Genomic DNA, 140,710 nt, shown 5'->3' with positions numbered 1-140,710 from the left:
CTGGGGTCCTTAGGACTGTTTCTGTTAAGGCAAGAAAGTCAAGGTTGAGGTGGGACGCATAGGCAGATATGAAGTCAGCTTTCTGGATGGTGGACTGGCAGTTCCAGAGGCCACCAGCCACACAGAGATCAACACCAGCAGATCTGGGAGGGAAAATCAGATTAGAGATATTCTGGCCATGTTGGCGGGAAGCAAACCTCCTACCTGACTGCGACCTGGGGAGAGGAGAGAGGACAGGAATGGGAAGGAAACATGGAGAGGGAAGGGTGGACAAGAGGAATCCTACGCAGTGAAGTAAGGGCAGGCAGCAAAAACACTCATCAGGCTCACAGACAGCCTCGATGGACATCCGCAGATAGACACCCTCGACTTTGTACGGCTGTGACTTTGTACACCAAGGCAAGTAGACGAGGCTGCCGCACCCAGCTGCTGCTGGTGCGCTACACAACTGCTTAAATAACTAGCTGACACTGAATCACAGAAGTTGCTACAAACCCACTGGAGAACATTAATGCACACTGAAGTGAGCTCAGCTGTGCCAGTAATTATACTCTGAACAGGGTGCAACTATTGCCTCTTCCTACACAAAAGCTGTGGCCTGCCAGCCAGTGGAGACAATAGCCTAACTCAATAGCCTAGCTCACCTGAGAGAAACAAACACATACCCCGGTTTCACTGCAATCTAAATAAACACCACTTGTACTAACTAACAAACAAACAAACAAATAAACAACAGAATCACACTACCGTGACTACTAAACTTAGTTAGAAACAGCACAAACAAATGATACTTAGCTAATCCTGGAGAAAATGCCTCAAACCCACTGGAGAACACTAATACGCATAGACCAATACGTAATACAGATGGCTCCGGATTAGGGAGTGGACAATTGCACAGTTAAGAGACGTAGTGATGGCAGGAGGCAGGTACGAACACTGCTGAATCAAAGCAAGTAATTAGTGATAGAATAGAGAGGCGGAGTTACAGAACAGAATTGAAACTGGAGATATTGTTAGTATGTGACATGATTAAATCTAATTTACCCAAAACTAGTGACTGTTAGTTAATTAGTTAGACAGACAGTTAGTGTGTTAATATAATTAGTAGGCTACTGTACAATATCTATGTTAGTCGTTATTAGTAAGTTTAGTGCTATACAACATTAACTAGCGAGAAAGCAGGAACTAAGAAGTAAGAAAATCTTCTTCATTAAACCTTGCAAAGAACTGGTTGGCCTCATTTCATTTTATCCCAGAAGCAAGAACACAGAATCACTAGTTCCATATCCAGTAATAGATTTCTTGCCATTCCATAAGCCCCCTGCATTGCTGATAGACAGCTGCCCCTCAACTCTGTTTATATTTTCTCTTTTCCTGCTTAATTATGGATTTCAGCTGCTTTTGAGCAGCTTTCATTTTATCTTTGTCGCCGCTACCAAATGCTTTTCCTATTAATGGCAGCTCTAACAGCCTTTGTAACCCTCGGTTATTATGGAAACATTTAATTTGTTTACATAGAATTAGACTCAACACAGTAATTAATATAACTGGTAACTATCAGATATGCTATTCAGATCATTGTTCCCTTCTAAAAACACAGTCCAGTCAGTGCAATCAAAGCGACCTCTAAACAAATCACAGGCATTTTCCAACCACACCCGAACAGTCTTAGTTGTAATCCGCTGCCTCTTATCCAGAGGAGAATTTCATGGATGTCAAAGATATCAAATTATGGTCCGATTGTCCAGGAGGGGGAAGAGACCTCAATATAAAACTGTCCTTAATGTTCGTATTAAAATAAAGGGCGGCCTGTAGCGTAGTGGTTAAGGTAAATGATTGGGACACGCAAGGTTGGTGGTTCTAATCCCCGTGTAGCCACAATAATATCCACACAGCCGTTGGGCCCTTGAGCAAGGCCCTTAACCCTGCATTGCTCCAGGGGAGGATTGTCTCCTGCTTAGTCTAATCAACTGTACGTCGCTCTGGATAAGAGTGTCTGCCAAATGCCAATAATGTAATGTAATGTAAAAAATAATAAAGCAACAAATCAATAGTTCTATCACTCCTTGTGGGTCAGGATACTATTTGCTTGAGCAAAGGTAGGGTAGCAGAGAGAGAGCAGTCATTAAAATCCCCATTAACAGTAACCAGCGCATCTATAGTTGTGCTTTATCTTCCACATTCCATGTTGAAATGTTGGAATGCTGTGCAAATTGCTTGATGCCACCCAAAATTTAGCACTCTTGACTCATCTGTCCATCGCACATTATCTCAAAAGGCTTGGAGGTCATCCAGGATCTTTTCTCTTCTTTATGCATGTTCCGTGTTTGCTGTTGGTGTGAAGGGGTCAACCTGGGATATCCGTCCCGGGGCCTAGACCCTGCTCACGACCTGGGATGGACACGGCTAAGATTTGGTATCACAGGGGGAATCCCGGGTTACTCCCCCTGAGATTCAATCGAGGAACCTCATTGGTTACGGCCGGAGACATGCTAGTATGTCGGCAACGGTGCCTGTTAAAGTTTTGTGTTAAATCATGTTTTGAATTTAAATCAGTTGGGTCATTTATTTCAAGAAAATCACTTTGCAACATATGGTTTCACTACCCATCTAGACAGCTCATATTATATAAGTTTCAAGAACAGTCCAACTTCTCCAAACTAGAAACATTCAGAACTTTGTTCTAACGGTCATCACACATACCAATGTTCATATCCAGTAATAGATTTCATGCCATTCCATAAGCTCCTTGCATTGCTGTTAAGACAGCTGCCCTTTGGGAGGGAGACAAATCTGCAGAAACTGTGTGATGCAATCATGTCAACGTGGAACAGAATCTCAAAGGAATGTTTTCAACATTTTGTGGAATCCATGAAGAACTGAGGCTGTTTTGAGAGCAAAGGGAGGACCTACCCAGTGTAGTGTTCTCAGTAAAGTGCTCAGTGAGTGTTGAACTTGAGTGCAAATATCAGTACGCTGATAGCATTAAATATATTGAGCAATTGCGATTTCATTTTATATTGACACAGTAATCTAATTCAATTGAGCACATTAAACAATTGAGCCCCTCCGAGGAATCGCCACCTTAACGTGGTGGAGGGGTTTGTGTGTCCCGGTGATCCTGGGAGCTAGGTTGTCGGGGGCACTGTTAGCCCCCAGTAGGGTCTCCCAAGGCGGCTTCGGAAAACCCGGGGATGGGAGGAGTTCGGGGAGGCTATGGAGAAGGACTTTCGGTTGGCCTCGAGGAAGTTCTGGCAAACCATCCGACGACTCAGAAAGGGAAAGCAGGGCTTGTCTCAGGCTGTTTTCAGCAGGGGAGGAGAACTGCTGACCCGGACTGGGGATATTGTCGGGCGGTGGAAAGAGCACTTCGAGGAGCTCCTGAACCCGAACAACACGTCCTCTGTGGAAGAGGCAGAGCCTGAAGACTCGGGGGAATCTGCACCTATATCCCTGGCGGAAGTTGCTGAGGTAGTCAAAAAGCTCCTCAGTGGCAAGTCGCCGGGTGTAGATGAGATTCGCCCTGAGATGCTGAAGGCTCTGGACATTGTTGGGCTGTCTTGGCTGACACGCCTCTTCAGTGTCGCGTGGAGGTCGGGGACAGTACCTGTAGAGTGGCAGACCGGGGTGGTGGTCCCCATTTTCAAGAAAGGGGACCGGAGGGTGAGCTCCAATTACCGCGGTATCACACTCCTCAGCCTCCCTGGGAAAGCTTACTCTAGGGTACTGGAAAGGAGGCTCCGACCGATGGTCGAACCTCGGATTCAGGAGGAGCAATGTGGCTTCCGTCCTGGCCGTGGAACGGTGGACCAGCTCTTTACCTTGGCAGGGTTGCTGGCGGGGTCATGGGAGTTTGCCCATCCAGTCCACATGTGCTTTGTGGACTTGGAGAAGGCTTTCGACCGTGTCCCCCGGGGAACCCTGTGGGGTGTACTGCGGGAGTATGGGGTACTGGGGCCGTTGTTACTAGCCATCAGGTCCCTGTATAACCAAAGTGAGAGCTGTGTCCGCATTCTCGGCACAAAGTCAAGCACGTTTCCGGTGGGTGTTGGACTCCGCCAAGGTTGCCCCTTGTCACCGGTCCTGTTTGTGGTATTCATGGACAGGATCTCAAGGCGCAGCCGAGGTGAGGAGAGTGTCCGGTTTGGTGACCTCAGAATCGCATCTCTGCTTTTTGCGGATGATGTGGTTCTGCTGGCTTCATCGGACCATGACCTTCAGCACGCACTGGAGCGGTTTGCAGCCGAGTGTGAAGCGGCCGGGATGAGAGTCAGCACCTCCAAGTCCGAGGCCATGGTTCTCTGCCGGAAAACGGTGGATTGCTCCCTCCGGGTTGGGAACGAGTCTTTGCCCCAAGTGAAGGAGTTCAAGTATCTTGGGGTCTTGTTCACGAGTGAGGGTAGAAGGGAGCATGAGATCGACAGGCGGATCGGTGCAGCGTCAGCAGTAATGCGGGCGTTGCACCGGACCGTTGTGGTGAAGAGGGAGCTGAGCCGGAAGGCGAAGCTCTCGATTTACTGGTCGATCTACGTCCCAACCCTCACCTATTGTCACGAGCTTTGGGTAGTGACCGAAAGAACGAGATCGCGTATACAAGCGGCCGAAATGAGCTTCCTCCGTAGGGTGGCCGGGCTCAGCCTTAGAGATAGGGTGAGGAGCTCGGACATCCGGAGGGAGCTCGGAGTAGAGCCGCTGCTCCTTCGCGTTGAAAGGAGCCAATTGAGGTGGTTCGGGCATCTGATCAGGATGCCTCCCGGGCGCCTCCCTTTGGACGCCTGGAATACCCGGCTTTGCCTACTGCCCCCGCGACCCGACTCCGGATAAGCGGGTGATGATGGATGGATGGATGGACATTAAACAGCAGAACTCGGCATCTTTTAGTTGCGATTGGTGCACAAAATATATTTTTGTATGCTGCTAATATTCATTCTTGAAGAAAGTAGCCTATATCTTGTCAAAATTTAAAAATTCTAAAATTAATGCTGAGAAAGTGACAAGTATTGCCATGGTCACATCATAAATAAGTGTATATTTTTATACACCGTATACACGTACATTATATACAATAAAATAATATTCCATGATCAGAAATACAGTCAGGTCCATAAATATTGGGACATCGATACAATTCTCATCTTTTTAAATGAAACGAATAAGATGTGCTTTCACTGCAGAGTTTCAGCTTTAATTTGAGGGTATTTACATCCAAATCAGGTGAACGGTGTAGGAATTACAACAGTTGGTATATGTGCATCCCACTTTTTAAGGGACCAAAAGTAATGGGACAAACTAACAATCATAAATCAAACTTTCACTTTTTAATACTTGGTTGCAAATCCTTTGCAGTCAATTACAGCCTGAAGTCTGGAACGCATAGACATCACCAGACATTGGGTTTCATCCCTGGTGATGCTCTGCCAGGCCTCTACTGCAACTGTCTTCAGTTCCTGCTTGTTCTTGGGGCAGTTTTGTCTTCAGCAAGTGAAATGCATGTTCAATCGGATTCAGGTCAGATGATTGACTTGGCCATTGCATTACATTCCACTTCTTTGCCTTAGAAAATTCTTTGGTTGCTTTTGCAGTATGCTTCGGGTCATAGTCCATCTGCACTGTGAAGCGCTGTCCAATGAGTTCTGAAGCATTTGGCTGAATATGAGAAGATAATATTGCCCAAAACACTTCTGAATTCATCCTGGTGCTTTTGTCAGCAGTCACATCATCAATAAATACAAGGGAACCAGTTCCATTGGCAGCCATACATGCCCACGCCATGACACTACCACCACCATGCTTCACTGCTGAGTTGGTATGTTTTGATCATGATCATGAGCAGTTCCTTTCCTTCTCCATACTCTTCCCATCATTCTGGTACAAGTTGATCTTTGTCTCATCTGTCCATAGGATGTTGTTCCAGAACTGTAAAGGCTTTTTTAGATGTTGTTTGGCAAACTCTAATCTGGTCTGTTTTTGAGGCTCACCAATGGTTTACATCTTGTGGTGAACCCTCTGTATTCACTCTGGTGAAGTCTTCTCTTGATTGCTGACTTTGACACACATACACCTACCTCCTGGAGAGTGTTCTTGATCTGGCCAGCTGTTGTAAAGGGGTTTTTCTTCACCAGGGAAATAATTATTCTGTCTTCCGTGGTCTTCCGGGTCTTTCGGTGTTGCTGAGCTCACCGGTGCGTTCTTTCTATTTCAGAATGTTCCAAACAGTTGATTTGGCCACACCTAATGTTTTTGCTATGTCTCTGATGGGTTTGTTTTGATTTGTCAGCCTAATGATGGCTTGCTTCACTGATAGTGACAGCTCTTTGGATCTCATATTGAGAGTTGACAGCAACAGATTCCAAATGCAAATAGCACACTTCAAATGAACTCTAGACCTTTTATCTGCTCCTTGTAAATGAGATAATGAGGGAATAACACACACCTGGCCATGGAACAGCTGAGCAGCCAATTGTCCCATTACTTTTGGTCCCTTAAAAAGTGGGAGGCGCATATAGAAACTGTTGTAATTCCTACACCGTTCACCTGATTTGGATGTAAATACCCTCAAATTAAAGCTGAAAGTCTGCAGTTAAAGCATATCTTGTTTGTTTCATTTCAATCCATTGTGGTGGTGTACAGAGCCAAAAAGAGGAGAATTGTGTCGATGTCCCAATATTTATGGACATGACAGTATGTTGCCGATGTTCTAGATTCTTGGTAAACCGGCGCATCAAACAAAACATGACTGAACCACCCATGAACCCCTATAATACAGTAGGCCTATGGGACATGGCTGAACCACCCATGAACCCGCATAATACAGCAAGCCTATGGGACATGACTGAACTACTGATGAATAGCTATAATAAAGCATGGCCACATTAGAGAATAATGCAAACCTAGTTAAAGACAGTTTAATTGCGAGTGGTATGAATTCTTACAAAGCAGCCAGCCAGCAGCCAAATTATTTCACTATTCAGTGAGCAGCATTTTTCACCATTGTATTGGAATACTTTCTGGTTATTGTTGACTTTTTCTTGTTGCAATGATGGAATGTGATTTTCTTGGTGGTGAAAGTATATTTTTATGAATGCTAGTTGCAGATGAGGGTCCTTGTTAACTGGATGAACCACACAACACACACTTATTTGACCGAGTTGTGTATTGTCAATGAATAAAACTTGTTGCTTCCACTCATAGTTCCACTCGGCGCCATGGCCACTAGGACTTGAGCAAGGGAATTAAGATCAAGAACAATTCCCCTTTTCCACTATGACAGTAAAAATAAATTAAAAATACAAACAAAATGAAAATATTTTGAAAAACAAAATATACTTGCTTGAATGGTGGTTTGTTTTGAGGGAAATGATTTTATGGTATTGGTATTTTAAATATTAATACATATTCATTCAGAATTCTTTATTGGTCAAATGAAAATCGACCTACAAATAAGAAGTACATGTTGAATATAACCAAAAATCAGGTAATGACAGAATTCAGTGTTGTCAAAGTGCATCTTCAGAATAAGGTCTCATGCCTCGGACTGGTAGCTCCAGATGGCGATCTCCCCATCATCACTACAGGAGGCCAATAATCCGGCCTCCTTGGGATGCCAAGCAACACAATTCACATCTTGATTGTGGGCCTTGGGTACATGGGCAGACAGGGAGAAAGTGGTCTGGTGGGGGTCAGAGTTTGTGTCTTCCTTAAACACACGCACCCCGTCATCAGCACAAGCAGTCGCCAGGAGACCTGTCTGCTGACACCTGGTGAGGGATAAAAATACATTATGTACATTTTCATAGTGCATGGGACAAAAGCTCTGTGTACTAAGGGAAACGAACACCAAGGGCCTGTTTCTTGTAGAAGGTTCAACTTAATCAAACTTATCTTAACTTGATTGATTTAACCCAATAAGTCAGTACAATTCTTGCACAAGCAATCTTGCTCAATTGTTTCCATTATTAAGATAACTTGCATGTTTAAAGATAATGATGCAGTGTAGAATAATACTCTGTATGTAGTAGTAGTTACATTGCAATTACACTGCATGCTGCAATAAAGCAGCAGCTGCTAGAATGGAGACTTGCCGTACAATGCAGAGAAATGAAGAAATGATATATGATATTTGATATATATATAAGTATGCTATACTTATATATAAGTATGTAAAGTAGGCTACTCAACACAATCTCCATTGTACTTCAAGCAAAATCCAGCAAACATCGGCTCAGCAAAAATGACTATGGAAAATGCAAATGGAAATTGGCTTTTAGAGTTCTAAAAATGTCAGTGTTCCGATCAACCTTCATTCCTTCCTGACGTTCTACTGTATGATCTTACTTCAGAATTTACAGTCTTAAACATTCTGTTCCGGTTTTACTTTCCTTTTGGGGTTTGACCATTAAGAGCTTTGTGTTAGTTCCAAAAAAACTCAAGAAAAAACTCCCCAACTCTCAAGACTGCAAACTGTAATGGCAGGGAAAACACACACACAAGTGATGTGCGATGATTATACTGTACAGGCCCAGAAAAATGAGCAGATACATAATGGCTGCAAATTTAAGCAAGATCACACATGAAAACACTACAGCCAGGAGCACATAGCCAGCAGCCATACCATCATGCACCCTGCTCCTGTCAAATGGCTGAAGCTAAGCGGGTGTGGGCTTGGTTAGTAATTGGAGACCTCCTGGGAAACATAAGTTGCAGTTGGAAGTGGTGTTGGTGGGCCAGTAGGGGGTCTTCTCTCTTCTCATTGGGAGTCAAATTACCCCCAATGCCCCAGTGCAGTGATGGGGACACTGTGCCATATGAGAAGTCAAACCGTGGTCATCAAAAGATCCCATGACACTCTTCGCAAAGAGAAGGGGATTCCCCGGAGTCCTGGCTAAATTCCCAACCGAGTAACGATGACTGACTGAAGCTGCTCAGCTACTAGCCAGCTACCTCAGTTAGCCTGCTTTGTGAAACAGGCCTCTGAATAAGAACAATTCATAAGGACAAAATTACAAGTTAGAAATTCAAGAAAATTATGGAGAGCAGAAAAACCAACCATGCAACATCATACACTGTACGGCTATGGAACCCTGACAAGGTGCAGACACACTTCCACTCTGGGCCAGTGCTGGCACTCCTCTCCCCTGCAAGAAAGAGAGGGAGAGTTCAGACAACCTGCTACCATAATAGTTGTTCATGCTGTTATTTTACCATAGCCTATAAAAATGAGCCATTCTGTCAGGTTTCATTCTCTGTAGAGCTACATTATACACTTAAGATTATGTAATCTGAGGGAGTGGGACATTTTTCAAGTTTGTTCCCAGGTAACCTGAATGGCACACACACCTGTTCCACAACCAATTATCCCACATGCCCATTAGCCCAACAACCCACCCTGCTCATCCTCAGACTGGCACACTTTCCAGATCTTGACTGTTTGGTCATCGCTGCAGGAAGCCAACATCTGACCAGTTGGGTCAAAGGCCAAGCTCCAGACGGTGGCGGTGTGTCCCTCCAGTGTGGCCTTGCACAGCCAATCATCATCCTCCTCCTTGTACAGTCTCACAGTGTTGTCATAGCTTGCTGAAGCCAGAAGCTGCAGAAAGAATTTCATATTGAAATTATATGCAAATAATGTTTAAATGCCAAAACCTTAAAGTAGTGGCTCTACCTTCTAAAACAATACAACATTTAATTTGGGATGGTGTGGAGGACCGGGGCGGTGTGTAGGACCGGGACGGTGGCGGCTCTGTCTACCGGATCTTTGGACATAACTGACTTCACCAGTTGTTGTTTTTTATTGTTAATAATGAACCAAACTGTTGACTTGGGCATGCCCAGTGTTTTTGCAATGTTCCTGATTGATTTTCATTCCTTATGAGGCTCGACACTGCAGTCTTCCTCATGTTGTCACACCCCAACAGCAATCTCCACAACAGCTCTCTTCTGCATTCACTAATGACACAAATGAATACACCGGCTTAATGAAACATCTGTGAAGACAATTCACCTAATACGTGTAGTACCTTAAAATGGGGGGGGACCATGTACCCTTAAATTAAAGCCTCATTATCATTCTATCCATGCTAGAGTACAGTACCAAAATAACAAAAAGATTAATTATTGAGCGCAGTGCATATGAACATATATTCTCCATATTCTCTTTTTCCACCTCCAAATCTCCCAAGACTCTTTGATGGAGAGCTGGAGCTGGTCAAATACTGACTAATCGGGAGAATGAATAATAATCGAGGCAGGAAATTTTACATTGAAATTGGACGAAAGACTTAACACAATAGAAAAGACACAATGACAGACTGCAAGGTAGACCAGGGAGGAGAATGTCTGATACCTCCTGTGTGGGGTGCCATGCCACATGCTTGACATCCTGTGTGTGAGAATTCACTACGCTCACACACTCATACTCATCCTCTTCATCCACTGCAACAGAGAATAAAAAGGTCAGATGTGAAATAACAAAACAGGTTAATCTGTTCTACATAAGGCACTGTGAGCAACCCAAACATTTAAATGAGCATGCTCTTTGTGGTGTCATACATGCCCAAACAAATAAACCATTTGGATTATTGATACTGAAGTGATACTGACCCTCCCAGACCCACACACTTTTGTCCCGGCTGCAGGTGGCCAGCAAACTGCCCGAGGGGGCCCAGGCTACACACTTCACTTCATTCTCATGGCCCTCCAACACAGTCAGGCACTTATGGGGGGGAGAAAACAGGTGTTAGCAAGTCGACAATATACAATCAGTGAGCACTTTATTAGGCATGTATTAAACTCATTGGCCATAGCCTATCCACTTAAGATGTGTATGATGTGTTGTGTGTTCAGAGATGATGTGTAGTAATGTGTAGTTATTTGCGTTACTTTTGCATTACTTGTTCACAAAGACCATTGCACCATTCTCTGCACACTCTAGAGACTGTTGTGTATGACAATTCCAGGAGATCAGCAGTTTGAGAACCAACAATCATTCCACGGTCAAAGTCACTTAGATCACATTGAACATCTTGACCACGTCTGTCTGTATGCATTTAGTTGCCGTCACATGATTGGCTGATTAAATATCTGCATAGGTATAGGTCTACCTAATAAATTGGTTACCAAGTGTATCATCCATCCAGCAGGGTGCAAATTAGGTTTTATTACCTCAAAGTCATCTCCTTTTTTCCCCCAAATACAGGTAGTGGCATCAAAACTTGCTGAAGCAAGGTAGTTTCCACAAGGCGACCAAGCAACCTTTCTGATCGTGCGCTGGTGCCCCTCCGGCAGCACAAAACTACATTCCCAAGAGTCCCCTACAAGCATGGAACAAAAATGAATAATAATCAATAAAAATGATTACTTAATTTAATCATAGGAAGGAAATTACGATTAAAATAAATTGTAAAACCTGCTCATGTAAGCCATATTTCGATGCTGCAAATCACCAGAAGAACCTCTTGCACCGTGAAGAACGGTAGAGGAATGGTAAGGAATGGTAGAGGACGAATCGTTTGGGCCTGATTTGTGCAGGTTATCACATGCCATAACTCAACTGTCACTTTACTGATACCGCACGGGAATGCAGAGGACCATGCCCTTATTCCGTATCTCTTTGGATAAAACATCTGGCAAGTAAATGATATGTAATCAAGCCTCACTTCTGGTTGTCATACCATAGGTTTACCAAGCCCAATGACATATTAATGCAGGGCACACAACTGTATGTTGCTCTGGATAAGAGTGCCTACCAAATGCCATTAATGTAATGTAACAGATTGGACTGAATTAGCATTACCTAAGTATTGACAAAGTAGAGCAACTAAATGCAAATTAAAGAAAGAAAAAGATGCAAGGGGTGCAGCCATTCTTCAAAATATACATTCAATTTGAAGCTTGTTCTTATCCCCTGACAGAGGTAGACAAAGTATATATACATGCGGTTGTCCTCAGGGCAACCAACCGGTCTTGGTTGCCCAGATGTGTGAGTATAAAGACAAAAGAACAGCAGGTACCTTAATGTTTCAGCCAATTAGGCAAGATCATTTATTACAGTATTAAACACACAGGCTTCACGTCACACTCATTACATGTAGGCACGTGTATGATATTTTCAAGGTGTGATAACCTCACGAAATACCACGCATTCACAGTATCACGTACCTCTGAAATTTGTTACTGTAAAAATAAATAATAAATTTTAATCTTTTTTTATTCCATCTTACACATTCTTCTACCATTGAACAAAATTGATTATTATATAGTATACATTAGATACACTCACTGAGCACTTTATTAGGAACACCTGTACACCTATTTATTAATGTGATTAGACAATCAGCTAATTGTCTGGCAGCAGTGCAAGTGCATACAATCATGCAGATATGGGTCAGGAGCTTCAGTAAATGTTCACATCAACCATTAGAATGGGGACATTTTTTTATCAAAGTGACTTTGACCGTGGCATGATTGTTGGTGCCAGACAGGGTGGTTTCAGTATCTCAGAAACTGCTGATCTCCTTGGATTTTCATGCACAAGTCTGCAGAGTTTGCACAGAATGGCTTGAAAATAAAAGAAAAACATTCCGTGAGCAGCAGTTCTGTGGGAAGAAACGCGCTTTTAATGGGAAAGGTCCGAGCAGAATGGCCAGACAGGTCGAAGCTGACAGGAAGGTAACAGTAATGCAAATAACCACACATTACAACAGTGGTATGTAGAAGAGTATCTCTGAACACACAATGCATCAAACCTCTAAGTGGATAGGTTACAGCAGAGGAAGAGTTAATAAGTCTAATAAATAAGTCTAATAAATACCTAATAAAGTGCTCACTGAGTGTATATTATAAACATTAGGAACATTACAACCCCTGGAAAAAATTATGTAATCAGCACAGTTCGAGGATGTTTATCCAGCTTTCTTACTTCATAGCAAATAAACAAATCACAGATCTGACAAAACTAATTTTGTTTAACAGCTGAACATTCTGGCTTCATGAAACATACCTCAAACAAATTAGATTAATATATTTTAATTAATTATATACTTTTTTCCAAATCAAGTAGAGGAAAAGATTATGGAATCACTCAATGTTCAGGAGAAAATTATGGAATCACTTTGTAATTTGTATTTCTAAAACAAGTCTGAATATACAAAATTAACTTTTTTTTATTCCATCTTTCCCAAGATTCTCGTATGACGCGTTTACTTTGTATCGTGATTGGTTTTCGTGAAGCCAAGATGACGATGCCATCTCTTTATTTGGGCTATACATTTAAATGGATACCAAAAACATGTACTAAATATTTTCATTTATGTTAGCGACAATTAAGTGACCCATTCAATGTTCATTTTGAGAGGTTTTTGGTTTACTTAAAGGCAGATTGGGCATTGTCATCTCTATGATGCTTTTCAATTTTACATTGGTGCATATGAAGACTATTAATTAACATAACCACCACTATATACATAATTATACAAGTCTATATAATATGATACAGTTCCACAGTTCCCTCCAAAGGTATTGGAACAGCAAGGCCAATTAAAAAGATGAACATGAGACAAGAGTTCAGAATTTCAGCTTTTATTTCCTGGTATTTACACCAAAAGTATTAGAACATGTGACTTTCTTGTTGCCTAGATGGGTCCTGTTAGATTGATTGGTTAAACAATGAATAGTTCTCAATGTCTACCGGGAGAAAATCAAGCCATTTTGAAATTAAGAACTGTGGCAAGGACAGGGTGACTTGTCAGAATTGAGGGAAGGATGAATGCAGCCAAATACAGAGAGGTCCTTGAAGAAGGACACCTGCTCCAGAATGCACACAACCTCAGACTGGGAACGGTTCACGTTTCAGCACGGCAATGACCTGAAGCACACAGCCAACACAATGCTGGAGTGACAATTCTGACTTCTGTGAAAAGTGCTATACAAAAATACATTGAATTGAATTGACTGTCCTTGAGTGGTCTAGCCAAAGCCCAGACTCCAACCCCATAGAACATCTGTGGAGAGACCTGACGATGGCAGGTCACAGACACTTGCCATCCAATCTAATGGAGCTTGAGAGGATCTGCCAGGAAGAATAGGATAAACTTCCCACTGCTTATAGAAGATTACCCAAGAAGACTGGAAGCTGTAACATGTATTTAGTACATGCTTTTTGAACATGTTTTTTTTCTCACGTTCCCACACGTGCACTTTTATTTTTAATCTGATTCTGCCTTCTCACTGTTGCTCACCACAACTAATTTCACTGTAGGCCGACTGTCTGTCATATAATTGTGAATTTGAAAGCAACTGGATTAAAGGATCTCACATTCAATGAATAATGGAATATGGAAGCTAAGATTAGGCTACAGGTCGCTTTTTCACAGTTTCACTTTTTGTATTAATATGGTTTAGTGCAGGGGTGTCCAATCTTATCCAGAAAGGGCTGGTGTGTGTGCAGGTTGTTGCTTTAGCACAGGACCAAGACAGTTCATTAGTATAATCAGGTGTGTTACTGCTGGGTTAAAACAAAAACCTGCACCCACGCCGGCCCTTTTAGAATAAGATTGGACACCACTGGTTTAGTGGATTGTTGGTTATAACAGTTAATGGCCGTCAATAAACAGAAGACTGCGCTAATGCACTTTAAGGATGACAACCGCAATCAGACTCCACAGAAGAAGAGATAGCAGCAAGTTTTTTTATTTCAATTAAGATTTCAACGCGTCAGAATTCTACGTCTGACAGGTTAATTTTCTTCGTCGAAAGAGGTGCAGTTTTGCTGTGTTGACACTGCATGTTTTACCCGTTAAAACGCCAAATTACAACACGTCAAAAATGAACGCTATTTGCGTAACTTGAATACGTTTTGGCACAAATGGCGTTCCTTATTCTATTGAACTTTTCCGAGTTGTCTGTAAACGCAGCATACTAGATTGCAATTTCACACACATCCCTAACAAGCCCAGCAAGTTTAAAGAGTTTTCGCAGTTTTCCCTGTAGAAAAAACTGAACAAAAATAATAGGGCTCCAGTAGCTGTGTTGCTTGGACCTCTAATAATCTAATAATCCATCGACATAAGCGTTAGGAACTCAGTCTTACCCTTTCTGGCCCATATACGAATTGCCCGGTCCCCACCACACGAAGCAAGCAATGTGCCCGTCGGATTCCATGCTACATACCAGCAGCGTGAATCCGGGTGGGCGTTAAATTTATGGAGTTTGTTCAATGTGTCCTTCATGTCGGAAAATCAAAATTACAGCACCTCCTGTGATACTTTTGCCCGAAGCAAACAGGAACACTTGCAAATATTACAACGTGAATAGTATCGTTAATGTACCCTAAGAAGTTAACACCCTTCTACAACGACAGTCGCAGAAGTATGACGCTCTCTCGCAGCTCTAGAAATGCTGCGCAAAGTATTGAGCATGCTGGGAAACTGTGTTTCCTTTAAATTACAATACCATAACAGTATCTTAAATATAAAATTTTAACCGCAATGCTCCAAGTTTTCTGACTTGGCTGTATTTTTTCTCGCTTATAGTGTTAAAAACCAAGCAGCCTTCACTTGTTTGTTTAACTTGACGCTTATTTTAAAATGATATAAACTACATGTCCCAATATTTCTCATACTTTCTCTCGCGCATCTGACGTTACAGTATGAACATAACTGAAAGCACCTTCGGCCACAACAGGAAGCAAGCGAAATTAAGCCTTTGTGTGTTTTCGTGGACACATATTTTGCATTAAAATACCAACGCGCGGCTTGAATCCTGGTAGATTTAAATACATATTACTTACCGTAACGTTATTACTTTAAACGATTAGGCTACATTTATTTTGCTAATGTTACTTAGCTAGCTAGCAAACGTAAGACAACTTGTATTATTACCGTACGTTGCTGTGGGACTATCGTGGTTGGATTTGTGTCGCTTGTGTCGCTATTTTATTTTCAGTACAATTAGTGCAAAGTGGTGTTCATCTTCCAGCCAGTTCGCCAGTAACGATTAAATTGTGAGCATTTAGGAGTAAAGCTAAGATTTAGCGAACGCTACTAATTCACAATGAACATCTAGGATAATTAGCTAACACTTTAGGTAGCTAATGTTAACAGTTAGCTACCAAGCAAACTTTAGCAAGCTGGTCAAGTTCGTAGTTATCGCTCTCTATTAGCTAGTAGCTATTTGACCCAACATATTTCGAATTGGCTACAAAGTGTGTGTTTAATCTGCAAATTGATAGTTACGAGATAGGGTTATCTATGTAACTTGACTTAGCATTAATATATTAGCTAGCTATATAGCTAACTTAGTGCTAGCAAGGTAACGTTACACAATTTTTAGTGACGAGTGGGAAGGGACAATGTATGCGCCACCGGGATCTGCTCTCCCTGTGAACCGGCGAAGGCGAGGACCCGGAGGAACCGCTATGCCTAAACAGCCAGAGCGGAGTCTGGCATCCGCACTTCCCGGAGCATTGTCCATTACTGCCTTGTGCACGGCCCTTGCCGAACCAGCCTGGCTCAGGGTTCATGGAGGAACTTGCCCAAGACAGGAGCTGGGAGTAGCAGACGTCCTGGGATATGTCGATCCAAAACTCATCGAAGGTACACTTATATCGCATACTATTGTAAATTCACCACATTTCTGGCTTTGAATGAAACGTCAATTCCAAGTATGATCACTAGTCTCTTACATCAGTAATCATCCCAAATTCGAATGGCATTTTCATGCTAGTGACTGTAGCAGGGATGAAGAGCGTTTGCTACATGGTAATTGTTGTGAAATGTAGCGGATGTTTCTGCGATCGTGCTATCTGTAGTTATATTCAGGGATATTTTGGATTTTTTGTTTACAAAAGTGGTTTCACCTAAATGGTACATGAGAAACCTGACTACCCAGCACCCAGGTGACATCGCCTGAACGGCCTAATGTGGCTATACATAGGTCAGGCCAAACCAAGCCATTTTGGCCGTTGAACATCGACGTGAGAACAATATTAAAATGCTGTTCAATTTTGGGTTCATGAATTATGTCCTGTTTTGGTCAAATTCAGTTCTAGTTTAATGTCGACACAAGGTGCCGTACCGCGACTTTAATTATGTAGCATACGAAACAGTGTTTATGAGGTTTACACAGAACAAGAGCAATCAAGAAACGGATAGTTGTGTCCGAAATGACTATACTCTGAAAAGTATACTTATTTTTTTATATACCAGTTGTGGCATGTTATCTGGTCCGGCGGTGCCTTCCATCGAGCGTACATAGGAACTGGAGAGGGTGGCGAAGATGGCCAAAAGATGGACTCTCCCTTTAAGCATTTTAGACAGTCTGTGTAATTTTTTGTGGGCACTTGCCATTTTTAACTCTGCGGCAGTAAGATGTTAGAATATGCGACTAAGATATTATTCATGATTAAGTGAGATTTAAAACGGTAAAACCCGGATGTAACGCAGTCGTCGCTCGGGGTTGGAATCTCGACGTAACACACAAAACGATACTATAATGGCCCACGATAACGATAGTGTCATGATACAGACGATACTGTGATATTTAAGTGATGTAAAAAAGAAGAAAAGATAGGCCTAAAAAATTAAAATTTAAACACAGGAATCAGTTATGTACTCTATTTATTAAAGTGCGCTCACTTTCAACATAAGTGGCATACATCTAAACAGGAAATAAGGCATGTTCCTGGTATTACACAGGATATAGCCTCATGCCCCATTCACACAAATAGCATAAATGGTCACTTCACTGTCAGGATAGTCACTGTGACTTCATGCCACATTTCAGGAAAAAAATAAATAACTAAATACCCCCCTTACCATGTAGTTGTGGCATTTATTACACTAGCCTAACTAGTGTTCCTGGTCCAAGCAATGGTTCTGTCCTGCCTGGATTACTGCAATTCGCTCTTGGCTGGCCTCCCAGCGTCCGCCATCAGACCCCTCCAACTTATCCAGAATGCAGCAGCTCGTCTGGTCTTCAACCTTCCCAAATACTCACACGTCACCCCCCTGCTTACTTCCCTCCACTGGCTGCCTGTCATGGCTCGCATCAAATTTAAAACATTGGTGCTAGCCTTCCAAGCAGTTAAGGGGTCTTCCCCAGCTTATCTACAAAAAATCATCAGACCCTACACCCCTGCCAGACCTCTTCGTTCAGCCTCCACAGGCCGCTTGGCACCTCCCCCTCTCCGAACCTCCACCTCACGCTCACTGTCTGTTCTGGCTCCACGGTGGTGGAACAAACTCCCCGTTGAGGTTCAAGCAGCACCTCTCCCCATCCCTCCCTACCTCCCTGTGAACCTTAATTGTTGTCTCTGTGACTTGCATTGTGTATCGGTATTTTTAGTTGGCTCGGTAAGCAGTGTTTGGATAGTTAACTTTGGTCACTTTTGTTCTGTTGTTTGTTTGTTTCTTTGTTAAAAAAAAAATGTATCTTTGTTGTACAGGTAGCAGTTGAAATTGTACTTCCCTCTAGGGTCTTTCAGCGAACTTATCCCTGGTTATGGGTATGCACTTTGTTGTACGTCGCTCTGGATAAGAGCATCTGCCAAATGCCAATAATGTAATGTAATGTAATGTAATGTTTAAAAACACACTGAATATAGAAATGAAACTATGGTAAGCATTCAGGTCAATACTATTTAGAGATCATTACTAAGAGCGTTCCGAAGACAGGAACAGCAGAGTTTTGAACCGTGGGTCTAGAGCTGAAGAGATGTACAGGGTGGTCTTCTCTGGTGAATGGTGCCTTTGATTTCATTGACCATGGGATAGTCTGTGATGGTATTGTTTGTGTCACTCAGAAGCTAGTGGGGCGATGATGGAGATAGTTGGGTTCTTCTTCTCAGACATACTGGGACTGCCATGGGCTTGAGCTTGCATTTGAGATGTCTGTCTCAGTCAAGATGCAGATGTCAGCGACATTTTCCTCACTTTAAATCGAAGTAAAGAATAGTATTGCTTGTAGAATTAGAAAAGCACATTGAAATAATACTGTATAACCTCAAGTTTGTACATAAATGGCAGATATATTATATATGGGCAATTCCACAGTAATGTCAACCTGAGCATGAAAAAATAAACGTAATTATTTCCCAATTATACTTATGTCCCAAACAGTCGATTGTGACCGTTTTGAAATCTGATAAAATGTAGGCTAACAACCATTTCATATGGTTTTCTCAATGTCAAAACTGATATTCAGAACCATGTCAGGTGACAACAAATGTGTTATGATACAATTTTATTGGGAAGTTTATTGTCAGACAGTGCATTTCAGATATGTCACATCTACCTCAACATTTTCGGGCACTAGAAATATCAGATAATGCACCATAATATATAGTGAGCATCCGCGGCATCGAGATGTATAAGAACCAGTGTTAATTTTGACAGCAAATTTTGATTTAGTTTTATTCATAGTCTTTTGAATAAAATGCCATTTAGTTTTAGTCATATTTTAGTCATTTGAATTGTTTTAGTTTTAGTTGACTAAATATCATACGAATCTACTGTATGTTTAGTTAGTGTGATGCATTATTCAAGCATTTCTCTAGAATTTCCAAACTCATTATATATTCCTGGAGGAAACATCTATTAACCTGTTATTATGGAATTGTATTAAGGATTGAATGTGCAATACAGACACAGGTAACTGTTGTGATTGTATGAAACATCTTTATTTATCATGAAATTTAATCCATATAAAACCAAGTCTCATAAAAAAACAAGAATACGGCCTTGCTTTTTCACAAAAGACCAATAATTATATATGCATTGTTTTATAACAACTTGCATATGACATTCTTCCTTCTTTCAAGCAGAAGTGCAAAACAAATATTAAAAAAGAAAAACTGTATTGGTTGTAATGCCAGTGCACATAGTATCTGAATATAGAAAATTCAACAGTCCTCTATTGATAATGAAAACAAGTATCAAGTAACTCAATACAAGTGAAATAGATTTGGGTTGTGCTCTTTTCCACAGCTAGCACAGGCAATGGAAGTGAATGTAACAGTTCTACTTCTCAGACTGATCAAATGAAGTATTGTGAAGGCAGCAATGCCATTAGTGCATAAAATGTGAATTAAGAACAATTACATGGTCTCCAATTATTTATAACATAAGTAAGAAGTGAAACAGCATACCAAAATACTTGTGGGGTGTGCTTATTTCTATAGGAAGAGCTATCAATAATTCACTGTTCACTGTTAATTATTTAAACAGTTATAATTCTCAAATACATTCAAAGAAAAAGTGCATAGGCTATGCCATCAGTGATTAAAATCTAAATCAAGAAAAAATACCCTGTCTCCAAATGTTGAAAACCATATGTCTCAAAAGCTGTCAATAGCAGGGAATGCAACCATTCTAATTCAACATTAAAATAACAACTGCTAGGTTCAAATGCCATTAGTGCGTGGAACTAAAAATCAACTCCTCTCTCTCTCAGCATTGACAATAGAGGTAAATATCACAGTAAACTAAAACACAGACCCGTAACTTATAATGCATATTTTTGCTATAAGAAGTGCTGTCAATGGCAGGGAATACAACAGTTCTATTTGGTTCGATTCATTTTAAGGAAAGCACTTCACGCCAATGTGACCCTTGCTCTATTGCGCCAGCCTCTAGTGAGGACACCTGTGACACTGAACACCCTCTCTGCAAAGGCTTGAGAAGCTGGCATAGCCAACAGGTCTAAAGCAAAAGGTTTTAACGTGATACATAATTTCACTCTTTGCCAGCCAAAAGTCTGTTCCTGTGTCATCAGTGGTGGACTAACTTTCTGATCTGCTGCCTCATGCTGGTTGTGGAGGTCCTCTGTGGAGGCCTTGTGTGGCATTTTGAAAGAAACCTAAATACTGGCTGCTTTGATGAGGAAGGTGCTGCTTCTGGTTCCTCAATAGTCTCCTCTTCTGCATCATCTTCAGTCTGATCCTGATGTTGTGTGTGTGGCAAAGTGGATTTTTTTACCACATACTCCTCTGCCTGTTTCAGCAGTTCCTGAATATTGTCATCAGCCACATCAACAAGGGTTTCACAGACAGCAGGGTTGACAAAGCAGGCAGCTGCTGCAAGTGGCGAGAACCTTTCATCGGTTGGATCCAAGAGCCAAGCAAAACGCTGGTTCACACTTCCTTTCATTTTCTGTGCAAGAGTGGGAAGGTCTCGGTAGATAGTGTCCTAAGTCAGCACGGTGGCTGAGCAGATCAAAGAGGGCAGGGACCACCAGGGACATGGACATGGTGTCACTCTGGAGAGCAGGGACATGGACATGGTGTCACTCTGGAGGGTTTTAGTATGTTCCGCAAAAGTCAGCATTAGGTCATGCGATGACGCAAGCTTTTCCCACTCACCGAGCCGTCCCATCCCATGTCGTTTGCGATTTGGCAGACTGAGTCTTTCACTTTGAGGAGTCGTGCGACCATGTTGAATGTGCTTAACCAGCGTGTGGGGCAGTCATTTACAACAATAAGGCCACACTGGTCCAATATCCTCTGTGTTGCAATGGAGGACTTGCAAAAGAGCTTTACCACTGACCTTGCTTTATCAAGGACTCTCTTGAGACATGCCTCCTTCTGCACTATGTGGACCACAAGTTGTAAGGTATGCACCACACACGGTGTCCAGTCCATATCCATGTCGACATGATGGTACCTAACGAGGAATACAGCCAAATAAGCATAAACTATAGAAAATGTTTCTATTTTAACCCTCAAAATCTTAATGATGGAAATACTTTTACATGAGATTACAAATACAGTGGAAAAAACAAAGACACAGCACTAGAGCACAGTCCCAACCAGGGTTGGAAATTAGCACCAGCCACCAAATGCTGGTAAAATATGAACGTGGCTGGTAGATTTCAGACACAAAATAATGATTTACTATTGAGTGGCTGGCGAATTTGAATATTTATCTGTCAGTGGCTGGTAGATGTTCACATTTTAAAAAGTTCCATCATGGGGGAGTCTTCCTCAGAGCTGGTTTCTTCTCCTTCTGCTGTGGTGTGTTTAAATGCTGCCACCATATTACTCCCATTGTCTGTTATTACAGTCAGGATCTTCTCCTTTGGTATGCCCAACTCTTGGATACATTTGTCCACACATGTCTTGATTGACTGTGCAGTGTGTGGGTGGGCTACTTGTTCAAGGGCCAATAATATGTGTTTGGGTTTATTTTGTTCAACACAAAAGTAGCATGAACTTATAGCAAGAAATGAAGCTGTCAGTCCTTTTTTTGTCCACAGGTCTCTGGGCAGCAGCCAGTTTCTTTTTGAATTTTTGTCTTTCATCTTCATAATGTTTGTCAATCAGATTGCTTATTTTAGTCAGCCTCCTATCTACTGTCTCCATCATTCGAACAAAATCCTCATCTTCAATCGTTGTGACTGGTAATCCTGTGCGCCCGATCAATTTTGCCATGGCCTCCTCCTTGGTCTGTTGTTCTTTAGAGTCTCTTTTGTACTTTGAAGCACGCAGAAGAGCTGTTGAAATATTCTGCTGGGATGCACTAGCTTTATTTGCCCTCAGTGGCCCATCCTTGTCATTGGAGGTCTTCTGTATCTGTGAGGTTGAATAAGGGGGAAAATCAAGTTCTGATTTTTCTCTCATTCCTCTCTCTCATACACACGCGCACACAGCTCCAAGTTGTCTCTATACTACATTTCTGCTAATTTCTCCCGTCATATGTCTAACATTAAGTAAACTACATTTCTTCAAACATGCATTCTTCTTTTTATTACGTATGTGTTTCAATTTCAGGACAGTAAAACTTTATACGTAGGCTATTATCTTCAGCATATCAATCGATTTTTTGATTCACGACCTAAGATTAGGAACTCAGGCCCATTCTCTTCTCTAATCAGTACAGGACAGCGGTGGTTTCTTTTAGCTTGTATTGTATTTCAAGTTTAGCGAAAACACACCAGCTCGGTTAGCTGATAAAATAGCGTTAGCTTGAAGAAAAACATTTAAAGTAAGTGTGCTTACCTTTGCATGAATTTCGATGACTATTCTGCAAATGTCGCTTCAAGTTCGTTGTGTTTTTACCGGTGATTGTCGCTCCACATGGTTTACAAAGACTCTTGTTTTCCTTGACAAATGTGAAATTTATCCATATGTCTGTTCTCTTTCTCCCAAACGTTGACATGTCTGTACTACAGTTTATGATGAGTCATGCGGCAAGTGTATGCTAGTGGACTTCCCGCCGGGTAGATCAGAACGTTACTATTTAATTTCAAGTGTGTGCATTAGATTAACCTCCATACCACGCAGAGTTTAGTTCTGATTGGATCTCATCCCAAATCGTCCCTCCCTAACATTTTCGTCTCGTTTTTAATCGTTGACGAAAGTGTCAATATATTTAATCATAGTTTTTGTCATCATCAATTCGTTTTTATTTAGTTATCGTCTCGTTTTCGTCAGTGAAAAAATGTCGTTGACGGAAAATATGACTAACGAATATGAATAACGAATTATTTGTCAACGAAATTAACACTGATAAGAACTGGAGATGGCTTCCGCTTACCGGTTCCTTGGATTCCAATGGGAGCTGCTCCATGGCGCGACTATTCATGGAGGCTGCTACGTTTGACTATAGGGCTGTTTTGGCACCAGAGCATGTGCGCTGGGTACCCAAATGGGAAGGAATTAATAGGAATAATAAATTGAAAAAAATCCTGTTATCTTCTGTGCCGCTGGAGATTAATTGCTTCAGTACAATTCAATTTTAGAATTTAAAATCAAAATGTCTGGGTAAAGTCATAGTTTTGAATGGGCATCAATTGGGAAATGAGCTTTTTGGGACATAAGCTGTGATGACCACTGGAGTTTGTGAGCTTCTGGGACAATGTCAATCCTTGGTCCCCTGAACCGTGGTCACTAGAAAGGTGGAAATTAGGGCTGCACGATGTATCGTTTTTTATTAGGGATGGGCATGGTTAAAACCGAAATTGTCATTTGACCAAAACGGCCAATCAGTCTTAACTGGTTAACATTTTATTATTATTATTATTTTATTTTATTTTTTTTGTATATGGGAATGTTTTTAAGACTGTTCTATATTTTGGTTGGAGTTGTGTGTAATCTACACCAGTGGGATCGTAGAATTAGTAGCCAAATTACATGATTGCGGCACCACCGACTCGGAAATGCACAGAGTAGACTATGGCAAGCAACATTTTACAAACTTCAGTGTAAATATGTCGCATCAAACTTAACAACTATGTGAAATAGGCTAATGAGCAACAAAAGCACCATGTCAAATCTCAAGATAAAGGAAAACGATAGCGATCTTCTAAACGCAAATCGATTCGACCAGGAGCATATTGCACAGCACGTCACTTGTATAATTATTAAGGCTCACTTAATTTTGTTTAGCTAAATAAAGGCTTGCTTGATCCCATGGAACTGTTAGCCAGAGTATACCATCATGCAAGATCATTACAGAGCAGGTTGAGAAGGAACAGACTACAGCGAAGATTTGGAGATAAACTAAAATCTGACGTTACTGTTTGTAATGTTATTTTCACGTTACTTGCTCATCTTATATCTGATTAGAATCAGAAACGCCACTTGAATTTTTCTTACCTTTGAAATTTAATTAAACAAAAAACATGAGATGGGGTTTAAGGGAAAAATTAGAAATTGCACTCCAGTGTTTGGCGAGTTCAGTTCGACAAGTGGTATTCCCAGCTTTCCAGTCCAAACAACTGCACAGAATTTTGAGATTGTGGATTGTGGCAGGGAGTTGAATACCCAATCAGTTGTAGAATTTAAAATGCAGACTAGTGTCCTTGAACAATACTAGACTAACCATACTGTTACTAGACTGGCAAATGAGCAATCCTTTTTTCTCTTTGTATAAGTCACGTACTCTTTCGCAAAGTCACGTATTAGTGGGCAACTCAGTCTACAGGTAGCCGATGTTGTTCCGTACCATTCTTCAGTTATCCTATAGTTATACAGTCCCATCCAAAAGTATTGGAACAATTTCTTTGTTTTTGCTATACACTGAAGACAATTGAGTTTGCGGTCAAAAGGTGTTCATGAGATGACAGATCTGAATTTCAGCTTTTATTTCCTGGTATTGTTATCTAAATTTGTTAGCTTAAAACACCTTTTGAATCAGACCACCCAGTTTTTAGGTGAGCAAAAATATTGGAACGTGTGACTAACAGGTGTTTCTTGTTGCTCAGATGTGTGTGTTAGATTGATTAGTAAATAAATAGTTCTGAATGTCTGCTCTTGGTTTTAGCCTTGGGCTTTGCCTTTGAAGACTGCATTTAAAAGTGTGTTATGTTTGTGTGAAAAGACATCTTTGGGAGAAGAGCAAGCCATTTTGAAACTTAGAATTTTCTTTTTTTTGCAAATTTATTAAAAATAAAAAAAACTAAGAAATCACATGTACATAAGTATTCACAGCCTTTGCCATGAAGCACAAAATCCTGTTTCCACTGATCAACCTTGAGATGTTTCTTCAGCTTAATTGGAGTCCACCTGTGGTAAATTCAGTTGATTGGACATGATTTGGAAAGGCACACACCTGTCCCACAGTTACATTACAATACATTAATGGCATTTGGCAGACGCTCTTATCCAGAGCGACGTACAACAAAGTGCATACCATAACCAGGGATAAGTGCACTGAAAGACCCTAGAGGGAAGTACAATTTCAGCTGCTACCTGTACAACAAAGATAAGGACCAGGGCCTATTTGAATTTATTTATTTATTTATTTATTTTTTTTTTTTTTAAACAAACAAAAACAAACAACAAAGCAAAAGTGACCAAACTTAACTATCCAAACACTGCTTACCTAGCCAACTAAAAATACTGATACACAAAGTAAATCACAGAGACAACAATTAAGGTTCACAGGGAGGTAGGGAGGGACGGGGAGAGGTGCTGCTTGAAGAGGTGCGTCTTCAGTTTGCGCTTGAAGGTGGGGAGACAGTTGACAGTGCATGTTGGAGCACAAACCAAGCATGAAGTCAAAGGAATTGTCTGTAGACAGGATTGTCTCGAGGCACAAATCTGGGGCAGGGTACAGAAAAATTTCTGCTGCTTTGAAGGTCCCAATGAGCACAGTGGCCTCCATCATCCGTAAATGGAAGAAGTTCGGAACCACCACGACTGTTCCTAGAGCTGGCCGACCATCTAAACTGAGCAATCGGGGGAGAAGGGCCTTAGTCAGGGAGGTGACCAAGAACCCGATGGTCACTCGGTCAGAGCTCCAGCGTTCCTCTGTGGAGAGAGGAGAACCTTCTAGAAGGACAACCATCTCTGCAGCAATCCACCAATGGTAGAGTGGCCAGACGGAAGCCACTCCTTAGTAAAAGGCACATGGCAGCCCACCTGGAGTTTGCCAAAAGGCACCTGAAGGACTCTCAGACCATGAGAAACAAAATTCTCTGGTCTGATGGGACAAAGATTGAACTCTTTGGCGTGAATGCCAGGCGTAATGTTTGGAGGAAACCAGGCACCGCTCATCACCTGGCCAATACCATCTCTACAGTGAAGCATGGTGGTGGCAGCATCATGCTGTGGGGATGTTTTTCAGTGGCAGGAACTGAGAGACTAGTCAGGATTGAGGGAAAGATGAATGCAGCAATGTACAGAGATATCCTGGATGAAAACCTGCTCCAGAGCGCTCTTGAGACTGGGGCGACGGTTCATCTTTCAGCCGGACAACGACCCTAAGCACACAGCCAAGATATGAAAGGAGTGGCTTCAGGACAACTCTGTGAATGTCCTTGAGTGGCCCAGCCAGGGCCCAGACTTGATTCCGATTTGAACATCTCTGGAGAGATCTGAAAATGGCTGTGCACCAACGCTCCCCATCCAACCTGATGGAGCTTGAGAGGTGCTGCAAAGAGGAATGGTCGAAACTGCCCAAAGATAGGTGTGCCAAGCTTGTGGCATCATATTCAAAAAGACTTGAGGCTGTAATTGTTGCCAAAGGTGCATCAACAAAGTATTGAGCAAAGGCTGTGAATACTTATGTACATGTGATTTCTTAGTTTTTAATTTTTAATAAATTTGCAAAAAAACCTTTCATGTTGTCATTATGGGGTGTTGTGTGTAGAATTTTGAGGAAAAAAATGAATTTATTCCATTTTGGAATAAGGCTGTAACATAAAATGTGGGAAAAGTGAAGCGCAGTGAATACTCTCCGGATGCACTGTACATTGTAATGTTTTGTGCACTTTGATATAATGTTGCTGATAAAATATCAATTAGTGTCTTGACATGCAATGTCAGGTTCATGTTTGTACAGGCTACTGTAGGCTACATGCAATTACCTGTACTTTATCTGAGACATAAAATATATTTAGCAGCTTTAAATGAGTAAATGACTGTTTGTGGGCTTGCCAAAAAATAATGCTTATGATTTCATCAACAGTCGACTTTGACAAGCATATAAGCGGTCTTACTTTCCTTCATTTAGTTAAGGTGTCCAGCAGGGAGGTGTTATGTTGAGTCCAACTGTTAATGTTAGGCCAGTTTATAAATTATACCGTTGTGTCTTATTTGTTTCTTGTCATCTTCCAGATTACTGTGTGAACCCTCAGACCATCCTCCTCCTGCGGGTTATTGCTGCCTTCTGCTTCTTGGGTATCCTGTGCAGTCTAACCGCCTTCCTTCTGGATGTCTTTGGCCCAAAGCACCCTGCCCTGAAGATCACCCGCCGATACGCCTTTGCACACATACTCACCGGTACAGAACCGTCGGGTTGGGCGGGATTGGATCATTATTAATCTTGGTAAATAAGCATAGGGGCATTAAGATGGATTGTATCACTTCATACAGTGTTCACATTGGCACAGTTACTGTAGCCACAAGTAATGATTAAGGGGTAAACGCATGGGGGCTGTGCCTTGTTCCATGTCGAAAATGTCAATTTTATCTTTCTAGCAAACATGTGGGAAATGGGACTTGTAAAACTGCACAATGTCATTATGCATTATTAGGCTGTATATTTATTATGCTTTGTTTAGAATTTGTTGTTCGCTTAAAAAAAGGTAGTGTGAAACGTAACCGTGGTAAACCAAGAAATGGAACTTTGTATTTGGTTCGTCCCAAATCAAGCAAACTATATAAGTATGAAAGCGCCCTTGGACTTTCTAGGTTTTAATTTGCAATTTACACAAGAAGGCATTGAAGGAACACAATGAAATTATTAAATATGTCTGTTCTTTAGTTTTGGAGAAGTAAGCGTTTTAAATTTATGGTCCTATTTTCAACCGGTTGAGTGTTCTCCTCGTATGCATCACTCGAGCAGACCTCATCCCTCCCCTATAACCCGTGACCCATAGTGCCTTAGTGACCCATCGTTAGTGCCACTGGCCTACAGGCAAGGCAATGCAAATATTTGACTAACGTTTGGTTCACTAAAATTAGAGTGCCTGTTATTAAGGACTATTCAACTATTTCTGGTTATATTAATTTAAATAGTTTGCTTTCATAAGGATATTATAGTTGTGCTTTTATTTTAACTTGGCTAGCTAGCTAGTAAATAATTATTAGTCAGCGTCCTTACCTTAGCTATTGATAGTTGATATACTAAGTTAGCTAGCTTGTGAAAATTCAGTCTCCAAAGATGAGCGCGTATCATGGAGGAAGATATGGTAACAAACAACGTGTGGAAAGTGTGGGCACAGTCTGTCAATCACAGTTCTTATTACCACGTCCAGATAGTTTGGGTGAACATTTATGCATTTAAATGGTTAAATAATGAAAACATTATAAAGACAACTATATAAGTAGATGGATCATTACATTTATTTACTGCTTTTCTAGACACTCAGAGCGCTTACAGTGACGAGGGGGAAACCCGCCTCAATCACCACCACCTGTAGCACCCACTTGGGTGATGCAACAGCTGCCATTTTGTGCCAGAACACTCACCACACACCAGCTGAGATGGAGAGGGAGGGAACAATGTTTTTGCCAGTTGAATCGGGATGGTTAGGTGGCAGGTTGAAAGGGCCAGGGTTGGGAATTCAGCCAGGACACCTGGGAACCCCCTACTCTTTGCGAAGAGTGTCATGGGATCTTTAATAACCACAGTGAGTCAGGACCTTGGTTTAACGTCATTTAGGATGGGTCAAACATGTTAACATTTTCAGGTCGCTCTTGTTTTGCCCCTGGCTATCATACAGTTCAGTTTGTAGTCCTATACCCCAAAAGTGAATTCATTTTGCCAAAAAAACAATGAACTGCAGTCTACCTTATCAGTTACCGACTGTGAGATTTCCCTTGTTGTAAATCCCATGGGCCATCTTGGTCCAACGGAACCCACCTACAGTCCCGTATATACTGTATTATAATGGACATCTTAATTTTGGGCATTTTATGAAGTTCTGAAGCGTTTGTTGAATCCGATAAGCACATGCTCGAATAAGCACTTTGTACAAAGCAATTAAGAGAAATGTACGATAAGAATACGAAAATGTTCTTGCATGAGGTCCATTGTATCTCGCTAAAACTGAAATAAAATGACAAATAGGATATAACATTGAAAATGTTATGTTAAATTGCAACATTTTCATGGATCATCCATTTTTTTTAGTAGCCAAGAGTCTGTATGACACAACAAGGTTATGTTATGCTCAAATATCAACCACCCGTATAACAAATAAATAAATAAATAGCCTAAACAACTCCAGGCACATTGCAGATACATAGATTTTCAATTCAGGGTTCAACCAAATATCAACTAAAAAAACTGCTACAGTCTCTTATCACAATATTACATTAAAATTTCAGTAATAAGTGTTATCCAGAGCAGCTCAGACGTGCATGAAACATAAAAGTTTAGGAAATAAGTAGACTTGTGACAAGGGCATCTGCTTCACTACTTAGTAGTAAATCATAAACATACAAATTAACTGGAGCCTCAGCAGAGCATTTTGTACATAACTACATAGCTAGTTCTGCGGTGAGTTGTCCATTGTGGAGATGAATGGCAGAAGCGCAGGAGTGGAGGATGATTGAAGTTTTTATTTATTTTTTATTTTGTTAAAAAAACGTTTTGGTTTGTTTCCCCTCTCTTTCCCCTCCCTATCTCTGCACTCTCAGTCCTTCAGTGTGCCACGGTCATTGGGTTCTGCTACTGGGCCTCTGAGCTGATTCTGTCCCTGCAGCAGCAGCACAAGAAGTACCACGGCTCCCTTATTTATGTCACCTTTGCCATAAGCTTTTATCTTGTGGCTGGAGCAGGTGGGGCCTCCATTCTGGCCACTGCCGCGAACCTGCTGCGCCATTACCCGACTGAAGAGGAGGAACAGGCTCTGGAGCTGCTGTCTGAAATGGAGGAAAGCAGCGAGACGTATCCAGCTGAATATGACATAGCCAACCAGTTCCAGCCACCACCTGCATACACCCCTTAGTAGGCTATGGCAGTTCTCCCTCTTCTGTAAATAATTAATAATGTTATGGGCATCACGGAAAACAACAAAAAAACACTGAATGAAAGTACAAACACACATATAGCAACATCCCATCCACACATTTGTGTGAGCTCCTGGTGACCTTTCAACATGTAAATTCATACTATAGTTATCATACTATGATAACTGATTGTTGTTCTTCCTATGTTTGAATGTATGTTTTGATTTTTTTTCGTTCAATATTACGTGAGGAATTTTCACATACAGTTAATGATATTAGAAGTAGTAACACTGTCAGTTTTTTATTCCCTAGATTTTCCTGTTTATTTCCTTGTTCCTGCCTTCTTGTTTCTCTCAGTATGTTTAACTCTGATGCCATTGCAGTACATTTGTATAAAGGACATATAAAGAACCATTCATTGCAATGAGTAGTGCGGTAAGTGTAGATTTTCTCAGCAACTCATTGGCGCTTGGCTGGGAAAGTGACGAAGAGCAGGATCATGCTGTGTGCAAATAATCGTATGCTGTTCTGGAGACTTAAAATGTGGCCATTAAGTAATGGACAGTGAAGCATCATCCTAAACCCTATGGTTTTACAGGGTATTTGTTTTATTGTTTGAGGCTTGGTTCAAAGGTATCACTTTCCAAATGTTGTTGTATTGTACAGCATGTTATATTTTAAAATAAAATTGATTTAGAATAACAGTGGTAACATGTTTTTTTCCTTTGACATGGGGTCAATATTGGGGTTATATTGCTACAGATGGCCAATTCAAAAAATCATCGAGGACTTGTATACCCTTGAAGAATACACTAACTTGGTGGAAAAAAAATCATCACCATGAAAGCAATGCATCTCATCTATAATAAAAAGATTTGTGAGCGACTAAATTGTACTTTGTTTCTCAAAATTGGGACAATTAGCATGGCAACTAGATTATGCATGTGACACTGCTGTTGTATCCTTGCAAGAGTACATTTCCCTGAAGAAATGTATAAAAATATGTTGCAATTTTCTTACACATTAACATTACATTACATGTAATTTGGCTGACACATTTATCCAAAGCAACTTACAGTTGAGACTAAGCAATTATTGGCACCCTTGATACAAATGGGGAAAAAAGGCTGCATATAATAAATAAGACTTAATGTTATGCTCAAACATATAGGAAAACTACAGTACTGTGCAGAAGTCTTAGGCACCTATGTAACATTCTGTACAGATAGGATTCTTTCAAAAATAATACAATGAAAGGTCCTAAATAAATGTACTGTACATTTTACATTACATTTGAGTCATTTGGCAGAATAGTTAAAAACGGAATCAAATCAATATTTTTTGTGGCCACCCATTGCCGTTAAAACTGCATCACTTCTCTGAGATGGCCAACTCTCCTGCAGTTATAGAAGACAGTCAGCAGGGAGGTTGTTCCAAGCATGTTGGAGAACTTGCCACAGTTCTTCTGCAGACTTTGGTTGGCTCCTTGCTTCTGCATCTCAAGACAGCCTTGATCAGGTTTTTATGTAAAAAGTAGTCAATTGCTTACAGTAATACGTTACCTTTTAAAATTAAATCTTTTGGAAAATGAATATTTGGAAATCTCAAATGTTCTTTTATACTAACAGACAGAAAACAATAAACATATTAATACAGTCTAGGGTGTCTAAGACTTTTGCACAGTACTGCTTTTATTTCAATAAATTTACTTAAATGTTTAAATGTTTTTTATTCAGTAATTTCTGAAAACCATATGTGACAAAATGATTGCCACCCTTAACAATTATTGTGGATAAAATCAAACTGAAATTGGCAATATAATTTTACTATAAGAACTACACTCACTGAGCACTTTATTAGGAACTTATTATTAGCCTACTTATTCATGCAATTATCTAATCAGCCAATCGTGGGGCAGCAATGCAGGACATAAAATCATGCAGATACGGGTCAGGAGCTTCAGTTAATGTTCACATCAACCATCAGAGTAGGGGAAATATGTGATCTCGGTGATTTCAACCATGACATGAATGTTGGTGCCATATGGGCTGGTTTGAGTATTAATGTAACTTCGCATTGCTATTCATTCAGAGGATTTAAGATTCTTCTGAACGGTTTTCCATGAATAGAATCTGGTGGTAACGCATTAACGTAATGATGGCCTGCTGATGCGCATTAATCATACTGAACTTCGCTAACAAGTATCGCTGTCTGGTAACCTGACGACTCCGACACGTAACATAACATGCTGCCTCATGCAAATAGTGGAATTCTGATGAAGAGCGGCTTGTTTAAATTCTGACATCCATCCTTATATCACTACAAGCATTTTGTACTGAATCAAATTACATCTACTCTAATCCACCTCAAGCAAACACATTAGTTTCACGTTTCAGGTCTGTCTTGCCTTGTTTTATGTTAAATAATTTGTTTTACCTGGTATTGACAACATACCTGGTCGTGTGTTGAAGGACTGTGCAGTGGAACTCACTGATGTCCTCACAGACATCTTTAACACCTCCCTGAGCCAAGCTGCTGTTCCCACATGCTTCAAAGACACCACCATCATCCCGATACCAAAGAAGGCTTCCCCATCCTGCTTCAATGACTACCGTCCCGTTGCATTGACCCCCATCATCATGAAGTGCTTCGAACGGTTAGTCATGCAGCACATCAAATCCATCCTCCCTCCCGCCCTGGACCCCTACCAGTTTGCATATCGGGCCAACAGGTCCACCGATGATGCAATCTCCACTGTTCTCCACTCAGCCTTCACCCATCTGGACACCAAAAACTCACATGTAAGGATGCTGTTCATAGACTTTAGCTCAGCATTTAATACAATCATCCCCCAGCAGCTTATACAAAAACTGGATCGGCTGGGAGTGAACACCTCGCTGTGCAATTGGCTGTTGGACTTCCTGACCGGGAGACCACAGGCAGTCCGGGTCGGCAGCATCACATCCAGCACCATCACCCTGAACACGGGGGCCCCCCAAGGATGTGTGCTCAGCCCCCTACTCTTCACCCTACTGACCCTACTGACGACTGCACACCAAAGCACAGCACCAATGTCTTTGTCAAGTTTGCAGATGACACAACTGTGGTGGGTCTCATCCACAATAATGATGAGTCCAACTACAGGGACGAGGTGAGCCAACTGACCACATGGTGCGGAGACAACAATCTCACTCTCAATGTGGAGAAAACAAAGGAGATTGTTGTCGACTTCCGGAGAGCGCACACCCAGCACCCTCCACTGACCATCAACGGTGCGGCTGTGGAGAGAGTGAGCAGCACCAGATTCCTGGGTGTGCACATCACTGAGGACCTCTCCTGGAATACTGACACCACATCACTGGCCAAGAAAGCTCAGCAACCCCTCTACTTCCTCCGAAAACTGAGAAGAGCCAAAGCCCCAGCCCCCATCATGCTCTCCTTCTACCGGGGCACCATCGAGAGCATCCTGACCAGCTGCATAACTGTGTGGCACGGTGGTTGCACGGCGTCCTGCCAAAAGACCCTGCAGCGCACAGTGAGAGCTGCTGAGAAAATCGTTGGAGCCCCCCTCCCTTTCCTCCAGGACATTTATAACACATGCCTGTCCCGCAAAGCACTTCGAATCACAGGTGACATTACACATCCCACACACGACTTCTTCAGTCTCCTGCCATCAGGGAGAAGACTGAGGAGCCTCCGGGCAAGGACTAGCAGGCTGAGGGATAGCTTTGTCCATCAGGCTGTCAGGAAGCTGAACTCTCTCCCAGCTCTCCCCCCCCACTGCTCCGGCCCCACTGACTCTGGACTAATGCAACCCCACCTCCCCTCCCCTCCACACACGCACACACACACACACACACACACACACACACACACATACGTGCATACATACATGCATATACATACTTTGGCCACTTTATTTGTTTACATGGTACATTGTACCATATACTGTGAAGACAGTGAAGCATGGTGGTGCAAAAATCATGGTATGGGGATGTTTTTCATACTACGGTGTTGGGTTCGTATACCAGGGATCATGGATCAGTTTGAATTCATAAAAATACTTTAAGAGATTATTGCGATATGCCAAAGAGGAAATGCCCCTGAAATGAAATGCAGTTTCTGAAGCAAAACCCAAAAATTGTAGTTTGTGCCTCCAGGGCTGAAATACCTGTTTCTAGCTGCCAGAAATTGGTTGATTCAATGTAACACAGATGCGCAGCAGTTATAAAAAACAATGGTTATGCAACTAAATATTAGTTCAGTAATTTAAAGTGAAGTTAAATTTTGAAAAATTTCTTCAGTTTATACAGTAATGTTTGAGTTTGAAGAGAAAAAACTGACATTTTTTTGGCTTCCTGGAAAAGAATAACGCAGACTTGATCAAATTTGTTAATCCTTTGATTTGGAATTGAATGTGTAATTCCACTACATTTGAAATATGAAACTAAAAGCTATTAAAAAATAGTTGCACTTTATTAACTGTTTTTAACGCACTGCTATTTATTAACTGTAGATCCAGTCGGCAAGAGCAGACATGCCCACAAAAACCTCATCATCTCTCAAGGCTCAAGTCTTGAGGAGGAAAGTCTGGTGGTGTTTCCAATTTTCCATCTGAAATAAACCTGTCTGTCTTTAAATGAGCGCAAATGAATGAGTGCTCTTTCCATAGTAGGTGTCTGAGACTGGAAAACCACGTCCGAGAGAGCTGTGTAGGAGAGAGACAGGGCTGAAAAGCGACAGTGGAAACGCAACAATTTGGTTGAATTTCTTTAGCCTTTTTTTTTTTTTCACCTGGATCCCATGAGGATGACGGGCAAAGATTTTGTATTCATTTTAACAGTCGCTCTCGCTCCCTCTCCCTTCCCTGCTGTAGTAAAACACTCATACAATCTGGAATCTCCCGGTGTCCATCGTCTATCCACCTAGGGTCCTAGGGGAGTCACACAGCATGCGACACACTGTAATTGGCATACGATATAGTATATTAATCCACCCCAAATTACTCTACTAAATCATAATCTAATCATATATTACAATAACATGGTGAGAACAGGCTGAAGCCCAGCAATGCTCACCTTTTCCTTCCACTAAAGTGTACTTCCTTCCTAAATAGTATCTAACACCTTAATTTGTTATTCATGTCAGCGCTAATGATGTCTGATTGAAGCAATTGGAGATCAGTGTGTGATTTGGCAAAACGGATGTCTAGGTCAGTTCCCATCCCCTCTCGGCATGGTGATGAAATCTACAGCAGATTAAAATTACTAAATCACTGGTTGTCTGTTTGGTGCCCTGCAAATGGTATTTGCTTCATAGATAATTGGAATACCTTTTGGGGTAGGCCTGGGGCCTCATTTATAAACGTTGCCTATGCACAAAAGAATGCGTACGCCACTTTCTAAGCAAACTTTGGCATTTATAAAAAAACGAACTTGAAGGGAAAATGTGCGGTCCTCCACGGAAACTCTGACCCATGCGTACGCACATTAACTGGAGAAATGAGAAACTGCGACTCCGATGGCAATGGGATGAAATGCGAGAAATGGTGTGAAATTGTGTAAAATAAATCGAGATATTAACTCTCACGTATCATATATGAAGAGTTAATTTGCAAAAACGGATAAAAGCCTCTCTTACAACGAATAAACAAACAGCTGTTTGATTGATGCTCCCTGGAGTGCCCAAAAAATATGATTTAGGATGATAAATATAAACGGAGATGTTGTTGTAAAATAATCCCTCAAATATGTAGACAAATTGTTAAACAATACTTCATGTTATTAAATGTATTCTCATAAATAATATGTGTATTTTGCTAGTTTCTGGATGTGATGCTCTGACTTATGGTAGAACCTATGCACTTGTAAATCGCTTTGGATTAAAAGCGTCTGCCAAATGACTAAAATGTAAATGTAAATGTAATATGGTGAACAGTCGGACAAATTACGCTGCACTGATGCCGTTTACAATGCGTCAGTCGGGCAGATACGAGTGAATAGTTTCATATATTGTTATCATATTCATATATTATGTTTTATAATGTGTTTATTGTTATGGATTTTGTTATGGATGGTTTTATCTCTTAATTTTGTAACTGTGTTTTCAATGGTGCTAGACAAATAACGTGTATTATTATCATTATTATTATTATTATTATTATTATTATTATTATCATCGTCATCATCACATTCGTTGTGCAGAACTGTTTCCGTCATTTACAATGAATCCGGATAATTCCCACACCTGTAGCTTTTCAGAGGCAATCAAATGGCTGAAATCCCTTTTCTTGGCCTTCTTTTCAGCGTTTGCCATTGTCGTCTTTGTGAAATGCATATTCATTAGGGGTGTAGGCGGGACATGAAGTTGGCAAAGGTGCGCCACATTTAGAGTTGATTGTGATTTATGAAGGAAAACTGGCCTGGGATGTGCGTATGCACTGTTTTATAAATCAGAATATTTTTGTGCGTATGCACGTCCTGGGTTTCATGCGTACGCAACCTTTTGACGTGAATCCTACGCACAGTTTTATAAATGAGGCCCCTGGTCGTTTGAGAAGAGATGGTATTCACCCCCTGTGGGAGGGTGCTGCTCTTCTCTGTAGCAATGTATCGTATAGGCTCAGAAATTCAATTTCTTGACACACCAGAGCCAAGGCCAGGCAGCAGACCTTCTGTCTTACACACATTTCTGCTTGTTCCCAAGAACTGCTGCCCAGGTTTCATACGATTGAGAGTGTCTGTACCCCGACCTAAATTAAGCCTTGCTAAGAAGCCCATTAAGGGTGTTTGTATGGCTAATCAAAAATAAATCAGACCCTGTCATTCTACTAAGAATGTGGCTAACCAAATGAGCTAAAAATTGGATTGATTAATATCAGATCACTAGCTCCTAAAGCAACTCTTGTAAATTCATTAATTACTGATTATCAAATTAAAATCCTATGTTTAACAGAAACTTGGCTTAAAACTGATGAATATATTGCCCTAAATGAATCCACCCCTCCCGGTTACAGTGATACTCACATCCCCCGTCTGACAGGTCATGGAGGAGGTGTTGCTTCTGTATATAATTCCAATCTCTATGCTAGTTTCAAATCTGGCTTCAATTTTAACTTTTTTGAAGCGCTTGTTCTCAGTTTTGCACATCTGGACAAAAAAGCCGTCAGTTTTTTCCTTGTAATTGTATACAGGCCACCAGGGCCATACAGTGGTTTCTTACTTGAGTTTGCTGATTTCCTTTCCAGCCTTGTTAATTCAGATAAAGTAGTAATTATAGGGGATTCTAATATTCACATGGATAGTGAAGGTGATCCTCCCAGATCAGCATTCCTGTCTGTCATTGAATCTATTGGCTTTGATCAACATATACATCAGTCCACACATTCCTATAACCATACTCTTGATCTGGTCTTAACTTATGATACAGAAATAGCAAATATAGCAGTCATGCCAAAAAAATCCTGTGTTATCAGAACATTATTTAATTACTTTTCAACTTTCTCATGTCTGTCATATGTAACCAGATCCTACTTTCTACTTTAGCCGTCAGCTTTCCTCCAGGACTGCAAATGCTATTATTAATGAGCTCCCAGGCTCATTTGTGCACTGTGGGGATTTTCTTGGCTGCAGCACACACACAAATCCACACACAGGTAGCATTAACTGACTGACATAAATAACGCACTTTGCAGAACCCTGAATACTAACACACCTCTTACAAAAAGAAAAGTGTGCCATAAAAAATTAGCACCTTGGTACAATGACCATACTCGTGCTCTCAAGCAAGCTTCACGCCAACGTGAGCGCAAATGGCACTCTACAAAATTGCATGCCTTGAAAGACTACAAACCTATAAACACACCCTCTCGTTCCCGTTCACATGATATTTCTCTACCTTTATTGATGAAAATAAACATCCTAGCCACCTGTTTAACACTGTTGCCAGACTGACTAACAATCCTGTTTTCCCTGTGTCTCAATATAGTTTAGTAGCAATGATTTCATGAATTACCTTGAGGACAAAATTATAAAAATCAGGGACAACATTCAAAGTTCTTCTGCCACCCCTCCTATAGGGTCTGTCATTCCATCCATGCAACACATAGCTGCACAATCTTCAGAAGGACCGATGGCCTATCTGAACTCTTTTACTCCAAAAGAGCTCATTGAGTTTAATACCATAGTTAATTCTTCAAAATCTTCTACTTCTTCTAGACCCTATCCCAACAAAGCTTTTGAAGGAGCTACTACCAGTGATTGGAACACCACTCCTACATATTGTCAATGCTTCTTTAGCATCTGGACACATACCACAGACTCTTAAACTTGGAGTCATCAAACCACTTCTTGAGAAGCCAAACTTAGATGTGAATGATTTGTCCAACTACAGGCCCATTTCAAACCTCCTGTTCCTGTCTAAAGTACTAGAAAGGGTCATTTCATTGTTCATTTCTGCACCCCAATCATATATTGGACGTTTTTCGATCTGGTTTTAGACCCTTCCACCTCACTGAAACAACCCTGGTCAAAGTACTCAATTACCTACTCCTCGCTTCTGACAGTGGCAACGTACTTGTGCTTCTAGATTTAAGTGCAGCATTCAACACAGTTGATCACCTCATCCTGTTGGATAGACTTGAAAATTGTGTCGGTCTCCATGGACAGACTCTCTCTTGGTTTAGATCATACCTATCAGACCAATATCAATTTGTGCATTTTAACAATGAGTACCAAAAGGATCTGTGCTTGGGCCCTTGTTTTTCTCTCTATATATGCATCCCCTGGGACAAGTTATTCGCAAACATGGCATTAACTTCCACTGATATGCTGACGACATACAATTGTATCTATCAGTCAAACCTGAGGAAGTTGTCCAGCTGTCAAAAATGGAAGCTTATCTTAAAGACATAAAGAAATGGATGAATCCTAACCTTCTTTTGCTATACTCAGATAAGACAGAGATAATGGTAGTGGGGCCCAAGTTCCTGAGATGTAAATTACCTGACGATATGCCAAGCATTTATGGAATTTCCATCACTTCAAGTGCTGTCATCAAAGATCTTGGTGTTACTTTTGATCCAGATCTTACATTTGATACACATATTAAAAAACATCTCTCGGGTTGCTTTTTATCACTGATGCAGAAAAGTTAGTCCATGCTTTTGTTACCTCAAGATTAGATTGCTGCAATGCTCTTTTGTCTGGATGTGCAAATTCCTCTCTGAAGGGCTCCAGCTAATTCAAAATGCAGCAGCTCGTATTCTTACTAGAACAAGGAGATTTGATCACATCAGTCCAGTGTTAGCTTCACTTCACTGGCTGCCAGTTAAATTCCGAATAGATTACAAAATTCTACTTCTGACTTTTAAAGCCTTACATGGGCCTGCCCCTCTGTACTTAAACAATTTACTTAATCCTTATACTCCCTCCCGAATACTCCGTTCGCAGGGTGCAGGCCTCCTTGTTATTCCTAGAATAACTAAAAGTTCCATAGATGGCAGAGCCTTTTCTTATCGTGCTCCTTTCCTGTGGAACAAATGGTGAATCAGTCAGTGCTGTCAGTGGATCATTGTTGGTAGTCCTGTGTTAAGCAGAACCAGTCATGGTCTGGTGGTGACCGTCTCAAGCCTACCCTCATGGCTGTGTTGGCCACTGCCTCTGTTTCCCTTAGCTATGCTGCCATAGCCTTATTCTGCCGGGGTTTTCCTTATCGCATGCAGGCACCTCTCTCTCTCCTGCTGTGATTGACCAATTACCATCTGAACCCCCTAACAATGTTACTTTCCTCTTCTCCCTGTTCTGGGCACCTGCCCGGAGCTCTAGCCCAACTTTTCCTGTGCACCCCCTCCTGGCCCGGAGCGCCAGCCCAAGACCAGCCGTACAACTCCCTCCTGCCACTGCTGGTTCAGCTATAGCACCGAAGCTGTCCCCTTGCCTGACCCTGCCACCCACTGCTGATTCAGCTGGAGCACCAAGCCTGTCCCCTTGCCTGACAGCGCCACCCACTGCTGATTCAGCTGGAGCACCAAGCCTGTCCCCTCGCCTGACAGTGCCACCCACTGCTGATTCAGCTGTAGCACCAAGCCTGTCCCCTTGCCTGACAGTACTACCCACTGCTGATTCAGCTGGAGCACCAAGCCTGTCCCCTTGCCTGACAGCGCCACCCACTGTTGATTCAGCTGGAGCACCAAGCCTGTCCCCTTGCCTGACCGTACCACCCATTGGTGTTCCTGCCATCCCTCAACCTCATCTCTGCTTTGACTTTTTAATTGGACATTTATTAACTTTTATGAATCTGTTTGTATTTTAAACCATTCTTTCAACAAACCGGTGTCCACCAGCAGCAGAGGGGTTCCCCTACTGAGTCAGGTTCTGCTCAAGGTTCAAGTCAGGGAGTTTTTCCTTGCCACCTTTGCCCTTAGCATATTCTTGGGGACCGGTTTCTCTGTAAAGCTGCTTTGTGACAAAGGCCCTTTGTTAAAAGCGCTATACAAAGAAAAAATGATTAATTTATTGATTGAAGAATACTTCCTAATATCTGTTCAGAATTCAGAAACTACTTAAATGTTACATAAAACTGTATGTGAACTTTGGTGTATCACTCTCAAAGAAGTGTTAACATCTATTCACAGATCTGCAGACCAACAGTACTTCCTGTAATAACAAAGTAGCTTATATTAAAGGGACAATAGGTAAGATTCATGTTTAAACATTGTTAAAGACAAAGGAAGGAAATCCCTTCCTATCGTTGAAAAAGGCTCACTGACATGTTGACTCACCCTCTGCCTGTGTTAATAGTCATTAAATTCTGGTTTCAAAATATACAGTTGACAGGCCGTCATTGTACCAAAACATTGCCCTCAGTACCAAAACATCACTCTGTACCAGTACAATAAGTCAAGCTCATTGGTTGAAAAATAGTTCCAATTGCCAATGGTGTGGGGGCTTATTCAGATTGTTCGCGTATAGCTTCCCAAATTGTACTCCAGACAAGCTATCACTGAAACTCTGTATACTATTGCTTATTATCCAAGTGAAGACTATATATCTAGTTAATGGGGCGGCCTGTAGCGTAGTGGTTAAGGTAAATGACTGGGACACGCAAGGTCGGTGGTACTAATCCCGGTGTAGCCACAATAAGATCCGCATAGCCATTGGGCCCTTGAGCAAGGCCCTTAACCCTGCATTGCTCCAGGGGAGGATTGTCTCCTGCTTAGTCTAATCAACTGTACGTCGCTCTGGATAAGAGTGTTTGCCAAATGCCAATAATGTAATGTAATGTAGTTAGAAAACAATACCAGTTTGCAATTGGTAGCAACAAGCAAATTAGTCATAGTTAGCTCGACGAATTTACAAATATCCACCTGAAGCAATACGAATGTGGTGGCGCAACAGGCTAAGATGCAATGGACTTGTGGTTGCAGTTCGTTGCAGTTGCACACCGAGGACCGGGGTTCGACTCCTGGTCCTGCCAAAAGCCAAGTTTGGCCAGCTCTCATGGAGCAGCATAATTGGCTCACTGCTCCAGAGGGAGGGACTTGGCAGGGTTAGCAGATTGCCGCATACAACACCACCCTGCGCCTCGGAATCACAGTCACAGTCACAAGCATGAGACGAGACGGCTTGTTGTTCTCGGATCGCCAGATGCCTTTAGGCCGCCTAGGGACAGGGTATGTGTGTTGTATCCCCCAGCTAACACTAATTGGATTAGATAGGGTACAATTTAACTCTCTGCAAACTCTAGAGATTATTGTACGTGAAAATCCCAGGAGATCAGCAGTTTCTGAGATACACAAACCATCCTGTCTGGCACCAACTCTCACTCCACGGTCAAAGTCAATCAGTTCACATTTCTTCCCCCATTCTGAATTTGGTCTGAAAAACAGCTGAACCTCTTGACTACGTCTGCATGCTTAAAGGCATTTAGTTGCTTGCACATGATTGGCTGATTAAATATTTGCATTAACAAGCTGGTGTACAGGTCTACCTAATAAAGTGATCACTGAGTGTATATTAAACACGTCTACTGTTCAGCCACAGGCAAAACCCTATAGTCCATGCATATAGACAGGCAGATGGCATTTCGCGTATGGCACAGTGGACCAACATTTGGAAACTTAAAGAGCTGGACTATTTCACAACTACATTACTGTGAATGTATGTACTCCGAATAGAAAGGGTCTTTCCTTTCAGCCCTCTGAGAAGAGTGAAACATTGCAAACAACCTGAATTAAATTACCCAGTTAGTGATATAATGGCAATGGCAATAGGTCTATTACAACCCAGAGACAAAGATTTATCAACATGGACAGCACACACATTAGACATGATACATTAGACAGAGATAGTATTACATAGTCATAAACAATAATAGCTGGACTGGAGTAAAGATATCAGACATTGCAGGCTCAAGCAGGGCAATCATGGGCTATCAGTTACTGACACAGTAGGTCAGGTGGTAAGAGCAGTCTGGCTTTGTCAAAGTGTCTCTGAGCAAGACGCCTAACCCCTAAATGTTCCTGATGAGCTGGTTGGTACCTGGCATGGCAGCCAATTGCCCTTGGTGTGTGAATGGGTGAATTAGAAGCATCAATTGTACAGTGCTTTGGATGAAGGCGCTATATAAATGCCAGTCATTTACCATTTAACATAATTTAATATGAAAATGGGTGTGCAACATTGTGACAGTTTACGCTTTCCAGGAGTTTCCTGGATTACATGTACACTTCCTTTTCCTGTTATATGCGAAATATTCAAACGCATGTATGAAAAGGCAGAGGAAAAGGTAACCCTAACCTGGTCATCATATAAACTATCTGCTAGCTGTTATTTAAATAATATCATTCTGTATTTAAGGCTATTCCCTGGAAATGAAACAATGTTAATGTTTTTCATGCTCTATTACAACCTTGTGTCATGTGTCACAAATTCTGTTAATAGAAAGGTACTGCACTGATCCTTTGCAATCACACTGCAGGACAGGAACCTTAGATTGAAGAAAAATAAATTTACAACATAGATTGTAGACTGTCCCAGAATCAATCAACATTTGTTCCTAACTTTGATTTATAAATGCAAGTATTTTTTGTCAAACTGTGAACAATATAGTGCTTGTATGTAAATCAAGGTTAAGAGCACATATTTCATTGACTATGGACAGGACTGACTTAGGGGAAGAATAATCGAGAATGATTTGTACAATATTATGAGCCCAATTCCTCCAAACCCTCATATGGTAGCTTCTCATGTTTCTGTCATTCTAGGACAAATCAAATAAGCTATACATCCAGGCCTGTGAGAAAAGTCTTAAAATTTATTTTATAAGGTTTAAATTCAAACACTATAGACACTAATCCAATTATCTCTTTGGAACTGGCTATAAATTAAGGATGAACAATTAAAATGAATAATCTTGACCTTTACCTTTTACATCTGCATTTCTACAAGTATATATTTTAGCATTCTGAAATGTGTTCAAAAATTTAATTTAACGTGAGAAAATGTGCATTTCGTGTAGTTTCTGATCTGCATTCCACTGTAGATAACAGAGACCATGAGCCTCTCAGCAAGAAGACATATTTACATAAACTGAGTCATTGGTACAACAATGGTCAGAGAGCAATAAAAAGCTATTATCATTCAGGTTTGGGTTTCATTTCATGGTTTGGAACCATGAAAACAATATAACATATTATAGCTGGTTAGTGTGCCGTCAGCTGCAAAGATTGATTAAACATAGTGTAGCCCTGAGCTACATGGAATCCCCCATTCCAGCAGGTTTGCGGTCCATACTGCAGTCCTGCAGCCCAAACTCAAAGTCATGAGTGCCATCAAGTACACTGCGTTCTTTGGCATTATCAAAGCTGTTCTTGCCGTGAATCTGTTTGAGATGTTTCCGCAGGACGGGTTTATGAGCGAACACCATGTCACAGTAATTGCAGCGGTGGGGCTTGTCTCCACTGTGCAGATTGAGATGATCTAGCAGTGAGCACTTCTGGGTAAAGGTTTTCCCACAGATCTTACACTGGAAGGGCTTGATCCCAGCATGGACACGCATATGCCGGTGCAAGTTGCCCTTCTGTGTGAAAGTCTTGCCGCACAAAAGGCACATGAAGAGCTTGTGCATCTTGAGGTGGTTGGCGTAGTTCTCCAACTGGCGGAAGACCCGGGCACACTTTGGGCACTGGTGGTACCACTGCAGGCCCTTATCTGTGCTCCTCAAATGTCCCCCAAGGGTGCTTTTCCCTGGGAGAGGGGCTGTAGGGTTAAATGTGTATCCCTGCAAGGGCAATGCATGAGCTTCCCCTGACCGGGTGTCCACCGTGGAGTTGATGAGTGAATGCTGAGGCTCAGCTGACTGCAGGGAGGCAGCAGGACCAGAGCTGGGGAACTGGCCTTGAAGGCTGTCGCATGTTTCTGGCACTCGGTCAGAGACTGATTCTACCTTAACTATGGTGACAGAGCTCTCTTCACCATCAACTTGATCTCTAATCTGTCTAGGAGGGGGAGACTGCGGCTTAACTATCAGTTCATCATCTTTGCCATTGCCCTCCTCTTCATGGTCTGTCTCCACACTGAGAGGTTCCTGCCCACTTTCACGTGATGAGGGTCTAGTAGACTGCACTTCAAGTCCCACATGGGGCTTGATAAATTTACTCAGGGATTGAGTGCACTGTTCCACAATGTGGGCCATCTGCAGGAAACTGGCTACAGTGAGATAATTCACAAGCTCCAGCTCCGGGAATTCCAGAGTCCCTGTGTAGCAGGAGAGAAGCAGCCTTTGCCCAACCTCTGCATCCTGCAGTATTGAGATATGCACCTCCCGGGAGTCCTGAAGGAAAAACTGGTCTCTTAGAAATGGTGATCCAGCTGCAAACACCACCTTATGACCGAGCACCTCCAAATCATTGATCCGTACTGCGACGTCACAGAATCGGCTCTGCCTGCGGAGTGTGTTCATCTTCTGCAGCATGGATTCCCCAAAAGTGGAAAAGTGAAACTGCAGGATAACCTGGTTCTGAGCCATGGTTCACCAGGTCTGTGGGGAACAAATATAACAATTACATGTTGAATTATGTTGTCTGAACAAATTGCACATAATGAGCTGCCAGGTGGCTTATTCTGGTGAAACTATGTTGCAGTATATAATGCCAGAGTTTCAGGCAGCTCATTTCATGTTTTGCAACAGTTCTGTCTGCATATGCTGCACATGTAGTGTACTCCTCCAGTGTAATGACTGTGCAGTTCAACTGGGTTTCTGTGAATTCTAAAAAAGTAGTGGCTGGTAGTACAGGGCTCCTCTGTGCTCCGTGATTTGATGGAAAATGGGCCTATAAGTACAACTTGTCATTCCAAATTAGGAGAAAATAATAGAAATAGGTTAAAGCAACCAATTACTAGCCTACTCATAAAGAAACTACATAATTTACTGGCTTATTGAAGAAAAAAAATTCACGTCGGCCTAGATTAAGATAATATCAGCAGAGTATACATATTATTAATGCACAGCATATTTTAGGGATATTGAAAATTGGAGATAAGTTAATAAATCTGGCGATAAACTTGGGACACATAGCGTACTGCAGGACCACCACCACGCGACCCCGATCCATCCATTAATTCCTCACAACTGCACTACTGTTCGGTATTACAGGGCGTCAATAAACAAATCGTCTTTTAAATTAAGCACACCAATCGATACGAACGCGCTTTGTCGACTACCGGTTGTTTTAGAGCAGTTCAAACGCACGTCCGTCATGCAGGCACACTGAACACAGTCTGTGAAGGTAAATAACTGAATTAACTTGATTAATCAAACCACAGTGTTGGTCTGCATAGCTAGCTAAATGGAAACAATAGTTTTCGATGTCTCAACAGACTCACTTTGTAAGAAGTGCCTTATTTAGTTTGTGTGTTAACTCAAGTAAGCATCCCTGGATTCTGCTATTGTGCAACTGCACTGGACAGGGCGCTCTGAAACCTCTCTGAACAGGCCAAGTGTCCGTATCGTATGTCAACATTTTAACCAATACACGCTTTCCATTGAACGTATATTAGTTCAAGAGCAGTAGCGATTTAAATACTATCTTCATAAACTCGATTTGAATTCATTACCGATTTCTCCAGGTCTCCCGTTCTGAAAATGGCAGATCTTCTGGAGTGTAAAAAGGAGGGGCTACTGGGTGGAATAATCTAGACGAAAAAGTTTAAAGTGATACAGCTGAATTTCTGCAGAGATTCGGAAATGGCGACACAGACTGAAACGCTAACTACAGACATACATAATAATAATAATAATAATAATAATAATAATAATAAATCACAAAAAACTAAGTTTTAAGTGGAATGTTTGCATTTACTGAAAGCCTCAAAAGACAGAAAATGATATTGATCAACCCTAACGCTGACATGAGCCTGCTGTCCATCACGGCATCAGCACCAATCTCTCACAACATGTCAAACAAAAGATTGTTTAAGATTCAAATATCTCAAATAATTCATAATCTTAGAGGAGTGCACTGTAAAGTGGTTTGCTGTCCAAACAGGAGACAGGAATGGTGACGGTTATGATCCCAATCCACTAGGGGTTTTGCTGCAGAAGCCACAGGAGCCAGGGGAGACTTCATCACATAAAAGGCAATCTCTTCCTGGAGGCAGGAGATCTGTCGCTTATCGGGGGGACGCCAGTGAGCGCGTTGGTGTGGAGGGCTTGAGAGAGTGTGGAGGGCTTGAGCGTGTTGGTGTGGAGGGCTTGAGAGCGTTGGGTTGGAGGGCTTGAGAGCGTTGGTGTGGAGGGCTTGAGCGTGTTGGTGTGGAGGGCTTGAGAGAGTGTGGAGGGCTTGAGCGTGTTGGTGTGGAGGGCTTGAGAGAGTGTGGAAGGCTTAAGTGTGTTGGTGTGGAGGGCTTGAGAGAGTGTGGAGGGCTTGAGCGTGTTGGTGTGAAGGGCTTGAGAGAGTGTGGAGGGCTTGAGCATGTTGGTGTGGAGGGCTTGAGCATGTTGGTGTGGAGGGCTTGAGCATGTTGGTGTGGAGGGCTTGAGAGCGTTGGGTTGGAGGGCTTGAGAGCGTTGGTGTGGAGGGCTTGAGAGCGTTGGTGTGGAGGGCTTGAGAGCGTTGGTGTGGAGGGCGTGAGCGTGTTGGTGTGGAGGGCTTGAGAGCGTTGGTGTGGAGGGCTTGTGTGCGTTGGTGTGGAGGGCTTGAGAGCGTTGGTGTGGAGGGCGTGAGCGTGTTGGTGTGGAGGGCTTGAGAGCGTTGGTGTGGAGGGCTTGAAAGAGTGTGGAGGGCTTGAGTGCGTTGGTGTGGAGGGCTTGTGTGCGTTGGTGTGGAGGGCTTGAGCGTGTTGGTGTGGAGGGCTTGAGTGCGTTGGTGTGGAGGGCTTGTGTGCGTTGGTGTCGAGGGCTTGAGCGTGTTGGTGTGGAGGGCTTGAGCATGTTGGTGTGGAGGGCTTGAGACCGTTGGTGTGGAGAGCTTGAGTGTGTTGGTGTGGAGGGCTTGAGAGCGTTGGTGTGGAGGGCTTGAGAGAGTGCGGAGGGCTTGAGAGTGTTGGTGTGGAGGGCTTGAGAGAGTGTGGAGGGCTTGAGCGTGTTGGTGTGGAGGGCTTGAGCATGTTGGTGTGGAGGGCTTGAGCGTGTTGGTGTGGAGGGCTTGAGAGCGTTGGTGTGGAGGGCTTGAGAGAGTGTGGGGGGCTTGAGCGTGTTGGTGTGGAGGGCTTTAACGCGTTGGTGTGGAAGGCTTGAGTGTGTTGGTGTGGAGGGCATGAGAGAGTGTGGAGGGCTTGAGCGTGTTGGTGTGGAGGGCTTGAGCGTGTTGGTGTGGAGGGCTTGAGTGCGTTGGTGTGGAGGGCTTCAGCGGGTTGGTGTGGAGGGCTTGAGAGAGTGTGGTGTGGAGGGCTTGAGAGAGTGTGGTGTGGAGGGCTTGAGAGAGTGTGGAGGGCTTGAGAGCGTTGGTGTGGAGGGCCTGAGTGCGTTGGTGTGGAGGGCTTGAGTGCGTTGGTGTGGAGGGCTTGAGAGAGTGTGGAGGGCTTGAGAGTGTTGGTGTGGAGGGCTTGAGAGAGTGTGGAGGGCTTGAGCGTGTTGGTGTGGAGGGCTTGAGCGTGTTGGTGTGGAGGGCTTGAGAGAGTGTGGGGGGCTTGAGCGTGTTGGTGTGGAGGGCTTGAGAGAGTGTGGAGGGCTTGAGCGTGTTGGTGTGGAGGGCTTGAGTGCGTTGGTGTGGAGGGCTTCAGCGGGTTGGTGTGGAGGGCTTGAGAGAGTGTGGTGTGGAGGGCTTGAAAGAGTGTGGTGTGGAGGGCTTGAGAGAGTGTGGTGTGGAGGGCTTGAGAGAGTGTGGAGGGCTTGAGAGCGTTGGTGTGGAGAGCTTGAGTGCGTTGGTGTGGAGGGCTTGAGTGCGTTGGTGTGGAGGGCTTGAGTGCGTTGGTGTGGAGGGCTTGAGTGCGTTGGTGTGGAGGGCTTGAGTGCGTTGGTGTGGAGGGCTTGAGCGTGTTGGTGTGGAGGGCTTGAGAGTGTTGGTGTGGAGGGCTTGGGAGCGTTGGTGTGGAGGGCTTGAGAGAGTGTGGAGGGCTTGAGAGCATTGGTGTGGAGGGCTTGAGAGAGTGTGGAGGGCTTGAGTGTGTTGGTGTGGAGGGCTTGAGAGAGTGTGGAGGGCTTGAGTGTGTTGGTGTGGAGGGCTTGAGCAGGTTGGTGTGGAGGGCTTGAGCGTGTTGGTGTGGAGGGCTTGAGAGCTTCGGTGTGGAGGGCTTGAGAGAGTGTGGAGGGCTTGAGCGTGTTGGTGTGGAGGGCTGTTGGTGTGGGGCTGCCTGTAGCGTAGTGGTTAAGGTAAATGACTGGGACATGCAAGGTCAGGGGTTCTAATCCCGGTGTAGCCACAATAAGATCCGCACAGCCGTTGGGCCCTTGAGCAAGGCCCTTAACCCTGCATTGCTCCAGGGGAGGACTGTCTCCTGCTTAGTCTAATCAACTGTTCGTCGCTCTGGATAAGAGCGTCTGCCAAATGCCGATAATGTAATGGTGTGGAGGGCTTGAATGTGTTGGTGTGGAGGGCTTGAGAGAGTGTGGAGGGCTTCAGCGTGTTGGTGTGGAGGGCTTGAGTATGTTGGTGTGGAGGGCTACAGCGTGTTGGTGTGGAGGGCATGAGTGCGTTGGTGTGGAGGGCTTGTGAGAGTGTGGAGGGATTGAGCATGTTGGTGTGTCCATCACGGCATCAGCACCAATCTCTCACAACATGTCAAACAAAAGATTGTTTAAGATTCAAATATCTCAAATAATTCATAATCTTAGAGGAGTGCACTGTAAAGTGGTTTGCTGTCCAAACAGGAGACAGGAATGGTGACGGTTATGATCCCAATCCACTAGGGGTTTTGCTGCAGAAGCCACAGGAGCCAGGGGAGACTTCATCACATGAAAGGCAATCTCTTCCTGGAGGCAGGAGATCTGTCGCTTATCGGGGGGACGCCAGTGAGTGCATTGGTGTGGAGGGCTTGAGAGAGTGTGGAGGGCTTGAGCGTGTTGGTGTGGAGGGCTTGAGAGAGTGTGGAAGGCTTAAGTGTGTTGGTGTGGAGGGCTTGAGAGAGTGTGGAGGGCTTGAGCGTGTTGGGTTGGAGGGCTTGAGAGCGTTGGTGTGGAGGGCTTGAGAGCGTTGGTGTGGAGGGCTTGAGAGCGTTGGTGTGGAGGGCTTGAGAGCGTTGGTGTGGAGGGCGTGAGCGTGTTGGTGTGGAGGGCTTGAGAGCGTTGGTGTGGAGGGCTTGTGTGCGTTGGTGTGGAGGGCTTGAGAGCGTTGGTGTGGAGGGCGTGAGCGTGTTGGTGTGGAGGGCTTGAGAGCGTTGGTGTGGAGGGCTTGAAAGAGTGTGGAGGGCTTGAGTGCGTTGGTGTGGAGGGCTTGTGTGCGTTGGTGTGGAGGGCTTGAGCGTGTTGGTGTGGAGGGCTTGAGTGCGTTGGTGTGGAGGGCTTGTGTGCGTTGGTGTCGAGGGCTTGAGCGTGTTGGTGTGGAGGGCTTGAGCATGTTGGTGTGGAGGGCTTGAGACCGTTGGTGTGGAGAGCTTGAGTGTGTTGGTGTGGAGGGCTTGAGAGCGTTGGTGTGGAGGGCTTGAGAGAGTGCGGAGGGCTTGAGAGTGTTGGTGTGGAGGGCTTGAGAGAGTGTGGAGGGCTTGAGCGTGTTGGTGTGGAGGGCTTGAGCATGTTGGTGTGGAGGGCTTGAGCGTGTTGGTGTGGAGGGCTTGAGAGAGTGTGGGGGGCTTGAGCGTGTTGGTGTGGAGGGCTTGAGAGAGTGTGGAGGGCTTGAGTGTGTTGGTGTGGAGGGCTTGAGTGCGTTGGTGTGGAGGGCTTCAGCGGGTTGGTGTGGAGGGCTTGAGAGAGTGTGGTGTGGAGGGCTTGAAAGAGTGTGGTGTGGAGGGCTTGAAAGAGTGTGGTGTGGAGGGCTTGAGAGAGTGTGGTGTGGAGGGCTTGAGAGAGTGTGGAGGGCTTGAGAGCGTTGGTGTGGAGAGCTTGAGTGCGTTGGTGTGGAGGGCTTGAGTGCGTTGGTGTGGAGGGCTTGAGTGCGTTGGTGTGGAGGGCTTGAGTGCGTTGGTGTGGAGGGCTTGAGTGCGTTGGTGTGGAGGGCTTGAGCGTGTTGGTGTGGAGGGCTTGAGAGTGTTGGTGTGGAGGGCTTGGGAGCGTTGGTGTGGAGGGCTTGAGAGAGTGTGGAGGGCTTGAGAGCATTGGTGTGGAGGGCTTGAGAGAGTGTGGAGGGCTTGAGTGTGTTGGTGTGGAGGGCTTGAGAGAGTGTGGAGGGCTTGAGTGTGTTGGTGTGGAGGGCTTGAGCAGGTTGGTGTGGAGGGCTTGAGCGTGTTGGTGTGGAGGGCTTGAGAGCTTCGGTGTGGAGGGCTTGAGAGAGTGTGGAGGGCTTGAGCGTGTTGGTGTGGAGGGCTGTTGGTGTGGGGCTGCCTGTAGCGTAGTGGTTAAGGTAAATGACTGGGACATGCAAGGTCAGGGGTTCTAATCCCGGTGTAGCCACAATAAGATCCGCACAGCCGTTGGGCCCTTGAGCAAGGCCCTTAACCCTGCATTGCTCCAGGGGAGGACTGTCTCCTGCTTAGTCTAATCAACTGTTCGTCGCTCTGGATAAGAGCGTCTGCCAAATGCCGATAATGTAATGGTGTGGAGGGCTTGAATGTGTTGGTGTGGAGGGCTTGAGAGAGTGTGGAGGGCTTCAGCGTGTTGGTGTGGAGGGCTTGAGTATGTTGGTGTGGAGGGCTACAGCGTGTTGGTGTGGAGGGCATGAGTGCGTTGGTGTGGAGGGCTTGTGAGAGTGTGGAGGGATTGAGCATGTTGGTGTGTCCATCACGGCATCAGCACCAATCTCTCACAACATGTCAAACAAAAGATTGTTTAAGATTCAAATATCTCAAATAATTCATAATCTTAGAGGAGTGCACTGTAAAGTGGTTTGCTGTCCAAACAGGAGACAGGAATGGTGACGGTTATGATCCCAATCCACTAGGGGTTTTGCTGCAGAAGCCACAGGAGCCAGGGGAGACTTCATCACATAAAAGGCAATCTCTTCCTGGAGGCAGGAGATCTGTCGCTTATCGGGGGGACGCCAGTGAGTGCATTGGTGTGGAGGGCTTGAGAGAGTGTGGAGGGCTTGAGCGTGTTGGTGTGGAGGGCTTGAGAGAGTGTGGAAGGCTTAAGTGTGTTGGTGTGGAGGGCTTGAGAGAGTGTGGAGGGCTTGAGCGTGTTGGTGTGAAGGGCTTGAGAGAGTGTGGAGGGCTTGAGCATGTTGGTGTGGAGGGCTTGAGCATGTTGGTGTGGAGGGCTTGAGAGCGTTGGGTTGGAGGGCTTGAGAGCGTTGGTGTGGAGGGCTTGAGAGCGTTGGTGTGGAGGGCTTGAGAGCGTTGGTGTGGAGGGCGTGAGCGTGTTGGTGTGGAGGGCTTGAGAGCGTTGGTGTGGAGGGCTTGTGTGCGTTGGTGTGGAGGGCTTGAGAGCGTTGGTGTGGAGGGCGTGAGCGTGTTGGTGTGGAGGGCTTGAGAGCGTTGGTGTGGAGGGCTTGAAAGAGTGTGGAGGGCTTGAGTGCGTTGGTGTGGAGGGCTTGTGTGCGTTGGTGTGGAGGGCTTGAGCGTGTTGGTGTGGAGGGCTTGAGTGCGTTGGTGTGGAGGGCTTGTGTGCGTTGGTGTTGAGGGCTTGAGCGTGTTGGTGTGGAGGGCTTGAGCATGTTGGTGTGGAGGGCTTGAGACCGTTGGTGTGGAGAGCTTGAGTGTGTTGGTGTGGAGGGCTTGAGAGCGTTGGTGTGGAGGGCTTGAGAGAGTGCGGAGGGCTTGAGAGTGTTGGTGTGGAGGGCTTGAGAGAGTGTGGAGGGCTTGAGCGTGTTGGTGTGGAGGGCTTGAGCATGTTGGTGTGGAGGGCTTGAGCGTGTTGGTGTGGAGGGCTTGAGAGCGTTGGTGTGGAGGGCTTGAGAGAGTGTGGGGGGCTTGAGCGTGTTGGTGTGGAGGGCTTGAACGCGTTGGTGTGGAAGGCTTGAGTCTGTTGGTGTGGAGGGCATGAGAGAGTGTGGAGGGCTTGAGCGTGTTGGTGTGGAGGGCTTGAGCGTGTTGGTGTGGAGGGCTTGAGTGCGTTGGTGTGGAGGGCTTCAGCGGGTTGGTGTGGAGGGCTTGAGAGAGTGTGGTGTGGAGGGCTTGAGAGAGTGTGGTGTGGAGGGCTTGAGAGAGTGTGGAGGGCTTGAGAGCGTTGGTGTGGAGGGCTTGAGTGCGTTGGTGTGGAGGGCTTGAGTGCGTTGGTGTGGAGGGCTTGAGAGAGTGTGGAGGGCTTGAGAGTGTTGGTGTGGAGGGCTTGAGAGAGTGTGGAGGGCTTGAGCGTGTTGGTGTGGAGGGCTTGAGCATGTTGGTGTGGAGGGCTTGAGCGTGTTGGTGTGGAGGGCTTGAGAGAGTGTGGGGGGCTTGAGCGTGTTGGTGTGGAGGGCTTGAGAGAGTGTGGAGGGCTTGAGCGTGTTGGTGTGGAGGGCTTGAGTGCGTTGGTGTGGAGGGCTTCAGCAGGTTGGTGTGGAGGGCTTGAGAGAGTGTGGTGTGGAGGGCTTGAAAGAGTGTGGTGTGGAGGGCTTGAAAGAGTGTGGTGTGGAGGGCTTGAGAGAGTGTGGTGTGGAGGGCTTGAGAGAGTGTGGAGGGCTTGAGAGCGTTGGTGTGGAGAGCTTGAGTGCGTTGGTGTGGAGGGCTTGAGTGCGTTGGTGTGGAGGGCTTGAGTGCGTTGGTGTGGAGGGCTTGAGTGCGTTGGTGTGGAGGGCTTGAGTGCGTTGGTGTGGAGGGCTTGAGCGTGTTGGTGTGGAGGGCTTGAGAGTGTTGGTGTGGAGGGCTTGGGAGCGTTGGTGTGGAGGGCTTGAGAGAGTGTGGAGGGCTTGAGAGCATTGGTGTGGAGGGCTTGAGAGAGTGTGGAGGGCTTGAGTGTGTTGGTGTGGAGGGCTTGAGAGAGTGTGGAGGGCTTGAGTGTGTTGGTGTGGAGGGCTTGAGCAGGTTGGTGTGGAGGGCTTGAGCGTGTTGGTGTGGAGGGCTTGAGAGCTTCGGTGTGGAGGGCTTGAGAGAGTGTGGAGGGCTTGAGCGTGTTGGTGTGGAGGGCTGTTGGTGTGGGGCTGCCTGTAGCGTAGTGGTTAAGGTAAATGACTGGGACATGCAAGGTCAGGGGTTCTAATCCCGGTGTAGCCACAATAAGATCCGCACAGCCGTTGGGCCCTTGAGCAAGGCCCTTAACCCTGCATTGCTCCAGGGGAGGACTGTCTCCTGCTTAGTCTAATCAACTGTTCGTCGCTCTGGATAAGAGCGTCTGCCAAATGCCGATAATGTAATGGTGTGGAGGGCTTGAATGTGTTGGTGTGGAGGGCTTGAGAGAGTGTGGAGGGCTTCAGCGTGTTGGTGTGGAGGGCTTGAGTATGTTGGTGTGGAGGGCTACAGCGTGTTGGTGTGGAGGGCATGAGTGCGTTGGTGTGGAGGGCTTGTGAGAGTGTGGAGGGATTGAGCATGTTGGTGTGGATGGCTTGAGCGTGTTGGTGTGGAGGGCATGAGTGCGTTGGTGTGGAAGGCTTGAGTGTGTTGGTGTGGAGGGCTTGAACGCGTTGGTGTGGAGGGCTTGAGAGAGTGTGGAGGGCTTGAGCGTGTTGGTGTGGAGGGCTTGAGTGTGTTGGTGTGGAAGGCTTGAGTGTGTTGGTGTGGAGGGCTTGAGTGAGTGTGGAGGGCTTGAGAGAGTGTGGGGGGCTTGAGTGTGTTGGTGTGGAGGGCTTGAGTGTGTTGGTGTGGAGGGCTTGAGTGCGTTGGTGTGGAGGGCTTGGACGCGTTGGTGTGGATTGCTTGAGAGAGTGTGGAGGGCTTGAGCATGTTGGTGTGGAGGGCTTGAGAGAGTGTGGGGGGCCTGAGCGTGTTGGTGTGGAGGGGTTGAACGTGCTGGTGTGGAGGGCTTGAGCGCGTTGGTGTGGAGGGCTTGAGCGTGTTGGTGTGGAGGGCTTGAGTGTGTAGGTGTGGAAGGCTTGAGTGTGTTGGTGTGGAGGGCTTGAGAGAGTGTGGAGGGCTTGAGCGTGTTGGTGTGGAGGGCTTGAGCGTGTTGGTGTGGAGGGCTTGAGTGTGTTGTTGTGGAGGGCATGAGCGTGTTGGTGTGGAGGGCTTGAGAGCATTGGTGTGGAGGGCTTGAGAGAGTGTGGAGGGCTTGAGTGTGTTGGTGTGCAGGGCTTGAGAGAGTGTGGAGGGCTTGAGCGTGTTGGTGTGGAGGGCTTGAGCATGTTGGTGTGGAGGGCTTGAGAGCTTTGGTGTGGAGGGCTTGAGAGCGTTGGTGTGGAGGGCTTCAGCGGGTTGGTGTGGAGGGCTTGAGAGAGTGTGGAGGGCTTGAGCATGTTGGTGAGGAGGGCTTGAGCGTGTTGGTGTGGAGGGCTTGAGCATGTTGGTCTGGAGGGCTTGAGAGAGTGTGGTGTGGAGGGCTTGAGAGCATTGGTGTGGAGGCCTTGAGTGCGTTGGTGTGGAGGACTTGAGCGTGTTGGTGTGGAGGGCTTGAGTGCGTTGTTGTGGAAGGCTTGAACGCGTTGGTGTGGAGGGCTTGAGTGTGTTGGTGTGGAAGGCTTGAGTGTGTTGGTGTGGAGGGCTTGAGTGCGTTGGTGTGGAGGGCTTGAACGCGTTGGTGTGGAGGGCTTGAGCGTGTTGGTGTGGAGGGCTTGAGTGTGTAGGTGTGGAAGGCTTGAGTGTGTTGGTGTGGAGGGCTTGAGAGAGTGTGGAGGGCTTGAGCGTGTTGGTGTGGAGGGCTTGAGCGTGTTGGTGTGGAGGGCTTGAGTGTGTTGGTGTGGAGGGCATGAGCGTGTTGGTGTGGAGGGCTTGAGAGCATTGGTGTGGAGGGCTTGACAGAGTGTGGAGGGCTTGAGAGCGTTGGTGTGGAGGGCTTGAGAGAGTGTGGAGGGCTTGAGTGTGTTGGTGTGCAGGGCTTGAGAGAGTGTGGAGGGCTTGAGCGTGTTGGTGTGGAGGGCTTGAGCATGTTGGTGTGGAGGGCTTGAGAGCTTTGGTGTGGAGGGCTTGAGAGCGTTGGTGTGGAGGGCTTCAGCGGGTTGGTGTGGAGGGCTTGAGAGAGTGTGGAGGGCTTGAGCATGTTGGTGAGGAGGGCTTGAGCGTGTTGGTGTGGAGGGCTTGAGCATGTTGGTCTGGAGGGCTTGAGAGAGTGTGGTGTGGAGGGCTTGAGAGCATTGGTGTGGAGGCCTTGAGTGCGTTGGTGTGGAGGACTTGAGCGTGTTGGTGTGGAGGGCTTGAGTGCGTTGTTGTGGAAGGCTTGAACGCGTTGGTGTGGAGGGCTTGAGTGTGTTGGTGTGGAAGGCTTGAGTGTGTTGGTGTGGAGGGCTTGAGTGCGTTGGTGTGGAGGGCTTCAGCGGGTTGGTGTGGAGGGCTTGAGTGAGTGTGGAGGGCTTGAGAGAGTGTGGGGGGCTTGAGTGTGTTGGTGTGGAGGGCTTGAGTGCGTTGGTGTGGAGGGCTTCAGCGGGTAGGTATGGAGGGCTTGGACGCGTTGGTGTGGATTGCTTGAGAGAGTGTGGAGGGCTTGAGCATGTTGGTGTGGAGGGCTTGAGCATGTTGGTGTGGAGGGCATGAGCGTGTTGGTGTGGAGGGGTTGAACGTGCTGGTGTGGAGGGCTTGAGCGCGTTGGTGTGGATGGCTTGAGTGTGTTGGTGTGGAGGGCTTGAGTGCGTTGGTGTGGAGGGCTTGAGTGCGTTGGTGTGGAGGGCTTGAGTGCGTTGGTGTGGAGGGCTTGAGCGTGTTGGTGTGGAGGGCTTGAGAGTGTTGGTGTGGAGGGCTTGGGAGCGTTGGTGTGGAGGGCTTGAGAGAGTGTGGAGGGCTTGAGAGCATTGGTGTGGAGGGCTTGAGAGAGTGTGGAGGGCTTGAGTGTGTTGGTGTGGAGGGCTTGAGAGAGTGTGGAGGGCTTGAGTGTGTTGGTGTGGAGGGCTTGAGCAGGTTGGTGTGGAGGGCTTGAGCGTGTTGGTGTGGAGGGCTTGAGAGCTTCGGTGTGGAGGGCTTGAGAGAGTGTGGAGGGCTTGAGCGTGTTGGTGTGGAGGGCTGTTGGTGTGGGGCTGCCTGTAGCGTAGTGGTTAAGGTAAATGACTGGGACATGCAAGGTCAGGGGTTCTAATCCCGGTGTAGCCACAATAAGATCCGCACAGCCGTTGGGCCCTTGAGCAAGGCCCTTAACCCTGCATTGCTCCAGGGGAGGACTGTCTCCTGCTTAGTCTAATCAACTGTTCGTCGCTCTGGATAAGAGCGTCTGCCAAATGCCGATAATGTAATGGTGTGGAGGGCTTGAATGTGTTGGTGTGGAGGGCTTGAGAGAGTGTGGAGGGCTTCAGCGTGTTGGTGTGGAGGGCTTGAGTATGTTGGTGTGGAGGGCTACAGCGTGTTGGTGTGGAGGGCATGAGTGCGTTGGTGTGGAGGGCTTGTGAGAGTGTGGAGGGATTGAGCATGTTGGTGTGTCCATCACGGCATCAGCACCAATCTCTCACAACATGTCAAACAAAAGATTGTTTAAGATTCAAATATCTCAAATAATTCATAATCTTAGAGGAGTGCACTGTAAAGTGGTTTGCTGTCCAAACAGGAGACAGGAATGGTGACGGTTATGATCCCAATCCACTAGGGGTTTTGCTGCAGAAGCCACAGGAGCCAGGGGAGACTTCATCACATAAAAGGCAATCTCTTCCTGGAGGCAGGAGATCTGTCGCTTATCGGGGGGACGCCAGTGAGTGCATTGGTGTGGAGGGCTTGAGAGAGTGTGGAGGGCTTGAGCGTGTTGGTGTGGAGGGCTTGAGAGAGTGTGGAAGGCTTAAGTGTGTTGGTGTGGAGGGCTTGAGAGAGTGTGGAGGGCTTGAGCGTGTTGGTGTGAAGGGCTTGAGAGAGTGTGGAGGGCTTGAGCATGTTGGTGTGGAGGGCTTGAGCATGTTGGTGTGGAGGGCTTGAGAGCGTTGGGTTGGAGGGCTTGAGAGCGTTGGTGTGGAGGGCTTGAGAGCGTTGGTGTGGAGGGCTTGAGAGCGTTGGTGTGGAGGGCGTGAGCGTGTTGGTGTGGAGGGCTTGAGAGCGTTGGTGTGGAGGGCTTGTGTGCGTTGGTGTGGAGGGCTTGAGAGCGTTGGTGTGGAGGGCGTGAGCGTGTTGGTGTGGAGGGCTTGAGAGCGTTGGTGTGGAGGGCTTGAAAGAGTGTGGAGGGCTTGAGTGCGTTGGTGTGGAGGGCTTGTGTGCGTTGGTGTGGAGGGCTTGAGCGTGTTGGTGTGGAGGGCTTGAGTGCGTTGGTGTGGAGGGCTTGTGTGCGTTGGTGTTGAGGGCTTGAGCGTGTTGGTGTGGAGGGCTTGAGCATGTTGGTGTGGAGGGCTTGAGACCGTTGGTGTGGAGAGCTTGAGTGTGTTGGTGTGGAGGGCTTGAGAGCGTTGGTGTGGAGGGCTTGAGAGAGTGCGGAGGGCTTGAGAGTGTTGGTGTGGAGGGCTTGAGAGAGTGTGGAGGGCTTGAGCGTGTTGGTGTGGAGGGCTTGAGCATGTTGGTGTGGAGGGCTTGAGCGTGTTGGTGTGGAGGGCTTGAGAGCGTTGGTGTGGAGGGCTTGAGAGAGTGTGGGGGGCTTGAGCGTGTTGGTGTGGAGGGCTTGAACGCGTTGGTGTGGAAGGCTTGAGTCTGTTGGTGTGGAGGGCATGAGAGAGTGTGGAGGGCTTGAGCGTGTTGGTGTGGAGGGCTTGAGCGTGTTGGTGTGGAGGGCTTGAGTGCGTTGGTGTGGAGGGCTTCAGCGGGTTGGTGTGGAGGGCTTGAGAGAGTGTGGTGTGGAGGGCTTGAGAGAGTGTGGTGTGGAGGGCTTGAGAGAGTGTGGAGGGCTTGAGAGCGTTGGTGTGGAGGGCTTGAGTGCGTTGGTGTGGAGGGCTTGAGTGCGTTGGTGTGGAGGGCTTGAGAGAGTGTGGAGGGCTTGAGAGTGTTGGTGTGGAGGGCTTGAGAGAGTGTGGAGGGCTTGAGCGTGTTGGTGTGGAGGGCTTGAGCATGTTGGTGTGGAGGGCTTGAGCGTGTTGGTGTGGAGGGCTTGAGAGAGTGTGGGGGGCTTGAGCGTGTTGGTGTGGAGGGCTTGAGAGAGTGTGGAGGGCTTGAGCGTGTTGGTGTGGAGGGCTTGAGTGCGTTGGTGTGGAGGGCTTCAGCAGGTTGGTGTGGAGGGCTTGAGAGAGTGTGGTGTGGAGGGCTTGAAAGAGTGTGGTGTGGAGGGCTTGAAAGAGTGTGGTGTGGAGGGCTTGAGAGAGTGTGGTGTGGAGGGCTTGAGAGAGTGTGGAGGGCTTGAGAGCGTTGGTGTGGAGAGCTTGAGTGCGTTGGTGTGGAGGGCTTGAGTGCGTTGGTGTGGAGGGCTTGAGTGCGTTGGTGTGGAGGGCTTGAGTGCGTTGGTGTGGAGGGCTTGAGTGCGTTGGTGTGGAGGGCTTGAGCGTGTTGGTGTGGAGGGCTTGAGAGTGTTGGTGTGGAGGGCTTGGGAGCGTTGGTGTGGAGGGCTTGAGAGAGTGTGGAGGGCTTGAGAGCATTGGTGTGGAGGGCTTGAGAGAGTGTGGAGGGCTTGAGTGTGTTGGTGTGGAGGGCTTGAGAGAGTGTGGAGGGCTTGAGTGTGTTGGTGTGGAGGGCTTGAGCAGGTTGGTGTGGAGGGCTTGAGCGTGTTGGTGTGGAGGGCTTGAGAGCTTCGGTGTGGAGGGCTTGAGAGAGTGTGGAGGGCTTGAGCGTGTTGGTGTGGAGGGCTGTTGGTGTGGGGCTGCCTGTAGCGTAGTGGTTAAGGTAAATGACTGGGACATGCAAGGTCAGGGGTTCTAATCCCGGTGTAGCCACAATAAGATCCGCACAGCCGTTGGGCCCTTGAGCAAGGCCCTTAACCCTGCATTGCTCCAGGGGAGGACTGTCTCCTGCTTAGTCTAATCAACTGTTCGTCGCTCTGGATAAGAGCGTCTGCCAAATGCCGATAATGTAATGGTGTGGAGGGCTTGAATGTGTTGGTGTGGAGGGCTTGAGAGAGTGTGGAGGGCTTCAGCGTGTTGGTGTGGAGGGCTTGAGTATGTTGGTGTGGAGGGCTACAGCGTGTTGGTGTGGAGGGCATGAGTGCGTTGGTGTGGAGGGCTTGTGAGAGTGTGGAGGGATTGAGCATGTTGGTGTGGATGGCTTGAGCGTGTTGGTGTGGAGGGCATGAGTGCGTTGGTGTGGAAGGCTTGAGTGTGTTGGTGTGGAGGGCTTGAACGCGTTGGTGTGGAGGGCTTGAGAGAGTGTGGAGGGCTTGAGCGTGTTGGTGTGGAGGGCTTGAGTGTGTTGGTGTGGAAGGCTTGAGTGTGTTGGTGTGGAGGGCTTGAGTGAGTGTGGAGGGCTTGAGAGAGTGTGGGGGGCTTGAGTGTGTTGGTGTGGAGGGCTTGAGTGTGTTGGTGTGGAGGGCTTGAGTGCGTTGGTGTGGAGGGCTTGGACGCGTTGGTGTGGATTGCTTGAGAGAGTGTGGAGGGCTTGAGCATGTTGGTGTGGAGGGCTTGAGAGAGTGTGGGGGGCCTGAGCGTGTTGGTGTGGAGGGGTTGAACGTGCTGGTGTGGAGGGCTTGAGCGCGTTGGTGTGGAGGGCTTGAGCGTGTTGGTGTGGAGGGCTTGAGTGTGTAGGTGTGGAAGGCTTGAGTGTGTTGGTGTGGAGGGCTTGAGAGAGTGTGGAGGGCTTGAGCGTGTTGGTGTGGAGGGCTTGAGCGTGTTGGTGTGGAGGGCTTGAGTGTGTTGTTGTGGAGGGCATGAGCGTGTTGGTGTGGAGGGCTTGAGAGCATTGGTGTGGAGGGCTTGAGAGAGTGTGGAGGGCTTGAGTGTGTTGGTGTGCAGGGCTTGAGAGAGTGTGGAGGGCTTGAGCGTGTTGGTGTGGAGGGCTTGAGCATGTTGGTGTGGAGGGCTTGAGAGCTTTGGTGTGGAGGGCTTGAGAGCGTTGGTGTGGAGGGCTTCAGCGGGTTGGTGTGGAGGGCTTGAGAGAGTGTGGAGGGCTTGAGCATGTTGGTGAGGAGGGCTTGAGCGTGTTGGTGTGGAGGGCTTGAGCATGTTGGTCTGGAGGGCTTGAGAGAGTGTGGTGTGGAGGGCTTGAGAGCATTGGTGTGGAGGCCTTGAGTGCGTTGGTGTGGAGGACTTGAGCGTGTTGGTGTGGAGGGCTTGAGTGCGTTGTTGTGGAAGGCTTGAACGCGTTGGTGTGGAGGGCTTGAGTGTGTTGGTGTGGAAGGCTTGAGTGTGTTGGTGTGGAGGGCTTGAGAGAGTGTGGTGTGGAGGGCTTGAACGCGTTGGTGTGGAGGGCTTGAGCGTGTTGGTGTGGAGGGCTTGAGTGTGTAGGTGTGGAAGGCTTGAGTGTGTTGGTGTGGAGGGCTTGAGAGAGTGTGGAGGGCTTGAGCGTGTTGGTGTGGAGGGCTTGAGCGTGTTGGTGTGGAGGGCTTGAGTGTGTTGGTGTGGAGGGCATGAGCGTGTTGGTGTGGAGGGCTTGAGAGCATTGGTGTGGAGGGCTTGACAGAGTGTGGAGGGCTTGAGAGCGTTGGTGTGGAGGGCTTGAGAGAGTGTGGAGGGCTTGAGTGTGTTGGTGTGCAGGGCTTGAGAGAGTGTGGAGGGCTTGAGCGTGTTGGTGTGGAGGGCTTGAGCATGTTGGTGTGGAGGGCTTGAGAGCTTTGGTGTGGAGGGCTTGAGAGCGTTGGTGTGGAGGGCTTCAGCGGGTTGGTGTGGAGGGCTTGAGAGAGTGTGGAGGGCTTGAGCATGTTGGTGAGGAGGGCTTGAGCGTGTTGGTGTGGAGGGCTTGAGCATGTTGGTCTGGAGGGCTTGAGAGAGTGTGGTGTGGAGGGCTTGAGAGCATTGGTGTGGAGGCCTTGAGTGCGTTGGTGTGGAGGACTTGAGCGTGTTGGTGTGGAGGGCTTGAGTGCGTTGTTGTGGAAGGCTTGAACGCGTTGGTGTGGAGGGCTTGAGTGTGTTGGTGTGGAAGGCTTGAGTGTGTTGGTGTGGAGGGCTTGAGTGCGTTGGTGTGGAGGGCTTCAGCGGGTTGGTGTGGAGGGCTTGAGTGAGTGTGGAGGGCTTGAGAGAGTGTGGGGGGCTTGAGTGTGTTGGTGTGGAGGGTTTGAGTGCGTTGGTGTGGAGGGCTTCAGCGGGTAGGTATGGAGGGCTTGGACGCGTTGGTGTGGATTGCTTGAGAGAGTGTGGAGGGCTTGAGCATGTTGGTGTGGAGGGCTTGAGCATGTTGGTGTGGAGGGCATGAGCGTGTTGGTGTGGAGGGGTTGAACGTGCTGGTGTGGAGGGCTTGAGCGCGTTGGTGTGGAGGGCTTGAGTGTGTTGGTGTGGAGGGCTTGAGAGTGTGGAGGGCTTGAGTGTGTTGGTGTGGAGGGCTTGAGTGTGTTGATGTGGAGGGTTTGAACGTGTTGGTGTGGAGGGCCTGAGAGAGTGTGGAGGGCTTGAGAGCGTTGGTGTGGAGGGCTTGAGAGCGTTGGTGTGGAGGGCCTGAGTGCGTTGGTGTGGAGGGCTTGAGTGCGTTGGTGTGGAGGGCTTGTGTGCGTTGGTGTGGAGGGCTTGAACGCGTTGGTGTGGAGGGCTTGAGTGTGTTGTTGTGGAGGGCTTGATGGTGTTGGTGTGGAGGGCTTGAGTGCGTTCGTGTGGAGGGCTTCAGCGGGTTGGTGTGGAGGGCTTCAGCGTGTTGGTGTGGAGGGCTTGAGCATGTTGGTGTGGAGGGCTTGAGCATGTTGGTGTGGAGGGCTTGAGAGCATTGGTGTGGAGGGCTTGAGAGAGTGTGGAGGGCTTGAGCGTGTTGGTGTGGAGGGCTTGAGTGTGTTGGTGTGGAAGGCTTGAGTGTGTTGGTGTGGAAGGCTTGAGTGTGTTCGTGTGGAGGGCTTGAGAGAGTGGGGAGGGCTTGAGCGTGTTGGTGTGGAGGGCTTGAGCGTGTTGGTTTGGAGGGCTAGAGTGTGTTGGTGTGGAGGGCATGAGCGTGTTGGTGTGGAGGGCTTGAGAGCATTGGTGTGGAGGGCTTGACAGAGTGTGGAGGGCTTGAGAGCGTTGGTGTGGAGGGCTTGAGAGAGTGTGGAGGGCTTGAGTGTGTTGGTGTGCAGGGCTTGAGAGAGTGTGGAGGGCTTGAGCGTGTTGGTGTGGAGGGCTTGAGCATGTTGGTGTGGAGGGCTTGAGAGCTTTGGTGTGGAGGGCTTGAGAGCGTTGGTGTGGAGGGCTTCAGCGGGTTGGTGTGGAGGGCTTGAGAGAGTGTGGAGGGCTTGAGCATGTTGGTGAGGAGGGCTTGAGCGTGTTGGTGTGGAGGGCTTGAGCATGTTGGTCTGGAGGGCTTGAGAGAGTGTGGTGTGGAGGGCTTGAGAGCATTGGTGTGGAGGCCTTGAGTGCGTTGGTGTGGAGGACTTGAGCGTGTTGGTGTGGAGGGCTTGAGTGCGTTGTTGTGGAAGGCTTGAACGCGTTGGTGTGGAGGGCTTGAGTGTGTTGGTGTGGAAGGCTTGAGTGTGTTGGTGTGGAGGGCTTGAGAGAGTGTGGTGTGGAGGGCTTGAACGCGTTGGTGTGGAGGGCTTGAGCGTGTTGGTGTGGAGGGCTTGAGTGTGTAGGTGTGGAAGGCTTGAGTGTGTTGGTGTGGAGGGCTTGAGAGAGTGTGGAGGGCTTGAGCGTGTTGGTGTGGAGGGCTTGAGCGTGTTGGTGTGGAGGGCTTGAGTGTGTTGGTGTGGAGGGCATGAGCGTGTTGGTGTGGAGGGCTTGAGAGCATTGGTGTGGAGGGCTTGACAGAGTGTGGAGGGCTTGAGAGCGTTGGTGTGGAGGGCTTGAGAGAGTGTGGAGGGCTTGAGTGTGTTGGTGTGCAGGGCTTGAGAGAGTGTGGAGGGCTTGAGCGTGTTGGTGTGGAGGGCTTGAGCATGTTGGTGTGGAGGGCTTGAGAGCTTTGGTGTGGAGGGCTTGAGAGCGTTGGTGTGGAGGGCTTCAGCGGGTTGGTGTGGAGGGCTTGAGAGAGTGTGGAGGGCTTGAGCATGTTGGTGAGGAGGGCTTGAGCGTGTTGGTGTGGAGGGCTTGAGCATGTTGGTCTGGAGGGCTTGAGAGAGTGTGGTGTGGAGGGCTTGAGAGCATTGGTGTGGAGGCCTTGAGTGCGTTGGTGTGGAGGACTTGAGCGTGTTGGTGTGGAGGGCTTGAGTGCGTTGTTGTGGAAGGCTTGAACGCGTTGGTGTGGAGGGCTTGAGTGTGTTGGTGTGGAAGGCTTGAGTGTGTTGGTGTGGAGGGCTTGAGTGCGTTGGTGTGGAGGGCTTCAGCGGGTTGGTGTGGAGGGCTTGAGTGAGTGTGGAGGGCTTGAGAGAGTGTGGGGGGCTTGAGTGTGTTGGTGTGGAGGGTTTGAGTGCGTTGGTGTGGAGGGCTTCAGCGGGTAGGTATGGAGGGCTTGGACGCGTTGGTGTGGATTGCTTGAGAGAGTGTGGAGGGCTTGAGCATGTTGGTGTGGAGGGCTTGAGCATGTTGGTGTGGAGGGCATGAGCGTGTTGGTGTGGAGGGGTTGAACGTGCTGGTGTGGAGGGCTTGAGCGCGTTGGTGTGGAGGGCTTGAGTGTGTTGGTGTGGAGGGCTTGAGAGTGTGGAGGGCTTGAGTGTGTTGGTGTGGAGGGCTTGAGTGTGTTGATGTGGAGGGTTTGAACGTGTTGGTGTGGAGGGCCTGAGAGAGTGTGGAGGGCTTGAGAGCGTTGGTGTGGAGGGCTTGAGAGCGTTGGTGTGGAGGGCCTGAGTGCGTTGGTGTGGAGGGCTTGAGTGCGTTGGTGTGGAGGGCTTGTGTGCGTTGGTGTGGAGGGCTTGAACGCGTTGGTGTGGAGGGCTTGAGTGTGTTGTTGTGGAGGGCTTGATGGTGTTGGTGTGGAGGGCTTGAGTGCGTTCGTGTGGAGGGCTTCAGCGGGTTGGTGTGGAGGGCTTCAGCGTGTTGGTGTGGAGGGCTTGAGCATGTTGGTGTGGAGGGCTTGAGCATGTTGGTGTGGAGGGCTTGAGAGCATTGGTGTGGAGGGCTTGAGAGAGTGTGGAGGGCTTGAGCGTGTTGGTGTGGAGGGCTTGAGTGTGTTGGTGTGGAAGGCTTGAGTGTGTTGGTGTGGAAGGCTTGAGTGTGTTCGTGTGGAGGGCTTGAGAGAGTGGGGAGGGCTTGAGCGTGTTGGTGTGGAGGGCTTGAGCGTGTTGGTTTGGAGGGCTAGAGTGTGTTGGTGTGGAGGGCATGAGCGTGTTGGTGTGGAGGGCTTGAGAGCATTGGTGTGGAGGGCTTGACAGAGTGTGGAGGGCTTGAGAGCGTTGGTGTGGAGGGCTTGAGAGAGTGTGGAGGGCTTGAGTGTGTTGGTGTGGAGGGCTTGAGAGCGTTGGTGTGGAGGGCTTGAGAGAGTGTGGAGGGCTTGAGTGTGTTGGTGTGCAGGGCTTGAGAGAGTGTGGAGGGCTTGAGCGTGTTGGTGTGGAGGGCTTGAGCGTGTTGGTGTGGAGGGCTTGAGAGCGTTGGTGTGGAGGGCTTGAGAGCGTTGTTGTGGAGGGCTTGAGAGCGTTGGTGTGGAGGGCTTGAGCGTGTTGGTGTGGAGGGCTTGAGAGCGTTGGTGTGGAGGGCTTGAGAGCGTTGGTGTGGAGGGCGTGAGCGTGTTGGTGTGGAGGGCTTGAGAGCGTTGGTGTGGAGGGCTTGAAAGACCGTGGAGGGCTTGAGTGCGTTGGTGTGGAGAGCTTGTGTGCGTTGGTGTGGAGGGCTTGAGCGTGTTGGTGTGGAGGGCATGAGACCGTTGGTGTGGAGAGCTTGAGTGTGTTGGTGTGGAGGGCTTGAGAGCGTTGGTGTGGAGGGCATGAGAGAGTGCGGAGGGCTTGAGAGTGTTGGTGTGGATTGCTTGAGAGAGTGTGGAGGGCTTGAGCGTGTTGGTGTGGAGGGCTTGAGCATGTTGGTGTGGAGGGCTTGAGCGTGTTGGTGTGGAGGGTTTGAGCGTGTTGGTGTGGAGGGCTTGAGAGAGTGTGGAGGGCTTGAGCGTGTTGGTGTGGAGGGCTTGAGCGTGTTGGTGTGGAGGGCTTGAACGCGTTGGTGCGGAGGGCTTGAGTGTGTTGGTGTGGAAGGCTTGAGTGTGTTGGTGTGGAAGGCTTGAGTGTGTTGGTGTGGAGGGCTTGAGCGTGTTGGTGTGGAGGGCATGAGCGTGTTGGTGTGGAGGGGTTGAACGTGCTGGTGTGGAGGGCTTGAGCGCGTTGGTGTGGAGGGCTTGAGTGTGTTGGTGTGGAGGGCTTGAGAGTGTGGAGGGCTTGAGTGTGTTGGTGTGGAGGGCTTGAGTGTGTTGATGTGGAGGGTTTGAACGTGTTGGTGTGGAGGGCCTGAGAGAGTGTGGAGGGCTTGAGAGCGTTGGTGTGGAGGGCTTGAGAGCGTTGGTGTGGAGGGCCTGAGTGCGTTGGTGTGGAGGGCTTGAGTGCGTTGGTGTGGAGGGCTTGTGTGCGTTGGTGTGGAGGGCTTGAACGCGTTGGTGTGGAGGGCTTGAGTGTGTTGGTGTGGAGGGCTTGATGGTGTTGGTGTGGAGGGCTTGAGTGCGTTCGTGTGGAGGGCTTCAGCGGGTTGGTGTGGAGGGCTTCAGCGTGTTGGTGTGGAGGGCTTGAGCATGTTGGTGTGGAGGGCTTGAGCATGTTGGTGTGGAGGGCTTGAGAGCATTGGTGTGGAGGGCTTGAGAGAGTGTGGAGGGCTTGAGCGTGTTGGTGTGGAGGGCTTGAGTGTGTTGGTGTGGAAGGCTTGAGTGTGTTGGTGTGGAAGGCTTGAGTGTGTTCGTGTGGAGGGCTTGAGAGAGTGGGGAGGGCTTGAGCGTGTTGGTGTGGAGGGCTTGAGCGTGTTGGTGTGGAGGGCTAGAGTGTGTTGGTGTGGAGGGCATGAGCGTGTTGGTGTGGAGGGCTTGAGAGCATTGGTGTGGAGGGCTTGACAGAGTGTGGAGGGCTTGAGAGCGTTGGTGTGGAGGGCTTGAGAGAGTGTGGAGGGCTTGAGTGTGTTGGTGTGGAGGGCTTGAGAGCGTTGGTGTGGAGGGCTTGAGAGAGTGTGGAGGGCTTGAGTGTGTTGGTGTGCAGGGCTTGAGAGAGTGTGGAGGGCTTGAGCGTGTTGGTGTGGAGGGCTTGAGCGTGTTGGTGTGGAGGGCTTGAGAGCGTTGGTGTGGAGGGCTTGAGAGCGTTGTTGTGGAGGGCTTGAGAGCGTTGGTGTGGAGGGCTTGAGCGTGTTGATGTGGAGGGCTTGAGAGCGTTGGTGTGGAGGGCTTGAGAGCGTTGGTGTGGAGGGCGTGAGCGTGTTGGTGTGGAGGGCTTGAGAGCGTTGGTGTGGAGGGCTTGAAAGACCGTGGAGGGCTTGAGTGCGTTGGTGTGGAGAGCTTGTGTGCGTTGGTGTGGAGGGCTTGAGCGTGTTGGTGTGGAGGGCATGAGACCGTTGGTGTGGAGAGCTTGAGTGTGTTGGTGTGGAGGGCTTGAGAGCGTTGGTGTGGAGGGCATGAGAGAGTGCGGAGGGCTTGAGAGTGTTGGTGTGGATTGCTTGAGAGAGTGTGGAGGGCTTGAGCGTGTTGGTGTGGAGGGCTTGAGCATGTTGGTGTGGAGGGCTTGAGCGTGTTGGTGTGGAGGGTTTGAGCGTGTTGGTGTGGAGGGCTTGAGAGAGTGTGGAGGGCTTGAGCGTGTTGGTGTGGAGGGCTTGAGCGTGTTGGTGTGGAGGGCTTGAACGCGTTGGTGTGGAGGGCTTGAGTGTGTTGGTGTGGAAGGCTTGAGTGTGTTGGTGTGGAAGGCTTGAGTGTGTTGGTGTGGAGGGCTTGAGCGTGTTGGTGTGGAGGGCTAGAGAGCGTTGGTGTGGAGGGCTTGAGCGTGTTGGTGTGGAGGGCTTGAGAGCGTTGGTGTGGAGGGCCTGAGAGCGTTGGTGTGGAGAGCTTGAAAGAGTGTGGAGGGCTTGAGTGCGTTGGTGTGGAGGGCTTGTGTGCGTTGGTGTGGAGGGCTTGAACGCGTTGGTGTGGAGGGCTTGAGTGTGTTGGTGTGGAGGGCTTGAGTGTGTTGGTGTGGAGGGCTTGAGTGCGTTGGTGTGGAGGGCTTCAGCGGGTTGGTGTGGAGGGCTTGAGCGTGTTGGTGTGGAGGGCTTGAGCGTGTTGGTGTGGAGGGCTAGAGTGTGTTGGTGTGGAGGGCATGAGCGTGTTGGTGTGGAGGGCTTGAGAGCATTGGTGTGGAGGGCTTGACAGAGTGTGGAGGGCTTGAGAGCGTTGGTGTGGAGGGCTTGAGAGAGTGTGGAGGGCTTGAGTGTGTTGGTGTGGAGGGCTTGAGAGCGTTGGTGTGGAGGGCTTGAGAGAGTGTGGAGGGCTTGAGTGTGTTGGTGTGCAGGGCTTGAGAGAGTGTGGAGGGCTTGAGCGTGTTGATGTGGAGGGCTTGAGCGTGTTGGTGTGGAGGGCTTGAGAGCGTTGGTGTGGAGGGCTTGAGAGCGTTGGTGTGGAGGGCTTGAGAGCGTTGGTGTGGAGGGCTTGAGCGTGTTGGTGTGGAGGCTTGAGAGCGTTGGTGTGGAGGGCTTGAGAGCGTTGGTGTGGAGGGCGTGAGCGTGTTGGTGTGGAGGGCTTAAGTGCGTTGGTGTGGAGGGCTTGAGAGAGTGTGGAGGGCTTGAGTGTGTTGCTGTGGAGGGCTTGAGAGGGTGTGGAGGGCTTAAGTGCGTTGGTGTGGAGGGCTTGAGTGTGTTGGTGTGGAGGGCTTGAGTGTGTTGGTGTGGAGGGCTTGAGTGCGTTGGTGTGGAGGGCTTGAGAGGGTGTGGAGGGCTTGAGTGCATTGGTGTGGAGGGCTTGAGTGCGTTGGTGTGGAGGGCTTGATCGTGTTGGTGTGGAGGGCTTGAACGCGTTGGTGTGGAGGGCTTGAACGCGTTGGTGTGGAGGGCTTGAACGCGTTGGTGTGGAGGGCTTGAGCATGTTGGTGTGGAGGGCTTGAGCGCGTTGGTGTGGAGGGCTTGAGAGGGTTGGTGTGGAGGGCTTGAGAGAGTGTGGAGGGCCTGAGAGCGTTGGTGTGGAGGGGTTGAGCACGTTGGTGTGGAAGGCTTGAGTGCGTTGGTGTGGAGGGCTTGAGAGCGTTGGTGTGGAGGGGTTGAGCACGTTGGTGTGGAAGGCTTGAGTGCGTTGGTGTGGAGGGCTTGAGAGAGTGTGGAGGGCCTGAGAGCGTTGGTGTGGAGGGGTTGAGCGTGTCGGTGTGGAGGGCTTGAGTGCGTTGGTGTGGAGGGCTTGAAAGAGTGTGGAGGGCTTGAAAGAGTGTGGAGGGCTTGAGAGCGTTTGTGTGGAGGGCTTCAGAGAGTGTGGAGGGCTTGAGTGTGTTGGTGTGGAGGGTTTGAGCGTGTTGGTGTGGAGAGCTTGAGAGAGTGTGGAGGGCTTGAGCGTGTTGGTGTGGAGGGCTTGGGAGAGTGTGGAGGGCCTGAGAGCGTTGGTGTGGAGGGCTTGAGTGCGTTGGTGTGGAGGGCTTGAGCGTGTTGGTGTGGAGGGCATGAGACCGTTGGTGTGGAGAGCTTGAGTGTGTTGGTGTGGAGGGCTTGAGAGCGTTGGTGTGGAGGGCATGAGAGAGTGCGGAGGGCTTGAGAGTGTTGGTGTGGATTGCTTGAGAGAGTGTGGAGGGCTTGAGCGTGTTGGTGTGGAGGGCTTGAGCATGTTGGTGTGGAGGGCTTGAGCGTGTTGGTGTGGAGGGCTTGAGTGTATTGGTGTGGAGGGCTTGAGTGTGTTGGTGTGGAGGGCTTGAGTGCGTTGGTGTTGAGGGCTTGAAAGAGTGTGGAGGGCTTAAGTGCGTTGGTGTGGAGGGCTTGAGAGAGTGTGGAGGGCTTGAGTGTGTTGCTGTGGAGGGCTTGAGAGGGTGTGGAGGGCTTAAGTGCGTTGGTGCGGAGGGCTTGAGCGTGTTTGTGTGGAGGGCTTGAGTGTGCTTTTGTGGAGGGCTTGAGAGAGTGTGGAGGGCCTGAGAGCGTTGGTGTGGAGGGGTTGAGCGTGTCGGTGTGGAGGGATTGAGAGGGTGTGGAGGGCTTATGTGCGTTGTTGTGGAGGGCTTGAGTGCGTTGGTGTGGAGGGCTTGAGTGCGTTGGTGTGGAGGGCTTGAGTGTGTTGGTGTGGAGGGCTTGAGAGAGTGTGGAGGGCTTGAGTGAGTGTGGAAGGCTTGAGAGTGTTAGTGTGGAGGGCTTGAGTGTGTTAGTGAGGAGGGCTTGAGTGTGTTGGTGTGGAGGGCTTGAGTGCGTTGTTGTGGAGGGCTTGAGAGGGTGTGGAGGGCTTAAGTGCGTTGGTGTGGAGGGCTTGAGTGTGTTGGTGTGGAGGGCTTGAGTGCGTTGGTGTGGAGGGCTTGAGTGCGTTGGTGTGGAGGGCTTGACAGAGTGTGGAGGGCTTGAGTGTGTTGGTGTGGAGGGCTTGAGTGTGCTGGTGTGGAGGGCTTGAGAGAGTGTGGAGGGCCTGAGAGCGTTGGTGTGGAGGGCTTGAGTGCGTTGGTGTGGAGGGCTTGAGTGTGTTGGTGTGGAGGGCTTGAGTGTGATGGTGTGGAGGGCTTGAGAGAGTGTGGAGGGCCTGAGAGCGTTGGTGTGGAGGGCTTGAGTGCGTTGGTGTGGAGGGCTTGAGTGTGTTGGTGTGGAGGGCTTGAGAGAGTGTGGAGGGCTTGAGAGCGTTGGTATGGAGGGCTTGAGAGCGTTGGTGTGGAGGGCTTGAGTGTGTTGGTGTGGAGGGCTTGAGAGCGTTGGTGTGGAGGGCTTGTGTGAGTGTGGGGGGTTTGAGCGTGTTGCTGTGGAGGGCTTAAGTGCGTTGGTGTGGAGGGCTTGAGTGCGTTGGTGTGGAGGGCTTGAGTGTGTTGGTGTGGAGGGCTTGAGTGCGTTGTTGTGGAGGGCTTAAGTGCGTTGGTGCGGAGGGCTTGAGTGCGTTGGTGTGGACGGCTTGAGAGCATTGGTGTGGAGGGCTTGAGTGTGTTGGTGTGGAGGGCTTGAGAGAGTGTGGAGGGCCTGAGAGCGTTGGTGTGGAGGGGTTGAGCGTGTTGGTGTGGAAGGCTTGAGTGCGTTGGTGTGGAGGGCTTGAACGCGTTGGTGTGGAGGGCTTGAGCGTGTTGGTGTGGAGGGCGTGAGCGCGTTGGTGTGGAGGGCTTGAGCGCGTTGGTGTGGAGGGCTTGAGAGGGTTGCTGTGGAGGGCTTGAGAGAGTGTGGAGGGCCTGAGAGCGTTGGTGTGGAGGGGTTGAGCACGTTGGTGTGGAAGGCTTGAGTGCGTTGGTGTGGAGGGCTTGAGAGCGTTGGTGTGGAGGGGTTGAGCACGTTGGTGTGGAAGGCTTGAGTGCGTTGGTGTGGAGGGCTTGAGAGAGTGTGGAGGGCCTGAGAGCGTTGGTGTGGAGGGGTTGAGCGTGTCGGTGTGGAGGGCTTGAGTGCGTTGGTGTGGAGGGCTTGAAAGAGAGTGGAGGGCTTGAAAGAGTGTGGAGGGCTTGAGAGCGTTGGTGTGGAGGGCTTCAGAGAGTGTGGAGGGCTTGAGTGTGTTGGTGAGGAGGGTTTGAGCGTGTTGGTGTGGAGAGCTTGAGAGAGTGTGGAGGGCTTGAGCGTGTTGGTGTGGAGGGCTTGGGAGAGTGTGGAGGGCCTGAGAGCGTTGGTGTGGAGGGCTTGAGTGCGTTGGTGTGGAGGGGTTGAGAGCGTTGGTGTGGAGGGCTTGAGAGGGTGTGGAGGGCTTGAGTGTGTTGGTGTGGAGGGCTTGAGTGTGATGGTGTGGAGGGCTTGAGAGAGTGTGGAGGGCCTGAGAGCGTTGGTGTGGAGGGCTTGAGTGCGTTGGTGTGGAGGGCTTGAGTGTGTTGGTGTGGAGGGCTTGAGAGAGTGTGGAGGGCTTGAGAGCGTTGGTATGGAGGGCTTGAGAGCGTTGGTGTGGAGGGCTTGAGTGTGTTGGTGTGGAGGGCTTGAGAGCGTTGGTGTGGAGGGCTTGTGTGAGTGTGGGGGGTTTGAGCGTGTTGCTGTGGAGGGCTTAAGTGCGTTGGTGTGGAGGGCTTGAGTGCGTTGGTGTGGAGGGCTTGAGTGTGTTGGTGTGGAGGGCTTGAGTGCGTTGTTGTGGAGGGCTTAAGTGCGTTGGTGCGGAGGGCTTGAGTGCGTTGGTGTGGACGGCTTGAGAGCATTGGTGTGGAGGGCTTGAGTGTGTTGGTGTGGAGGGCTTGAGAGAGTGTGGAGGGCCTGAGAGCGTTGGTGTGGAGGGGTTGAGCGTGTTGGTGTGGAAGGCTTGAGTGCGTTGGTGTGGAGGGCTTGAACGCGTTGGTCTGGAGGGCTTGAGCGTGTTGGTGTGGAGGGCGTGAGCGCGTTGGTGTGGAGGGCTTGAGCGCGTTGGTGTGGAGGGCTTGAGAGGGTTGCTGTGGAGGGCTTGAGAGAGTGTGGAGGGCCTGAGAGCGTTGGTGTGGAGGGGTTGAGCACGTTGGTGTGGAAGGCTTGAGTGCGTTGGTGTGGAGGGCTTGAGAGCGTTGGTGTGGAGGGGTTGAGCACGTTGGTGTGGAAGGCTTGAGTGCGTTGGTGTGGAGGGCTTGAGAGAGTGTGGAGGGCCTGAGAGCGTTGGTGTGGAGGGGTTGAGCGTGTCGGTGTGGAGGGCTTGAGTGCGTTGGTGTGGAGGGCTTGAAAGAGAGTGGAGGGCTTGAAAGAGTGTGGAGGGCTTGAGAGCGTTGGTGTGGAGGGCTTCAGAGAGTGTGGAGGGCTTGAGTGTGTTGGTGAGGAGGGTTTGAGCGTGTTGGTGTGGAGAGCTTGAGAGAGTGTGGAGGGCTTGAGCGTGTTGGTGTGGAGGGCTTGGGAGAGTGTGGAGGGCCTGAGAGCGTTGGTGTGGAGGGCTTGAGTGCGTTGGTGTGGAGGGGTTGAGAGCGTTGGTGTGGAGGGCTTGAGAGGGTGTGGAGGGCTTGAGTGCGTTGGTGTGGAGGGCTTGAGAGGGTGTGGAGGGCTTAACTGCGTTGTTGTGGAGGGCTTGAGTGTGTTGGTGTGGAGGGCTTGAGTGCGTTGTTGTGGAGGGCTTAAGTGCGTTGGTGCGGAGGGCTTGAGTGCGTTGGTGTGGACGGCTTGAGAGCATTGGTGTGGAGGGCTTGAGTGTGTTGGTGTGGAGGGCTTGAGAGAGTGTGGAGGGCCTGAGAGCGTTGGTGTGGAGGGCTTGAGTGCGTTGGTGTGGAGGGGTTGAGCGTGTTGGTGTGGAGGGCTTGAGTGCGTTGGTGTGGAGGGCTTGAGAGGGTGTGGAGGGCTTAAGTGCGTTGGTGTGGAGGGCTTAAGTGTGTTGGTGTGGAGGGCTTGAGAGAGTATGGAGGGCTTGAGTGAGTGTGGAGGGCTTGAGTGAGTGTGGGGGGTTTGAGCGTTTTGCTGTGGAAGGCTTGAGCGCGTTGGTGTGGAGGGCTTGAGTGCGTTGGTGTGGAGGGCTTGAGTGCGTTGGTGTGGAAGGCTTGAGTGTGATGGTGTGGAGGGCTTGAGTGTGTTGGTGTGGAGGGCTTGACAGAGTGTGGAGGGCTTGAGTGTGTTGGTGTGGAGGGCTTGAGAGAGTGTGGAGGGCTTGAGTGCGTTGGTGTGGAGGGCTTGAGTGTGTTGGTGTGGAGGGCTTGAGTGCGTTGTTGTGGAGGGCTTAAGTGCGTTGGTGCGGAGGGCTTGAGTGCGTTGGTGTGGACGGGTTGAAAGTATTGGTGTGGAGGGCTTGAGTGTGTTGGTGTGGAGGGCTTGAGAGAGTGTGGAGGGCTTGAGAGCGTTGGTGTGGAGGGCTTGAGAGCGTTGGTGTGGAGGGCTTGAGAGGGTGTCGAGGGCTTAAGTGCGTTGTTGTGGAGGGCTTGAGTGCGTTGGTGTGGAGGGCTTAAGTGTGTTGGTGTGGAGGGCTTGAGTGAGTGTGGAGGGCTTGAGTGAGTGTGGAGGGCTTGAGTGAGTGTGGGGGGTTTGAGCGTTTTGCTGTGGAAGGCTTGAGCGCGTTGGTGTGGAGGGCTTCAGTGCGTTGGTGTGGAGGGCTTGAGTGCGTTGGTGTGGAGGGCTTGAGTTTGTTGGTGTGGAGGGCTTGAGTGTGTTGGTTTGGAGGGCTTGACAGAGTGTGGAGGGCTTGAGTGTGTTGGTGTGGAGGGCTTGAGAGAGTGTGGAGGGCTTGAGTGTGTTGGTGTGGAGGGCTTGAGAGAGTGTGGAGGGCTTGAGTGTGTTGGTGTGGAGGGCTTGAAAGAGTGTGGAGGGCTTGAGAGCGTTGGTGTGGAGGGCTTGAGAGAGTGTGGAGGGCTTGACTGTGTTGGTGTGGAGGGATTGAGAGAGTGTGGAGGGCTTGAGTGTGTTGGTGTGAGGGCTTGAGTGCGTTGGTGTGGAGGGCTTGAGTGTGTTGGTGTGGAGGGCTTGAGTGTGTTGGTGTGGAGGGCTTGAGCGTGTTGGGGTGGAGGGCTTGAGTGCATTGTTGTGGAGGGCTTAAGTGCGTTGGTGCGGAGGGCTTGAGTGTGTTGGTGTGGAGGGCTTGAGTGCGTAGGTGTGGAGGGCTTGAGTGCGTTGGTGTGGAGGGCTTGAGAGCGTAGGTGTGGAGGGCTTGAGTGTGTTGGTGTGGAGGGCTTGAGAGAGTGTGGAAGGCTTGAGAGCGTTGGTGTGGAGGGCTTGTGTCAGTGTGGGGGGTTTGAGCGTGTTGCTGTGGAGGGCTTAAATGCGTTGGTGTGGAGGGCTTGAGTGCGTTGGTGTGGAGGGCTTGAGAGGGTGTGGAGGGCTTAAGTGCGTTGGTGTGGAGGGCTTGAGTGTGTTGGTGTGGAGGGCTTGAGTGCGTTGTTGTGGAGGGCTTAAGTGCGTTGGTGCGGAGGGATTGAGTGCGTTGGTGTGGACGGGTTGAGAGTATTGGTGTGGAGGGCTTGAGTGTGTTGGTGTGGAGGGCTTGAGAGAGTGTGGAGGGCTTGAGAGCGTTGGTGTGGAGGGCTTGAGAGGGTGTGGAGGGCTTGAGAGCGTTGGTGTGGAGGGCTTGTGTGAGTGTGGGGGGTTTGAGCGTGTTGCTGTGGAGGGCTTAAGTGCGTTGGTGTGGAGGGCTTGAGTGCGTTGGTGTGGAGGGCTTGAGAGGGTGTGGAGGGCTTAAGTGCGTTGGTGTGGAGGGCTTGAGTGTGTTGGTGTGGAGGGCTTGAGTGCGTTGGTGTGGAGGGCTTGAGAGGGTGTGGAGGGCTTAAGTGCGTTGGTGTGGAGGGCTTGAGTGTGTTGGTGTGGAGGGCTTGAGTGCGTTGTTGTGGAGGGCTTAAGTGCGTTGGTGCGGAGGGCTTGAGTGCGTTGGTGTGGACGGGTTGAGAGTATTGGTGTGGAGGGCTTGAGTGTGTTGGTGTGGAGGGCTTGAGAGAGTGTGGAGGGCTTGAGAGCGTTGGTGTGGAGGGCTTGAGAGGGTGTGGAGGACTTAAGTGCGTTGTTTTGGAGGGCTTGAGTTCGTTGGTGTGGAGGGCTTAAGTGTGTTGGTGTGGAGGGCTTGAGTGAGTGTGGAGGGCTTGAGTGAGTGTGGAGGGCTTGAGTGAGTGTGGGGGGTTTGAGCGTTTTGCTGTGGAAGGCTTGAGCGCGTTGGTGTGGAGGGCTTCAGTGCGTTGGTGTGGAGGGCTTGAGTGCGTTGGTGTGGAGGGCTTGAGTGTGTTGGTGTGGAGGGCTTGAGTGTGTTGGTGTGGAGGGCTTGACAGAGTGTGGAGGGCTTGAGTGTGTTGGTGTGGAGGGCTTGAGAGAGAGTGGAGGGCTTGAGTGTGTTGGTGTGGAGGGCTTGAGAGAGTGTGGAGGGCTTGAGTGTGTTGGTGTGGAGGGCTTGAGTGTGTTGGTGTGTAGGGCTTGAAAGAGTGTGGAGGGCTTGAGAGCGTTGGTGTGGAGGGCTTGAGAGAGTGTGGAGGGCTTGAGTGAGTGTGGGGGGTTTGAGCGTTTTGCTGTGGAAGGCTTGAGCGCGTTGGTGTGGAGGGCTTCAGTGCGTTGGTGTGGAGGGCTTGAGTGCGTTGGTGTGGAGGGCTTGAGTGTGTTGGTGTGGAGGGCTTGAGTGTGTTGGTGTGGAGGGCTTGAGCGTGCTGGTGTGGAGGGCTTGAGTGCGTTGTTGTGGAGGGCTTGAGTGCGTTGGTGTGGAGGGCTTGAGAGGGTGTGGAGGGCTTAAGTGCGTTGGTGTGGAGGGCTTGAGTGCATTGGTTTGGAGGGCTTGAGTGTGTTGGTGTGGAGGGCTTGAGAGCGTTGGTGTGGAGGGCTTGAGTGTGTTGGTGTGGAGGGCTTGAGAGAGTGTAGAGGGCTTGAGAGTGTTAGTGTGGAGGGCTTGAGCGTGTTGATGTGGAGGGCTTGAGTGCGTTGTTGTGAAGGGCTTAAGTGCGTTGGTGCGGAGGGCTTGAGTGTGTTGGTGCGGAGGGCTTGAGTGTGTTGGTGTGGAGGGCTTGAGTGTGTTGGTGTGGAGGGCTTGAGTGTGTTGGTGTGGAGGGCTTGAGAGCGTTGGTGTGGAGGGCTTGAGTGTATTGGTGTGGATGGCTTGAGAGAGTGTGGAGGGCTTGAGTGATTGTGGAGGGCTTGGGAGTGTTAGTGTGGAGGGCTTGAGTGTGTTGGTGTGGAGGGCTTGAGTGTGTTGGTGTGGAGGGCTTGAGCGTGTTGGCGTGGAGGGCTTGAGTGTGTTGGTGTGGAGGGCTTGAGTAAGTTGGTGTGGAGGGCTTGAGAGCGTTTGTGTGGAGGGCTTGAGAGGGTGTGGAGGGCTTGAGTGCGTTGGTGTGGAGGGCTTGAGTGTGCTGGTGTGGAGGGCTTGAGAGAGTGTGGAGGCCCTGAGAGCATTGGTGTAGAGGGCTTGAGTGCGTTGGTGTGGAGGGCTTGAGTGCATTGGTGTGGAGGGCTTGAGTGTGTTGGTGTGGAGGGCTTGAGAGCGTTGGTGTGGAGGGCTTGAGAGAGTGTGGAGGGCTTGACTGTGTTCGTGTGGAGGGATTGAGAGAGTGTGGAGGGCTTGAGTGTGTTGGTGTGAGGGCTTGAGTGCATTGGTGTGGAGGGCTTGAGTGCGTTGGTGTGGAGGGCTTGAGTGTGTTGGTGTGGAGGGCTTGAGTGTGTTGGTGTGGAGGGCTTGAGTGTGTTGGTGTGGAGGGCTTGAGCGTGCTGGTGTCGAGGGCTTGAGTGCGTTGTTGTGGAGGGCTTGAGTGCGTTGGTGTGGAGGGCTTGAGAGGGTGTGGAGGGCTTAAGTGCGTTGGTGTGGAGGGCTTGAGTGCATTGGTGTGGAGGGCTTGAGTGTGTTGGTGTGGAGGGCTTGAGAGCGTTGGTGTGGAGGGCTTGAGTGTGTTGGTGTGGAGGGCTTGAGAGAGTGTGGAGGGCTTGAGAGCGTTGGTGTGGAGGGCTTTAGAGCGTTGGTGTGGAGGGCTTGAGAGGGTGTCGAGGGCTTAAGTGCGTTGTTGTGGAGGGCTTGAGTGCGTTGGTGTGGAGGGCTTAAGTGTGTTGGTGTGGAGGGCTTGAGTGAGTGTGGAGGGCTTGAGTGAGTGTGGAGGGCTTGAGTGAGTGTGGGGGGTTTGAGCGTTTTGCTGTGGAAGGCTTGAGCGCGTTGGTGTGGAGGGCTTCAGTGCGTTGGTGTGGAGGGCTTGAGTGCGTTGGTGTGGAGGGCTTGAGTGTGTTGGTGTGGAGGGCTTGAGTGTGTTGGTTTGGAGGGCTTGACAGAGTGTGGAGGGCTTGAGTGTGTTGGTGTGGAGGGCTTGAGAGAGTGTGGAGGGCTTGAGTGTGTTGGTGTGGAGGGCTTGAGAGAGTGTGGAGGGCTTGAGTGTGTTGGTGTGGAGGGCTTGAAAGAGTGTGGAGGGCTTGAGAGCGTTGGTGTGGAGGGCTTGAGAGAGTGTGGAGGGCTTGACTGTGTTGGTGTGGAGGGATTGAGAGAGTGTGGAGGGCTTGAGTGTGTTGGTGTGAGGGCTTGAGTGCGTTGGTGTGGAGGGCTTGAGTGTGTTGGTGTGGAGGGCTTGAGTGTGTTGGTGTGGAGGGCTTGAGCGTGTTGGGGTGGAGGGCTTGAGTGCGTTGTTGTGGAGGGCTTAAGTGCGTTGGTGCGGAGGGCTTGAGTGTGTTGGTGTGGAGGGCTTGAGTGCGTAGGTGTGGAGGGCTTGAGTGCGTTGGTGTGGAGGGCTTGAGAGCGTAGGTGTGGAGGGCTTGAGTGTGTTGGTGTGGAGGGCTTGAGAGAGTGTGGAAGGCTTGAGAGCGTTGGTGTGGAGGGCTTGTGTCAGTGTGGGGGGTTTGAGCGTGTTGCTGTGGAGGGCTTAAGTGCGTTGGTGTGGAGGGCTTGTGTCAGTGTGGGGGGTTTGAGCGTGTTGCTGTGGAGGGCTTAAGTGCGTTGGTGTGGAGGGCTTGAGTGCGTTGGTGTGGAGGGCTTGAGAGGGTGTGGAGGGCTTAAGTGTGTTGGTGTGGAGGGCTTGAGTGCGTTGGTGTGGAGGGCTTGAGTGTTTTGGTGTGGAGGGCTTGAGTGTGTTGGTGTGGAGGGCTTGACAGAGTGTGGAGGGCTTGAGTGTGTTGGTGTGGAGGGCTTGAGTGTGCTGGTGTGGAGGGCTTGAGAGAGTGTGGAGGGCCTGAGAGCGTTGGTGTGGAGGGCTTGAGTGCGTTGGTGTGGAGGGCTTGAGTGTGTTGGTGTGGAGGGCTTGAGAGAGTGTGGAGGGCTTGAGAGCGTTGGTATGGAGGGCTTGAGAGCGTTGGTGTGGAGGGCTTGAGTGTGTTGGTGTGGAGGGCTTGAGAGAGTGTGGAGGGCTTGAGAGCGTTGGTGTGGAGGGCTTGTGTGAGTGTGGGGGGTTTGAGCGTGTTGCTGTGGAGGGCTTAAGTGCGTTGGTGTGGAGGGCTTGAGTGCGTTGGTGTGGAGGGCTTGAGAGGGTGTGGAGGGCTTAAGTGCGTTGGTGTGGAGGGCTTGAGTGTGTTGGTGTGGAGGGCTTGAGTGCATTGGTGTGGAGGGCTTGAGAGGGTGTGGAGGGCTTAAGTGCGTTGGTGTGGAGGGCTTGAGTGTGTTGGTGTGGAGGGCTTGAGTGCGTTGTTGTGGAGGGCTTAAGTGCGTTGGTGCGGAGTGCTTGAGTGCGTTGGTGTGGACGGGTTGAGAGTATTGGTGTGGAGGGCTTGAGTGTGTTGGTGTGGAGGGCTTGAGAGAGTGTGGAGGGCTTGAGAGCGTTGGTGTGGAGGGCTTGAGAGCGTTGGTGTGGAGGGCTTGAGAGGGTGTCGAGGGCTTAAGTGCGTTGTTGTGGAGGGCTTGAGTGCGTTGGTGTGGAGGGCTTAAGTGTGTTGGTGTGGAGGGCTTGAGTGAGTGTGGAGGGCTTGAGTGAGTGTGGAGGGCTTGAGTGAGTGTGGGGGGTTTGAGCGTTTTGCTGTGGAAGGCTTGAGCGCGTTGGTGTGGAGGGCTTCAGTGCGTTGGTGTGGAGGGCTTGAGTGCGTTGGTGTGGAGGGCTTGAGTGTGTTGGTGTGGAGGGCTTGAGTGTGTTGGTTTGGAGGGCTTGACAGAGTGTGGAGGGCTTGAGTGTGTTGGTGTGGAGGGCTTGAGAGAGTGTGGAGGGCTTGAGTGTGTTGGTGTGGAGGGCTTGAGAGAGTGGGGAGGGCTTGAGTGTGTTGGTGTGGAGGGCTTGAAAGAGTGTGGAGGGCTTGAGAGCGTTGGTGTGGAGGGCTTGAGAGAGTGTGGAGGGCTTGACTGTGTTGGTGTGGAGGGATTGAGAGAGTGTGGAGGGCTTGAGTGTGTTGGTGTGAGGGCTTGAGTGCGTTGGTGTGGAGGGCTTGAGTGTGTTGGTGTGGAGGGCTTGAGTGTGTTGGTGTGGAGGGCTTGAGCGTGTTGGGGTGGAGGGCTTGAGTGCGTTGTTGTGGAGGGCTTAAGTGCGTTGGTGCGGAGGGCTTGAGTGTGTTGGTGTGGAGGGCTTGAGTGCGTAGGTGTGGAGGGCTTGAGTGCGTTGGTGTGGAGGGCTTGAGAGCGTAGGTGTGGAGGGCTTGAGTGTGTTGGTGTGGAGGGCTTGAGAGAGTGTGGAAGGCTTGAGAACGTTGGTGTGGAGGGCTTGTGTCAGTGTGGGGGGTTTGAGCGTGTTGCTGTGGAGGGCTTAAGTGCGTTGGTGTGGAGGGCTTGTGTCAGTGTGGGGGGTTTGAGCGTGTTGCTGTGGAGGGCTTAAATGCGTTGGTGTGGAGGGCTTGAGTGTGCTGGTGTGGAGTGCTTGAGAGAGTGTGGAGGGCCTGAGAGCGTTGGTGTGGAGGGCTTGAGTGCGTTGGTGTGGAGGGCTTGAGTGTGTTGGTGTGGAGGGCTTGAGAGAGTGTGGAGGGCTTGAGAGCGTTGGTATGGAGGGCTTGAGAGCGTTGGTGTGGAGGGCTTGAGTGTGTTGGTGTGGAGGGCTTGAGAGAGTGTGGAGGGCTTGAGAGCGTTGGTGTGGAGGGCTTGTGTGAGTGTGGGGGGTTTGAGCGTGTTGCTGTGGAGGGCTTAAGTGCGTTGGTGTGGAGGGCTTGAGTGCGTTGGTGTGGAGGGCTTGAGAGGGTGTGGAGGGCTTAAGTGCGTTGGTGTGGAGGGCTTGAGTGTGTTGGTGTGGAGGGCTTGAGTGCATTGGTGTGGAGGGCTTGAGAGGGTGTGGAGGGCTTAAGTGCGTTGGTGTGGAGGGCTTGAGTGTGTTGGTGTGGAGGGCTTGAGTGCGTTGTTGTGGAGGGCTTAAGTGCGTTGGTGCGGAGTGCTTGAGTGCGTTGGTGTGGACGGGTTGAGAGTATTGGTGTGGAGGGCTTGAGTGTGTTGGTGTGGAGGGCTTGAGAGAGTGTGGAGGGCTTGAGAGCGTTGGTGTGGAGGGCTTGAGAGCGTTGGTGTGGAGGGCTTGAGAGGGTGTCGAGGGCTTAAGTGCGTTGTTGTGGAGGGCTTGAGTGCGTTGGTGTGGAGGGCTTAAGTGTGTTGGTGTGGAGGGCTTGAGTGAGTGTGGAGGGCTTGAGTGAGTGTGGAGGGCTTGAGTGAGTGTGGGGGGTTTGAGCGTTTTGCTGTGGAAGGCTTGAGCGCGTTGGTGTGGAGGGCTTCAGTGCGTTGGTGTGGAGGGCTTGAGTGCGTTGGTGTGGAGGGCTTGAGTGTGTTGGTGTGGAGGGCTTGAGTGTGTTGGTGTGGAGGGCTTGAGTGTGTTGGTTTGGAGGGCTTGACAGAGTGTGGAGGGCTTGAGTGTGTTGGTGTGGAGGGCTTGAGAGAGTGTGGAGGGCTTGAGTGTGTTGGTGTGGAGGGCTTGAGAGAGTGTGGAGGGCTTGAGTGTGTTGGTGTGGAGGGCTTGAAAGAGTGTGGAGGGCTTGAGAGCGTTGGTGTGGAGGGCTTGAGAGAGTGTGGAGGGCTTGACTGTGTTGGTGTGGAGGGATTGAGAGAGTGTGGAGGGCTTGAGTGTGTTGGTGTGGAGGGCTTGAGTGCGTTGGTGTGGAGGGCTTGAGTGTGTTGGTGTGGAGGGCTTGAGTGTGTTGGTTTGGAGGGCTTGACAGAGTGTGGAGGGCTTGAGTGTGTTGGTGTGGAGGGCTTGAGAGAGTGTGGAGGGCTTGAGTGTGTTGGTGTGGAGGGCTTGAGAGAGTGTGGAGGGCTTGAGTGTGTTGGTGTGGAGGGCTTGAAAGAGTGTGGAGGGCTTGAGAGCGTTGGTGTGGAGGGCTTGAGAGAGTGTGGAGGGCTTGACTGTGTTGGTGTGGAGGGATTGAGAGAGTGTGGAGGGCTTGAGTGTGTTGGTGTGAGGGCTTGAGTGCGTTGGTGTGGAGGGCTTGAGTGTGTTGGTGTGGAGGGCTTGAGTGTGTTGGTGTGGAGGGCTTGAGCGTGTTGGGGTGGAGGGCTTGAGTGCGTTGTTGTGGAGGGCTTAAGTGCGTTGGTGCGGAGGGCTTGAGTGTGTTGGTGTGGAGGGCTTGAGTGCGTAGGTGTGGAGGGCTTGAGTGCGTTGGTGTGGAGGGCTTGAGAGCGTAGGTGTGGAGGGCTTGAGTGTGTTGGTGTGGAGGGCTTGAGAGAGTGTGGAAGGCTTGAGAGCGTTGGTGTGGAGGGCTTGTGTCAGTGTGGGGGGTTTGAGCGTGTTGCTGTGGAGGGCTTAAGTGCGTTGGTGTGGAGGGCTTGTGTCAGTGTGGGGGGTTTGAGCGTGTTGCTGTGGAGGGCTTAAGTGCGTTGGTGTGGAGGGCTTGAGTGCGTTGGTGTGGAGGGCTTGAGAGGGTGTGGAGGGCTTAAGTGTGTTGGTGTGGAGGGCTTGAGTGCGTTGGTGTGGAGGGCTTGAGTGTGTTGGTGTGGAGGGCTTGACAGAGTGTGGAGGGCTTGAGTGTGTTGGTGTGGAGGGCTTGAGTGTGCTGGTGTGGAGGGCTTGAGAGAGTGTGGAGGGCCTGAGAGCGTTGGTGTGGAGGGCTTGAGTGCGTTGGTGTGGAGGGCTTGAGTGTGTTGGTGTGGAGGGCTTGAGAGAGTGTGGAGGGCTTGAGAGCGTTGGTATGGAGGGCTTGAGAGCGTTGGTGTGGAGGGCTTGAGTGTGTTGGTGTGGAGGGCTTGAGAGAGTGTGGAGGGCTTGAGAGCGTTGGTGTGGAGGGCTTGTGTGAGTGTGGGGGGTTTGAGCGTGTTGCTGTGGAGGGCTTAAGTGCGTTGGTGTGGAGGGCTTGAGTGCGTTGGTGTGGAGGGCTTGAGAGGGTGTGGAGGGCTTAAGTGCGTTGGTGTGGAGGGCTTGAGTGTGTTGGTGTGGAGGGCTTGAGTGCATTGGTGTGGAGGGCTTGAGAGGGTGTGGAGGGCTTAAGTGCGTTGGTGTGGAGGGCTTGAGTGTGTTGGTGTGGAGGGCTTGAGTGCGTTGTTGTGGAGGGCTTAAGTGCGTTGGTGCGGAGTGCTTGAGTGCGTTGGTGTGGACGGGTTGAGAGTATTGGTGTGGAGGGCTTGAGTGTGTTGGTGTGGAGGGCTTGAGAGAGTGTGGAGGGCTTGAGAGCGTTGGTGTGGAGGGCTTGAGAGCGTTGGTGTGGAGGGCTTGAGAGGGTGTCGAGGGCTTAAGTGCGTTGTTGTGGAGGGCTTGAGTGCGTTGGTGTGGAGGGCTTAAGTGTGTTGGTGTGGAGGGCTTGAGTGAGTGTGGAGGGCTTGAGTGAGTGTGGAGGGCTTGAGTGAGTGTGGGGGGTTTGAGCGTTTTGCTGTGGAAGGCTTGAGCGCGTTGGTGTGGAGGGCTTGAGTGCGTTGGTGTGGAGGGCTTGAGTGCGTTGGTGTGGAGGGCTTGAGTGTGTTGGTGTGGAGGGCTTGAGTGTGTTGGTTTGGAGGGCTTGACAGAGTGTGGAGGGCTTGAGTGTGTTGGTGTGGAGGGCTTGAGAGAGTGTGGAGGGCTTGAGTGTGTTGGTGTGGAGGGCTTGAGAGAGTGTGGAGGGCTTGAGTGTGTTGGTGTGGAGGGCTTGAAAGAGTGTGGAGGGCTTGAGAGCGTTGGTGTGGAGGGCTTGAGAGAGTGTGGAGGGCTTGACTGTGTTGGTGTGGAGGGATTGAGAGAGTGTGGAGGGCTTGAGTGTGTTGGTGTGAGGGCTTGAGTGCGTTGGTGTGGAGGGCTTGAGTGTGTTGGTGTGGAGGGCTTGAGTGTGTTGGTGTGGAGGGCTTGAGCGTGTTGGGGTGGAGGGCTTGAGTGCGTTGTTGTGGAGGGCTTAAGTGCGTTGGTGCGGAGGGCTTGAGTGTGTTGGTGTGGAGGGCTTGAGTGCGTAGGTGTGGAGGGCTTGAGTGCGTTGGTGTGGAGGGCTTGAGAGCGTAGGTGTGGAGGGCTTGAGTGTGTTGGTGTGGAGGGCTTGAGAGAGTGTGGAAGGCTTGAGAGCGTTGGTGTGGAGGGCTTGTGTCAGTGTGGGGGGTTTGAGCGTGTTGCTGTGGAGGGCTTAAGTGCGTTGGTGTGGAGGGCTTGTGTCAGTGTGGGGGGTTTGAGCGTGTTGCTGTGGAGGGCTTAAATGCGTTGGTGTGGAGGGCTTGAGTGTGCTGGTGTGGAGGGCTTGAGAGAGTGTGGAGGGCCTGAGAGCGTTGGTGTGGAGGGCTTGAGTGCGTTGGTGTGGAGGGCTTGAGTGTGTTGGTGTGGAGGGCTTGAGAGAGTGTGGAGGGCTTGAGAGCGTTGGTATGGAGGGCTTGAGAGCGTTGGTGTGGAGCGCTTGAGTGTGTTGGTGTGGAGGGCTTGAGAGAGTGTGGAGGGCTTGAGAGCGTTGGTGTGGAGGGCTTGTGTGAGTGTGGGGGGTTTGAGCGTGTTGCTGTGGAGGGCTTAAGTGCGTTGGTGTGGAGGGCTTGAGTGCGTTGGTGTGGAGGGCTTGAGAGGGTGTGGAGGGCTTAAGTGCGTTGGTGTGGAGGGCTTGAGTGTGTTGGTGTGGAGGGCTTGAGTGCATTGGTGTGGAGGGCTTGAGAGGGTGTGGAGGGCTTAAGTGCGTTGGTGTGGAGGGCTTGAGTGTGTTGGTGTGGAGGGCTTGAGTGCGTTGTTGTGGAGGGCTTAAGTGCGTTGGTGCGGAGTGCTTGAGTGCGTTGGTGTGGACGGGTTGAGAGTATTGGTGTGGAGGGCTTGAGTGTGTTGGTGTGGAGGGCTTGAGAGAGTGTGGAGGGCTTGAGAGCGTTGGTGTGGAGGGCTTGAGAGCGTTGGTGTGGAGGGCTTGAGAGGGTGTCGAGGGCTTAAGTGCGTTGTTGTGGAGGGCTTGAGTGCGTTGGTGTGGAGGGCTTAAGTGTGTTGGTGTGGAGGGCTTGAGTGAGTGTGGAGGGCTTGAGTGAGTGTGGAGGGCTTGAGTGAGTGTGGGGGGTTTGAGCGTTTTGCTGTGGAAGGCTTGAGCGCGTTGGTGTGGAGGGCTTCAGTGCGTTGGTGTGGAGGGCTTGAGTGCGTTGGTGTGGAGGGCTTGAGTGTGTTGGTGTGGAGGGCTTGAGTGTGTTGGTTTGGAGGGCTTGACAGAGTGTGGAGGGCTTGAGTGTGTTGGTGTGGAGGGCTTGAGAGAGTGTGGAGGGCTTGAGTGTGTTGGTGTGGAGGGCTTGAGAGAGTGTGGAGGGCTTGAGTGTGTTGGTGTGGAGGGCTTGAAAGAGTGTGGAGGGCTTGAGAGCGTTGGTGTGGAGGGCTTGAGAGAGTGTGGAGGGCTTGACTGTGTTGGTGTGGAGGGATTGAGAGAGTGTGGAGGGCTTGAGTGTGTTGGTGTGGAGGGCTTGAGTGCGTTGGTGTGGAGGGCTTGAGTGTGTTGGTGTGGAGGGCTTGAGTGTGTTGGTGTGGAGGGCTTGAGCGTGTTGGGGTGGAGGGCTTGAGTGCGTTGTTGTGGAGGGCTTAAGTGCGTTGGTGCGGAGGGCTTGAGTGTGTTGGTGTGGAGGGCTTGAGTGCGTAGGTGTGGAGGGCTTGAGTGCGTTGGTGTGGAGGGCTTGAGAGCGTAGGTGTGGAGGGCTTGAGTGTGTTGGTGTGGAGGGCTTGAGAGAGTGTGGAAGGCTTGAGAGCGTTGGTGTGGAGGGCTTGTGTCAGTGTGGGGGGTTTGAGCGTGTTGCTGTGGAGGGCTTAAGTGCGTTGGTGTGGAGGGCTTGTGTGAGTGTGGGGGGTTTGAGCGTGTTGCTGTGGAGGGCTTAAGTGCGTTGGTGTGGAGGGCTTGAGTGCGTTGGTGTGGAGGGCTTGAGAGGGTGTGGAGGGCTTAAGTGCGTTGGTGTGGAGGGCTTGAGTGTGTTGGTGTGGAGGGCTTGAGTGCGTTGGTGTGGAGGGCTTGAGAGGGTGTGGAGGGCTTAAGTGCGTTGGTGTGGAGGGCTTGAGTGTGTTGGTGTGGAGGGCTTGAGTGCGTTGTTGTGGAGGGCTTAAGTGCGTTGGTGCGGAGGGCTTGAGTGCGTTGGTGTGGACGGGTTGAGAGTATTGGTGTGGAGGGCTTGAGTGTGTTGGTGTGGAGGGCTTGAGAGAGTGTGGAGGGCTTGAGAGTGTTGGTGTGGAGGGCTTGAGAGGGTGTGGAGGGCTTAAGTGCGTTGTTTTGGAGGGCTTGAGTTCGTTGGTGTGGAGGGCTTAAGTGTGTTGGTGTGGAGGGCTTGAGTGAGTGTGGAGGGCTTGAGTGAGTGTGGAGGGCTTGAGTGAGTGTGGGGGGTTTGAGCGTTTTGCTGTGGAAGGCTTGAGCGCGTTGGTGTGGAGGGCTTCAGTGCGTTGGTGTGGAGGGCTTGAGTGCGTTGGTGTGGAGGGCTTGAGTGTGTTGGTGTGGAGGGCTTGAGTGTGTTGGTGTGGAGGGCTTGACAGAGTGTGGAGGGCTTGAGTGTGTTGGTGTGGAGGGCTTGAGAGAGTGTGGAGGGCTTGAGTGTGTTGGTGTGGAGGGCTTGAGAGAGTGTGGAGGGCTTGAGTGTGTTGGTGTGGAGGGCTTGAAAGAGTGTGGAGGGCTTGACTGTGTTCGTGTGGAGGGATTGAGAGAGTGTGGAGGGCTTGAGTGTGTTGGTGTGAGGGCTTGAGTGCGTTGGTGTGGAGGGCTTGAGTGCGTTGGTGTGGAGGGCTTGAGTGTGTTGGTGTGGAGGGCTTGAGTGTGTTGGTGTGGAGGGCTTGAGCGTGCTGGTGTGGAGGGCTTGAGTGCGTTGTTGTGGAGGGCTTGAGTGCGTTGGTGTGGAGGGCTTGAGAGGGTGTGGAGGGCTTAAGTGCGTTGGTGTGGAGGGCTTGAGTGCATTGGTGTGGAGGGCTTGAGTGTGTTGGTGTGGAGGGCTTGAGAGCGTTGGTGTGGAGGGCTTGAGTGTGTTGGTGTGGAGGGCTTGAGAGAGTGTGGAGGGCTTGAGAGTGTTAGTGTGGAGGGCTTGAGTGTGTTGGTGTGGAGGGCTTGAGTGTGTTGGTGTGGAGGGCTTGAGTGTGTTGGTGTGGAGGGCTTGAGTGTGTTGGTGTGGAGGGCTTGAGCGTGTTGGCGTGGAGGGCTTGAGTGTGTTGGTGTGGAGGGCTTGAGTAAGTTGGTGTGGAGGCCTTGAGAGCGTTTGTGTGGAGGGCTTGAGTGTGTTGGTGTGGAGGGCTTGAGTGTGTTGGTGTGGAGGGCTTGAGTGTGTTGGTGTGGAGGGCTTGAGCGTGTTGGCGTGGAGGGCTTGAGTGTGTTGGTGTGGAGGGCTTGAGTGTGTTGGTGTGGAGGGCTTGAGCGTGTTGGCGTGGAGGGCTTGAGTGTGTTGGTGTGGAGGGCTTGAGTAAGTTGGTGTGGAGGGCTTGAGAGCGTTTGTGTGGAGGGCTTGAGAGGGTGTGGAGGGCTTCAGTGCGTTGGTGTGGAGGGCTTGAGTGTGCTGGTGTGGAGGGCTTGAGAGAGTGTGGAGGCCCTGAGAGCATTGGTGTTGAGGGCTTGAGTGCGTTGGTGTGGAGGGCTTGAGTGCATTGGTGTGGAGGGCTTGAGTGTGTTGGTGTGGAGGGCTTGAGAGCGTGTGGAGGGCTTGACTGTGTTCGTGTGGAGGGATTGAGAGAGTGTGGAGGGCTTGAGTGTGTTGGTGTGAGGGCTTGAGTGCGTTGGTGTGGAGGGCTTGAGTGCGTTGGTGTGGAGGGCTTGAGTGTGTTGGTGTGGAGGGCTTGACTGTGTTGGTGTGGAGGGCTTGAGTGTGTTGGTGTGGAGGGCTTGAGCGTGCTGGTGTCGAGGGCTTGAGCGTGCTGGTGTCGAGGGCTTGAGTGCGTTGTTGTGGAGGGCTTGAGTGCGTTGGTGTGGAGGGCTTGAGAGGGTGTGGAGGACTTAAGTGCGTTGGTGTGGAGGGCTTGAGTGCATTGGTGTGGAGGGCTTGAGTGTGTTGGTGTGGAGGGCTTGAGAGCGTTGGTGTGGAGGGCTTGAGTGTGTTGGTGTGGAGGGCTTGAGAGAGTGTGGAGGGCTTGAGAGTGTTAGTGTGGAGGGCTTGAGCGTGTTGATGTGGAGGGCTTGAGTGCGTTGTTGTGGAGGGCTTAAGTGCGTTGGTGCGGAGGGCTTGAGTGTGTTGGTGTGGAGGGCTTGAGTGTGTTGGTGTGGAGGGCTTGAGTGTGTTGGTGTGGAGGGCTTGAGAGCGTTGGTGTGGAGGGCTTGAGTGTGTTGGTGTGGAGGGCTTGAGAGAGTGTGGAGGGCTTGGGAGTGTTAGTGTGGAGGGCTTGAGTGTGTTGGTGTGGAGGGCTTGAGTGTGTTGGTGTGGAGGGCTTGAGTGTGTTGGTGTGGAGGGCTTGAGTGTGTTGGTGTGGAGGGCTTGAGCGTGTTGGCGTGGAGGGCTTGAGTGTGTTGGTGTGGAGGGCTTGAGTAAGTTGGTGTGGAGGCCTTGAGAGCGTTTGTGTGGAGGGCTTGAGAGGGTGTGGAGGGCTTGATTGTGTTGGTGTGGAGGGCTTGAGTGCGTTGGTGTGGAGGGCTTGAGTGTGCTGGTGTGGAGGGCTTGAGAGAGTGTGGAGGCCCTGAGAGCATTGGTGTAGAGGGCTTGAGTGCGTTGGTGTGGAGGGCTTGAGTGCATTGGTGTGGAGGGCTTGAGTGTGTTGGTGTGGAGGGCTTGAGAGCGTTGGTGTGGAGGCCTTGAGTGTGTTGGTGTGGAGGGCTTGAGAGAGTGTGGAGGGCTTGAGAGTGTTAGTGTGGAGGGCTTGAGCGTGTTGATGTGGAGGACTTGAGTGCGTTGTTGTGGAGGGCTTAAGTGCGTTGGTGCGGAGGGCTTGAGTGTGTTGGTGTGGAGGGCTTGAGTGTGTTGGTGTGGAGGGCTTGAACGCGTTGGTGTGGAGGGCTTGAGTGCGTTGGTGTGGAGGGCTTGAGTGTGTTGGTGTGGAGGGCTTGAGAGCATTTGTGTAGAGGGCTTGAGTGTGTTGGTGTGGAGGGCTTGAGTGTGTTGGTGTGGAGGTCTTGAACGCGTTGGTGTGGAGGGCTTGAGTTTGTTGGTGTGGAGGGCTTGAGTAAGTTGGTGTGGAGGGCTTGAGAGCATTTGTGTAGAGGGCTTGAGTAAGTTGGTGTGGAGGGCTTGAGAGCGTTTGTGTAGAGGGCTTGAGTTTGTTGGTGTGGAGGGCTTGAGTAAGTTGGTGTGGAGGGCTTGAGAGCATTTGTGTAGAGGCCTTGAGTAAGTTGGTGTGGAGGGCTTGAGAGCGTTTGTGTGGAGGGCTTCAGAGGGTGTGGAGGGCTTGGGTGAGTGTGGAGGGCTTGAGTAAGTTGGTGTGGAGGGCTTGAGAGCGTTTGTGTAGAGGGCTTGAGTTTGTTGCTGTGGAGGGCTTAAGTGCGTTGGTGTGGAGGGCTTGAGTGCGTTGGTGTGGAGGGCTTGAGTGTGTTGGTATGGAGGGCTTGAGAGCGTTGGTGTGGAGGGCTTGAGTGTGTTGGTGTGGAGGGCTTGAGAGCGTTGGTGTGGAGGGCTTGAGTGTGTTGGTGTGGAGGGCTTGAGAGAGTGTGGAGGGCTTGAGTGATTGTGGAGGGCTTGGGAGTGTTAGTGTGGAGGGCTAGAGTGTGTTGGTGTGGAGGGCTTGAGTGTGTTGGTGTGGAGGGCTTGAGCGTGTTGGTGTGGAGGGCTTGAGTGTGTTGGTGTGGAGGGCTTGAGAGCGTTGGTGTGGAGGGCTTTAGAGCGTTTGTGTGGAGGGCTTGAGAGGGTGTGGAGGGCTTGAGTGTGTTGGTGTGGAGGGCTTGAGTGCGTTGGTGTGGAGGGCTTGAGTGTGCTGGTGTGGAGGGCTTGAGAGAGTGTGGAGGCCCTGAGAGCATTGGTGTAGAGGGCTTGAGTGCGTTGGTGTGGAGGGCTTGAGTGCATTGGTGTGGAGGGCTTGAGTGTGTTGGTGTGGAGGGCTTGAGAGCGTTGGTGTGGAGGCCTTGAGTGTGTTGGTGTGGAGGGCTTGAGAGAGTGTGGAGGGCTTGAGAGTGTTAGTGTGGAGGGCTTGAGCGTGTTGATGTGGAGGACTTGAGCGCGTTGTTGTGGAGGGCTTAAGTGCGTTGGTGCGGAGGGCTTGAGTGTGTTGGTGTGGAGGGCTTGAGTGTGTTGGTGTGGAGGGCTTGAACGCGTTGGTGTGGAGGGCTTGAGTGCGTTGGTGTGGAGGGCTTCAGTAAGTTGGTGTGGAGGGCTTGAGAGCGTTTGTGTGGAGAGCTTGAGAGGGTGTGGAGGGCTTGGGTGAGTGTGGAGTGCTTGAGTAAGTTGGTGTGGAGGGCTTGAGAGCGTTTGTGTTGAGGGCTTGAGTTTGTTGGTGTGGAGGGCTTGAGTAAGTTGGTGTGGAGGGCTTGAGAGCATTTGTGTAGAGGGCTTGAGTAAGTTGGTGTGCAGGGCTTGAGAGCGTTTGTGTAGAGGGCTTGAGTGAGTTGGTGTGGAGGGCTTGAGAGCGTTTGTGTTGAGGGCTTGAGTTTGTTGGTGTGGAGGGCTTGAGAGCGTTTGTGTTGAGGGCTTGAGTTTGTTGGTGTGGAGGGCTTGAGTAAGTTGGTGTGGAGGGCTTGAGAGCATTTGTGTAGGGGGCTTGAGTAAGTTGGTGTGGAGGGTTTGAGAGAGTGTGGAGGGCTTGAGAGCTCTGACAATTGCCTCTCCCTCTCTTACTGAGACCAAGTTCATCCCACCTGCAAGGGTTCCGCTTTGGTTCAGGTTTGAAGACCTCCCTCAGGGGTGGGCGAATGGAACGGGGAACAGGAGCAAGAATCTGCTTGGACAGTCTGTTGTAGAAAGCCCCATGAAGTGCAGTGTGCCCCCAAACAGCTGAGGCCACCAGGGTCCGGAATTCAATGGAGTAATCCAAGACTGAGCAATTGCCCTGGCAGATGCAGAAAAGTTCTCGTGTGGCAGCAAGTCTGGAGATAGCCCGGTCAAAGACCCTCTTCATAGCTGCGGCAAAGAGGCCATTGCACTCGGGGGCGCCAGCGTCCCAGAAGGATGTTCCCTTCTCACAAACTCTTCCAGACAGGAAGGTGATAACATCGGCGACCCAGGAACGTTCAGTGGGAAACATGGAAGGCTGTAGTTTGAATATCAGGGAACACTGAGACAGGAACAAAGTGCTGGTCTTTGGATCCAAACAGCAGAGTTCAGGCGGTGTTCTTGTGTTCATGATCACGTCTGAGATATTTAAATAACAAAACGATACGTCTTTGTTTTATTAAAACAGACTAACAGTAATGCCCTTCACAGCAAACATTCGCAGACTGACCAAACTGGTCGGCCGACAATTTTTTAATCGCAGATCAGACGACCTGTTTGAACACCACATTATGACACACGGCGGGAAGATAACTCCACCCAATTTACCCCTGTCCGGGCGAACAACGTCACTTTTTCCAACATGGCTGCGCCCTGTGCACAGTAAAAACATTGAAAATTGCCCTAAGACACATTTTCTAATAAAAACTTTAAACACGACCTGGGTCCAATCCAGCCCAGGTACAGAACCCCAGGCCGTCACAATATAATGACATGTTAAGTGTTTATAGACAAGCTTATACATTTTAAAGAATTTTTAATCTTGACAAAACTGGTGTAAGCAGGTCATTTTAATGTTGTGGCTGATCGGTGTGTCTCTGAAGGAGAACTAATTTTTCAGGACAGTGGTTCAGAGAGGGCGTAAGGATGACGTAGTAAACAGGAGAATGTCAGCTGATGTGGGGCGAAGTGTAGCCGAAGAGTTCTCCACAAGCTTCATTAGGTAAAGTTTCCAAAACTTATTTGTCTATTATTAACGCGTGACTAGCGAACTACATTCGTGTTATAATTTAATATATTATTAAAGGTATAGTAAACACTACAGCTTTCTATTTTTGTTAACATGTATGTATATGATTTAAGGTAGCCATACGATCAAACTGAGTTGGCTAACGTTACATTACAGCTGCAGTATTAGTGGTATTCAGTAAACGCGTGCACGAATAACGAATACACGCGGTGTATTCTAGGCTACATCAATAGCCCTTGAAGTATTCACCATTTGTATGCTGAGAGTGAGAACCAGCCGTTTGCTTTTTAGCTTGCTTTCACGTGTTTGCCATTTTGGCAGGAATGTATTGCCTTACGATTAGTTAGCTATCAAATACGGTAATACTAAATTTTTAACTCTGGCAATGTAGAGGGGTAACTACAACCTCTTTCTCCTCATCATTTACTCAGCCTATATTTTTAAAATTGGGAACTACATTGATCTCGATGGCAATCCGATTTTTTTATCCGAGATTTTAGGGACCGTCTGTAAAGTACAGCGACAAAAATATAATACATTTTTAAAAATCAACGGCTTCTCAATGACAATGGAAAGCACTAAACCCAGCACCGTTAAATCGCCTCCCATCGTTTATTCATAAAGAAACTCAATGGCTTTTCAAACCCAATGAGGAAAGAAATAAAGCTGGTAATACAGATTAGAGGGCTACCTCTGGCCATACTACAACTGTCAGAAATGTGGACATACATTTTCTTATTAGTGCAACATGCTCTATTTTCTGTTAAATGATAATGGTAAATGATGGTAAACAGCATGCTCTTTCAGTCTGCGTTGGACCAAATTAAGCCAGGAAACGTACTAGCCTATCAATGTATTGTACTAATTTCAGCTCCAAGCAGCTAGTTACCATTTAGAAACTTCAAGCGCTTTTTTTTGTGTGCTAGTTTTGTGCATATTATTTCAGTTTGTTCAGTTTTTTAAAAACACTTTAGGTTTGCTTATAAATTATTAAATAGTATTTTAACCATTGGTAAACTGATGGTAAGTCTGTAACTGTAATAACTTAATGAATTTATTCACCAGCCAGGATTTGACCCAAGTATTGGAGCCCTTCTTGTGAGGCAGCAGTGCTATTCACTGCATCATCATGCCACTATCTTTCTGTATGCTTTCCAAACTGACCGAAATTAAACAGAAACTAGAAGTTGCAGTATGGCCAGGGCTGGACTGGGGCAAAAAATAGGCCCTGCCATTTGGCTCAGACCGGCCCACCACAATCGGTCGGACACCGCCCATCACTACAACATCCTTGCAGTCTGTTCAATATGCATATGATGGATATCTACCATTCATCAAATCATTAGTGTCATGGACAGATCAAGTATACCAATGCAAGTGTGGACCAGTGTACTCACTCACTGTCGACTTATTCCAAGGTGATGAGACATCTAGAGTTAGCAATAGTATTAGCCATTCTGTGCTAACATTCATAAGACCTAGCCCAAAAAATTATGCTAACGTAACGTTGCTTAGTGAGACCGAGTGACTGACTGACCGAGTGACTGCTTAGCTTACCTCTTTAGTGCTAGCTATATCCTCCACTGTCACAACTGACTCTGAGTCTGTGTCACTGTCCGACTCGCGTTGCTGCTGACTAACGTTAACGTTACTGCTACTGTTACTGCTACTAGCAGCAGTTCCAGAGAACATTTGTGTAATCTTTCTACATTTTGAGGCATCCTCTGCCAACTTTTGGACTTCCTTGTCTCTAATTTTCTGGGCACCTCCTTTGCGCTTTCGATCCATTTCGATCCATTTCTCAACTGACAACAACTTGACAACAGGGAGGAGGGGTCAGGGTTGAGCCTACCAGACGGGAGGGGTTGGGCTTAAGCATGTGATTGGGCCGGCCCACTGTCAGTATAGAAAATGAGCTAATGGGCCGCTGTCCATTTTTTGGGGGCCGCTCGATAACAAAAACATTAAAAATGTTTATTTTTTTTATTTATTTTTTTATTTTTAAATAAATAAATAAATCATACCGGTCCAAAACTAGACCGGCCCACATGCCCGCGGGCATGTAGACTATATAGCCAGTCCAGCCCTGAGTATGGCTAGTTGGTAGCCCTCGTGAGTATAGCCAGCTTTCTCTCCTCCTCATTGTTCATAGGTTGTTCATTGTTTATAGGTTATTGAATTTAAATTTTAATAAAAAAATCTTGAAGTTGTCATATGGCCAGTAGGGGGCTCTCTACTGGCCATAGTGTTTGTTTTAATACTGTCCTACTGATGGCTGAGAAACTTCACAAAAATTAAACAGAAGTTAAAGGTATGATAGGTCATTTCCGACTTCTAACGGTCAACCAAGTTCAAATTATTGTACAGCTATACAATGTTTTTACAATGTCGGTCTCAACTGCATATTTTGAAACCCGAATTTAAGGACTATAAACATGGGGTGAGTCAACATGTGAGCCTTTTTCAGTGATGGGAAGGGATTTACAATGATCTTGTAACAATGTTTTAACACTTTCAATTTTGAATTCTGAAGGTTGTAGTGTGGCCAATCCATTAAGTACAGTTGATTTTACTGTCGGCCTACTGACCATTGTAAAGCGAATAATTTTTTTTCCAAATAAGAATTGACCAAAATTAAAGGGAATTATATTTTGCATTCTAAAAGTTTTAGCATGGCCAGTTGGGGGCCCTCTGGTATTGGTATTAGCACTGTTCTACTATGTTTGAGAAGCTATCAAATTCATAAATGACCATCCCATCCTTAAATTATCATGCAACATGCAAACTTCACACAGCTGGCATTGAACCCTGGACTTTCTTGCTTTCTGTTGCGACAGCGCTATTCATTGCACCACCGTGCCGCTAATTTTTTCATTTTGAAAGTTGTAGTTTGGCCAGTAGGTAGCTCTCTAATGTGTATTTCCAGTTTTATATTTCTAATTTTCATGCTTGAGAAGCTGTTGATTCTTCTCCCCAAAATGATTCCCGAAAAGGAATCTAAATTGAAAAGCTGTAGTATGGCCAGTCGGAAGCCTTCTATTATGTAGTGTTGGTTTTAGTGCTGTCCTACTGACAGATGTCAAGCTACTGTGTCTTTTCATATAGTAAAAAATTACCTAAATTAATCCAAGCTTGAATTCCCTTTCTCATAGTTAATATGGGCAGAAGAGCCCCCCTAACCTGTAGTGCCCACAAATAGTGCACGCCATCATACAGCTGAGAAGCTATTTCTTTATTTCACGCTTTGTTCCTGAGCTCCACTCCACTATGATGCACGTACGCTCACCTAACATATCCTTCTTTCTTGTTGTTATTCCTCGTTTTCCGATTTCCGTTTTCCAAGTTTAGAGAAATAGAGGCATTTTTGTTTCATTGTCAATTTTTTTTTTTTTTTCCCACTGGTTGATTTTCATGGTGGTCTGAGATCATTTAAGTTGTAATTTTGGCAGTAGCTGGATGTGCATCCAGAACAGTATTATGCATACCCTCCTATTTCTTCCCTGGTACCACTGAGAGGTGCATTTCACATTGGCATGTTGGGATGTAAAGGTGAACCGGTCTTAAGGTATATTGTGATAAAGTCAGGGATGATTTTATTTTATGCATCACAACAATGGGAAATAGCCTCTTCGCCTGCCTGTAGCTCTGCTCCCAAAAGGTGGGTAAAAAGTGAAACATGGCATTTGACAAAGTTGCAAATTGAACTGTAATAGTGGATTTAAATTACATAAAATGTTTCAGAAAAGATTGTTGTGTGTATTTTCCGTCTTTAAAATAAGCTAAAATATCTGCCCCAATGACTTGCCCCAAAAGTTGCCTTGTGTAGCATCACCTTATGTTACTTCCCCTAGTCATGACCTAGCTTGCATCTTGCTAACATTAGCAAAAATCCCAGATCAATATCAGGTTGGTTCAGAAATTAAATCTAGCTAGCTTGCTACTTTGGCTATGTTGGCTTCCAGAATAAATTGGATTTTCATTGTGTCAATTAAAGTTGTTAATGGTGCATTTCATTTTCATTTCATTAGCCTGTTACTAGCCTAAATCCGGAGCTGTGAATTTCTCAACTGACGATTGCTCTGACAATAAGCATTACATGACCTTTAAATGGAGACTGTTTGACCAATGCTGTGAGCAGCAGTTCTGGTTTTATTTATGTTTGTGTTCATGTTTTTGACACTGCTTAAAACCAAGACGTCTTTTAACGTTAAAACTGCCATTCAAAATGCTCCACATTGGACATGACCTCTCCCACTCCTACCCAGAAAAAATGTTAACTCATATCATTTGAGTAAGGTCAGGGATCACTGGGATGGGATTTTGAGTATGAGATTGGGCGCAAAATTTTGGTGTCAATATTTGCAAATGGTTAACATAATATTTAATAAGCAAATGGTTGGCATTTATATAGCGCCTTTATCCAAAGCGCTGTACAATTGTTGCTTCTCATTCACCCATTCATACACACACTCACACACTGACGGCAATTGGCTGCCATGCAAGGCACCGACCAGCTCGTCAGGAGCATTTGGGGTTTAGGTGTCTTGCTCAGGGACACTTTGAAATATCAATTTCGAGGGCTAGAGTGAATACTGTTTGAATTCACAATGTGTTGTATAGCCTACTTGGCTAATGGGCTCATAATGAGGTTGCTGAACAGGTGTTTAATTTCTTTCATAAATCTATCAACACAATACAGGTTTGGCTAATTATAATTTGCTTTGTTTTTACATTTTTTATCATCCTCCATGTGGCTCGTTTTTGTGGCCAGGGGCCTCATTTATAAAACTGTGCTTAGGATTCACGTCAAAAGGTTGCGTACGCATGAAACCTAGGACGTGCGTACGCAAAAAAAAATTCTGATTTATAAAACAGTGCATCCGCACGTCCCACGCCAGTTTTCCTTTATAAATCACAATCAACTCTAAATGTGGCGCAACTTTGCCAGCTTCATGTCCCGCCCACAGTTGCCTATAAATAGACAGTGAAACACCCCTAATGAATATGCATTTCACGAAGACGACAATGGCAAAAGCTGAAAAGAAGGCCAAGAAAAGGGATTTCAGCCTTTTGATTGCCTCTGAAAAGCTACAGGTGTGGGAATTATCCTAATTGATTGTAAATGACGAACAGTTCTGCACAACGAATGTGCAAAAAATTTTTATAACAATAAACACATTATAAAACATGATATATGAATATGATAACAATATATGAAACTATGCTCGTATCTGCCCGACTGACGCATTGTAAACGGCATCAGTGCAGCGCAATTTGTCCGACTGTTCACCATATTATTTATGAGAATACATGAAGTATTGTTTAACAATTCATCTACATATTTGAGGGATTATTTTACAACAACATCTCCGTTTATATTTATCACCCTAAATCATATTTTTTGGGCACTCCAGGGAGCATCAATCAAACAGCTGTTTGTTTATTCGTTGTAAGAGAGGCTTTTATCCGTTTTTGCAAATTAACTCTTCGTATATGATACGTGAGAGGTAATATTTCATTGCATTACATTACATTGCATGGCATTTAGCAGACGCTCTTATCCAGAGCGACGTACAACAAAGTGCAAATTAAACACAAGAACAAGTGCAAAGAGGACCTGAGAGGACAGTATAGGTCCGAGTCCTAGTGTAAACATGCAGAAAATCAGAACCCTTTAAGAGTACAATCAACAACAATCAATTTCGATTTATTTTACACAGTGGTATCTGTTGTATATCATTTTCGACTTCTCTCGTCGCCAAATGTTGTGTTGCACTTAGGAAGGGAGAGAACCCGTATAGCGAGATTCAACAACGCAACACTTTAATAAGTATAACAGGGACGAAGCACGTCCTTACAGCAGCCATACCCAGCCACAACTCCCGGCAAATCTTTATACCTTTTTAGATCCTGTTTCACTTCCCGTTTTCCTGGTCTTACGTCACGAGCATTAAAGGCACAGTTTCTCATTTCTCCAGTTAATGTGCGTACGCATGGGTCAGAGTTTCCGTGGAGGACCGCACATTTTCCCGTCAAGTTTTTTATAAATGCCAAAGTTTGCTTAGAAAGTGGCGTACGCATTCTTTTGTGCCTACGCAACGTTTATAAATGAGGCCCCAGGTGTCCATAATTTCACCAATTAAGAGCCTTTAGTTTGATCAATTAAAAATTGCCTTTTTTATATAATTGCTTGCAATATAGCACACTATGCTTATTGTGCATGAAATGTACATTTATCATTCATTCATTCATTATCCTAAGCCTATCCCAGCATACATTGGGCGAAAGGCAGGAATGCACCCTGGACAGGTCGCCAGTCCATCGCAGGGCACACACACCATTCACTCACACACTCATACCCACGGGCAATTTAGACTCTCCAATCAGCCTAACCTGCATGTCTTTGGACTGTGGGAGGAAACCGGAGTACCCGTAGGAAACCCACACAAACACGGGGAGAACATGCAAACTCCACACAGAGAGGCTCCGGCCGACGGGGATTCGAGCCCAGGACCTCCTTGCTGTGAGGCGGCAGTGCTACCCACTGCACCATCCATGCCGCCATGTCCATTTATATAGCACCTTTATCCAAAGCGCTGCTTCTCATTCACGCATTCTCACAAAGATATTCAATTGAAGGTTAAGTGTCTTGCTCAGGGACACCTCAACACACCCATGGTGGGATCGAACTGCCAATGTCACCCCGAGAATGAGAATGAATTGCATTAACACTATAGCAAAGCCTAATTCAATTTGGTTCTCCACAAAAGTATTTGTCTTGCAATTTTGCATATGCACCCAACCTTCAACAATATGCAGCTAATATGCTATTTATCTAAGCTCAAGAGGTGGGCTAATAGGTCCGCTTCTATTAGCTAGACAAGTGCGGTATGGTTTGACGATAGCTAGCTATGTGCTAACATAAGTGTAATAAGCCCTGCTAAAATATGATGTGCTAACGTAAACTTACATCAGTGCATATGTTTTTCTCTTCCACAGATGGAAACAATATCCAATTTTAATTATTTTTCTGTTCAGACGAAGATCGCTTTGATGAAGTTGAATAAGTGAGGAATGGACGATGCAGATGAATCAAGGTCTCTTCTGGATTCAGAGAATGGAGGGCAGACTGAAGAGAAGTTGGAGCAGGACATGTACTTTGAGTGAGTGAGTGGTTGAAAGCTGGCATGCATGCAGGGTCTCAAACTTTTTTCTCCACCAGTCACTTTGGCAGGTAGATACAGATTTCCACTAGCTGCAAACATCATGAGTACAAACAAACAAAAAGGATTTGTTAATATCTAACACACTTTTTGTGTTATTACTTTAGTTGTTTTCATCACATTTTATGTCAGTTTCTACGTTTGTTTTACAAATTCAATATGTGTTGTCCTTAATGAGACATGGGGGTATTTTTTTGTGCTTTTCTCGGGAATCTAATACTATATGGCAAATAGCACTTGCTAATTTTGGTCTCTATATCTATCTATTTTTAAAGTTTTGAAAACATCTTTGATGACAACTATCAATTTCCATTTTAGAAATAGCCTATTTCATTACCAGTCAACCAGGCAACTTCCAGGGGTAGGCATATAGTAAGGGTTGAAAATGCTGCACTGTCATGGCTGCCTACATGTCAACACAGCATGTTTTGACCCTTGCTACAGTAATCTAAATGTATTTTGACAACTTCATGCTTTATCATATCGTGGCAAGTTGTATGCTGTAATAAGTATATTTTCAAAAGTAGAACTTGATTTTGTTGTTGAAGTGTGACCTGTAAAATGGCTGTCAGGATTTTTTTAAGCTTGGAGGCTTTTAGCCTTTCAGCAGAACAAGGATTTGGAGTAGAAATCAGTCAACTGAAATGAAAATGAGGTTGGGTTGTGCGGGTTTGGGTCGAATTGCCCAACAAAATTTCTAACTTTACTAAATCTAAGTGAAAGAACGGCAAAGCCTCCGATCATGTTCATATTGATTTTCAAATTTTGCCTAAGCGGCTATAGCCAACCGAAGCAAAACTGTGAGTCAAATACTAGCACAATCCATAAGCCTAGATGATTAGAAATTAATTGAAACTCCTTCTTCAAATTGAACAAACTGCATCATTAATTAATTCAAGGTTAGTTTTCCCAAATATATAGTCAACTGCACTTGCCTACGGTAGCCTTCCAGAAACAAAAGAACTAGGCTAGTTTATTATCCGAAAGATCCATTACACTATATGAATATCCTACCCACCTACTGTAGTAGACTAGCTAATTGGAGAGTCCACATTGTCAAGGTTTAGTTTATTGCACGGTGCTTTGAGCGCACGGCCAGCTGAGTCAAAAGTGCGCTCACTTGCAGTGCTTGTTGCTGATATGCAAGACATTGCCTTTGCCAGCATGGAGAAGAGAGGAAAGGTGGATTGGGGCTCCTTCCAGAATGCAAGGAGATCCACTTTGATGTTTCTCTGAGTCAGTGGCGCTGGCAGTCATAATCCTGTACGCATCGTGCATACATTTTTAATTTTATTGATTCTGTTCATTTTCTTTCTTTCTTTTTTTTCTTTTCTATCTTGAAAATAAAATTGTGACAACAGGAGTGTTGTATATTGCCTGAGTATTATCTCAACTTATACTCTGAGCTACAACATTTAGTCAGACGGAGATGGACTTGAACAATACAAGGATTCATAATATATGACAAGGAGATCCTGTGTTGAATTCTTTTTTATTGAATAATGTGCTTGGCTAACGTCACTCTAAGCCGACAAACACTGCAGCCGTTTGATGGAAATACATTTGAAGGCGTGTTAACGAATCATCGCAGTCATTGCAGTCACTGGTGTCATTTCAGGATCAACATTTCTGGCGCTTAATCATGACGTTGGAAATGTTGGATTTAGCTTACTCATTTATTTATCTTGTGTGTTAGCAAGCAAATAAGTAGCCTGGAAATGAGTAAACAAAACGTTGGGTTAAGGTCTTGCCTGTAGAAAAAAAATCCTCTCGCAGTGAGTTGCTGCCAGAACAGTCCACATACCGAACTGCGCACAGCTGGATTTCTTAATGTTGCCTTGGGAAAGAGCCAGTCTATGTATTCCAAGTTAGATCGCTCACACCAGCAAGCAATAAAACACAATAAATATGGACTCAAAGCAGTCATCAATCTAATTGCCGTTTGCGGACAGCAAAACATACCCATTCGAGGCCACACGGATGAGTGTAGTAATTTTTAGGTGCTCCTGAAATATCTTGCTGAGGGAGATGAGTTGCTGAAACAATATGTTGAAAATGCACTAACCTGTCTAACGCAAAATACTGTAGTCATCAAATTCAGTATGAGCTGATTGAGATGGAAAACAGATTCAAGACGAAATTCTCCGCAAATGCAGGGATGCCCAGCGGTTCTCCCTATTGGCTGATGAGACGGCTGATATTAGTAATGTTGAGCAATTGGCCTTTGTAGTTCAGTATTGGGACTGTTCTGCAGCTACTGAGTGCGAGAGGATTTTTTGGGATTTTTTTCTACAGCTGACATTATCTACGAGACCTTAACCCATCTTTTGCGCTTAATGCTGACTTTTATTGCACGTTTCTCTGGGCTATATTGTAGCCTATTATTTAGCTGGCTGTTGTTTTTCAGGCCTGTTGGCTGGTCTTTGAAATGCTTGCAGTAGGCTAGTGAGAGCTTTGTGGTAGTGTTGTATTGGTAATGTTGGTGGAAAAAAAAGAAAGAAAAGAAAAATAGAATCAATCTCTCTTTCTATCTCTTGCTTGCTCACTCGCTCGCTGAGTAGACTGCGTATCCGCGCGCGGGAACCTCGACATTACAGGTAGCCTACAAGCAGGTTCTTGTGCGTACTATGGAATAGAACCCTATGGAATAGAACCCTATGGAATAGAACCCTGCCGGCGCCACTGCTCTGAGCGAGTAAATCAGTATTTATAAATCAGGCCAATGTACATTTTAATAATTTACAATCATCTCATGGATAGTTCCGGTATTTCACTGAAAGAACATTTTGCTTCAGTTGGCTGATGGCCGCCTTGTCCTTACTCTCAATCACCTGTTTGAGTTTGCTTTCATTTTCACACACTGACGCCCATATCACCTTCTATCTTTTCTTACATATGATTGCTCATTTATGTTTCATGTTTATTTTTTGTATATTGTATGTTTGTATTTGTCTGTGTGTGTTGTCTGAATATATGTATATTCATATTTGAGCCAAGCGTGGGCCAGATGTTCCCGTTAAAAAGGGACATGGCGCATATTGGAATTCTTTCATAGTATTTAATGTGACTTATAAAGTTTGTTCGCCTGAACGTTAGGGGAATTGGCTCAGTGGCCCGGGTCATTTAACCAAAGTTATGGTTTATATTGACTATTTGTTGGGTTAAATTGAATCCCGTGGCTAGGTTTTTGTATTTCAATGTCCCTATAGGTTACAGTTATTAAAAATAAAAAATTAAATTACCAATAATAAATGCAAATACGAGATCGTCTTCTCTTCTAACTTTACCATCTTGAGAATGGAGGCAAATAATTGTAGGCTAATCAAATGCCAATGCTTATACTAGCTAATATATAACCATCTACTGGACAGTTGAAAGGTAACAAAAAACAGCAAGCATGTTACAGTCATGGTTAAAGGGTATTTCCAGCACTCAGCTACACCATTGCCATATTGCTGATATCAAACACATTTTACCTACTGAACAGAATTACTTGTGAATGAGGAACAGCAGAACAAGATACCCTAAATGTTATTTCACCTTATTATCAGCACCCTCCCCCATGCGTGCGGCCACTCCCCGTAGCCTCAACCTGCCCTGGTCATGCACGCGCGTTTGACATGGTAGCTCTGTGTGACGATAGTGCCCTGGTCATGCGTTTGACATGGTAGCTCTGTGTGACGATAGTGCCCTGGTCATGCACACGCTTTTGACATGGTAGCTCTGTGTGACTATAGTGCCCTGGTCATGCACACGCGTTTCACATGGTAGCTCTGTGTGACGATAGTGCCCTGGTCATGCACACGCGTTTGACATGGTAGCTCTGTGTGACGATAGTGCCCTGGTCATGCACGCGCGTTTGACATGGTAGCTCTGTGTGACGATAGTGCCCTGCACATGTGTTTGACATGGTAGCTCTGTGTGACGATAGTGCCCTGCACATGTGTTTGACATGGTAGCTCTGTGTGACGATAGTGCCCTGGTCATGCACACGCGTTTGACATGGTAGCTCTGTGTGACGATAGTGCCCTGGTCATGCGTTTGACATGGTAGCTCTGTGTGACGATAGTGCCCTGCACATGCGTTTGACATGGTAGCTCTGTGTGACGATAGTGCCCTGGTCATGCACGCGCGTTTGACATGGTAGCTCTGTGTGACGATAGTGCCCTGGTCATGCACACGCGTTTGACATGGTAGCTCTGTGTGACGATAGTGCCCTGGTCATGCACACGCGTTTGACATGGTAGCTCTGTGTGACGATAGTGCCCTGGTCATGCACACGCGTTTGACATGGTAGCTCTGTGTGACGATAGTGCCCTGGTCATGCACACGCGTTTGACATGGTAGCTCTGTGTGACGATAGTGCCCTGGTCATGCGTTTGACATGGTAGCTCTGTGTGACGATAGTGCCCTGCACATGCGTTTGACATGGTAGCTCTGTGTGACGATAGTGCCCTGGTCATGCACATGCGTTTGACATGGTAGCTCTGTGTGACGATAGTGCCCTGGTCATGCACACGCGTTTGACATGGTAGCTCTGTGTGACGATAGTGCCCTGGTCATGCGTTTGACATGGTAGCTCTGTGTGACGATAGTGCCCTGGTCATGCACACGCGTTTCACATGGTAGCTCTGTGTGACGATAGTGCCCTGGTCATGCACACGCGTTTGACATGGTAGCTCTGTGTGACGATAGTGCCCTGCACATGCGTTTGACATGGTAGCTCTGTGTGACGATAGTGCCCTGGTCATGCACGCGCGTTTGACATGGTAGCTCTGTGTGACGATAGTGCCCTGGTCATGCACACGCGTTTGACATGGTAGCTCTGTGTGACGATAGTGCCCTGGTCATGCACACGCGTTTGACATGGTAGCTCTGTGTGACGATAGTGCCCTGGTCATGCACACGCGTTTGACATGGTAGCTCTGTGTGACGATAGTGCCCTGGTCATGCACACGCGTTTGACATGGTAGCTCTGTGTGACGATAGTGCCCTGGTCATGCACACGCGTTTGACATGGTAGCTCTGTGTGACGATAGTGCCCTGGTCATGCACACGCGTTTGACATGGTAGCTCTGTGTGACGATAGTGCCCTGGTCATGCACACGCGTTTGACATGGTAGCTCTGTGTGACGATAGTGCCCTGGTCATGCACACGCGTTTGACATGGTAGCTCTGTATTGAAAATGTCTGATGAGACGGAATTGTTGAAAGAGTAATGTTTATTCATAATAATATAAATTGAATTCAGGCACAAGCACATTACTAATTGTTCCTGTTTAAAATTGTAAAGTGGGACAATGTATTTGTAAATGTATCTTCCTTTTTAATATTTATTGAATGGAGGCAAAAGTGCCTTGCTAATTGTTCCAGTTTATGCAAAGGGCCGTTGAAGGCATGCTATTGGCTGATTCCTGGGCACCATCATTGTAGTTCCTCTTTACGGCACCTGAGTGAGCTCTGAATTAAACTGCGATCAACGCCTAATAATGCCTAATAACTTACTCTTTGCAAAAAAATGGACTTGTTATGCATTGTTATGCATAGCACTTAGGTCCTATTTTTTGGTGAGAATGTTTCAACTCAAGTTTGAGACCATTCCTAGGTGTAATTCTGAGCAGCTTTAGCAGCTGACGGCTCCTGACACTACTTAGTCTCGATTGAAGACCATTATTAGTTCATTAGTTTAATCATTATTTTTTAAATTTTATTTAACATCTTTGTGCAAGATAAATGTTATATAACTGCACTCTGTTTTAATGTGGGTAGCCTCTGGATTACAATATGAAACACTGCAGCATGTCCACAGTGTTAAGTAATCAAACTGAATTTGTTGCTTGTAAACAGCATAGTCCGTGCTTAATTAGTAGACATTAATTTATCAACTTAGATTATTGAGGTGGTGCAAATGGAATTATTGTTGGAGAAGAAGCTTGCAAAAGTGGATATCATGACCTCTTGCTGGCAGAAGGACAGAAGTACCATGCAAGAAAACAAGGGGAGGCAAATTGGTGGCCCTACTGATAAGTAACATTTTGTACATGAAAGGTCTCCAAAAGGACATCGTTTGACTGAAATATCTGATCCAAATGGAGTGAATGGGTAAATAAAGAATATTTGCTTTGTGGGGTTTGAGAGGGGACCGCCCTCAATAGAATTAGCTTCTGGAAGTGGAGTATGGCTTGGAAAAAAAAAGAATATTCCAGTGTGGAGAGGCTTTGGGGACACTTGGGCCCACCTTTTGGAAAACACAGGTCAGATGTTCCTGCTTTGTTCAATCCACTCGAAACCTTTGTCCTGGTGTTGTTAACATCCTGGGGTATGAGTGGGAAAAGAAATCTGGTTTTGTCCAGTACCAGAGATATATATGCAATCACTACAGAATAAATAACTGTTTTTGGATTTCTTTGTTGTTTTTCAGAATAATTATGTCCCATATGTTTACTTGAATGAGACTGTCCGGTCATAGGATGTTTTGATACAGATCTGCTCTTTATTTCTATCTTTGAGCCATGTATGAACTTTATATAGCTTTGGGGATAATGAGTTTATTTTCTGGAATGGACCAATTTATTCTGATTGAGGTGTTTACATGAGACCTTTGTATTCCATTTAGGCAATTATTCTGATTAATAATGGAACAGATTATTAATGGAATATTTGGCTCCATGTAGTAATGCTGCAGCTAGTAATTCCAGTTGGGTCTCTTACAGTCTCTTTGAGTCTTTATTTGGCAACAATTCTGATTTCTAATATATCAGCTTTTATCTGTCTTCCCTATTTGTCATCAGAAATGTTTGCAACCGGAAGCTGTACCTGGCCACATTTTCAGCGGTTCTGGGCCCTTTAAGTTTTGGATTTGTCCTTGGGTACTGCTCACCTGCAATCCCGGACCTGTGTAAGATAAACAACCCCCAGCTTCAGTTGGATGCTGATCAGGCCTCGTGGTTTGGGGTAGGTCTTATTCCTTATATCTGTGCCATCAGGGCTAGAGATTGTGCCTGACTTCGCTGTGTCTGTTTTTCAGTCTGTGGTGACTTTAGGTGCGGCACTGGGAGGTGTGGTGGGTGGCTGGATAGTGGAAAAAATTGGACGGAAACTAAGCCTGATGTTCTGCTCCATGCCCTTCATCTTTGGTTTTGCCATCATCATCGGGGCTCAGAATGTGTGGATGCTGCACGCGGGGAGAGTCCTCACTGGAGTGGCCAGTGGAGTCACATCGCTGGTGGTGCCTGTATGTACATTTTCCATTTCATTAGTGCTAAGGATATGGTGCCAAGATGCTAGGCAGGATTACATTTAATAAATGTATTAACATTTGTAGTTATTTCTGTTGTGATTGTTGATTGTCACAGTGGGTTTCACTGCTGGTTACTCTTTAGAATAATTAGGGGATACAGGGAAATACAGAGAAAAATATTTTTAAAATAAAAATGTGATTACATTACATTACATTACATGTGATGCTTTGTCAATGCGCATGCAGCTTATGATTTAGGACCAGCCACCATTTCCAGTTGTCCTCCATATTTCTGACCCTTCTTCATATTCCTCCAGCTCTACATTTCTGAGATATCCCATGCTCGTGTCCGGGGGACAATTGGCACATGTGTGCAGCTCATGGTGGTGTCAGGGATAATGGGAGCATATGCAGCAGGTATGGAATCTAAATGATACGAGTCAAATTAAACCAAATCAAATAAGATTTCATAGGTTTGCATGCCTATGTCTCAAAAGGGCTTCGTGGTGAATTGTTCACACAATTCTTGTCTCTACAAATGAATACAGCAAACTTTGGTCATGTTCAGGGGTTTGTGTGAGTCAGGAAGCTGTCATTTTCAGGAGTTGGCTGAGTTGCAGAGATAAACCACATTAAATGCTATTTGTAACTTTCATATGCATGCCATATCTTCCCCAAAAATGTGCCTTTTAAAAAATATATAAAAAATGATGATGTAAAGCCTGTAATTCTGGCATATTTCACACCATATGGATGTAAAAACCCACTACACTTGGCACTGTAACTTCATATTCAGTTTCATTTCAAATCCAATATGCCGGAATACAGAGCCAAAACCCACTATTCCCTGAATAAAATGTCTCCCCCCTAAAATATGTGCCTCCCCAATCAGAGCAGTCTAGAACCAGGGCTAGTTGTTAGACGACCTGTCCTTGTCTTGTTTTCACTCTCTTTCTCCTGTTTCTGGTTTAGGTCTGGCTCTGGACTGGCGCTGGTTGGCAGTGACCTGTTCTGTGCCACCCAGCCTCATGTTGGTGTTGATGTGCTTCATGCCCGAGACACCGCGGTTCCTCCTGTCACGAGGCCGGCGACGGGAGGCTGAGGAGGCCCTGCGCTTCCTCCGGGGGCCCAACGCCTCTGTGGAATGGGAGTGTGACCAGATAGTGGGGGCGTCCCGGGAGCAGGTGAAATTCTGTGTTAAATTGAGCCGTGCAACTGCAAAAAGCTATGAGTGAAATTATTATATAATAAGTCCTAATGGTTTCTCAGCTCACATTTTACATATTATTGTTAATTATGTCTTTTCATTCACAATCGTTTGACACAAAAGATTGATAGTAGGCCCCTGAGCAACCCGGTTTGAACTGAAGTATGCATCGCAATAACTACAATCATAACATCGCAATAACTACAATCATAACATCGTAATAACTACAGTGATCATAACATCGCAATAACTACAGTGATCATAACATCGCAATAACTACAATCATAACATCGCAATAACTACAATCATAACATCGTACTAACTACAGTGATCATAACATCGCAATAACTACAGTGATCATAACATCGCAATAACTACAGTGATCATAACATCGCAATAACTACAATCATAACATCGTAATAACTACAGTGATCATAACATCGCAATAACTACAATCATAACATCGCAGTAACTACAATCATAACATCGCAGTAACTACAATCATAACATCGCAATAACTACAGTGATCATAATCCATTGCGCCTGCAGACACACAAGTAAGTTTCAAACAGGGGACCGGGGACTGACATTCCCCCAGAAGCTTGCAAACTCCAGTGGTTACTGGAGGTACATTTCTCCATTGAAGTACATTCAAAACTACCACTTTAGCAACTATGTATTAATGTATACTAGATTTACTAGCACTTTAAAATTCTGACCTCCACAGGGGTCTTGCCCTTTTCCCAAATAAAAATTCCAGACTGCAGACACTCATTCTTGTACCGCTCTCCAGCACTTTGGCAAACAAACTGCCTTCTGCTACAGCCAAATATTTTTGACTCATCAGTCCAGAGAACCTGCTGCCATGTTTTGGAGATCAATATGATCAGATCACGTTACAGTAGCTGAACTAATTATTTCACTGACGCTGAACGCCTCGTTAGGATTAATAGCACCTCAAAGAGAACGAGGCCATCAGCCATATTCAGAACAGCACTGCTCTGTGCTATGTTTGCGAAACATAAAGCTAACCATAGCTAGCTAGCTATCTCGGTCTCTGAGCTGAACCAAGGAAGTATACATAACCTGCTGTGTGACTGTACCCAATAACACATACAGTGCACTCTGTAAGTATTTGGATGGTAGTGCAATTTCTGTCCTTTTGGCTCTGTACTCCAGCACCTTGGATTTGAAATCATGAATATGACGTTAAAGTGCAGACACTCACCTTTCATTTGAGTGTATTAAAGTCCATATCAGGTGATCTGTGTAGGAATTACATCCCTTTTTATTACATTAAATTACATTACAAGGCATTTTGCAGACGCTCTTATCCAGAGCGATGTACATCTTAGGGGACCAAAAGTAATTGGCCAGTTCGCTTCTCAGCAGTTTCATATTTGTCGGGTATAAAAAGCAAAAAGCAAACCAGTTGCTCGTTCCAAGTGTCACTTTTAGTGAAAGCTGAATCTGCTCCTTATATTTCAGAAATTTCCTCTAACTTGGGAAAGGCAGAAACCCAATGCCTTGGGTCTCGTGTGGCACTATTGCAAGTCCCCCAGGCACATCTTTTGACCATTTGCTGAATGGCCTGTCTCCCCCTGCCCCCATTAACCCTGTGGTGTGAAACCAAGGACTGGAGTTCAGAGAGAAGACACATTGTGTGAGAAGCCAGAGGAGCAGTAGGACCTCTACAGATTGGCATAAATCCTAAAAGCATTATCCTGTAAATTGGCCAGTGCATCATCTATGTGCCCTCGGGGCATACTGCTCAGTTTGTTGTACACTGCATAGTTGTGCTTACAAACTACTGCTTATTGTTTAAAAAACAATTATTTTTCTAATTTTACCCATTCCGTTACATTTATTGGTTCCATTCATTGCTGTTTTATTTTGTCGTATTTTAATATAAATGTATTGATTTATTAATGAATGTATTTTTTATTTATTTATTCTTACTTTATTTTGTTAACAACTATTTTAGATCAGGCCGACATATTTTTATGAGATTGTTTTAATTTTAATCTGTTTTTGTTTTAATCTGTTCTTATATAGCCTACATGCCTAGGAGCCTATAGGGGCGGCCTGTAGCGTAGTGGTTAAGGTAAATGACTGGGACACGCAAGGTCGGTGGTTCTAATCCGGTGATAGCCACAATAAGATCCGCACAGCCGTTGAGCAAGGCCCTTAACCCTGCATTGCTCCAGGGGAGGATTGTCTCCTGCTTAGTCTAATCAACTGTACGTTGCTCTGGATAAGAACGTCTGTCAAATGCGAATAATGTAATGTAATGTAGGAACCATGGAAATACCCAGCGAAAGGAGGGCTTTGGCTTGTGGATCCTGTGAAGTAGTCTATCGAGGAACATAATGAGGGATATGAATGTGAAGGCAAAATGGAGAACTGAAACCTGAGATTATCCTACTTCAGGAGAGGGCTCTAAGTCTGAAAGAGATCACTGAAGGGGAGCAAGCCTGTCTTCATATTATCACTTATGCAACCTGGTGCTTGTCCTGATATCCATCCCTCACCACGGTATTCTAGTGGGACATGTAACATCCATGTCTCCCCATGGGGCCCTTTCCCCAGACCTCGCCTAAAGCAACATGTACTTCAGTCTCAACAACTCAGAGGAATGCATGACTTTAACATCACTGATTCTGAGGAAATCCTTCTAATCAGCGACTGTGCAAAATGTTAATGTTCCCCACATGACATGCAAAACAAAAGTTCATGCTGAGTGTATATCTGGTGCTAGAGTTCTTGATGTATTCAATGTAGTGGTAAACATGTGAGATAGAAATGTTGATGAAATAATTCTACGTGCTCATTGGTTGAAAATTGGTTCTAATTACCACAGCCAATGGCGTTTCAACGTCAGCGTGCTTACAGAGAAGGGGGAGGGATAAACAGTGTTGTGGTTTGAAGGTGTTTGTTGCTGCTATTCCTCTCTTGACCATCAGAAGTACAAAATTACCTATTGTACCTTTAAATTTAATAAAATTTAAAGTGTTTGGATAGTTAACTTTGGTGACTTTTGCTCTGTTTGTTTGTTTGTTCAAAAAAAAAAAAAAAAAAAAAAAAAAAAAAGGCCCTTGTCCTTATCTTTGTTGTACAGGTAGCAGTTGAAATTGTACTTACCTCTAGGGTCTTTCAGCGAACTTATCCCTGGTTATGGGTATGCACTTTGTTGTACGTCGCTCTGGATAAGAGCGTCTGCCAAATGCCAATAATGTAATGTAATGTAAATTCACTGAAGATGATGACACCGGTGCATATATTATTACTGTGAACATGAGGATAGGGCTACAGTCTTCTCGTCTCCATTAGCGGTTTATTAAGGGGCGGCCTGTAGCGTAATGGTTAAGGTACATTACTGTAGTGTAGTGGTTAAGGTACATGACCCTGTAGCATAGTGGTTAAGGCCTGTAGCGTAGTAGTTAAGGTACATTACTGTAGCGTAGTGGTTAAGGTACATTACTGTAGCGTAGTGGTTAAGGTACATTGCTGTAGCGTAGTGGTTAAGGTACATGACTGTAGTGTAGTGCTTAAGGTACATTACTGTAGCATAGTGGTTAAGGTACATTACTGTAGCGTAGTGGTTAAGGTACATGACTGTAGTGTAGTGGTTAAGGTACATTACTGTTGCGTAGTGGTTAAGGTACATGACCCTGTAGCGTAGTGGTTAAGGCCTGTAGCGTAGGGGTACATTACTGTAGCATAGTGGTTAAGATACATTACTGTAGCGTAGTGGTTAAGGTACATTACTGTAGTGGTTAAGGTACATTTACATTTTTTGTCATTTGGCAGACACTTTTAATCCAAAGCGACTTACAAGTGCATAGGTTCTACCACAAGTCAAAGCATCACATCCAGAACTAGGAAAATACACATGAAATGCTGTTCTAAAATGCTGTTTTTTTTTGTTTTTTTTTTGGGGGGGGGGGGTTAGACAAGGATAGGGGTATCAGAAAGGGGGGGGCGGGGGAAATCAGGAGGGAGGACTAAGGTAGAGTTTGAAAAGGTGTGTTTTGAGTCTGCGTCGAAATAGGGGGAGGGATTCTGCTGTCAGTGGTACAGTGGTAGGCAAGTCATTCCACCACTGAGGAACCAGAACGGAAAACAGGCGTGAGCATGCAACACTAGGGCCTTGAATCGGATGCGTGCGGCAATAGGAAGCCAGTGGAGGCCAATGAGAAGCGGGGTGACATGAGCCGACCTGGGCTGACTGGTGATCAGGCGGGCTGCAGCATTCTGGACCAGCTGGAGGGGCTTGATGGCACACTCTGGGAGACCGGCTAGGAGGGAGTTGCAGTAATCCAGGCGGGAAATGACGAGCGCCTGGACTAGGAGCTGGGTGGCTTTCTCCGTCAGGAGATGACGGATGCGGCGTATATTATACAGAAAGAACCTGCAGGTTCTGGCAGTAGAGGATACTTGTGGATCCAGGGTGAAGCAGTTATCAAGAGTCACCCCAAGATTCTTTGCCGTACGGGAGGAGGAAACTACAAAGTCCTCAACTGTCAGTGAGAGGTCGATTGATGGAGAGGACTTAGCAGGGATGTAGAGAAGCTCAGTTTTGGCAAGGTTGAGCTTCAGGTGGTGGGAAGTCATCCACGCAGAGATATCAGCCAAGCAGGCAGAGATCTGTGTGGTGACTTGGGTGTTGGGGGGGAAGGAAATGAAGAGTTGGGTGTCATCAGCGTAAGAATGATAAGAAAAGCCATGGGAAGAGATAACAGAACCAAGAGACATGGTGTATAGCGAGAAGAGGAGAGGCCCAAGAACTGAGCCCTGCGGGACTCCAGTTTGTAGGGGGTGAGGGTCAGAGACTGAGCCCCTCCAAGTCACCTGGTAGGAGCGACCAGACAGGTAGGAGGAAAACCAAGCGAGTGCCGACCCTGTGACACCCATCCCAGACCGCGATGAGAGCAGAATCTCATGGTTGACTGTATCGAAGGCGGCCGACAGGTCGAGGAAGATGAGGACAGAGGAGAGGGATTTGGCTTTAACAGAGTGGAGTGCCTCAGTGACCGCGAGCAGGGCAGTCTCAGTGGAGTGGCCACTCTTGAAGCCAGACTGGTTGGGGTCATGGAGATTGTTCTGGAGAAGATAAGTGGACAGTTGGGAGCAGACCGCCCATTCCAGAGTTTTAGTGAGAAAGGGAAGAAGAGAGACAGGCCGGTAGTTGTTCAGGGCAGAGGGGTCAAAGTAGGTTTTTTGAGCAGGGGAGTGACTCTGGCCCTCTTCAGGGAAGAGGGCATGGTGCCGGAAGAGAGGGAGGTGTTGATTAGAGAGGAGAGAAAAAGGAGAATGTCATTGGATATAGATTGTAGGAGGGGAGAGGGGATGGGGTCAAGAGGACAGGTGGTCAGGCGGTGGGATGTAAGGAGTTTCAATGTGTCGGCCTCAGAGAGGGGAAAAAATGAGTTTAGGGAGTTGGGGAAGGTAGGAGGGTCAGCAGGGGGAAAGGGTTGTGAGAAGGAATTGCGAATGGCATCAACCTTCTTTTCAAAGAAGGAGACAAAGTCATCAGGTGTAAGTGATGAGGGAGGTAGGGGGGAGGGGGGGCAGAAGAGAGGAGAAGGTTGAAAACAGTTTGCGGGGATTAGAGGCGGCAGCGTTAATTTTCGAGTGAAAGAAGGAAGATTTTGCTCGAGAGACAGAGGAATGGAAAGATGATAAGAGGGCATGGAAGGAAGCCATATCACTGGGGAGACAGGACCTTTTCCATTTTCTCTCCGCTGCCCGCAGTTCGGTTCGGACAGCTCATAGAGCATCAGAAAGCCAAGGACTGGGGGGGGAGGCCCGAGCTAGTTTGGTAGTGAGGGGACACAGAGAGTCAAAGGAAGATGAGAGGGAGGACATGAGAGTTGTAGCAGCATCATCGGGAGACAGTCGAGAGAAAGACTCCGCGGATGGTAGGGAGGAGAGGATTGTAGATGAGAGGGTGGAGGAAGACAGGTGGCGTAGGTTCCGCCGACAGGTGACAGTGGATGGTGGGAGAGATGGATAGGTGTTAGAGGAGAGTGGAAGAGAAAAAGAGATGAAGGAGTGGTCAGATATATGGAGTGGTGTTAGAGAGGTTGGTTGTTGTGCAGCTCCTTGTGAAGATGAGGTCAAGAAGGTTGCCTGCTTTGTGGGTGGGAGGGGAAAGAGTGAGGGTAAGGTCAAAAGAAGAAAGGAGGGAGAGAAAGGTAGACTGGGTGGACTCCGAGTTGAGGTTGAAGCCACCCAGGAGGATCAGGGGGGTGTCATTGACTGGTGAGGAGCTAAGGAGGAGGATGTCCATCTCATCCAAGAAGCTCCCCAGAGGACCCGGGGGGCGATAAACAACAATAATAAACAGTTTGCACGGCAAAGTAACAGAAACCGCATGAAATTCAAGCCACCAGCCACACAGAGATCAATACCGGCCGATCTGGGAGGGAAGATGAGGTTTGAGATATTCTGCCCATGTTGGCAGGAGGCGAACCTCCTACCTGACTGGGACCTGGGGAGAGGAGAGAGGACAGGGATGGGAAGGAAACACATGGAGGGAACTAGGGAGGACAAGAGGAATAAAACGTAGTGAAATGAGGGCAGGCAGCAAAAACAAAAACAGTCATCAGGCTCTCAGACAGCCTGGATGGACACCCGTAGATAGACACCCTCGACTTTGTACACCTGCTACTTCGTACGCCGAGGCTGCCGCACACAGCTGTTAAGGCTGTACATTACTGTAGCATAGTGGTTAAAGTACATTACTGTAGCATAGTGGTTAAGGTACATGACTGTAGTGTAGTGGTTAAGGTACATTACTGTAGCGTAGTGGTTAAGGTACATTACTGTAGCGTAGTGGTTAAGGTACATTACTCTAGCGTAGTGGTTAAGGTACAGTACTGTAGCGTAGTGGTTAAGGTACATGACTGTAGTGTAGTGGTTAAGGTACATGACTGTAGTGTAGTGGTTAAGGTACATTACTGTTGCGTAGTGGTTAAGGTACATTACTGTAGCGTAGTGGTTAAGGTACATTACTGTAGCGTAGTGGTTAAGGTACATTACTGTAGTGTAGTGGTTAAGGTACATTACTGTAGTGTAGTGGTTAAGGTACATTACTGTAGTGTAGTGGTTAAGGTACATGACCCTGCAATGTAGTGGTTAAGGTACATTACTGGGACACGCAAGATCAGTAGTTCGATCTTATTGTTGCCACAATAAGATCCGCACAGCCGTTGGGCCCTTGAGCAAGACCCTTAACCCTGCATTTCTCCAGGGGAGGATTGTCTCCTACTTAGTCTAATCAACTGTACGTCGCTCTGGATAAGAGCGTCTGCCAAATCCCATTAATGTAATTTTGTATAGCCAGAAGGGGGAGCGCCACTCACAACTTCCCAAGCCTTTTATAATTGGTTCATCCACCACGGCATGCCATTGACCCTGCATTTTCTTCATTGTGCATGTGACCAATCATGTGACCAGAAAACACGTGAGCACAGTCATGTGACCAGGACACACGTGAGCACTGAGCGAACATGCAGCCCTGTGTGGCAGAATCTTTCCACATTATTTTCTATTTGCATCGCTGTCTCTAGATCAGTAGTCCTCACTCCTGGTACACTGATGTCAAACTTTAGTCCTGGAGGGCCGCAGGTGCAGGTTTTCAGGGTGTTCTCGGCAGCTGGTTCATTTACACTATTTGAACACTTTATTGTGTTGTAGATTTAATTTTAAATGGATAAAATTGCCATTTGCCCATAATGACCTATAATGACAAAGTGGATTAAAAAAAATTGTAATCTAGAGTATTCAGACCCTTAATTCAGTACTTTGTAGAAGCTTTGTGAGTCTTCTTAGGTAAGTCTATACAAGTTTTGCACACCTGGATTTGGGCAGTTAATCCCATTCTTCCTGGCAGATCCTCTCAAACTTTGTCAGATTGGATGGAAGTGTCTGTGAACTGCCATTTTCAGGTCTCTCCACAGATAGATGATCCCATCTACTTGCCAGTTTATTTTGTAACCACCAACCATGATGTTTTAGAACATCATCATCACCTGTACTTGAGTGTGTGAGATGTTCGGAAAACACAGTCTATGTTAGGCTATAGCCAAATGACAAAAAATATTTAGGATACAATACAATACATTACACTACATTAATGGCATTTGACAGACGCTCTTATCCAGAGCAACGTACAACAAAGTGCATACCCATAACCTGGGATAAGTGCACTGAAAGACCCTAGAGGGAAGTACAATTTAATCTGCTACCTGCACAACAAAGATAAGGACCAGGGCCTATTTGATCAAATTTTGTATTTTGTATTTTTTTTTTTATTTAATACCGCAACACACAAATTTATGAACAAACCACTTACCTAGCCAAACACTGCTTACCTAGCCAAACTAAACATCCTGATACACAAATTACAATTGTTTCTTCTCATCTACCTTAATTATATAACTAAAGGACATGTTAAAGACATTGATCATAAACGTTATTGAGGCTAATGTAACTTATCTTTAACAATATTCTTGGAGATTTAAAATGGCTGTCCCTAAGACAGCGTTGCTACGTCAGCTAAATGACTCGGCGAAATGACTTGGCTAAATGATGCCTAAAAGCTGCCCTGCTTTTACATGTGAGGCGTTGGAGCTTGCTGCTTTTCACCCACCAGCTTTATCCTCTGCAGAAGGGTAAAGGCTGCATGTGCCGTGCGCTGTGGCCATCTCTAAGCAGCAGCAGTCCCATTGGCTGGTGGATGCTATTGCTATGGCATATCTGGCATAACTGGCAATCTGGTTGCCATTTTGAACATGATGAAGGATGATGAAAGAGAACATAACCTTGGTTCGAGGAGAGATCCAATGACTTACAGAGCTCATGTCTGGGTTTACTGAGGGGATCAGGGGATTTGATCATTTTGGCACACATGAAATCTCTGTCCAGCTTTTAGCAAAGTCTGTACTGTAGTTTAAACATGGTGCTGTAACTTCACTCTGATAGAAAGAAGATGATGCTAGGATTTCACCAGTTGAGGCTCACAAGTCATTATGTTTTGTGTTTGTGATCATAATGTGCAGTTCCACAATGTGTGTCCTTTATTAAATGCATTTCAATGAATAACATTTTATTCAAGATTTGGTGGATTCTGTATTTGTTACCATTTTTTCCACAAGTAAGTCATCCTTGTATTGTGGAAATACATCGGACCCAACATTAAATAAAACAAAAATATATGGTAATGGCAGAAGGAAAAGTTGATGAAAGTACTCTTTGTATCCCCAGGGACACAACCTTCAGCTATCTGACCTTTGGGACCCGGGGGTCTACAGACCTTTGGCAGTGGGTGTCCTGATGATGCTCTACCAGCAATTCACAGGCATAAATGCCATCATGTTCTACGCTGAGACTATCTTCGAGGACGCCAATTTTCCGGTAGGTACACATTCCATTGTGTTCTATAATGGAGTGTGTGTGTGTGTGTGTGTGTGTGTGTGTGTGTGTGTGTATGTGTGTGTGTGTGTGTGTGATGATATCCGTACAAAATACATTGAAAAAATAATCACAACCACACTATTACATTACATTACATAACATTATTGGCATACTTATCCAGAGTGACGTACAACAAAATGCAAATTGCATACCTATCACCAGGAACAAGATAAAGATTACAATCAGTGGACAATAACAGAAAGAAAAATAGAATCCATTAAGAAAAAGAATGTTGATCCAGGAAGACCTCATTTAAAACCCTCCAGATGAATCAGGTGATACAATTTTCCGTGTTCCCTGTACACGGTTCCATTCATGAGCAGCATAATGTGAGTAGGCTATGCTAACTGATCTAAGAGAGTGAAGAGTGAAAAGGGTTGCTTGTTTAATAGTGCCCTGTAAATATACAGCGTGGACCGATAATGTCACAACTTTGGAGACAATATGTATGCTTGCGAGTGTTTACATGTATATGACTCACCACAGAGATAGTGAAGAAGTTGAGTTGTTCCACCAAACATTGGATTTGGGCAAGGTGCGTGATCAAAGTGACTTGGTGTGACTTGGCTGTTGATGGCATATGTGATGGTAAATGGTTGGCATTTATATAGCGCCTTTATCCAAAGCGCTGTACAATTGATGCTTCTCATTCACCCATTCATACACACACTCACACACCAGCGGCGATTGACTGCCATGCAAGGCGCCGACCAGCTCATCAGGAGCATTTGGGGGTTAGGTGTCTTGCTCAGGGACACTTCGACACAGCCCGGGCGGGGGATCGAACCGGCAACCCTCCGACTGCCAGACAACTGCTCTTACTGCCTGAGCCAATGAGACAACTGCTCTTACTGCCTGAGCCAATGAGACGACTGCTCTTACTGCCTGAGCCATGTCGCCCCTGGTTCCAGCCGTGATGGTTCCAGCCGTGTCGCCGTGATGGTTCCAGCATCTCAGAAACAGCTGACCTCATGGGATTTTCATGCATTACATTCTAGAGATGTTGCGAACTTTGTGAACACAGAGACAAGCAGAACAGAGAGGGCAGAAGCAAGCAAGCAATTCATACAACAGTGCAGATTGCAGTAAAGAAATATCAATGTCTCGGATAAAATTAAATGGTGGTCTTTCAATTTGAACACTGCAACTATATGACGCTTCCAGTAGTGGAGCTAAAGTGGGGACAGCTGGGGTGAGAGTCCCAGGGCCCCAGTCCCAGAGCCCAGCCCCGGGCCCCAGCATTTATAACGGTTCATTGCTATAAGAAACATAACAATGTATTTATATACAACAGCACTAAGGATTATATTCAAGTCAAATAACGTACAAAACATGACCATGGTGGGTAGCTAAACAACCCTACACTATACACCGATGAGCCCAAACATCATGACCACCTGCCTAACATGCTGTTGGTCCTCCGCGTGCCACCAAAAATAGCTCTGATCCACCAAGGCATGGACTCTACAAGACCTCTGAAGGTGCCTTGTGAGGTGGAGCCACCGTGGATCGGACTTATTTTTCCAGCACATCCCACAGATGCTCGATCGGATTGAGATCTGGGGAATTTGGAGGCCAGGGAAACACCTTGAACAATTTCTGCAGTGTGGCATGGCGCAGTATCCTGTTGAAAGAGGCCACTTCCATTGGGGAATACCGTTGTCATGAAGGGCTGTACCTGGTCCACAATGTTTAGGTGGCACGTGTCAAATTGACGTCCACATTCATTCCCGGGCCCTGGGTTTCCCAGCAGAGCATCACCCAGAGCATCTCCGCCACCAGCTTATCTTCTTCCCACAGTGCATCTTGGTGCCACCTCTTCCCCAGGTAATCAGCAAAAACATATCCTGCTGTCCACATGAAAAAAAGAAAACTGGACTCACTGGACCAGGTAACCTTCATCCATTGCACCAGGGTCCAGTTCTAACGCTTGCATACCCATTGTTGGCGCTTTTGGACAGGTCGACGGCTACACAAGCCCATACACAGCAGGGTGTGATGTGCTGTGTGTTGAGACATTCCTGAGGTCTTTATGCCTGCCCATTTCTCCCACATCCAACACATTTGCCTACCCTCTAATATAGCGCAGACCTCAACATGCGTTGTTACAAGATGATTAATGTTATTCGCTTTATCTGTCAGTGGTCACAATGTTTTGGCTCATTGATGTATATTACATTACCTTATTATATTACTTGAATATAATATGAATATGGGCATATTATATTTTCTGAATGCCTAAACATAAAAGTGGAGGGAACAAGACTGGATAACAAAACATGTCTCTCATGGACCTGGCAAAACTGAGTGAACAAGCTAGCAAGTTGGACCTGCAACATACTGTCTATATTGTGGATGACTAGCTGAGCACAAGGCTCCTCAAATACCCTGGTTCGCAAAAATGCTAATTACATTTAACTGGTGTTTAGGTTGCAGCGAGGCTGTGATGCCACAGCTTTTGGTATTTTTGGGGAATTCATAAGCTGCATGAATAAGTTTGCTGATTTTACTCTCTGCTCTGCCACTGCTTATGGGCTACAGCTCTGTTATTATATTCAAGACCAAAGGTAGACCAAACGTAGCTTGGTTAACCTTTTCACTTTGGCCCCTTAGAAGGCAATTTCAGCCTGTTTTGTACTAGTCCTATAAAGGTGTCAATATCTCAAAACATGTTTAGTGCACACACGGGTGAAGACTTAAATTAAAGAAGGGGTGTGTACCATTCATGAATTCAGAACAAATGTATGTCAGAGCATGTACATACAGTGTACACAAAATATACATAAAAATACAAATAAATGACAAAACACCTTATGTAACAATTTATAATGACCAACCCAGAATAACTTTATATTTGTGCCTAAATTTGATCTCAATGTGTGTACACGATTTAGTAAAAATATTTACAGGCATTAAAATTCCACCTGAGTTTTCCCCAAAACTGCACCTGGATGTCCTCAAATGTCTCCAAATCTCTCCAAATACAAAAATCTTTTTGTCCAGACACATCAATGATCAGAAAAGCTTACTTTTCTATTAAACCCAAATTACCCAATATTAGACAAAACGTAGAGAAAATTTACATTCACGTGTTCTATTCGCAAATATGAAGTATGTTTTATAAAGCATGCCCAAGATTATTTCAAAATTAGGTCAACCTAATTGGCCTGTTAGCCAAGCCAGTGAAATGACTGGTTTGCTATAGCAAATCCAACAAAAACACTCACTGGATGCTTCACGCACTGAATAGTCATTCTGCTATGCGAACGCAGCTATATTCCTACACTGTCCATCACCTCAATTGGACACATTATACCTAGTTGGAAAGGGTAGGGAACCCTGTACAAGAAGATGTTTGACATTGTGGTCAAGTAGTTCAAAACGCCATTTGGTTAGGTATTTTCCCGGCGAAACATAGTTTTCTGGAAAATGGCTGAACAGATTATGAAATAAACTTAAACGTTAGTCAAAAAACAGTTGTTTTTAGCCAGGTTTAGCCAGGTTGGATATTTGGTTCCATAAATGTCTGCATTGAATAATTTACAAAACAAACTTAGTCACCGAGCACTTTATTAGGAAATGTTTTGCTTTATTACACCTACTTATTCGTGCAATTATCTAATCAGCCAATTGTGTGGCATGCAATGCATACAATCATGTAGATACAGGTCAGGAGTTCAGTTAATGTTCACATGAACCATCAGAATGGGGAAACAATGTGGTCCAAGTGACTTTGATCATGGAATGAGTGTTGGTGCCAGACAGGGTGGTTTGAGTATCTCAGGAACTGCTGATCTCCTGGGATTTTCACGCACAACAGTCTCTAGAGTTGGCAGGGAATGGTGCAAAAAAAACAAAACATCCAGTGAGCAGCAGTTCTGTGGGCAGAAACACCTTGTTAATGAGAGAGATCCGAGGAGAATGGCTAAACTGGTAAAAGCTGACAGGAGGGTGACTAACATAAATAACCACACATTACAACTGTGGTATGCAGAAGAGCATCTCTGCTCATACAATGTATCAAACCTCTAAATGGATAGGCTACAGCAGCAGAAGACTGAATACATCTACTCAGGTGATATTTTCCTTGATTTATCTTCACTTAACGGACTCTTCAGTGATCTGTATCCCCTTCAGACATGTGCTTGACTTTAACTGAATCTTTTTATGCTAGCCCAAGTAACCTTTAAATATTTCCTGGAAACATTACGTCATTACTATATTGGAAAAGAAGATCGTTTAGTTTTTAATCCTAGAAACAAGCGGTGAATTTTTTTTTTTTTCCAGAGGAGTGATGTTGCCACAGTGATTGTAGCAGTAGTCCAGGTGGTCTTCACGGCTGTGGCAGCGATGGTCATGGATCGGGCTGGGAGGAAGGTTCTCCTCATCCTGTCAGGTGTGTGTTCCTTGTTTCCTACCCTTTCCAACAAGGTATAATGTGTCATATTCAGGTGATGGACAGTTAATGAATATTGCTGCGTTTGCATAGCAGAATGAATATTTAGCTTTTGCATTGGACTTGCTATAGATGAACCTGTAATTTTACTGGCTAACGGGGCTCTGGTTAACCTAATTTTAAAATAATGTTCCATTTTAAATGTGATGCAGGTTCGTTAGGGTGCGTAATCATTTTTGATTTTTTTCAACACCTTGGGCATGCTTCAGTCTTCAGTAAATAGTTTTTGAGATATTGACACTTTTATAGCCAATTTGCCAAATGCTGGAGCCATTATTGATTAAATCATTTGTTCCCATAGAGGAATTTTTCCTGAATAATATAATACATTTCAAGGCTTCTCCTCAAGTGATTCAAAATTATTAACAGAGGCACGGTTGTTAGATAATATCCGAACCACACTTGCATGCAAAACACGGCAGCCTCATCGTTTCGCCATTCTGGGACCAATATACATGAAACTTTTTGCTAAGGCAGATGCGGTATTCCAATTAATCCAGAAAATTTCATAAAAATCCGTTTGGTAGTTTTTATTAAAAAGATGAGTTTTTTTTTGCGCTCTTCTAGAATCCTTTTAAAGCGTTTCACAGTTTCTCACCCAATTGGAACACGTCCTACTTTAAAACAGACTAGTGCCCTTTCCTAAAATCGGGTTTCATGTGCTACGGTTGTTAATAGAATTGATATTTTGAGAACAAGGCCCCGTTGAAAATGAATGGTGAAAAGTAAGCTTGTCTGTTAGTCAGTGACTCTATAATGTAAGGCATTGTGCAACTGCGAGCCACGCACCTCACGGAACATACGGATTATACATTGCCAGAGCCATATGGAGCCAAAATGGAGTGTGTATAGCAGGCAGTGTTTTTCGTGTCATTTAGTTTGCATGTACTTCAAAGGCATACTTTGATCTCGATAGGCTACAACCAAATGAGACCTGGTCCGTATCATTGTTTTCTCATTGCTTGTTTCTCATTTGTTTCAGTCAGTATATATCTCCATATCTTAATTTGAAATATACACATGCTTAATGCTAAACAGTTAAATCGGTCTTAATATCAAAATCAATGGAAAAAATATGAACCAGCTAATTTCAGCCCAAAGGCTTTCCTATTTTTACCATTAATTTGTGATTGAGCAAGGTAATGTATATATGGAAAAGATCCTTTTGAATATGAATTCATTTTGCCATGAGACTATTTTTGACATAAGAAATCAGCTGATAATTGTTTGGTGAACTATTGCTTTAAGGCTCCATCTTCAAAATATAAGTGCTATTGCAATTCTGGGTACATTTATTTCATAACTGATTTAGAGTATATGTGTAATGTCTATGTGAGCCCACACAAAATATTAATGTGGGTTGTACTGCTAAATCATACCATCCTCATATAACAATGTTCTAATGATGATAGTCATAATAATAATAAAAATCAAGAAAATTGTATTTACAATTGTATATAACACTTTTCAAGAAACCAAATACTTTACAAAATCTGGAGGGGAAAGGACAGTTACTATGGTGACTAACAATACAATTCATTTAAAATACATTTAAAATAAAACTACATTAAATAAAATTACAATAGAAACTAATACAATTTAAAAGTGAATTCAAATTCTACAAAACATGTACAAATCTTCTCTGCTGTAATGTTCTCTCTTATTGTACAGTTGTCTGAACATTTTCATGGCTGCTACTTAGCTCAAATTCAAATTCAAAACATTGGTGCTAGCCTTCCAAGCAGTTAAGGGGTCTTCCCCAGCTTACCTACAAAAAATCATCAGACCTTACACCCCTGCCAGACCTCTTCGTTCAGCCTCCACAGGCCGCTTGGCACCTCCCCCTCTCCGAACCTCCACCTCACGCTCACGACTACTGTCTGTTCTGGCTCCACGGTGGTGGAACGAACTCCCCGTTGAGGTCAGAACTGTAGAATCCCTCCCTACCTTCAAGCTATGGTAATTTTAGTCCATCCAGTTTATCCTCGGTGCGACACATTTTTGAAGTTGCTTTAAAATATGCATATGCATGGTTGTCACCTGGGTATGCTGGTTTGTCTGGATCCTGATGTCTGGTTTACCAGTTGTCAGGGATGGTTTAAAATAGTGCATTGTTTTGTAGTAGGTATTCCAGGGGTCAAGGTGAATATTGACCCTCTGAGTGTGGACCTGTACAATTAGTGAGAATTGTTGTCCTGTACTGGATGGAGGTCCTGGTTGGACTGTTTCTTCGGCTTGAATATTCTAATATTTTGAGGTACTGGATTTTTTATTTTCATGAGCTGCAAGCTGTAATCATGAAGATTAAACCGAAAACAGGCTTGAAATATTTCACTTTATGTGTAATGAATCTAGAATATATGAAAGTTTCCCTTTTTGAATGAATAACTTCCACGATACTCAAATGTTTTTAGATGTACCTGTATATGACCGTTTCGTGTCCCTGAGACTATGCGCCTATGGATCGGCTCATTATGGATGAGGCAGATCAATTTTGCTGGATAAGCGTAGCCCAACTCATCAAGTGATTCTGTGTTAAGGGGCTCAGGGATTTCACCAGTCACGTGGATTGTCAGCCCAAAGTCATAGAAGGAATGATCAATTAAGAAGCCCAGAGGTTTTGTACTGTAACCTGAGCAGGAGCGTTAGTCAGGTTCTGGACCAACAAGTATGTTGAGCAATTGTTCACTTCAAGTAGCGGCGTGCCACAAATTGTTAGATTGAGCTCATAGAAGGCTGGTTTATAGAAGGCTTGTGTGCAGCCCAAAGATTGTCCCTTCACTATTGCAAGTCTAAGGGGACCTCCTTGTCTTAGCTGGAATGGTCACGTCAAACTCACTTGGCAGGGCAGGCATCAGGGATTATCTGGCCTGAACGCATTTGCTCAGGGTCAGAGAACAGCCGTTTACCTTCTGTGTGCATTGGGGACCACAGGACACTGTTGATTGTATCTAGCTGGGCTCCCAGCCAGACTAATGCATCTGCTCCTACATCTTCTTTCCAGTCTCAAGAGTAAGTGCACAGATCCTAACGCACTTGAGTGGGGTCCGTGGGGTCTCTGCAGACAGAATTGCACAATGGGTGGTTGGACGTCGCCTATGGACAGGGAGTCATAAATATCCTGCTGGCCTACAGACTTCTCTGACCATACTAGAGCATCTGGGAGGGAGACCTGATTCACCTTTCCAATGACGAGTGGACTGTAACCTGCGGAGCTATCCAAGGTGCACAAGAAAGACTCATTTGTGGTCAGGGCATGAGTTGTGGGCCAAGTCTCCACTACGTGGCTTAGGGTTGCTGAATTGGTTGAAGAAGGTGTAAGCCCCACGCTAACCCAACGACGGAAGGGTGAAGGTACCTGCATGCTTGTCCTTCTGGTGTTGCTGGGAGAATGTTAATAGGGTTAAATGTTAATGACCGTTATGCAGAAAGACTAGATCAGCCAGTAAATAAACTATGTTACAAAGACAGTTCTACCACTCTTCCTTCCGTTTTCTACTGGTCCGGGCTGACCAAGAATCTCCACAATAGGGCCAATAAATCAACCTTCGTATGATCTGGCTCCATTTTAATAGTAATTTAGATTAGTTATCTACCCTTGGTAGATTTCTTAGTTATATTTTAGACTTAAGCGTGACAGGAATCCTGTACTGTAACAGGCTCCCTGAACAGTCCTCTGCTGGTCCCGCCGCATGTCACATCGCACGTTATGTGCACGTCTCGCAAGCTGGCTAGATATGGAGGTCGCAGGAATAGCTACTTTTGGGTGTTGCCGATGGCGGCACAGGGACCCAAGAAGACCAACATTTGCTTCTTCTGTTCTCGACATGAATGAACTGCCATGCAGATTTACTGTCAGATATCTACGGGTGCAACACGCCGTGATACAGTGACCGTAAACTTACATCCTCCCTAGACCAACTCGAGGGGAGTACCCGAGTGTTCAGTAAGCGAAACCATACAGATCAAGTTTTAACAATTTTTTTTACAAGGGAGGTCACTTATTTAATCACATTGAATTCCAAATTAAGCAGAGATAAAAACATCACCCAATTACAGATGAACAATGAAAGCCATACCTGGTAACCAAGCTACATGCACTATGTGCATGAGAGGCTGGATACAGTCTCTGGTAAATAAAACTACATGCACTATGTGCATGGGGGTCTGGCTACAAACATGCCGTACATAGTAGCTATACACACAGTGTGCATGGCGGACTGGCTACAGACACACCCAGATTGCTTGGTTTCCCCTGCTTACCTAGCCAAAACTAGGCCTTTGGTCTGCATCTAGAAATGGTCCAAATCCAAATATAGTCAATTTGGATTTAAAAACATTGCTCTCCAAGTCCTAGTTGTACTGCTGTGTAAATTAGACCATTGCACCAGTCACACTAAAACAAGCAAAATAATACTTAACATGAATATACAGTGGTTGCCAAAATTATTAGAACACCTGACAGATCTGAAAATATTGACCTTTTCTTGCCTCCAAAACATGATTTCATTTCATAATGTTCATGAAACATGCAGATGGTTGCTCTGAGCACAACAAATATCAGATGAAGTGAGTCCTACTGTTTTTATCCACTTTTAACTTCAATATTTGGTATGTCCACCTTTTGCAGCAATTACAGCAGCACATCTCTCTGGCATAGTGTCAATATATTTCCTGAGAACTTCAACACTAATGTTATCCCATGCCTTCTGCAACGCAAGCCAAAGGCTTTCCTTTGAATGTACAATAGATCTGTCCAGTTTATTGTCCAACTCGCCCCAAATTTGCTTGATGGGGTTGAGGTCCGGACTTTGAGGAGGCCAGTCCATCATTTTCAATGTTCCAGCAGATTCCTTCTGTCGCAGGTAGTTAGAAGAATGTTTAGGGTCATTGTCCTCTTGGAAAATAAATCCATGCCCAATAAGACGACTCCCAGATGGTACTCCGTGCCTCACCAGAATGTTGTGGTATACTTTGTTATCCATGATGCCATCAATTTTCACTAAGTCACCTGTTCCTGAGGCTGAAATAGCACCCCACACCATAATACTACCCCCTCCGTGTTTAACTGTTGGCAAGAGACACTCATTTTTATTTTTATCTCTCCCCCTCCCTCCGTCGAACATATACTCTTCGCTTGTTGCCAAACTGTTGAAACTTGGACTCATCAGTCCACAACACTTCATACCAATCTTGCTTTGTCCATTTCTTGTGTTCTTTTGCAAATTTCTGGTGTTTCACTATATTTTTCTCTCTCAGTAATGGTTTCTTTGCTGCTATTCTGCCAACAAGTCCTTCTTCTCCCAGTTTCCGACGCACAGTTCTTGAAGACACTGTTGCACCATTAGTCGTTGTGGTGTTGGATCTCGTCACGCAGTTCTCGTGAGGTCTTTCTTCGGTCCTTAAGACTGAGAATTTTTAGATGCTTCACTTGTCTGTCTGAAAGTTTCTTTTTTTTACCTCTCCCCTTTCAGTTCTGGTGTGAATTGGTGGCATTATGCGGTCTAAAGTGTACTTTACAGTGCTTGGACTACATATCAAGTCCTTGGCTATGCGGCGGTAATTCCAGCCAGCATCAAAAAGGGCCTTTATTCGAACCTGTTGCTCACTCGTTAGCTCCTTCTTCACCTTAGCCATGTTCAAAGAGCAACATGTGCTTCAAGACTACTTCTAGAGGCTTTGAATTTATACCAATTGATGGTGTGGCCTCAGTGACAAAACCCTGATGTTACCAATCACTTAATGAGCAGGATAGGCCTTGTACATTCAAAAGAGTCACACAGCTGTGTCCTAAGACTCTTGCATCACCATCAATTTAACCACGATCACACCTGAGAATGATTACACAGGTAATTTGGCTTCTTCTGTGAAGGAACATGATTGTGTGACATTGACAGTGAAATAGGCCTTGTTTTTTGTATGGAAAATGATGTAAATCTCCTTATGATGGCTCTATTCTATGGTTTATAGAGCATAATAATGACTTTGTAGATAGTTCATTTGTTTTATGGGTATTTTAATGGCCAATTCAACAAAAACAACTGAAACCTCTTAAATATGCCAAGTGTTCTAATAATTTTGGCCACCACTGTACCCTAAACCTGCTTTGTCATGAAACATCCCATGGTTAATTAATTCCTGTGACTGAACCCTGAGAGTACCGAGACAGAGTGATTGACAAGAGAACAGATGGTCTTCCCTTGTCAGCCTTCCTGTGCCCTAACAAGGTGCAGAGAAGAGACTATGGCTGACTGGAATAGAATGGTGTGCTGCTGTGGGAGGTTTCAAACTTTTATGGCACCACCACCAGAGGAACGCCACTTCACCGGGTCACTGACAGTGTGTAACAGTGCAACTAAGAAAGGGTATTCCAGCCAGTCCACCTTACAAAGGGAAGGTTAGCTTCATTCAGGGGGTCTGTCAATGGTGGCTGGGAGAGGGAGAGAGAACCGTGGTATAGATATGTTTCGCATTCTCCTGCTGAATTAAATCAGCAGGAGAATTAAATAAGTTGTGTGCTATGGTGGCTATGCAAGGATTTTGAGCTTCCCCTCAAAGTATGGTCTCTTAAGGAGCCCTTTAGCTGAATCAGTCAGTACCCATGCCATGGCGTGAAAAGCGAACACCTGATGTTTGGTGAGATGAGGGAGCTAAATCAGACTCTGGCTTTATTCTTCTTTCGTAGGAAATAGCTGGGAGGTCAAGCCAGGTGTTGTGAGGCAGACCTTTACACGGGCTCGGGGACAGGCCTGTGGAGTCAGTGTCTGGGAAAGGAGAATGCCTGACCCTCCTGGAGTCTCTTCAGCTCTGGCCGGATGGCCTGGTGGCCTTTCCAAATAATTGCAGCTGATTTATGTGTAAGAGCTAAACCCAAATATTCAACAAAGCAAACACGGGGCGCCAGTTATGGAGAGGATTTACCTACCATTACTCGAGCTACTGTTAGCTATTGTATTGTTGTACTTGGGGTATTCTAGCTGCCAACTGTGGTATGCTGTGGTAAGTTTGGAAGTTGATGTATTCTTCAAGGGTTCCGATTGTATCTGTATGGTTACACTAGGACTCAGAACTTTACTGTCCTCTCAGGTCCTCTTCGTACTTGTGTTTGATCTACACTTCGTTGTACGTCGCTCTGGATAAGAGCATCTGCTAAATACCTTGTAATGTAATGTAATGTAAAGTTGGAAATTGATAGTAGCTACTAATTAGATTTCACTACGCCTAGCAATCAAGCTCCTGAATCCAGTAGAGGTCTTTGAAAAGTTAGAAGTTGGCTTCATAGAATAGTTCAAATAAATTGACACAGGCAACAATATCCAAACCAATGGTCATTTATTTGGCATGTTGCCTATAGCAACATACAAATCAAAACAACTGACAAATACTAAAACGAGTACAATGCTATAAAAGTTGTGGCTAACTATGGAGTTGTAGGAGAGGGAGAGTGTGCGTTTAGATATGACTAGGATGTGTGTGTTTTGAATGCGTGTTAGGGCATATAGGATGGAGTGTCGTGCACAAGCAGGGTGAACACATGTTTTTAATGGCATCTGTGCACAGACACCGGGAGGTTCAAACACATAAGACAAAGAATGATCTGCTGAAAAATGCCGCAACCTAAGCAGGTTTTGAGTGGCTAAGATGCACTTAGGCGGTTAACTTTAGATTGTTGGAAATAGTACATTGAAATGTAATGCATCATATACCTGTATGGTAATATGTACCTAATATGCACTCATATCAAAACACATATTAATGTGATAATCAATGTAAACAATGTGATTGATAGCCACAAATGTGAAATCAATATATTGTAGTTGAATCCGCCCTTGGTTCGTTCTGTCCCGGTGGTGCCCAGGCCGCTGAAGCCGTCCTTCCTCGCCTAGTCGCCCGTCCTTGATGCCGTCTAGGCTTAGAGAGAGAGAGAGGTTAGCGAGCGTGTTGTTAGAATGGTCTGCTCACGTGAATCCGCGACTTTTGAGGGTTCGTCCGGGGGGTTTTCCTCTGTGTGCATGGGCTCTCTCGCAGTTCGTTAGCTCCGTCCAGGTTTAGCCAACCTATGCGTGTGCTCTGGCTCCGGATCTCTCCTCCTCCGTCATGAGTTGCGTTTTTAGGCTCCTTTTGTAGACGCCGCTTCTCCTTCCCGAACTCGGTTCAGCTGTGCCTGTTTAATTAAAATGTTAATTCACGTGCGGAATGCGGCCGCACCCGTCTCGCCCCGGGGGTTGCTGGCCATGGTGCTGATTCTCCTCCCGGTCTCTCTCCAATGTGCCGTTCTCTTAGGTAGGACAAGGGAAAATATTCAGAGTGAATCAGTTTCCCCAGCTCTTGGCGCCGGCGCACGGGCCGTTCCACCCCAGTGGTGTACCGATCCCTGGTCGGGCCACCACAATATGCACTCATGATCTGTAAAATGCACTTAGATCCAGATAAATGTGATAAATAGACATGCACAGACAATATATACCCATGGAGAGATGTGTGAAAGTATATTGTTGTTTCAAGCCACACTTAGGTATTCACTGAATATTATTTCCACTGTCTGCATGCACTAAACAAAAAGACTACTAGAGGCCCCCCTGATATGGTCCTGTAGGATAGCAAGGATTTGGGGCGTTGGAACTCTTCCCTTAAAGAAATGGTGGAGGGAACATGTATTTTTAGAACCACACTGATTCCACAATACCAAGCCCAATTGGTGCCAAACCAATCAGAATTGACCGATCCTTATGACCTCATCACATGTTATGAAGTCATTGTAACACGGTGAAAAGAGACATCTGTTGGGAGTAAATAAGCCTGTTTGGAAGCTGTATAAAAGCCATTCTGTAACTGAACGGATTCTGGGTCACTCTGCAGAGCCACCACGGCTTTATGATTGCTGTTGGAGAATAAAGTTGGTTATTCTGGAAGATTCTGCCTCATCCTTTTTATTGAAAAACTGTATCACAGATACAGACTGTGTGCAGCATGTAGCGTAGTTAAGGGCCTTGCTCAAGCGCCCAGCGGCTGTGTGGATCTTATTATGGCTATGCCGGGGATCAAACCGCCAACCTTGCTTACATGGTACAAAGGTACCAAAGGTACATGACTGGGACCCGCAAGGTCGGTGGTTTGATCCCTGAGTCGACAGGCTCTGTAGAACTGTAGGCTGTAAAACTAAATATCTACCATGAGCCTGTGATATCACCCACTGCATGGGCTTGTGAAAAGCCTTTTGAACCCATGGAAGTGAAAATGTTTTTTTGATTTGGAACCAGACACTTTACTGTAGGGAAATAGGACGTCCTTATATGGGCATGCTAAGTGTGGCTCCTCCCCTGAGCTTCTGAGATAGTGACTCACCAGTGACGTAAACCGTCCCTGACTCATCCACTGTGTCTAATAACAAGTAAAATACAATATTAAAGCAGAAAAAGAAAGGGTGACCCCAAACTTTTGAATGGTAGTGTATATTATATATTAAGCCACAAGACTGGCTTCATGTGGGTTCAGATGTTGGCTACCCAGAGTATGCTATACCTGATCTAATTCTTGTAATATTATTACAAAGAAGCTCTTCATCAAGGGAGAGTTCCCTTGGAGAGAATAGGACCCTTGGATTGCTGCAATGATTTTAGAAAAATATGACTGTTTCTCATTTCTGACAACTTTATTGTACAGTCTCGCAGTGCTAGCTTCTTCTTTCTCCATTTTCTTCCAGCTCTCTCTTAAGAGTGAGACTGTATTAATTTTTACAGAGTAATCTCCTAACATGGCACCTTTTTTTTTAACCTCTCTGGAGCAACAACTTGGTGCCATACCTTCTCATGAACGGTTGAACAATTGTTAAACGTTATTAAAAATAATAATATCAGAGAAGGTAACTGCTGACAAAGTAGCGTCTCTTAACCCTTTCAGTCCCAAGCCCAATATGCAGTGGATCCACCCAAATCCCAAGGAGTTTTGGCTGTGATTGAGAATTCATTAGGGTTTAGTATATCAAAATGAGGAAGTGTCAGGATAGCCTGCAACATTGGGAGTACATAGTCAAGCACCTGGTCAACATAGATGCTGATTACACACTCTCACAATGATTCTATGTGTCAATTTATAGTCTGAAGTTAAATTCTATGCATCAATTCAAAGTCTTTGAGACAATATGTGTGATAACTTAGCAATATGACAATTTACCCCTCTCTCCCCTATTGTTCCGTTCTTCTTGATACTGCAAGTCAGGTATTATGCTTGGTTATGTTCTAATAAGGGCCCACGTTATAGAATATTTGTTCCTGCAAAATGGGATGTTAAAAATGATGCAAGTAAATTATTTGTAATTTTCAGAGTTCTGAAGTACTCCCATTCCTGGGTTTGTATCTCCACTGTTTTCTTTGGTTCTTAGGAATAATGCTCAGATTCTTCAATGGAAATGTTCTTTAAAGATGGAGAGGATTGTTTATCTGAGTCAATGTACTACTACTTTATTCAATTCATAGTTGTCTAGTTCATAATTATTGTTCCCCCTCTCTTTTACTGCACAGGGGTTGCCATGTCAGTCAGTACAGGAGTATTTGGTGTTTACTTCAAATTGACGAGCTCAATATCTGCAAATTCCTCTGATCCAAAATATCTGGTTCTGGCCCAAGACCTGGAGCTACATGACCAGCATGAGCTGTCGTGGATCGCCCTTGCCAGCATGGGTCTCTTCATCGCAGGTGAGCTGTACCTGTTATAATGTGCATAATGTGTACTCTTTCCTCTGGTAAGTGTAAGTGTAAAAACTTACTTCTGTACTCTATTATTCTAACCTTACAGCCAGAACTTTGCAAACTACTCTAAAGTGTTCTACTTGAATAATAATTATACTAATAATAATAATTACATTACAAGGCATTTAGGTCTTATCCAGAGCGACGTACAATGAAGTGCAGATTGAACACAGGAGCAAGTGTGAAGAGGACCCTAGGGGACAGTACAGTTCCCAGTCCTAGCGTGACCATAGAGATACAATTGGAACCCTTGAACCCATCAACTTACGGACGAGCATACCACAGTTGGCAGCTAGAATACCCCGAGTGCACAATATAATAGCTAATACAATACAACACAACAATATCTATATATAACTATATAAGTGCCATTATAGTCTATATCATGCCATGGCTAATCATGGTGGTGAGGTAGGGAGGGAAAGGTGCAGCCTGAAGAGATGAGTCTTCAGTCTGCGCTTGAAAGAGGTCTCTGCCATTCTGACCACCGTGGGGCCAGGACAGACCACAGTCGTGAGCGAGAAGTGCAGGTGTGGCGAGGGGGAGGGGCGGCAGAACGGAGGGGTCTTGCTGCTTGCAGGGGCTGATTTTAAATTACATTACATTACATTACATTACGTGGTATTTAGCAGACACTCTTATCCAGAGCGACGTACAACAAAGTGCAAATCAATCACAAGAACAAGTGCAAAAGTAGACCTCAGAGGACAGTTCAGTTCCGAGTCCTAGTGTAAACATACAGAAATTCAGAACCCTTGAAGAGTACAATCAACATTCAAACGAGCATACCACTGTTGGCAGCTAGAATACAACAACAGCCAATAAAAACAACAATACCTATACAAGTAACAATATCTATACATAAGTGCCATTACGGTCTAAGGCTAATCACAGTGATTGTGAGTTGGGGAGGGAAAGGTGTAGCCTGAAGAGATGAGTCTTCAGTCTGCGCTTGAAGGAGGTCAGAGACTCTGCCGTTCTGACATTCACCGGGAGGTCATTCCACCACCGTGGGACCAGGACAGACAGCAGTCGTGAGCTTGAAGTGCAGGTGTGGCGAGGGGGAGGCGCCAGACGGCACGAAGTGGCAGAACGGAGGGGTCTTGTTGGTGTATAGGTCTTGATAAGGGATTGAATATACACAGGGGCTGATCCTTTAACTGCCTGGTATGCGAGCACCAAAGTTTTAAATGTGATGCGAGCCATAACAGGCAGCCAGTGGAGGTTGCTGAGCAGGGGGGTGACATGTGAATGTCTGGGAACGTTGAATACCAGACGGGCTGCAGCATTCTGGATGAGTTGTAGGGGTCTGATGGCAGATGCTGGAAGGCCAGCCAGCAGAGAATTGCAATAGTCCAGGCGGGACAGGACCATTGCTTGAACAAGGAGCTGAGTGGAGTAGGTGGTGAGAAAGGGTTGGATTCTCCGGATGTTGTACAGGAAGAACCTGCACGCCCGGGTCACCGTAGCAATGTTCTTGGAGAAGGATAGCCTGTTGTCCATCACCACTCCAAGGTTTCTTGCACTAGGGGATGAGGTCACTGTGGTGTCCCCTAGTGAGATGGAGAAATCAGAGAAGGGAGAGGTTAAAGCAGGGATGAAGATCACCTCCGTCTTATCTGGGTTGAGCTTTAGATGGTGGTTGCCCATCCAACTCTGGATGTCTCTCAGGCAGGCTGAGATACGGGTAGAGACCTGTGTGTCTGATGGGGGGAAGGAGAGAAAGAGTTGAGTGTCATCGGCATAACAATGATAGGAGATGCCATGAGCAGAGATAACGGGGCCAAGGGATCTCGTGTAAATAATAATAATAATAGTAATTCCTCACATTTATATAGCACTTTACTACTACTGATGTGCCCTAACTGCCGCCACGGGTGCGGTACAGCAGACAGCAGACCATGTTAATATTAGCTAGCCATTTTTTGTGTATCCAGCCACACAAACCAGCAAATAGCTAAAATTAACACTAAAATGAAAGCACACTGTGTTTTGTAGTGTGTGCCTGAGTTGTAAAAAATCTTTTACCACACACTTTTCAAAGAATGTAAATAGCATATTAGCTTATTCCATTCAATAATAAAAGCTTATTATAAAAGTGTTATGAAAGTTTGGAGGCCTCCTTTTCTCATTTTAATGGAGTGTTTCAAAATATTTGTATAAATAGAATATAGCATGGAAAATGGGTGGTATGTGTCATATAAACTTACATTTATTAATTCCACTTAGTCACTTAAGTCACTTAGATCACATTAACCATTAACTGAAGCTTGCCCGTATCTACATGATTGTATGCATTGCACTGCTGCCACACAATTGGCTGATTAAATAATCGCATGAATAAGTAGGTCTAATAAAGTAAAAATGTTCCTAATAAAGTGTCTGGTGAGTGTACAAAAATGTGATCTAAGTGACTTTGACCATAGAATGATTGTTGGTGGCAGACCAAAGTGGTTTGAGTATTTCTGTAACTGTAGATCTCCTGGGATTTTCATGCACTACAGTCCTCTAGAGTTTACTCAGAATGGTGCAAAAAACAAAAAATATCCAGTGAGCGGTGGTGAATGGCCAGACTGGTTCGAGCTGAAAGAAAGGCAACGCTAACTCAAATAACCACTCTGTACACTTGTGGTGAGCAGAAAAACATCTGAAGGGCAGTTATTTCCTCATAACTGACTTGTTCATAGGGTATTATCCCGCTTATACCGGCTTATATACTTGTATTTGTAGACAATTTATTTTTAGTTTAGAAACAAAGAAGTATTAACTGAAATGCAATGGGAACAGGAGAAAAAATTGTCCCTGAGAAAAAAAAATCTTCATGCAGCCTAAAATTGCCTGCTGGATTTAAAAGCCAACTGCATCATCACCAAGGAAAAGTTCACTAGCTCACCATCGGCGAAAGGAAAGAAAACATTAGGCTATTAACTAATGTTAGCACGCAAAATAATAGTAAGCAAGTTACAGATATTTGACGCTGTGTTCCAGACTTCAGTGCCATGCAACTGAACAGAGCCCTTCCCATTTTGAACTGAAGCATTAGCTCAGGAGGTGAGAGCAGTCATTTGGCAGTCGGAGGGTCGCTGGTCCGATCCCGCCCTGGGTGTGTCGAAGTGTCCCTCAACAAGACACCCCTGATTGCTCCTGATGAGCTGCTTGGTGTGTGGATGGTTGAATGAGAAGCATGAATTGTGCAGCGCTTTGGTTTATCCAAACCAAACCATTTGGCTCTGTATAAATGCAGGCATTTACCATTTTGAGGCATAGAATATATATCACTGAGTTGTGCAGCAAAGCTATCAAAACCTCCTGACCTACTGCTATATTTCATGGCTCCTTTTATGCATCTCTGTTTCGACGCCAAACATACCAGTGTTCAATTTTGTCTCATCTGACCAAATTGAACTCATTGAATCCCAACCTCACCTTTTCAATCTGTTTTCCTCAGGATTTGCCCTGGGCTGGGGCCCCACCCCTTGGCTGGTGATGTCAGAGATCTTCCCTGTGCAGGCACGAGGATTGGCCAGTGCTATCTGTGTCTTTATCAACTGGACAGCTGCTTTCATCGTCACCAAGACATTCCAGGACCTTATGGTGAGGCTTGGGCATCATGCTCCCAAAATATTTGAGGGGGCCCACATTCAGACAAAATGACAAAACAGACCACAATACATTTGTTTTCCTTATTTCATTACCAAGACTGGCAATTAATCTTATTGCAGTGACACACCCAGTCTAAAATACACAAAATATTTCATGAACATATCGTGATAAATGGTGATGATGTAATGTACTGTATCAGGATAGCAGTATTTAGTACAGAATGATTAGCACAGCCAAGGGAAAAGTGGATCTGATCTGTACTGTACACTCAATCCCTTACTTTGGCCCAACTAGTTTAAAGATGGTTTGGGGATGGTCAAGCTGGCTAGTGGAAACAAAGCTGGTTAACCTGGCAAAGCTAGCAAGTCCATGTCCAGCTTGGCACAGAGCAGACCATGTCCAGATGGCAGGCCAGCTTGGTGCAGACAGCTGACCATCACCAAATTCCAGATAGTATCCAGCTGGAGCAGAAGCTCATCCACCATAGCCTGGTATCCTTCCATCAGGGACCTGCGCCCTCAAGTCTCTCAAGACTCTTTCACGCCTGTCACATGCTCACTGTGAACCTGCTTTCATCTGTGAAGAGAACAGGGTGCCAAAGGCAGACCTGCCAATTCTGGTGGTCTCTTGCAAATGCAAATCGAGCTGCCTGGTGCTCGGCTGTGAGCACAGGTCCCATTAGAGGACATTGGGCCCTCATGCCACCCTCATGGAGTCTGTTTCTGGCAGTTTGGTCAGAAACATATACACCAGTAACTTGCTGGAGGTCATTTTGTAGGGCTCTGGCAGTGCTCCTCCTGTTCCTTCTCGCACAAAGGAACAGATACCGGTCCTGCTGCTGGGTTGATACCCTTCTACGGCCCTGTCCAGCTCTTGTTGTGTAATGGCCAGTCTCCTGCTATCTCCTCCATGCTCTTGAGACTGTGACGAGAGCAAACATTCTTGCGACTGCATGTATGGCTGTGCAACCTCATGTTACCAGTAGTGACAAGGACACAAGCAGAACAGAAAACTAGAGAAAAATCAGTCAGGAAGGATACGGAGAGAGCAATTGCCTGTGGCCACCACATGCAAAACCATTACCTTTTTGGGGGTTGTCTTGCTTTTGCATCTCCATTGCACCTGATGATGATTAAGTGTTCCCTTAATTTTTTTGAGCAGTGTATATATACAGCTGATTGGTCAGGATCTTACAACACAATGCAGGTTCTGAACTTCAATTAAGAGCTAAGAACACAAACAGCTGAAATGTGAATGTGTGGACTTAATGGGAGATACCAAATTGGCGTCTAATCAGTGTTATTACAGACTTATCAATGGAAAAGCCAGCGTTCAGCAGATCCAACACCTGTCAGGAGTACTAATTCATTCATTCATTCAAAATTACAGCCCCCGATGAACTTAATCTTTAAATCTTTTTTGAGTTCATACATCTTACCTTTCCTGACAGCTTCCTGACAGTAGTCAGCTTCAGGGAAGTTTCTACTAACTTAGAAACTCCAGGCTGAGAATGCAGTGATGCCTAGCCAGATTCTGAGGTAACTCACGAATAAGTGAGTGCCACACTTAGCTGCGTCAAGGTCCGGCTAAACCAGGCAATTATCTCTTGTTCTTTCATACTTTTATGGATAAAAATCACATAAGTTGGGCTTGGTAAAAAAAAAACATAATAATAATAATAATAATAATAATATATATTAAAAGGAACATTAAAGAATAGCTATGTAATTTGAAAGTTATTTCATAATTTTAAGCACAGATGGTTGTTACTGTGCATGCATTGAAATGTGGCGTTTATTCTGTGATGTGATTAAAAAACTTTTACAGAGGGAGCACATACATGGTTATACTACGCTGTTGATTCAGTGATTCAGCATAATAATGACAGAAGGTTTTGCCTTTCAGGACTTGCTTGGGAGTGCTGGGATCTTCTGGCTGTTTTCAAGTCTCTGTGCCCTGAATGTCCTCTTCACCATCTTCTGTGTCCCAGAGACCAAGGGCAAAACTCTGGAGCAGATCCATGCCCATTTCAAAGGAACTGACTAGATGTCTGCTATAAATATTAGTAATATTATAGCCAGTAGATTTTTGCATTTTATTCATTTTTTATTCATTTCTTAATTTTCAATGAAAACAATCAGTAAGAAACTGGCTGTCATGTTTTGGTCATATGAGAAGTGAACTTTTTTGTGATTCTTTTTCTCCTGGCCATGATAATTGTGAGATTGGTACTTCTAGAGGGATTGACTACCCCCTGCTTTCCCAGTGCAGGCAGGATTATGGCTCTGTTCAATTTATGAAAAATCTTTACACTTGCAAAACCGCATATTGTTCTAGAGTAGTTTATATGTGTTTGTGTGGTTGTTTTGTAATAGAATTGTGCAGTTTGTATGCGTGTAAGCACAAACAAGTTATCCATGATTGATTTGAGTCACTGTTGACCATAATTAGCAGGGCTTGACATTAAGCTTGCTCAGGTATAGACAGGCTCCGTTGCTGTGCAAGCAAAGCAATGCAAATGCAATGTTGCCAGATCGGACAACTGCCCTTAGGCATTCCACTTGCCCGAACACAGAGTTTAGTTGCCCCAGGCAACAGGGCAAGTGTTATTGTCAAGGCATGATTATAATACGTCAGTATATATTAGGGTCCAGGAGGTACGAGCTCGCCAACCAGGGTGCTCCCAGTTTGCCTTGATTCCCTAAGTCAGCCACTTGGCGAAATAACTTTTTAAATTATTCAAGCCCTGTGTTGGTTGACTAGCGAACGATGTTAGCGTTTAATAAAACATGTGCATGTACAGTACTGTGCAAAACTTTTAGGCAGGTGTGGGAAAAAATGCTATAAAGTAGGAATGCTTTCGTGAATGCTAGAAATGTTAATAGTTTATTTTTTATCAATTAACAAAATGCAAAGTGAGTGAACAGAAGAAAAATCTAAATCAAATCAATATTTGGTGTTACTATTCTTCTAGGTACACTTGCACAAAGTTAGGGATTTTGTAGGCATATACTCTGGTGTGTGATTAACCAATTATACCAAACAGGAGCAAATGATAATCAATTTAATATGTAGCTTGAAACACAATCATTAACTGAAACAGAAACAGCTGTGTAGGAGGGTTAAAACTGGGTGAGGAACAGCCAAACTCTGCTTCCAAGGTGAGGTTGCTGAAGACAGTTTAATGTCAGAAGTCATATACCATGGCAAGACTAAGCACAGCAACAAGACACAAGGTAGTTATACTGCATCAGCAAGGTCTCTCCCAGGCAGAAATTTCAAGGCAGACAGGGGTTTCCAGATGTGCTATCTAAGCTCTGTTGAAGAAGCACAAAGAAATGGGCAATGTTGAAGACCATAGACGCAGTGGTGATACTTAGTGCAGCAGATGAAAGACACATCATCATGCTTACTTCCCTTCACAATCGGAAGATGTCCAGCCGTGCCATCAGCTCAGAATTGGCAGAAACCAGTGGGACCCAGGTACACCCATCTACTTTGCGGAGAAGGTCAGAAGTGGTCTTCATGGAAGAATTGCAGCCAAAAAGCCATACCTCCGACGTGGAAACAAGGCCAAGCAACTCAACTATGCATGAAAACACAGAAACTGGGGTGCAGAAAAATGGCAGCAGTTTCTCTGGACTGATGAGTCAAAATGTGAAATATTGGCTTTAGCAGAAGGCAGTTTGTTCGCCAAAGAGCTGGAGACTGGTACAAGAATGAGTGTCTGCAGGCAACAGTGAAGCATGGCGGAGGTTCCTTGCAAGTTTGGGGCTGCATTTCTGCAAATGGAGTTGGGGATTTGGTCAGAATTAATGGTCTCCTCAATGCTGAGAAGTACAGACAGATACTTATCCATCATGCAGTACCATCAGGGAGGCATCTAATTTGCCCCAAATTTATTCTGCAGCAGGAACAACCCCAAACATACAGCCAATGTCATTAAGAACTATCTTCAGCGTAAAGAAGAACAAGGAGTCCTGGAAGTGATGGTATGGTCCCCACAGAGCCCTGATCTCAACATCGAGTATGTCTGGGATTACATGAAGAGACAGAAGTATTTGAGGCTGCCTAAATCCACAGAAGAACTATGGCTAGTTCTCCAAGATGTTTGGAACAACCTCCCTGCCGTGTTCCTTCAAAAACTGTGCAAGTATACCTAGAGGATTTTTCTTCTGCTCATTCTCTTCTTCTGTTCTTGAAATTTTGTTAATTGATAAAAATAAACTATCAACATTTCTATTTTTGAAAGCATTCTTATTTTACAGCATTTTTTCAAACAGTGTACTGACTCAAACTTTACAACAGGAAACATTACATACTTCGGTCTAAACCTCTCTCCTAGACTGCCCAAAGTATTTCATTTAAATTACACCCCCCTTTTGAAAAGTATTAAAGAAGACCTTACCCGCTGGATAGCATTACCATTAACCCTAATAGGCAGAATCAACACAGAACAAATGACAAAAAATCTACATGATCCCTACCCAACCACCCTCTAGCTGGTTTAAAACTTTGGACTCACTCATCACAAAATTCTACTGGAAAAATAAAATTGGCTATCCTACAGAAACCAAAATCAACAGGTGGTCTAGAGCACCCAATTCCAACCAGTATTACTTAGCAACTCTATACCTCTCCATCAACTTTGGCTAGACATAGCACAAACAGAATGTAAAGAGTTATTAATCAATGACCTATTAATCAATGAACAATGATCAACTCCAATATGGCACAACCCGGATTTCTTCATTAATAACCATCCAATTAATGGCAGAAAATAGAGGGATAAGGGCATCACCCACCTTCATCATTTATTTTCAAACAATACAATACTTTCCTTTCAACAGCTGATGCTTAAATTCAATATAAGCAAAGACCAATATCCAAACATCCAACATCCAAAAAAGAAGCTCCATTAAAACCAAAATTGAACTGATAATTAACCCCTTGTGTCCATCTCCACTAATACCCAATATCGCTAAAATAGTAAATGGTCCCAAACAACTTATGGACCCTGCCAATCCACCTTCAACATGTCAAAAAATATTAATCTACAAGTTATCCAATTCAAGGTATTCGTACACGTATCAGAGGTCACAAAATGCATGCAATGGGATTTACTAATTAACAAATTAATCTGTAAACATCTGTACTCAATGTCCACTTCACACCCCCCGAAGTGTCCCTGAGCAAGACACCTAACCCCTAAATGCTCCTGACGAGCTGGTTGGTGCCATGCGTGGCAGCCAATTGCCGTTGGTATGTGAGTGCGTGTATGAATGGGTGAATGAGAATCATCAATTGTACAGCACTTTGTACCATTTATCAATTACTTTGGAACAGGATCAGTTTTACAACATCAAGATTTCATCACCATCCTTTGTTACAGGGGTTTTCAATGCGTTGTCACAGCTGGTGCTCAAATGACTTATGATTGTTGTTTCACAGTGGTAGGAGTAATGGAGCAGTGGTAGAGTCAAGATGTGTATCCATGTGCAAGAACATAGCGACAACATGGAGCAGTCAGATAGAATAGAGATCAAGCAGTGAGAGGAGGAGGAAGAGGAGGTAGAGGTGGTCAATGGAATGGCAGACGACAAGTATTCCTTCAGAGAGGTGGCCTT

General features: G+C 46.8%; 4 protein-coding genes across 7 annotated transcripts; 2 read left to right on the top strand and 2 right to left on the bottom strand.

The window, feature by feature from the left end:
* Window positions 1-7,395: 7,395 nt before the first annotated feature.
* ciao1 (cytosolic iron-sulfur assembly component 1) lies at window positions 7,396-15,385 on the bottom strand. Its single transcript, XM_061260588.1, has 7 exons — window positions 15,086-15,385; window positions 11,161-11,309; window positions 10,600-10,711; window positions 10,343-10,431; window positions 9,385-9,586; window positions 9,047-9,134; window positions 7,396-7,757 (listed from the first exon to the last, which is right to left on the bottom strand). Exons 1-7 carry the CDS (start codon window positions 15,222-15,224, stop codon window positions 7,523-7,525), a joined length of 1,014 nt encoding a protein of 337 aa, XP_061116572.1. The 5' UTR covers window positions 15,225-15,385; the 3' UTR covers window positions 7,396-7,522.
* A 279-nt stretch (window positions 15,386-15,664) lies between these two features.
* tmem127 (transmembrane protein 127) lies at window positions 15,665-31,093 on the top strand. Its single transcript, XM_061260516.1, has 3 exons — window positions 15,665-16,589; window positions 27,551-27,715; window positions 30,080-31,093. Exons 1-3 carry the CDS (start codon window positions 16,346-16,348, stop codon window positions 30,388-30,390), a joined length of 720 nt encoding a protein of 239 aa, XP_061116500.1. The 5' UTR covers window positions 15,665-16,345; the 3' UTR covers window positions 30,391-31,093.
* Window positions 31,094-43,027: 11,934 nt separating this feature from the next.
* Window positions 43,028-90,156, bottom strand: zbtb26 (zinc finger and BTB domain containing 26). 2 transcript variants are annotated; one of them, XM_061261230.1, is made up of 2 exons: window positions 90,024-90,156; window positions 43,028-45,430 (listed from the first exon to the last, which is right to left on the bottom strand). In XM_061261230.1, the coding sequence occupies exon 2, from the start codon at window positions 45,416-45,418 to the stop codon at window positions 44,144-44,146; it is 1,275 nt and encodes a 424-aa protein (XP_061117214.1). In that variant the 5' UTR covers window positions 45,419-45,430; window positions 90,024-90,156; the 3' UTR covers window positions 43,028-44,143. The 2 variants fall into 2 exon arrangements, with proteins under 2 accessions (XP_061117214.1, XP_061117213.1); XM_061261229.1 differs by lacking the exon at window positions 90,024-90,156 and adding an exon at window positions 46,507-46,553.
* On the top strand, window positions 46,116-139,420 carry slc2a8 (solute carrier family 2 member 8). Of its 3 annotated transcripts, none has more exons than XM_061261227.1 (11): window positions 46,116-46,178; window positions 98,126-98,289; window positions 105,141-105,303; window positions 105,377-105,583; window positions 105,907-106,006; window positions 106,562-106,773; window positions 116,067-116,216; window positions 120,564-120,672; window positions 131,253-131,426; window positions 134,929-135,074; window positions 136,989-139,420. In XM_061261227.1, exons 2-11 carry the CDS (start codon window positions 98,201-98,203, stop codon window positions 137,127-137,129), a joined length of 1,491 nt encoding a protein of 496 aa, XP_061117211.1. In that variant the 5' UTR covers window positions 46,116-46,178; window positions 98,126-98,200; the 3' UTR covers window positions 137,130-139,420. The 3 variants fall into 3 exon arrangements, with proteins under 3 accessions (XP_061117211.1, XP_061117210.1, XP_061117212.1); XM_061261226.1 differs by lacking the exon at window positions 46,116-46,178 and adding an exon at window positions 91,046-91,099; XM_061261228.1 differs by lacking the exons at window positions 46,116-46,178; window positions 134,929-135,074; window positions 136,989-139,420 and adding exons at window positions 91,046-91,099; window positions 123,737-123,956 and having other exon boundaries at window positions 131,253-131,365.
* The last annotated feature ends 1,290 nt before the right edge of the window (window positions 139,421-140,710 follow it).

The sequence above is a fragment of the Conger conger genome, chromosome 11, assembly GCF_963514075.1.
Source record: "Conger conger chromosome 11, fConCon1.1, whole genome shotgun sequence".
Taxonomy (NCBI): Eukaryota; Metazoa; Chordata; class Actinopteri; order Anguilliformes; family Congridae; genus Conger; species Conger conger.
The sequence above is the reverse complement of the archived record's forward strand: the minus strand, read 5'-3'. Positions and strand labels throughout refer to the sequence as shown.

Excerpts from the sequence above, each read along its gene's own strand:
- ciao1 (XM_061260588.1), bottom strand. The coding sequence starts at position 15,224 with ATGAAGGACACATTGAACAAACTCCATAAATTTAACGCCCACCCGGAT. Across the intron at positions 10,712-11,160 it reads AAAAAGGAGATGACTTTGAG|TGCCTGACTGTGTTGGAGGG; the intron begins GTAATAAAACCT and ends CCCCCCCATAAG. Across the intron at positions 10,432-10,599 it reads AAGTGTGTGGGTCTGGGAGG|TGGATGAAGAGGATGAGTAT; the intron begins GTCAGTATCACT and ends TCTCTGTTGCAG.
- slc2a8 (XM_061261227.1), top strand. The coding sequence starts at position 98,201 with ATGGACGATGCAGATGAATCAAGGTCTCTTCTGGATTCAGAGAATGGA. Across the intron at positions 105,584-105,906 it reads TCACATCGCTGGTGGTGCCT|CTCTACATTTCTGAGATATC; the intron begins GTATGTACATTT and ends ATATTCCTCCAG. Across the intron at positions 135,075-136,988 it reads AGACATTCCAGGACCTTATG|GACTTGCTTGGGAGTGCTGG; the intron begins GTGAGGCTTGGG and ends TTTGCCTTTCAG.
- zbtb26 (XM_061261230.1), bottom strand. The coding sequence starts at position 45,418 with ATGGCTCAGAACCAGGTTATCCTGCAGTTTCACTTTTCCACTTTTGGG.
- tmem127 (XM_061260516.1), top strand. The coding sequence starts at position 16,346 with ATGTATGCGCCACCGGGATCTGCTCTCCCTGTGAACCGGCGAAGGCGA. Across the intron at positions 16,590-27,550 it reads CGATCCAAAACTCATCGAAG|ATTACTGTGTGAACCCTCAG; the intron begins GTACACTTATAT and ends GTCATCTTCCAG. Across the intron at positions 27,716-30,079 it reads CTTTGCACACATACTCACCG|TCCTTCAGTGTGCCACGGTC; the intron begins GTACAGAACCGT and ends CTGCACTCTCAG.